The 144,179-nt window shown below is 30.5% G+C and overlaps 3 protein-coding genes and 1 long non-coding RNA gene across 8 annotated transcripts in view; 1 reads left to right on the forward strand and 3 right to left on the reverse strand.

The window, feature by feature from the left end:
- Window positions 1–3,345: 3,345 nt before the first annotated feature.
- On the reverse strand, window positions 3,346–113,022 carry LOC112679834 (Krueppel-like factor luna). Of its 2 annotated transcripts, none has more exons than XM_025549760.1 (3): window positions 112,392–113,022; window positions 28,516–29,036; window positions 3,346–5,949 (listed from the first exon to the last, which is right to left on the reverse strand). In XM_025549760.1, exons 1-3 carry the CDS (start codon window positions 112,419–112,421, stop codon window positions 5,133–5,135), a joined length of 1,368 nt encoding a protein of 455 aa, XP_025405545.1. In that variant the 5' UTR covers window positions 112,422–113,022; the 3' UTR covers window positions 3,346–5,132. The 2 variants fall into 2 exon arrangements, with proteins under 2 accessions (XP_025405545.1, XP_025405544.1); XM_025549759.1 differs by lacking the exon at window positions 112,392–113,022 and adding an exon at window positions 92,588–92,942.
- A 10,283-nt stretch (window positions 113,023–123,305) lies between these two features.
- LOC112679856 lies at window positions 123,306–126,263 on the forward strand. The gene is made up of 3 exons (XM_025549787.1): window positions 123,306–123,315; window positions 123,996–124,081; window positions 125,976–126,263. Exons 1-3 carry the CDS (start codon window positions 123,306–123,308, stop codon window positions 126,261–126,263), a joined length of 384 nt encoding a protein of 127 aa, XP_025405572.1.
- Window positions 126,264–135,707: 9,444 nt separating this feature from the next.
- LOC112679871 lies at window positions 135,708–136,409 on the reverse strand. The gene is made up of 3 exons (XR_003148262.1): window positions 136,301–136,409; window positions 136,031–136,227; window positions 135,708–135,965 (listed from the first exon to the last, which is right to left on the reverse strand). It is a non-coding gene; the product is annotated as an uncharacterized LOC112679871 (long non-coding RNA).
- A 5,632-nt stretch (window positions 136,410–142,041) lies between these two features.
- Window positions 142,042–144,179, reverse strand: part of LOC112679829 (neogenin) — a 16,727-nt gene continuing 14,589 nt past the window's right edge. For 3 of the 4 annotated variants that reach the window (XM_025549751.1, XM_025549750.1, XM_025549753.1), the window contains exons 23-28: window positions 144,135–144,179; window positions 143,927–144,025; window positions 143,752–143,851; window positions 142,785–142,897; window positions 142,547–142,722; window positions 142,042–142,340 (exon numbers count right to left, since the gene is read on the reverse strand). The exon at window positions 144,135–144,179 is cut by the window's right edge. In XM_025549751.1, coding sequence (XP_025405536.1) covers window positions 142,242–142,340; window positions 142,547–142,722; window positions 142,785–142,897; window positions 143,752–143,851; window positions 143,927–144,025; window positions 144,135–144,179 — 632 coding nt within the window. In that variant the 3' untranslated portion in view covers window positions 142,042–142,241. The remainder of the gene's footprint in view (window positions 142,341–142,546; window positions 142,723–142,784; window positions 142,898–143,751; window positions 143,852–143,926; window positions 144,026–144,134) is intronic. The other variant, XM_025549754.1, reaches the window with a different exon arrangement.

Genomic DNA, 144,179 nt, shown 5'->3' on the forward strand with positions numbered 1-144,179 from the left:
AGTTTAATACACGTGTGTAGGGTGGCATCGGGTTACCTTTTGTAAATGAAAAACAAATATTTTCATAACGGTAAAAGTTTAATGTATAATAATAATAATAATTAAAATAATAATAATAATAATAATAATAATCTTAGTACTTTATTAAATGGCAAACAATTTTTTTTACTGTTAAATAAACGTGACACAATACATTATATATAAATGATTAACACCGCTAAGTCTAGAGAAGGAAGAGATTTTCACCAAAACAATACTACTACACATAGTAACAAATATAACGGAGAAAAAATAATTTTAAATTGTATACGCTCAATGGATACGAATCCACGGACAATGTATTGTTAGGTACAGTTAATATATAAATTTGTATATTTTTATTATTTTTCTCAATGCTTTAGTAAATAATGAATAGAAAATAATGAATAAAAACATTGATAAAATCGTTTTATTCACATAAGAATCGTAAACACTAAGTTATAACATTTAAATCTAATCACATTGTTAAATTTGATTTCGAATACAACTAAAAACTATATATGTATAAAACAAAAATATAACAAATAATAATATGTTTTGTTCGTTTAATCCAGATTAAACGTTTTTGATTATCATTAGTATTTTACAAGGTAATAGTTGTTATACAGATTATTCGATATAATTCTACGAGCTCACGACAAAAAGCCATTTAAGTTTTTTTTTTTTACATGTTTTTACCAAAACAGCAAAAATGCAGACACATTATTTCACATAAACTATTTCGAACACTAACGATTTTATGTTTTGCTACATTTTGTTAATGGACGAGAAGATCTGCAATAATCATAAGGCTGCAGTGGATTTCATACACCAAAAAATGTTCTTCTGACAACGATTAATAACATAATATTAGATATTATTATTATTAACATATTATTAGATATTGTATTAATTGTACACGTTTTTCATTATATTAGTTATAAACGCAGAAAATTGTTTAGAGTCGCAAAGTTGTCTTCTTATATACACTTACCCGAAAAAACTATTGCATTGAAAAACAAATTTAGACGGACTAGCTTATTTACACACGTGCCTATTTTAATAAAATAACTTAAACATTTTGGTAACGCCATTATGTATAATCAGAGTTTATCTTAAACGTAGAAATGTAAGGTTCTTATTACATAGATATCTAAAATATAATATATATTTGATTTATGATATATTTAAAAATTATGAGACGATTATTATAGCAATTAGATCGGAGAATTTCTACACTTATTCAGGTATATTATAATACTTATATTAATAAATGGATGTAAAATGAGTTTTTTTTTAAATAATCTTTTCGAAATAAAAATTTTGAAATTTTCACTCGCGCTTTAAACATTACTAAAATGACTAGTCAATCAATAACTTAACAAATAAGATATTATTAACGTTGTATAGGATCACTGACAATGACTGATTTTCATCATTGGAGGTGAGGTAACATGTACTTATGTATTATCATTTGTTTATAAATTTAACAATTTAATTACTGCCTCCACTCGATCTGCACGCAGTGAAGTATGAAAATATCTTTATAAGCACAAGTGCCATGGCAAAACGTTTTAATTTTCAGTATATGCTCATTTTGAAACGGCGTATGGAGATCGGGTTTAAATCAAGTACATAGCGAATGAAAGTTGTTCGTGAGTCCAATGGAAAGAATTGTAAGACACGTGTTCGGGCGTCGTCACCGCGAATGTGCATAGCATATTAGTGCTATGTTACTAGCATGTAGTGTTATTTTGACCTGTATTTTACTGCCGGTCACTGAAGTATGAGTATGGTGTGTGTAGTTTTGGAAAAATTAAAAAGACTGGAATATAATGACATAATAATATACTTTGTAACTGGAAAAACAGATAATTTGGCAGAAAAAAAATGTCAAGAATATAGTTGGGGAGGAAGAGGCGTGAGGTGACTGACTTTATCGTTTATCTATTTGACAAGGTCGGGAAACTGAAAATGTTGAGAAACGATTCTCGAGATTGCAAAAATCACTGTTTGCTTGCGATGCAGCTTTGGACCGTTCTCCATCCGGAGGATTCCAGCCGGATAATATTGCACGGCGGCACTCGGTAAAAAAAAAAAAAACCCCTTATTAAATCAGGTGCCTATTCAGTGTGCATCAACAGTAGTAAATATAAATTATGAGCTGCTGTGACGCGTAAAAAAAAAAATTTATAAAAAAAAGTCTAAAAACGCACACGAGATGTGCGCTCTAGTGTGCGACAGCGAGTACGTATATCCGGTGGAAGTCGCGCACGTGCATAATTGTATTGCTATCACCTGTTGCTGGTCGTTTGGCGGTTTTCGTGGACGAAGAGAATTGAAAAGAAAAAACAAAACCGGTCGTGCGAAACGATCCGTGGCGTTAATTCGGACGGCGGTGGCGCTTCAATTGGATTGATTCAGTGTCGATGTTTCCGATATCCGTAGGATATAAATGTTGTTGAAAATACGAACATTTCAACTGGAGAATGCCACCGTGTGTCAAACGTGGTCAGTAATATGAGATTGCGCTGTCCGAAGAGCATTTGATATCGAATCAGCGGTGCCGAATGTGTACTCAATGCGGTGTACTTGTGCCATAGGGTGACCGACGTCCAGTTTAAAATGGAATTGTCCCTTTTTTGATCATCACGTTCTGTTGTCCCGACAAATTTCGAATGGGACGCTTTTATTCCCGTTTTTAGAAAACTGTCCCGTTTTAATCCCGTTATTTTCATATTATTTATTATATCATTTATTTTAATATCGAAACCCTTAGATCGATGATAATTACCAAAAAACACTTTAAAAACGTAACTTGTTCACAATTTTATGAATTTCTTTTGAAACACCCGAAATTGTTAAATTCAATAAATTTTTCCGAAAAGTACGAGAAAACAGTGGAATGTGTAAAGGAAGGCTTACAAAATTCATAAATAATAGAGATAGCTGATAGTGTATAATTTTCCTGATTTTTGTTAAAAAAATGTAAGAGTCATTATATGTAACAATATAAAATTGTTTAAAATTTTAATTGTAATATTAAAAATGAAATTTTTTTAATTGTTTAAAAAATTATAATAGTTTTGAAATGTTACATTGTGTTGTTTGATGAATAATTAAGAGAATATTATTTAATAATAATTAAAAGAAAATATTTTATTATTTAGGTTATTTTACTAAATAAGGGTAAAGTAAAAAGAAAATAATTGTTTATATGACAGAGATTTGGACTTAAACTCTCGAGATTTGTGTGCATATGTGTGAAGTATATAAATAAGGGTTTTTTCGGGGGGGGAGGGAAGTAACAGCTGTTCCGTTTTTTTATTTTTTTTTAATATGGTCACCCTATTGTACCACTTAAGATTAAGTGATGATTACTGAATTTATATAATTTTGATAAATCTGCACTCGGTAGCCAGTAGGTAACTACTTAATATGAACACGATTAAACGATTGATAATTGACTGCCAGATAACCGCGGAAAAAAATAGCGTAGACATTCGACCTTGGACCGGAATGAAAATAATATATTTGAGGGCATCTATGGTGGTTAAAATTTGTGTTCGCGCCTTTCGATAAAACATAGTTTGGCGCTACTGTATCGGACGGCACATAATCTTCGCGCGAATATTCGTAATGATGTCGAAGCTAACCGTATACGCTTGGAACACATGATGGACCACAAGTTGCGCTGGTAACCGATTTGTCGTGTTTACCGACGAAGGTTAAGAGAAAAAAACTTTTCACCTTTTTCACCGAACTCTGGATGGCGTGCGCGGCACGTCGGATGTCGTCGCGAAAATGGAACGTGTTTTCCGCGATCCAACAGGATCTAACGACAACTGAACCGCGTCCATCACTTTCGCGGTGCACATGCTCACAAGATTTCGTCGGTCACGAGACGATTGTTTCGCTTCCGGTGCAAACGAATTAGATTATTGTTGGGTGCGTGAAGTTTGTAATTGTTAAAAAAAAATAATGTTTCACTAGTCTATTTCATCGCGCACGTCCGGATCGTGTCGCCGCAACGGTGATGTTCGAACACGAAAGCGGCGTGACGATGTGGGTGTAATCGAGAGGCGGCCGGGGTAGGGTATTTTTCGAGGGGGTGGGTGTGTATCGACAAAATATGCTTGCCTCTGAAAATGTTTGAGTTCGCCACGCCGCTGTTCAACACGATATTTATTATTACCGTTACCGTAGTTATTGCTACGGTTCAACACCGAAAGCGGACGTTATGGCGCGTTTTGCGCGCCCGAGTAACAAAACGTTGACGTGCCAGTCCACGAGTACCGTCCGACAGCAAATATGATAACCGTACGACTTTGCCGTAACACCATTGTGTCCGATGCACCCTGATGCAGCGATGATAAGCAACACTGTCGCCCTGCACGCAGTACAATATACACGTGTGAAACCGCTGCCGAACGTGTACGTACACACATATGATAATTATTATATAACCTTATTTCGGTACAAATGTACGCTCGTATACGATTAAACTTAACTTACGACTATTATATACTCTCTACGCACGTAAACATAGGTGCACTACACTAATGTATACTTATGGTAAGACCGCGGTAAAAAGAGAAGAAAAAAAAATACACACTCGTATACAGTACAAGCTGCGTGTACATTGTTTATGTAACGTTCGAAGAACACGAAAAACATATTTATTACCGTGTACGAGTGTTGCGCGTGCAAGCGTGCTCGGCTATTCGTAACGTGTTTTATCGTGTCCGACTGTTTAGCGCCTTCGATCGATTTTCGCCTCGGCGGCGTCGTTTCTTCCGGGGTAGGGCCGATCGGCGTTCGGCTCTTATCGGCCCGGCGGCGTGATTTTAGTACAGCGTATGCACGTCTCGTTTTTCCGATCGACGACCGCGGCCCCGATAAAAGACCACGTGTTTGTGCCGACTTCGGAATATAGCTAAACCCTAGGACCGCGGCGAGTTGCACCCGAACGACGTCGCTGACCGCACTACGAGCACGAAAGACGATTACGATACGGCGCAGAAGTATGTGTGTGTGTGTGAGAGAGAGAGAGAGAGAGAGAGTTAGAGAGGGTTTTAGTGTCTTAACTGCGCGGAAACGGATGCCGGGTCCGGTCAGACGTTGTGCCGCTTCATGTGCAGTGACAGATGATCGGACCGGGAGAACGCGCGGTCGCACAACCTGCACTTAAACGGCCGGTCGCCGGTGTGCTTGCGGAAGTGCCGGGTCAGTTCGTCGGAGCGCGCGAACTTCCAGCCGCAGCCGTTCCAGTAACACTGGTACGGCTTCTCGCCCGTGTGCGTCCGCAGGTGCGCCTTCAGGTGCGAGCTCTTGGTGTACGTCTTGCCGCAACCCGGGTGGCTGCACGAGTGGTTGGCCGACGTCTTCTTCGCGCGGTGAGCCCGCCGATCGCCACCGCCGGCCGCGCGTTTCGTCGGCCGCTGCGGGTTGGTGGCTGGCACGCGACCGACGCTCGTCTTCGCTCCGGTCACCGTCGCCGCTGCCGCCGCCGCCGCCGCCTTCGCGCCGTCTTCGGGCGGCGACGACGGCGGCGTCATCATGGCCGCCGTGTACGCCGACACGGCCGTCGGCTGCTTGTGCGCAACCCGGACGGACGCTGTCGGTGTCACGACGGTCGCGGCCGCGGTGGACATCTGCAGTCTGTGCGCCAACAGCGTAGACCCGGTGATCACGTGGCCGCAATCGTCCGGTGGGCTGGCCGGCGGCGATATGTGATGCTGTTGCAATAGGTGAAGCTGCTGGTGGTGAACGTGTTGCTGCTGCTGATGGTGCTGCTGATGGTGCTGCTGGTGCTGCTGGTGTTGCTGGTGCAGTTGCTGTTGTTGATGGACACCGTCGATGACACCCTCGTGTCCGGCCGAGTATATGTACATCACACCGTTGTAGTCGGACGGATTGTAATCGGTCAACCTGTAACGAGAACGATTTTCGAAACGTTAAATCATTTATAACCCCAATTGTATAATTGTTCAAAATCAATAATAAGTTTTAATTCGTCTGTTTTACTGATAAATTAAAATAAATAAAACCACAAGAACTCTAAATAAACAAATAAGAATCTTTTTTTTTTATTTAGTTATAAAATTACAAAAATATTAGCGATCATAATATTAAAAGGTTTTTAGATTTTTTTTATCATTATACTTTAACCGTAAACGGGGTTAACACATTAGAATTCGCCAATGCTTCGTGAATATTGTATTAAGAAAAAACGTTAGTTTAAAGAATTCCATCTCTCATCAGACTCTCGTGGTATTATTTATAGGTTATCCAGTTTTACCATTAGTCAAGCCCGTATTTAGAAGGGGAGCACGGGTAGGCACATGCCTGGGGACATCAAGTCTCAGGGGTGGCAAAATATTTTAGCAAAATTAATTTTAAAAATGATGTACCTAATGAAAAAAAAAATTATAATAAAAAAAGAAAATAGTATGTTTTATTATGTTATAATTTGTAAATTAAAAAAAAAAAAAAATTGTATTTTTACTATATTATATCTTGTTCATTTAAAAAAATGGAAATTGTATATTTTATTATGTTATACCTGATTTATTTAATTTTTTAATTAAAAAAAAGTATTAAACGATTTTCATTTATAAGTTAAATTTTAATATTAAAGAATCTCGATTATGGACAAAATAATAAGTGTTATATTATTATTATTATTTATTTGGGGAGGGGGGGCATAAATTATGTGCCAGGGGGCGCAACATTTTTAAATACGAGTCTGCCACTAGTATAAAGACAAACGTGATAAGAACAACATTATTGCACTATAGTTATCGACGGTTATCATATCGATCACGATGTTAATAATTATGTCACGCACACTGGAAACATCTCCGGGTAGGACTATTTTGGTATGCTACTGTACGGGATCGGTCGGCAGAAATTCGCTTCTTACAATCCGTCGTGGTTATGATACACAAACAGGATTATCGGTAAATAATAACTTCTCGTTCCAATTGCAAAGTAATTTTTACGCTTTTGTTGAAAAATTAATATGTGAACTCTGTCTACTCTTTGATTTGCCCAATCTATTGTTTTATATTTCAACATATTGAATGAAAAACTTAAAATAAATTAAAATCAATACTTAAACAACTTTAGAGGAAAAATTTGATAAAAATTGCATTGTAATATTATGCACGCAGTTTTAAAGTCTGTTACAAATAAAGTTGATTATACGTGGTTTTTGTAAATTTATTATATTATGACCATTTATAGCATTTTATACAAATTAAATTTATTCCTAGATATTTAAATTTTTCTAGACTGGAAACTGAAATAAAATGGTTCCACCCTTAGGTTAGCCACTCTATAGCTTTAATTGAATTTGCTTACAATTATAAAGTTTTTGATTAAATCGAGTCAAAGTGTAACATTCTTATTTTTTGAGATAGCCACTGTGTTTGCACTTCCTCGGCTACCGATTGACCATGAGGGTCTTTTTCGAATGTCTTAACTCTATTTGGAAGTATAAATTGAATCTGGCTGCACTACAGCACATCGTTAATTTAGTTGAATTTTAACCATAAAAAGCGAAACAATAAAAATTATGAGAAAATATTAGTGTTCTAATTATATAGAGTGATAAACGAATACTGTATTAATAGAATGATAGTCAAGGTTGGAAACTAATTTGTTTTTTATTAATGAATTACACATTTTTTGGTTAGTGAACACTTATTTTTACTTTTCGATTAATTTATTGGTTATACCTATTTAACAAATGACGATTTAGATTTAAATTATTTACGTAATTTTATAACACAATTTAGTAGTTATAAAAATATATAAATAAAATTAATTAAAATAAATTTAGTGTTTTATCTTTTAGATATTCGTATTACTACTCTATCGGCTATTTCTAAACTACAAACAGGGCGTTTAAAGATATGAAAAAAACCACATTACTACCGGGGAAATCACACATCATGAATGTTCAAAATACCCAATCGACCGGACCAAGGGTACTCGTCATCTCTATTGTACATTACATCATATCGATTGTTTGATTAAATTGATTTCTTTAATCGACGCCGTGCATGCGATCCCCACTGGCTTCATACGTGGATCTGCAGTCTCCGAACTTTCTACAAACGCCACCGCATTCACACGCAACGTAATAATAAGAATAATGATATAATTTTAAATAAGAATACAAAAGTTATCTAATATCGCGTAATGTATTAATATAAATTTTCACCAAATCATATTCGGGTGGCTGCGCCATATATATATATATATATATATATATATACGATAGACATATATAATATGTAACATAATAATAATAATTAGTATACATAATATGTATAATATATATAATTATATTATAATTATAATACGCAGGTATCACGCGAACAACCATCCAAGTATGTACAATCAACCGGGTCGAGCAGCATTACTATGTCGTGTATAGCGCTCCGTTATGAAAAAAGTTATGTTATCCAAACAACCATCGAAAATATCATATTGTATACGTCACATTCACAAATCCATTTCCTTAGCAACCCCACCACCAAATTTCGGGTCGAATCCCCATACCAACAGCAAAACTACACGCATTATTATTGTCAATTGAATCTTGTAGTTGGAGCGAATATAATTCAAGTTGATCAGTGTTTGAAAAGTTAAGAATTAAGTTTAAAACTATAACGAGCCATTTTCAAGTTTCTAATAATTTTTTATTGGACGCGAATTAAAATACTGAGTAGTTTATCTATTGTTCCCATTAAGTTGCGATAGTAATAATGTTGTAGGTATTACAGTTTATAATGCATGTAATAATCGTTATCGTTTTAAAAGAAAATTCGTTTAACTTATTTTAATTTTAAATAAGGTAATTTTTATTAAAATTCATTGAATTTACCATACTTAAAGATAACTTTAAGTTTTTAATTTAGTTTTATTTTTTTTCTATATTAACTTAAGAAGACGCCTATGTGTATTGTCTCGGTCTTATAAACGTACAACACACCAATTCTGTGTTCAGTAGAACTAATTTTGTATTGTTAGTTTTAATAAACAAATAAACTGCCCTATATTCAAACTTAAAGGGATGAACCCTTCGATCTGTGCAATGGCATAAGTTATTTACGATATTTTATTTTTTAAGCATAAAATATTAGAAATTAAAATTAGCTCATAATTTGTTTGAAAATTAAAATATCTTTAAAAGACCTATGTTATCACGCAGATATTTTTATTCAGTTTAATCTAATATTAAAATTAACAGATTTGTTATGTTGAACGTTTGTAAGCTCGAGACAACACATATGGGTTTTGCATTACATTAAGAGTTAGAACAATTCACAAGTTCAGCATAGATTTTGTCTACAGTATAGTTTAAATTGTAAGAAAAATAATACAGTTTAAATCGTGGGAGAAATTATGATTAAAAAAAAAAAAAAAAAAGATAACCCCATCAAATTCGTAAACTACTCACACCCTGTCTTGTACGTTTTTCACCATCGTTTATTATCTAATAAATACAGGATTGGTATAACACACGGTAAACAAACTTTTACAAAAATCAACACTAACAGTATCAAATAAAGAAAAACCGAATACTGTTAGCTGTAAGAGTGATATGATGTATGAACATATAAAGTAGATACATGTAAGTACATGTGTTTTTAAAATATTGTGTATGTTATATTTTAGTTCTTTGCTCTGAATATATTATTAGCAACCGATGGTAGGTATTAAAAACCGATTTATAAAAGCGCTCAATTTGTATCCAAATTTTTTTTTTCTTCAAATTGGACAATATTTTTAAGTAAAAAAAAATATTTAATCACATGGTATTGGTGTTCATTATACGATTATTATCATTCGTATATTCACGTGCACGTATATTAATTATAACGAAATTTAGATTTTTAATTTACAACAGAAGCATTTCACCATTTAATAATTATATGTTATCATTACATTTTGGAAATGACTAAAAGATGATTGCCAAAAACTGGTTTTTGATCATTTAGGGCGACACTGAAATGAGTATAATCATAATTAGTTTGGTACTTATATCATATGTATGCCAACTGTGCATTATAAATGTGGCCGAAGGTTTAACTGAATAAAAACAAATCAATTTTTTTTTATGTATTTAAAATACCATTATATTATACTTGTTGAGTTTCGGTAATATTTACGGACTGTGGTTTTGTTAAAATATTTGTACAGACGAAAACAATATTATGATAATATATTAACATATTTTTTATACTCAATTAGTGCGATCTATCAGTCGCTCGTATATACATTTTTTTTTTTTTTTATTGGTGAATTAAGATTAATTTAAAGTTTAAAGTTTCAATGTTCTGTTACTGCAAACATCGTTGAGTTCGAAAGCAAATGCATCTAATATTATACTTGTATGGTTAGTCGTCATCAACAAATATTGTAGAAAAGTCTTTTAAAATAATTAAATTATTATCTATAATATTTTAGCATAGAGTTATTCAAATAATAAATTACACCATTATATTATTGAAGATTATATTTCAAATGCCTAACGAAAACGATTTAAAATCGATTGAGCAGTTTCTTTATTCAGTAAATTATTGCAATTTAAACTATTCCAAAAAATTATTCAAATAATGATTTTATAAAAAAAAAAAAATTAAATAGTTTCAAATGGAAAGCGAGTAACCTTCAAAATTTAAAAATAACGAACAGTATAAATAATTCATGTACAATGTACATAGTGCATGTATATATATATATATATATATATATATATATATATATATATATAAATTGTACCATATTCAACATATTTTATGAATGTTCATATGTATGTTGTTAACGTATACTTCTCTTAACTACTACATAAAAACAACAAAACAGGGTCAAACGATAGTTTTAAAGTAAAATCATGGAAATTGATTTTGTCGACCATTATTCATTATTATACAACAGTTAATTCAATTTTAGTTTTTTTTTCTTAGACGAGAAGTCGTTTTGATTCGGGTGACGTGCAGAGGTTCAACGCGTGTACATTATACTCTCACAATTCACACAAAAAACCACTGTACGTTACTTCGTGTCTTGTTCGACAGAATTGATTGCGGGATAGATAACATGGAAAAAACTTGATGTTTTAATTTGCTTTTCATTTTTTTTTCTATGTTTTTAGCGCTTTTTAAATATATTTGTTTCGTACGGTCTTTAATCAGATATATTTATATTATATCACATACGGTCCTGTTGAGATTTGCTGTGTCATTCGAAACACTGTTGGCCTGAACCTGTATGGTGTTGCACAAACGTCTAAGGCGTCTCTATATCCGTCGAAATGTATCACACACACACACTTATTCGATCAAGTGATACGGTTTCAACAAGTTGTGCGTATGATGCAACGAATTAATGATATAATACGTGTGTGTATACGAACGCGGCTCAAAGTAAAATGTCTCGATCGTGACAATGTCGTTGACGTCGTCGTTGTTCGTAATTATACTTCAATTGTGTCTGGTCGGAACCTTTTAATGTAGCATACGCGCGCAGACACGACGGCCAGACGTCATGTTAGTGAGCATGACTTCCAAAATATCTCGAAGATTAAATTTATACCCCTTCCCCCTACATTAACGTACCCGTAAAGAAAAACACGTTTAACACTTGAGCCCAAGGCGAGCCTGTTCAAAAGAAACGCATTTTGAACCGGTCAACGTTCGTTTTTCAATTTTTTGAGGCAAACGCGTTCGGGTAAAAATTATATGACGAATACAGTGTGATGTTATTTTCATCAAGGTAGGACAAGTTAACAAGTTCAAAATTAAAATGCAATTTAGGTACATCGTTAATTGAATCGTAACAGTAAGTTATAATTACAATTGTGGTGAAGTTTTCACTTGGTAAAACAGGTGGGTTTTAAGTAAACTTCGATCGATTATCAGTTATTGTTGCATCACGACACATACCAATGCCGTCTGTCGCGACGACTAAGTTAGCAACAAAGGGTGTAGCAAATAAACTTAATAACAGTAATGATAAATAACGACAAAATGTGTATTACAACTAAACATAAATACGGCGGAGCGCTCATACGATTGAGCAATAACATATAAATGTATCAAGTACTGACAACCCCATACTATAATAATAACGAAATAATTGTAATAAAAACCACAGCGGTACAATACAGATATAGAATAAATAATAAATAACGGAAACGTTATGACAAGCTAGCGTCTACCTCGAACGGTCTGGTGCTCGGATAGTTGCATCCACGTGACCATGCTTAAGGCACCAACACCAAGACCGGTGGATGTCTTCGTCGACGGTGAGCAGGAGTCTATCCGAAACGTTCTCCAGCTATTGAACGTCCAGACAGCAAAGCACGACAGTGTCATCCTGGCGGTTAGAACGACGTTGAAAAGACTCCGAAAACGACTACGTCGACCGTTGTGCACGTAACCCTCACCGCACTCAGAACGACTTGAAAAGGAGCCGGACAAGAGCACGTCGAGAGCCACGGACGAACGACGGACACGAAGTAGATAAATAACGAAGGAAAATTACGGCCGGACAACTCGTAGGTCCGTACCACAGGTTCGCGACATGAAAGATAGCCTTTTTTTGACACCAGCAACGGCCGTATGCGTTTGAACGGGCACCGGGGAGGGGAAATAATGTTCTAGAGCGCTATAACGGTCATCGAAGTATAGAAAATTTAGAAAACCTGATAGTAATCACGACCGGTTTCGAGGCATGACGCTCGAACAGTTACAATTATTTCATTTATTCATCTTGACGACCAGTTCATATTGTTCGTATTATAACGATCATGTCGAGAAATTAACGCGTAGAAATAAACAATAACGGTTGGATAAAAAATATATTACTACTTACTGGTGGGACACATCGCAGCGAAAGGAGTTTGCATTATTATTGGTTTTTTTTTTTTTTTAAAAAGTCATGTTGAATACCAATGTGATTTAAACGCTAATCAACATGCGCGTTCAGTATCGCGCGGTTGACGTTCGAAATTTTACGTGCATTTGATAATATGATCAAGTCACAAAAGAGCGGCGTTACAACTGATGTAGACGATGAAATGCGTGTTTACCAAAATAAAGAAGATCCGAATACGCAAATCCCGTAAACGGACGTTGGACGTAAACGAATTACTTATGCTGACGACCCGGAACCGACAAGGGGTATCGAAAGCGTTTGATTTTCATCCAAGGCGTCCTGCGATCGGCTTTACCCGTCCACCTTGGATACGGTGTTTCGTGTGCACGTACGCGGTAGCGGCTCGCAGTAAATATTCTGGGGAGACTTAAATTGTTTAACATAAACTCCATACAACAACGAACAAGAAAAATCCTTTTATTGGCCAATTAATTATACTTAATATTTAATTTAATATTTTGTTAATATGTTTTAACTTAATTTAATGGTAAACTGTTTTATAAACTAATTCAATTCTGCAAATCTTTTTTTTCTATCTGCGAATTAGTAAATGACGGTGTACAGTGACTAACAACGGCGCGGTGGCACGTTCATTTTTTTTTCGTGAACCCAGTTTCAATACGCGAATTATTCTCCCTGGCCCCCTCCGTCAAAAAAGCCAAACCATTACTTGTTACGATTAAACCTATCAGACGTCAGTTTTGTCACTGAAACGGCGACCGTCGTCGAAATTACTAAAATAGTGTTTCCATTGAAATCACTATTTATAGGTTTTATATTATATGGCCTTTGATTTATAATAATGAATATGGAAAACGCTATGACACGAGTATTTTCAATAAAAATAATAATATTTCTATACATTTTTAAATAGTTATTATTTACATGTAGCTGTTTATTTTTTTTTTTAAAGGGAGGATGCAGTCTTAAAGTCTCCCCTGATGAGCCACCCCTGCACATACGAGTACATACTGGAACGCGATACGTGATATTCAGCGAATTAATGGAGGGTTTCGTTTCTTTTTTGTACACACGATGTAATCGATCAGCCCGAAATCGTAACTTAACAATGATTTTTGTACATCTTACGAATAAAATTTAGGCACGTGTTCAGCTGCGGTGACTAGTACCGGGACCCCGGTTATATTTTTAATATTTTTATTTTATAATTCATGCGCACCGCCATGGTTGGAAACCCACGAACGTTTTGCACCGTGTTAGAACACAACGCGGAACGGAGACATTTCACATGTTCAAAAACAGCGAAACTGACGATGCAAATAATGTCGTTCTGATCGCAAAATTACTATACCCATTTGCCAACACACCAATTAGAAATTTTGGCCTCGACAGCGGTCAGTGGAACTCCTAAAATAGCCGAACGTAACGCATAATGCGACGTAACAATATTTGTTAACAAGCAGAAAACGAACGATTTCGTTTGTCCCAACACTCCGTTGACGAGAATGGACTTCTATATATATAAATGTATGATATACATAACAATATTATTGAGAGCACTCCACGGACACGTCGCGGTCGATAAATAACATTTTATGCTCGTTTATACGATTTCACATGGTATAAAACGACCGTAATACAGTGTAACGATGACGTTGATCATAATAATAATAATAATAATAAAACTAATTCAGAAAGTTGACGTACATATATGATGCATGTACACTTATCACGCAGTCGTTATATTCCTTCTCACATTATTCGTTCATCAACAATCGATTTTTGTACATTATTGACGTGGATTTCGCGTTTTTCATTCGGGCGCCAATAAAACATGTTGTTGATCGTGTAGACATGCGAGTGTAAACTAATTCTTTTAATGCGTTCATTTTCTCGGTAAGCACGTGTGTTTGTCTTGACTTATAAGTTATACATAATCAAAGTTAATAAAATACTAATTTTTATGTAAAATACAAAAATGTATGTAATTTATATATATACAGTGAAACCTCTAAATACCGGACACTCTTGATCGCCATAATTTTGTCCGTTATTTAGAAGTGTCCGCTATTCAGAGGGGGGGGGAGCAGGCACGCTCGCAGAGATGTAGCTGAAAGGTGCAACTAGGTGCAAAATATTTTTAGTATTAATATAAGATGTTGGGGGCTTTGCCCCTCACACCCCCTAACATTAATTAAATGTTATATATTATTTATCATCAATGATGGATATAACAAAATATATTTAAAACATAACTTATTTTATTTATTACTTCTAATAAAAATGTTTATTATTGTTTACATTAATACATTATTAATCATTGAAAAGCAATGCCAACCGCCTAGAATTCTATCTAAACTTTTCAATAATACCTTCTAATTGTTGTTAAAAAAATTCCTTAATTTCTTATCTTTGTCTATGAATATTAATCAGACCTAAACTTTTTAACCTTTCATTTCCCATTCTGTTTCTCAGTCATTTATTTAAACGACGTAATGTACTAAAAATATAATGACAATTTATTTTATAAGAATAATATACCGAATTAAAATTAGAAATATAACATAGAAAATATTACCTAAAATATCTTTCTACTGAACATGAAGTTGCAGGTAACGTTATAGCAATTTGTATAGCCATACATACATACAACTTCACAGAACATAATCTAAAAAAATGTTTCATTGACGCGATGAATCAATGGACAGATAAGATAAACTATAATTGTATAATAATTTATAATACATAGTAGTAAGATTAGATTAAAAATTGGCATTCAACGATTATTCTATATTTACGATAAAAATTGTCAAAATCAGAATTAAATTTCCATAAAAGTGTCCGTTATTTAGAGTGTCCAGTATTTAGGGGTTTTTCCTATATGAAAATAGTGAAAATGTCCCTGTCCCCATAAAAACGTCCGCTATTCGGAGGTGTTCGCTATTTAGAGGTGTCCATTAAGGGAGGTTGCACAGTATTTATATATTTAAATAATAACTAGTTTCTCTATGGTTTCTTAAATTATCAACTTTTATTTCCATTAGAGAAGTATTTAAAATTAGTATGGAAAAATATGAAACTTAACGATAGACTAAGCCAACGCTTCAACTTTTTCAACATAATATGTCAACATCGCGTTTATAATATTATTACACGGGTTAAGTATATGACTGTTCAATCGAACCGTTTTTTCCCTTCAAAATCGTAAAATCCTACAGAAGAAACGACGGTGTGTGGAACGTTGTAAAAATCACCTTGTACATAAAATGTATACATGTGGTGGTAGGTAACGTTTCGCAATACGCACGCGATTTCAACCTAAATATCCGCGATACATTCGAATTAATTAATTTTTTCCAAAACACCTCTCCCGACGTCTAATGTCAAGGACGGCGGCGGCAACAACTAAACGAATAATAAAAAACTGATCTAAATCCTGTACACGGTTTCGCTACCGACGCGCCGTAATACGCGGCACTGCGTACACAACGTGCTATTATATATTATTATTGTTATTACTATTATTACTATTTTCATTATTATTATTATCCTGGAGACTGGCGAACGGGGGATATTTATTATCCTAATGCATAATCGCGAAATACGTCAGTACGCCTGTACATGACCATATCCTGTTTGCGCGAACCGAACGTAATATTATATTTATAGATACGGCGACGCTCGTATTCGTATTATATGCGTATCCTATTTACGAGCGAAAAATTGAAAACAGTCGTGCGCCCTTTTAACACACGCGTGTTTATTTAATGACCTACAAGAATATAACGATTTCACATTTATATATATAAAATCATTTTAACGCAAGGCTAGACGAGTCAATTTCGAGCCAAGACGTATCGAATACAGCAAGTCAAGTCAAAAGTTAGTATTATAGTTAGGCTAATAAATATAATAAAATTGCAACGGTTAAAAATGCGAGTTATAATTTTTATTTTCTCTATTATTTCGAATTCCATTACCCGTGGAATTCAGATATCGATGAAAGAAAAACTGTTATAAATTGTTATGAACGTTACCAGAAAGCCAATGAAGATAACAATATCATGCATTTTACATATATTGTTTTGTGCAGACCTCAGGTATGGAAGTAGATATGAATCGAATCACAATGTCCAAAAGACTATTAAAGTACTCTCAGTTTACATTCGTTTTAATAATTTTCATAAGAAAAAATTACGATAAACATTTTTAAATGTGTATCGAAACTGGAGCATGGTTTTTATAATATAGCGACTTTGAATAAAAATGTTGTAACAGTTAATATTTGAAATTATAAATTTTACACATGAAATTAGTTCTAAAAGTATAGTTTAAATACGTTTTCCATACTACACAATTCGGTACCAAATAATTATTAAGAACATTAATATTATAAAATATAAAACTTTTTTGGTCAAGAAAAAGAAATCGTTTAAGAATTTTTTATAATGTAGAGTTAATATTATGTTTCGATCTGATCCGTGTAAAATATTGATAAGAAAATGTGATTAATTGAATAAATTAATTATCATAAATATCGGTAAGAATTTAACTTTTGTGTTTTAACTGTCAATTGTTTTTTATAATTTTACACTCTTATCCTACTATACTATTTATATGATATGTATTTTCATTTCAAATATCGGAGCATTTCAATAAGACCCATTAAACTTGTTGCTCGTAACGCAGCGACACACGAAATATATTATATAAAACAATGTGAATTGCGGAGATAAAACGTAATGTATACGGTTTATAATTTTTATACTCTCTCTACAGCGCACTTTTGTCGCGGATATCGTTACAATCAAGTCGATGTGACTTTTTTTTTTATCGTATTTTTTTATCACCTACCGGCCTGCACCCATATTATTATACACTTGTGGAAAATGACGCACACTTGTGTCCGGCGCCCCCGTTTCGAATTGAGTTTAAGTAGGTAGGTATTGTTCATGTGTATAGCAAAACTCGCGCAAAGAAAAATAAAATTAAAACAGAACTAAAATCGAAAGTATGGATAGTTTAGATTTGTATATTGCGTGATGAATAATTCTAAGGCACATATCACAAATATACGCATACACGCTCGTACATGAATTCATTAGCGATTATTGCATAATACTATCGATCAAGTGTTACGCGTTGAAAATGCAGTGATTTACCTTACCCCAATTACAATTATGATTTTATGACGAGACAGGTTGTCCAAAATCTGCAATGTCTGTTGTACGCTGCCCTGTACAGAACAAGCGATATATTATGCTTAAGCTGGCCACGTGGACGTTTTTGTTATGTTCCTTTGTTATTGTTTTCTTTCTCTTCGCGATATACAGCCAGATATTATTATACATACGTGACGAGCTTGCGAAAATCAATTCGAGATAATGGCTTAATAGTTTACCAGCAGTAGTGCGTATAATTTCTATCACGACATTTATTTTCTAGGTCGTCTGTACGTGCATATGTCGTCTAGACTATGCGGAGACTCCTGGAGTTGGAAACGGGGGAAAAAAAAAAATGGAAAAATTCCAACGGAGGCCGTTTGTAGTATTACTTTTTTTTTTTAACGGTACGATTTATAGTTTACCGCAGCTCATACTGCCGGTCGGTCGCCGACACTTGATTATGTAAACGTTATGTAGAACTGTACCATGCGCGTAGAGTGCAGTGCATAAAATTTACAATTTTTCATACTACGTACTTAATTTTAAACAAATGTTCGTGGCCTGTATAACTATGCATTTATGATATGATCCTACACCTTATGAAAATTGATTTTAATGTATCATATTTAGTTTGTGTTTGGCTCTGGCGCCAAATAATTTTTTTTATTTTCCGGTCAATGTCCACCCAATTTACAACTTACAACCCACCTCACCCAAAGACGCATTTAAAATTCACCTCTCCCAAAAATGTTCAACCTATTTCAGCATTTTTTAATAGCATTCAGTTACTTAAACGTCTTAAATGGTAATTCTTATACGGGCAGTATTATAATTTATAGCTAATTGGATTATTTCACTTATAATTCGTATACTAGCTCCATGTCTCTGCCTCTCCCCCACTTTAGAATTTCAAATCCAAAATTATGTCATTCGTTTGTGCTTTCAATCCCGTCATTTGTATTCAACTCCTTCCCGAGAAATACAACTTTGAAAGTTGGGGAATTAAATGTACCTTTGCTATTTCCTTTTGTAGAAATAATTGTTTTCTTCTCGCGTCGCTGGTGATAACTGTCCACATGATTATTTATTTCTTTTTAGTATATAATATTAAACTATTTGGTTTATCGTAAAAACTAAATGAGTTGTTACGATCAAACGAGAGGGCAAGGGTTTCCTTCTCGGCTAAAATGTTATACTTTTGGTTATATTTTTCACAAAGTCAGTGAAAAAACGATTACGAGCATTTTATTGTCAAAAGCTATTTTTGCATTTTGAGGGTAATATTTCGTACTTTTATAACTTATTTAACCATCTAGAAGTTACTCTCATTACCATCCATACATTGATAGATTAAAATAATGTAGTATCAATTACGCTAAAATCATTTTATATTTTCTTACTTTTTATAAAACAATTATTTTACTATTTAAATAGTATCAAGTAATACAACAGTTGAAAATAATAATGTAGGTATATTATAACTTTTTAATAAATGTTAAAAATATGAACAATAAAATATCAACATACACCTAACCGACTTGATACCTCAATCATTTCCAATTATCAAGTACAGTAGTATCATAATACGATACATAAATACTATAAAGTTTTTTTTTCTATTGATAAATATTTTGAATGTAATGTTTTATTTTCATTTGCTTTTGGTTTATTTTTATTTAGATCTTCAAATTCCAATGTTGATTGAATTTTATTTTCATCATTATTAATTATATTTATTGATCTTCTGATACTGTTTATTTCATCATCACTTGATGATTTTTCATATTGAACTGTTTGTTTATCTGCTAAAATATTCATTGAGCCAAGTTTGAAATTTATGTATATTTTTAAAAATTTGTCAAGTCGAAGAGGTAATGGCTTGTGTTTAAATATAATGGTTTTCAAATCCTTGAATAAACTTACTAAAATACAGTTAGTTTCCGTTTAATTTCTATACTTGAAAATTGGAATCATCAAAGCTGACCAAAATGGTATCAATTTACAAAAATTTAATAATCGTTTTGTAATAGTTGGACAAAACTGTATGTTATCGCGATCCCCTCTACTATTAGATTCATTATTTTAACTTTCAATACAGAAGTCATAAATAGAAGTCATTTATTTTTTTAAAAATAGTATTATCTATATCATTTTTTGTTACAGATTCTTCTTAAAATTTACATTGTATTTGTGATTGTTGCTATCCATAATTGTCTTATCATAGCCAGTAGTCTGAGTAGCTGTCCGTTGTTTCAAATACATTTTCGCTATTTCACATTGTGTATACTGGTTATTAAAATTATATTATTTTAATATATAATATAATATTGAAAAGCTTTTGTTCTGATTATAATGTAAAAATAATTAATCAATTTTTATTTAGGTTATAAAAAATCAATATGATAACACTTTGAACAATTATAGAATAAAATACAAAAACTAAAATGTTTACAAGAAACCCTTGCTTTCTCTTTAGATTATATCACTGTATCTGAGTACTACAATATTATTTACTTTTCTAGTAAATATTTGTATACCTGAGAAAAAACATATTTTATTCTAAGTTCATAAATTTGACAAGTTCCATTTCTTTAAACTCATTTCTTGATTTTGCACATTTCTCCAGCACATATTAATGTTTGAAAGTAGAATATGGCTCACGATTTCGGAGTTAGTCAAACAAATTTATTATTTATTATCACACTAAATATTAATAACAACAAAAATTCAAAATTTATATTTGGGGGTTTTTGGTCCAATATGCATTGAGTTTTATTTTATTAAATAATTGTAAATGTTATTTTTTCAAAAAGTTGTTCATGTTTATGGAGTCATACTTTTTATTTAGTGGTTCTCGATTTACCCCTCGTAGCCCCATCCAAATGGAAGGATAGAAAAGGGATGCTTGCTGATATTGTTTACTGACGCAAAATACCTTGACATAGTTTTGTGAAGAATGTAGCCAAAAGTATAACATTTAAGTCGAGAAGGGAACCCTTATTTCGTCGTTTGATTGTAACAACTTATTTGGTTTTTACGGCAAGCCAATTAGTTTACTGCTGTATACCAAAAAGAAAAAATAATTATATGGACAGTTATCATCAGCGACGCGAGAAGAAAATAATTATTTCTACAAAGGAAAGTAGCTGAGGTACATTTCATTTTCCAATTTTCAAAGTTGTATTCCTCGGGAAGGAGTTGAGCACAAACTATCACAAACGAAGCACAAACGAATGACATAATTTTGGTTTTGAATTTCCAAAGTGAGGAGGGGGGCAGGGACATGGAGCTTCGTATACTAATCCATCACAGAACAATACTGAGAGTACAGAGCACCTGCTGGACAGCGCGTATCATTAATTGTTGCACTGATAAAGTAGCGAAATAATGCAAATAATACATAATTCCCTAGACGTCAAAACGATCTATAATCGTCGCATAAGATTCAATAGTTAGGCAAAATAGTAATCGAGTTCATAATATTATGCACACAATTATATTGTTGATCGATATCGTTGTATTACCGTTGAGTTGTTCATAAGGACCGGTAGCGGCCGCGGCGCTTTATCGGATTTAAGACGTGATCTACATATGCCTGTACGCGGGCGGTCGCTGTAATCTTGATGCTCGATCGCCCGAGTGTTAAAAACCACACGTCTAATATTAATGTGTTGCATTATTGATATTAGCGCAAGATTGATGGAAATAAGTGTATAGATCCGTAAAGGTAGTGTTAAAGTCGATTATGTCCATTATTATACTAGGTAAATCGGAAAAATATCTAAAACGAAAATCATTTTATTAGGTTTTCTTAGTAGTTTTCGTAGTACTGAAATCGATTTGGAACAGGCCCAACGAAACCGTTGTATGGTCGCAGATCAGTGAGCCTGGGTTGAAAACATTTGAATAATAACAGTTCATTTGTTTGGCACGAGTTGGTATGAGTTGAATTAAATTTACTAGACAACTATTCAACATATTTGAAACTTTCTTACAGAAAAAAATCGTAATTCTACCCACTTACATCTAGAAAACGTATGATGTATTTATTATGGTAACTATGAATCGTGTTGTTGACAAATATTCATTCTAAGACAGGTTTACGGGTGTTAAATAATGATTACTACTGGATTATAATTTTATACACGCCATAACGAACGTATAAAACGTTTGATCGTTGTTTAAATGCTATAAAAAATATCGAATGGTTTTACGTAATATGGATAGCAGATAATTATTATTACCATAACAATAAAATAATGTATAACGTACGCGTGTTATGAGCTATTGTTTCTTTACGGCAAGTAGAAATTACCGTTGTTTCGGAAAGAGGGCCACCTATGAACTTGGTGACGGTAATCAAGCGTTTAGTCCCCTCATAAGTAAAAAACTTAAACCTAGGTTCATTGACGTAAGTGTATAGGTACATAAAATTTATTTACGAATTCGGTGCTATTATTATTTTTACACTTGTAACACGTTGTGCTATATGTTTGTACGTGTATAGATATGCTATAATCTTGCAAACATGTTACATCAGTTACATTGACCCTTCACGTACCTATATTTATATATTATATATCAGGGGTGGTCAATTTGCGGCTCGCGAGCCACATGTTTAGCTCTTGTCATTGTTAGATACGGCTTAATTTATAAAATTAAAATGTACTTATCATATTATAATTATTTTTGATTTTAATTTTATAGGTTTAAATTTATAAAATATCAAATTATTTAAAATTGATCTGTATTTATCTTGTATTTTGCTCTTGGAATTATAATATTTATCCGGTGTAGCTCGTGAACCTATTCATGTTGGCCACCCCTGATATATATATCTACATACCAGTCTACACGTGGGACCGATGCACATGCCTTGCCACTGTAACACACCATAAAAATGCATATTTACAGCAAAACGAAATCTAACAATATAAAAGACAATTCGTATCTTAGTTATTGGTTACGGTAGTACTTAAGTTTCTTTTAAGTATAAAATAAAAGAAAAGTAGATTATTGAAAATCAATCGAATGGTTTTTGAAATTCCAAAGATAATAAGGCGGTTATAAAAATAAATAAATAATGAAAGAGAAAATGTTTATATGCGTGTGTGTTATTTCGGGAAAGAGGTAGAGAGAAAGGCTTTATACGTAGGTTCTAGATACAAATATTACAAATACGAGATGTGATATGTGTTGTAAGTGAATTTTAACGAAAAAGTAAATTACCTAATTTATTTTTGTTTAACATATAATTATAATGTATTATTTTGGAGGCCTCCTGGTTTCTAGATCAAAACTGTCATATATATGCCCAGTAGGTAATGCTATACATCACACAACACAATTAATGTATTTCATTGTCATGGTTCATCGTTAGCCTACCAATACTGATTTAATTTAAAATTCAAAAACATGTTATTTAAATTTTTTTTTTCTGTGCCCTGTTTAATTAATAATTAATTAAATACTTGCACAGATATTTCACAAACCAAATGATTACAGCAAAAAACACCTATGTAAAACAAAATAAAAACACTTTAGAATAGGATAAGGACTAACGTTTACAATTGGATTTTAATTATCCATCATGTGAAAATAGGAATTATTTTCTTATGATAGAAATCAATTCAAATTAATTCTCAAAATCATAAATTCCACTGAACTCCTTTCTCTTTTTACATTTCTTGCGTGTGGTTTTTTCTCATCTTTATCAGATTCTGTTATAGTTTTATCGAATCTTAAAACATTTTATGCTCTCATTTAGGAGGTGCGTGTATTCGAATTTACTACACCGATTGCTTTATAGCTATTGCATTACATTAAATATGGCCCAATTGGTCGTTTTGTATTTAAAATATTGAATACTTCTTAACGTTTTTTCGTCTGTGAAAAGTTCGAGATAATATTAATTTTAAGGTCAACTATTTCGTTAAAAATCATTTTGTTGTATTAATCGCTAGTGAACTACATTTCGGAACAAGCAGTTGTAGTTGTTATTGCAGTAGTTGTCAATGTCAAAACGAATTACTTAATTTTGGAAATAAATTTTAACAAAATTAAATAAACGGCGAGCGACAAAATGTTCTCGACGCGTGTATCAATTACAACCTGACAAGACCACAGCCAGCAAAAGATGATTTTTTTTTTTAGGGATGGGGGTTAGTGTATAAATATATTTTTTGACTAGCAAATTTTATGATTTCAAATTTAATATGCAGTGAAAATCATTAAATTTTATTTTAAGAAAACCATGGGGGGGGGGGAATAGAGAGTCTGAACATTGACTGCGGCCTTGCAACCTGATACATTATTATACAGAACAGAGCGGATATTATATTTAGGTATGCGACTAGGCTTGCCAACGGTCTGCATTTGTTCGTTCAAGTTCAATGTTCACTCCCGTGGCAAGTGTACATATACATCATTATACGCGCGTGGTTCGAATAGATTTGCATTTTAACAGTTCAAAGGAAAATAATAATAGCAAACCACTTACCGCGTATTGGAACGACCAGAATATTACGTGTATCGCCAAGTATGTTAACAATGTTCACCGAGGTGGGGAAGTATTGTGAAAGCAGTGTAATATCGGTACCTATATACCTACCACGCATGAAATAATATATAGTGGTGCTCGATTAGAATAAATGGACCGGCACGAGACCGTACGAAGTGTATTGCAATAAATATCGTATTATCTAAGCCGATTCTGTTTCTACGATACATCATTAATCTCCACGAGGATTAGTTATTTTCCCGAACGATTGCGTTGTTTGTAGTTCTGTAAATTATTTTTAAGACGATCGAGAGAATCGAGATTTTCAGTTTTTTTCAATGACCTGTTATTGGTGTGATGCACAATTGTTGCGGCAGCACCTTTTTTTATACAGTGAACGGTATTGTTCACAATTTCAATATCTCCGACGAAAACAACACATTTTTTAACAAAACTTTATTATACAGTTGATTTTATAAGTTTATTTTTGGAAACGTATTACGATAGGTATGTATGGAATTTTATAAGAAAAATAACTTAAAGTAAAAAATGTGAATTACGACGAAATAAATCACGCTAAATATTATAATTTTAAATCCTCCACTTTTGCCGTGATTGGTTGCCATTTTCAACTTTACGTTGGTTTTATGGAAATACGTAAACACACAGTTCACCTATAAATGATTTATTAAATTCAAGCGAGTATGATTATGTTTTGGTTTCGTAGACGATGTAAATTCTAGACATGAGAGTTATAGATTTTAAAATTCAAAGTCAAGTATGAGCGGCAGTATGAAACAGCATATGAAACTGGAATAGTTGTTTTATTTTTTCTTAAGCATGATAAAATTATCCGTATCTAATTACACGAAGGTAAAAATAAAATAAAAAAATAAAAAATGTGCACTATTAATTTTCAAAATGTCTAAATATAAAAATAATATTATATGTATGCGAAAATATTTCAACATCAACGTTTCCACGTATACCTCTTCGTTTAATCTTGTCGACTTGAAACTGATTTATACCCGTGCAGTTCAGAATTTAATTTTGGATTTAAAAAAGTGAATGTAACAATATGTAAATACACCAAACCTCGAGACCTGAATTAATAGGCGAAATACGCAGATTTTCTTTAGAAAAAAAAATAACATTCACATATAACGAAAAAAATCTTATCATATAAAATACCATTGTAATATACTGTTATGATTTTTTTTTTCATTAAAGACTTTATACAAATAGTTTCCAGAAACCTGTATTATTCGAACGTTATACGATAAAAGTATTCATAACATATTTCTAATATTATACACATTACGAGTACATGCTTGAAAGTATATTGTGTACTCGTTCAACGATTATAGCGCCATGATGAGATCTATGAAAGGGATATAATGTATCCCTTATATATTATATATTACGAACTATTATTGCGCGTTAGAATTTCAGATAACTTAAAATCCAATAAATTGAAGTCTTAATTATATATATATATATATATTTATTTTTTTTGTTTTTTTTTACTGTATTGAACCTGACATTCAAATATGCATTTTAAATATTTCATACTCAGTATCGTAAAATTAAATTATATATTTTATCGGGACCATAATATGTATTTATGTAACTTAACATTGGAGTTATGAAATCAAATTTTTTATAATTAAGGAAATAGGTTTTTGGAAATCGCTGATTTCATTTTATTGTTATTTAATTAATATAAAATGTGTTTATGCTGCTTGCCTGTGAAGTGTGCATGCGAGTTGGTCCAATTAATGTGTGATAAGCATTCATCAACTTTGGTTTTTTTGATCAATAGCAACCATGTTAAAAATAATAGAGAGCAGGCAGTAGTATTAAAAATTACAGTTTTTTAATGCATGGAATGAAAGTGTACATATGCATAAGTACAAACTGGTCTAAATACGAAAAAAAGTAGGTGTGCCGCCAAATAAATTCACTACAACATATTATAGCTAAAGCTGATAATTTGATGCATCCATAAACGTTTTATAGTTATGCAATTGGTTATAATGTACAAGCGTTTTATAGGTAAATGTCGTTAGTAAAAACTGTTATTACCAATATTATTTTGATTTATATTATTCATGATCCATAAGGATAAGTTTTTAATATTTTTTTAATTGCATAAATATATTTCAATAGAATAAAAGTCTCATGAAAATATAGGTACACAATTTACTGGATTACTTTCATGTTTATTTTTCATATTAAAAATAAAAGACATCTAAAATAATATTTTGTATCTTAATTAATGTTTTTTTTTTTTTTTTAACTCATATAAAATTAATAAATAAACACATTTAATAAAATTGTTGTCATTAATTTAAACATCTTAGAAATAGTTTTGCAATTTATAACCTAACCGAGTACCTAATAAAAATGCATGCATTAGAGTTTTACTCGGAAATCGACGGTCGTAGTGTAGGTAAATATATATTTATAGTATAATTGACAGTAAAAGCTTTTTTAGGTAGTCATATAGTATTATTGATCACTTGATTGTTTACGATTGAAAGGCAAATTTAGTAAAAAAGTGATAAGATAATTTACACATTCTTTAGCAGAGTTAAATATAAATTATTAAGTATAATGTATACGATTTTTTAATCAATATATAAATAATTTATACATAGAAATAAATACATCTTTAGCCAGGTGTATTATAAATATAATATTTGTAATGCATGACTGGTTTCGAATTAAAAATTCATCATCAGATATTTACAAAGCTAATAAAATCGCGACTGAGTATGAAAAACTAAAGGTTATTAAATTTAAATTTATTTAAATTTTTAAAGTACTCGTAGATATGGTACATAAATAGTATAAAATATTTCAGTGATTTAATTAAATGTTCTACACAAAAAATTAGGTTAAAGTCACACTTGAAAATTAGATATTCGTCAAGACTTTAAATCACATAAAACAATATTGTGTTAGTCTGAACAAATAAAGTTAATTTTTACACAAAAAAAATATTAATTGAAAATATATTTAATATTACGTTTTAAATAGGAATAGTAGTACATTTGTTTATACATTATATAATTATTAGAGTTAGGATGTTGATGACTTTTGCATTTTTTTCCCTTTGATTCTATACAATGCTATCCTAGCTAAAAATTTATTTCACACTCCCTTGATGCAAAATATTCTAATTTTATTTTGCATTTATAGGGATTTTTAGCTATAAATGCACTTTTTTTGTTTTTTAACGTTATTTATCAACATTTTTAAGTCATTTTTCACATTTTTTGTATTTTTTGTACAATGTGGGGAATTTTTCTTAAATTTTACATTTTAGAGCAATTGTTAAACCCAAGTTAGGAAACAAATTCAATAATTAATAATTTTATATAATGCTTAAAATGTAAATTTAAAATGTTGTTTATTAATATTAAAATTTATAATTCATAATTTAAATTACTATTAATCCTATTATCACACTCATATCTCTAATAAAAATTATTATTTATAAATACATTTTTTCACTTACTTAATTAGTTTTTTAGATTATTTTTAAGATAATTTTTTTTAAGGTTTTAGGAAATTTTGCATTTTTTTTTAGAGAATTTTTGTGTGTTTTATAGATCATCAACATCCTAACTCTAACGATTATTATACGAGTACAATATACATAACAAATTGTTTTTTATTATTTATATTATTTTAATAGTTGAAAATATTTGGTAAAGTATCGTAATTTTATATTCAAACTAAATAGTAATTAATGAATCTTTATAAGTTAAACGTAAATTGTTTATTGTTACCTATAGACTTACAAATTAACGTTGTTAAAAGTCAAATCAACTAAAAAAGGTCATGTTTTTTGCCAAATTAAGGCTCGATAATCACCGATCCTTATGGTGGCTTATATAATTTGCGACTTACCTGTTGTAGTTAAAGGACTTGCAGTTTTCGGCCGCTGTGTACGTCATGACATCTGGTGACACAGGATCGCCGGTGCCGCTATGTTGATCGGCTACATAGTTGATCAACATGTCTAGGTCGATGAATTCATCCGTCCCGTAGCATACTGGGTCGTGGGGTTGCTGCTGGTTATGGTGTTGAGTATCGTGATTGACATGGTGATTTCCGTTATCGAGGATTGCCATTGCGTCGCATCGTCGGTGGCCGTCGATTAAAGGAATTGATCCGGGAACCGGCCGGAGGTCATCCTCTAGTGGGATTGACCCGGGCACTGACCGGAGATCGTCTTCCAGTGGAATCGACCTGGGCACCGGTTGGAGATCATCCTCCAGTGGGATGGACCTGGGCACCGGTCGTAGGCTGTCTGTCAAAGGGATGAATTCAGGAACCGTACCCGAACCACAAATGTACACCGGCGAAGCCTGCGGTCCCATAGGGTTTCCCAGCCAAGATATGGTGTCCTGCCACACTTGCCAGTCGTCCTGAGAAGAATAAAACGAAAGGTTTATTAGTTGGCGCGGGCAAAAAACTAGCAGTCTGTGATTATAATTATTATTATAATAACGTTATAGATAGATAGCGTTTAGAATATATTAGCATTACATAAATATTGTTTTTTTATATTCCTAGCAATATTTTCTAAAAAAAAATATTGTGTCAATGTTTCAATTTCATTTCTTATGGAAATATTTTTCAGTATAACATTAGAACAACTTTGTTTTGGAAACATTGTGATTATATTCATTTAAAGTTATTATGGAAGTATATTTATGATGCATTATAGATAATATTCATATTTTCCATAAACAACATAATTTGAACTACGTTTGTTTGGAAACGTTGTAATGGTGTTTATTTGAAGTTATTTTGGAAATATGTTTTTAATGTTTTATGAAAAATAAATGGTCTATTGAGCATCTATAACCATAATTTAATATATTTACATATTAGTTATTATTTTATAAAGAGTGGCTAAGTGGCTTACAGCGAATAGGTACCTGATATTAAAATTGTTAACAATTTTGATTTCTAACAGTTTTATTATTGCACATTTTGGCTCCAGATAGGAGCGGCGAAATGCACTGAGTGACCGTTCTTATTAAAAATATGTTCAGTCAGTGTGATAAAAAACGTATACGATTCCAGTTGTGTGTTTTTGACGTTAAAATATGCCCATACTAATATTATTAATTTAAGTGGGCGAAAATATATTCTAAAATTAAAAAATAAAACTAGATGAATTTGATTATTCTAAATGTAAAATATGATATTTATACATGATAGTTTAAAGGATTATGATTTAATTATTTTAGTAATTTAGGTTATATTAATTGTGATTTAATTTTTTAATTTGTATTGGTATTTTTTTTTAGATGCTCTATAAGAAAGAAAAAAAATCAGTGCAACTCTATACCAGAAAATATCAACTGTTGTAGCAAAGTGGTTAGGATAGGCACCAAACAGAATTTAAAAAAAAACAAAAGACTATTATCATAATACATTACTTAAAGGACTGTTAAAACTTATTATTATTATAATTATTATAATTATTAAATACAAGTATATTTCACAGATATTTTTTAAACCTGCAAAGATTTCCATAATTTCTAAATTTTTACTTTTTACAATATTTATAGGAATATTGTTAAAATATTTTAAACAAACACTGTGGTATAATGTTTTAAATGCTTTCACGATATTTAAAATTAATATTTCAACAATACGTTAAAGAAATATTATAAACACATTTTCTTAGCTGTCATGGGTTGTTGTGACAGTATAATATATAAATTAATATAAAACACATAGTGGCGATATAAATATTTTTTAGTAAATATTTATAACATATTTTGAAAATGTGACATTGTTGGGTATAAGATCGTAGAATAAGGCAAGATTAAAAATATTCTGAGTGATATTCGTAATTGATTCTACTAACGAACAAAGTTTGTCGCTTAAATTAAAAAAACCCGAACAGGTGAAAAATATCCAAAATAATCATAAGTATATTGATCCAATGAAAGTAATGTTGGATCATAAATCGAGTACCAATAATTGAATGTCTGTATGTACCTATATACATTTAATAGACTTTCACGTGTTTTATATTTTGATATATATTTGAAACTTATAGAAAATAAATTCGGTTGTAATATTAAAACATAATGTACCTAACCAAATTACGTAATATAAAAAATATATTATTTTTGTGCGGGCGTACCAATCAAACATAATCGTATGTACAACACGGATTACTATTTTGGCATACTCGTCGTGTGAAAGTTTATTTGGTTGTATTCAAATCAAATACTCTATACATCAGTGCATTATTTATGTAAATTGCTTTACCCCTTGATCATCTCATCGCTTGATCGTTACATATCTGATTCTTGAAGTTTGTTTAGACTGGCAGGTCTGGTCAGCGATGTATAGGTATACATATGTGTGCACAATATTTATTTCAAAAGTTTATGTTATGAAATGAACTGTATTCAGATGAAATATAAAACTCAGAATATTATTTTATACGAAATCCTAACATTTAGCTCAGAACACTACGCGACTGTCGAATAATTAAATAGCATTTTGCAGTGAGAGTGAAAATCTGGTTGTACAACGCGCTTACGATTGTTAATAGTTTATAAAAAAAAACCCATGTGATTACAAAGAAACTCAACAAAATGTTTCGTTTGCAAATGATAAATGTAAATTTATTTCACTCAGTTTGATAAAATCGAATCAAAATAAAGTTCAAGTCCGATGTACGGCAATTGTAGTTACTTAAAGTCCCATACCTGTGCGTGCGTGAGTGCGTGTGTGTGAGAGTTGCCGGTGAAGACGAAATATTGTTTTATTTTTTATAAAAATAAAATGTGCCTTTATTTAAATATAACGATTGTTATTTAGATTTCACACGGCAGCCACACGGGACTGCGTTAAGTTACAAAAGGCCATAGTGACGAATTGGAGAAAAACACATTTTGTCGACGTGCATCGGAATATTAAATCAGGATCGACTACAGCGAAATGCGGTTAGTTACTGCGGTAGTAACTTGCTCTTTTGTCTCATCGATAAATAAATCGAGCAGAGTAATCGTTTTTTAATCACTTGTGGTTTGAAAAACTATAAACGACCGGCCGAGTGGCTCGGAGAACAGCGAATAAGGAGCGAGGAAAAAATGAAAGGAAAAGTATTATGATTCGTACCACACAATGTCATACATTATACCTGTGTATACATACGAACTAGTCAATTATCGTACGAGACGAGCTGCGTATAAAATATATATATATACCTATGCATATTATTATATAGATCCTCGGGGCAATTTTTTTTTCTTCTCCCTTCCTTCTTCCACCGTTCACGGAAGGCACATCAGTGTAGTGGTCTACAGTTGGCCAAATAAATTGTGTATTATCATTATTTTATACGTTATTTATAAATTCGGGTACGTGTATAGTTAACTATTCCTACTCGTGTGCCGACAAATTCATCGATAGCGAATCGAGATTAAAAAGTCACCGGGACGATAATCAGACCGTTGCAGGACGTGTGATGCATGTTTTTCGCTTTAAACGTTTTACAGCTGGCGTTTCTCGATTGCTCGGTTTGAACGGGAAAATAACATCACGCGCGCACACAGTTAAAGAACACGTTTTCAAAAACGGATAAGATCGCGACGGATGTTTAAAATAACGATTTATTTTTATTTTTTCCGAATTAGATTAGACTCGTTCTACCAGGGTTATAATTTTTACGTTTGTTCGGTTACTTCGGCGTACGCGTCTACCGTAGCGGCTAGTAGACACTCGACCCGAATGTATAATTTAAATCGGCGTGGCATGTACCTACAACTATATCGTTATTTGATTCGCACGGCCGGTGTTCCCTGATAAATTCCTTTGGCGAAAAAAGGAGTAGAAAGATATAAAGCAAAACACGCTTCTGTCTCGTAAGCATTAACGTGTACTAACTTAAAATTCCGTCGACGCACAGGCAACGTTACACTCGCTCGACCAGTGCGCAGTCGACGAATTCCTTGCGAACCGATTCCTCTGCCATGTTTCTGCTATCCGAAACCACCCGAACGGTAGCCGTATTTTTGTACGGGTGTAAATCGAAATAGCTATTAGATAGACGCACCGTCGGGGAACGCTCCTGGTAGACAACTGCGAATTCCGACAAAATAGACGCAACAGATTTATAACGGGCAATTCTCGGTAATTAATTAAAAACTAGAATAACCGCATTAGGATAATTATATTTTTTAGAACGTTTACAGCACACGAACGATGGTTGTTTAACAGGTATATCTGCAATAATAGCGATGTGATTTATCGTAAACGATTTACGTTTGCTTGATTGGTTCACTCGAAGTTTACTTAGTCCCGTCCTAAAACGCTAACTAAAGTATTACATTACCACTCGAGTATAAACTCTTTCGGCATAAACCACTAAAAAATATGATTCAAACGATCAACTGGTGGTACAAGCAGTACTTTCCCTCAACTGAACCGATATATTTTTGGATAGGCCAATAACTTTTTTCGGGATACTCGGAGGGATTTTTTTTCCAACGTGCGATGTTTCTCACTTTACTATGATTTTTCAATCGGTCCGGAACAAATGTTTAGGTGAATACTCCGTTCCGTCTCACTCAAAACGATCTACTTTGGGTCGCATCCCGTCGCCATCGCATAACCATGACACTCTCATTTTTCAACCATCCAGGCCGGTTTTCTCGTCCAACTCTATAATATTATACATTGCGTGTTCAGCCCGGCACCTAATTGCGATTCAAATCGAGATACGGCGAACGAGCAAGAAAAGATACTGGAGCGGTACGAGCACGTGTATATACCTATATTATCGTTATTATTACACACACAGTTGTCCGAGAAAAGAAAGCTCGTGCAGTGTACGTACAGCGGTCACAATTACTACCAGCAGTCAGTGAAAATTCCAGACCTCGGTGACATAACGACGTCGTTTTCGACCCACATGGACCAGTTTGGTATGATCGACGTGTCGTTGATTTCACGTGCTTCAAAACGCGCGCGCGTAGTAATAATAATAATAATAATAATAATAATATGATTTATCACGAAACGATTTACGGGGACGTGCAAAGGAAAACCCGGTTACCGCCGCCGTGGTATAATAACAACGTCGCGAAGTATTACAACCACGGATGTGACAAAATACCGTTCGATATTGCTACGAGTCCACAGGAAACTCGTTTGATAATGTTTTAGCTGCGGGCTCTTTAAAATATGTATAAATATAAAAAATTGATTTTACTCACCGAATAAAGCACTTTCTTAAAAAAAAAAAAAAATGCAAATAGTTATGCATGATAATATAACATAATTTGTGTATTGACCATGTTAGGATTAGCGAAAATTATTCAGAATGTACACATCCATGTACAGATATACAACGTTAATGAAAACATACTATTATATTCTATAGATATAAAATATCAATAAAATTTAGTGTATTAATTATATTTAATATAATTCTTACGTAATCTTTTGTATTATTTAAAACTACTGATTTCAAGTTATTACTAAAATAGTTATAAACATCGTATTATACACATTTATTCAACTCATAATATTTTATCCGCAGTAAAAGTTCAGTACTTCAAAACTGTACCTAACTGTCTCGTTGCTATTCTCCGATATATTTTTAAATAACGAAAACGTGATAAGACATTGCAGCTTGCTGGATACTGAATGAAAATGCGTTTATTGGTTGCCTAGTTCAATTTGTACGTGAATATTAATTTTATTTTTTTTGGTACTTTATAAATACTCAATTAAATGATTATATGATTATTTTCCGGTGAATGTAAAACCATGTGGGTACATGAACATTTCAAGGATTGCATATTGATACTTTTCAATTTATATCACTGAAATACACCTTCGATCAATATTATTATTATTATTGTTATTATCATTAGGCAATAAACAAATTGAATAACGGGTAAAAATTACGACATCGCGGTACCTTTATTATAATTTAAATTATCGTTTTCGTTGATCTCACATTCGAGTCGTATCATTTTGTACAAGCGTACTGTACATACACAGATATCACGACGGAACGCGTTACATCGACTGCTTTGCGGTTGAAATCGGAATATCAGAACACCGGTTTACTGCGGGAAACATTTCGGTAACTAATTATCTATTATATTAAACACACCTTTCCGTCGTGTACGACCGCCGACGAGTTCGTGCGGAGTTCCAAATAGGTACGCACACGCGCACACAATATGTACGTGCGTAGAGCTAAAACCGTGTTTAAACAAATTGAGTAATTATTATTGTATTAGATAACAGATCAATAATATATGTGGCATAGACGTTTTTGTTTGTCCGATATGTTATAAGTGTGCCGCGGTCTGTCCGCACGCGAGTTACAAAACGATAAATAGTACAACTGTGTTTGATCAGGAACGTGCGGATGCATTTTTTCCCCTCAAAATCATATCAAGTGTGCTCTGTACCTACTTGTGTAACGTGGAGTACGGTATTATTGAAGCGTTATGTTACAGACGTATAAATCATTTTACTTTTATACTTCGATTATTACCCATTCGTTGTTAAATATAACATATACTAATCGTTTACTTTTCCTTTTTCTCTCTCACTCTTTGCCTCTCGTTCGGCATTCGTTTTCGAAATGAGATTATTATGTAATTCCGAAACCTATATTTTAATTGGACTAAAAACGAAATGATTTTTTGTTCAGACGGATCAATCATTATTGTGATAAGGGCACAGGTGAAGGTAGGTACACACGTAGAGGAAATCCTCAAGATTTGGACTCTGCAGTCCAGTCCTTGAGGATTTCCTTCACGTGTGTAGGATCGGCCTTAAGGCCTATGTCAGCCTGCGTAGTCCGAAAATCCTCTTCATATTTCAATAAAGAAAAACTGTGATGGCTAGACTGTACAGTTCAAATTCACACTTGTGGAGGCACTGTGAGGTCTGCCTTGAGGATTCATGTTATATCACTATTATTTTAATTTTGTTTTAACCATCAAGCAAACGTTTATGTATATTTAAATTTTATAATTTCCTCTTCGTGTTAAAATTTAAAATGAGCCGTGAATTTATTGACGAATTCATTAAATTGTATGAAAACAAGCCTTGTCTTTGGCACATTAAATCAAAAGATTAACATGTTAGGAACAAGAAAGATTCTGCGTATGTTAAATTAGTCAACAAACAAAGATAAATTGAACCAAATGCCACAAAACACAGCGTAATAAAAATAATAAATAATATGAGAAGCGCTTATAGAAAATAAAACAAAAAAAATAAAAGAATCCATCAAATCTGGTGCATCATCAGACTCCATGTACAAACCAAAATTGTGATGGTACTTCTCATTGTTGAGGTAAGTTTAATATATTTTTTTTTTCATTTAAAAAACCGAAAAATGCCACGAAAATAAAATAAAATAAATTAAAACAATTTATTTAATATATGCATTGCGTAATTGTCTTCTTATAAATTGCGGTTAAGCTTAACTTAAATATACCAGTAGTTGTTTGGAAAGCTATAATAAAACACGCGGTTATTTACTTATTTTATTTCGCTCAAATCGCAGCTGCGACACGATACACATACTGACTTATTAAGCCAAATTACCAACATAACTGCTGCCTGGCTAATGGATTGCCATAAAAATAAACCGCAACTTTGTTTCCGGTTAACCGATGGCGAACCGTACACCGCTATGATCTGTATCGTTTTAATACAAATGTCTGCACGACCTTCAACTTCCAATTTATTAATCCGCCTTAGCAAGCCAATCGCTAACAATGAAATAAATTATAACTATTATATAATATATATATATATATATATAATGATAATTACTATGCATCCATCCCATCCATCCATTACAGAAAAATTAAACTAGTAGCCTAAAGAAATTTATCTACGACAAATTTGTTATCACTATTTCAATAACTAATTTAAAGATTTTTTATTCACACATTTTTTAAAACCCGTATTAATATTTAATTCAACGACTGTTTTTATAAATTTATTTTAAATTTTCTTGTATTTAAACTGGTTCTCTTATTATCCATCAACTGGGTCGAAATAAATATATTATGAGATAAGTATTTATCAAGTTGTTCGGGGTAAATGTATACTTATCATTGAGATTCTCAAATGTTATATTTCTCAAAAATGATAAATGTATAAAATCTCACTAGAACGAGACAAATATCCTGATATTTAATATCAACTCATTAGGTATCACTTTCTTTAGAAGAAAGAAAAACATTTTACCATCACTACAACTTAACGCTGTTGATCACTTTTATCGAATCTGTAAAATTTAAAGAGATAACGAATTATTGTATTTACTCATGTGTTTTAATAATACTTCATCATAGGTGAATTATATAGATCACTCCCACCTTCCTGACAAAGGAATCTGAATCATAATGGATTTCTCTTTGATAAAAAGTATAGATATCAGTATTGTACATTATCGTGTGCGGATATATAAAGTATACGTTTCGTTTACCATCTGCTACAAACTCACACACACACACATATATATATATATATATATATATATATATTTATATTTATAAATATTATATGTATAAAATAATGCAATGCAATACCGCCATATTCTTATTAATGACCTACAATACGTGTCGAAAAGCGGAGGTTGAAACTTCCGATGACCTTTAAACTTACTATGTTATTACATTACAATGAGATTTTACATCTTATAACTATGCATATTTTATATTATAATCACGTGCGGTCGCGTTCAAAACGGGCTAAACGTACGTGTATTTATATTGTGTTGTACCTATGAAATTATAGATGAAATACGTGTGCACTGTATAAACGTATAGCAGTAGACGGCAAAATGTATAAGAACGTTTGAACAGTTGTGACATGATATTTTATAGGCAGCTGATATTTCTGAGTCACTTTATTTATCTGATTCGACTTACTTTAATTGTTTTCGAAACAGTTGAACAAAACTCTAGGTTTTCTGAATTAATGAAAGTCAAGATTTAACAAATCAATCCATGAAATGAGCCCAAGAACATATAAAGACATTTTTCAGTAAAAAAAAAAAAAAAGAAATGTGACATTTTCATATTAAAGATTTAAATGTATTTAAGAATTATGTACAGAGATTATATAAAACTGTAACGCCGATTAAGAATTACGTAGTATATTATTAATATCTATGTAGCCAATAGTGAGTGATGTATTAGAGTAAGTTGTCGTTATCATTAGAAAATATCGTTTCCATTTGCGAGAATCTCGAATCAGTTACGTAAATGAATTACCTAGTTTTTCTGCACAAAATAACAATAATAATAACAACAACAACCACAACAGTATCGGCTTGTAATAAATATTTAATCGCTAACACAGTACTAATGTGTTGGTAGTAATAAAACGCATATGAACCTTAATAATTAAATGACAGTAAAAAGAAAAAATGTGCGGTGAAATACTTGAAACCAACAATATTTCGACACATGTCGCGATGTACTTTGCGTAGATAATAATTTAAAATAGATAAAATATTATCGAATTAAGTCACGATTTTATTGACTTTGTGTACCCGATAATGAATTTTTAATTCGAAACCGATCGTACATTACAAAAATAATAATATTACAGGATAAGCGTTTGTTTATTTACTTATTTATTTAGAGCAGGGGTCGGCAACCTTTTCGTAGAAAAGAATAATTTTTTTTAAAAGTTTTAAAAGAGAAGCAGAGAGTCGCACGGTTTGTGAACCTTTTTTTCTTTTAGTCGTAATTTTAGTATAGTATAATAACTATATTATAAAGACTGAATTAAAAAACTTATCATAGTACGAAAATCGATTAATATATTTTACTAAGCAATTTTATTGGTAGGCATTAAAAACACAATAATATGTAATATAAATAAAGTTTTTCTTTAAGTTTTTCTTCTAAGTTTAAGACATATTATTGTGTTTTCAATGCCTACCAATAAAATTTTAAACCCATAATGTTATCACTATATAACGAAGTAAAATAAATACATACAATAAATTATACCATGATTTAAAAAAAATTTATAATCGAATTTTAATTTATATTTTAGGGGTTTCGATATTGATGCATTTTCCAAAGAGCCACAGATTGTATGCTAAGAAGTCGCAGGTTACCGATCCCTGCCCTAGGGCAACACCTAATATATGATCACGTTAGTCATCCGTCATGCTCACCCACCCGAGTAATGTTATTACTTTAGTAGTTTTCCTGTTGAAGTTGCCTCATCACGATTAAAACAGTTAAAAGTTTCACGAGATCTGAATGTTTATCTAATCGATGTGAAGTCCTTATAACATGAACAAATATTACGAAATCGATTTCATTTCGAACTAAAAAATTACCGCAACCCTCTTAACTTTTAATAATCTTGATGATTATACTGCAACACAATGGTAGGCGTGGATACAAGGGTGGGCATGAGAGTGATGACCCTCCTCCCAAATGTTATAATTGTTATTCATGATATTCAAGAGGGGAGGAAAAAATAAAGCCAACCCTCTCCCATCTCATAGCATTTTTATATATTATAATATAATAAATATAATATTAAATATACGTATGGATTATAGGTGTAAATGTATAATATTGTTTTTATAAATGTTAATACATTTTAACATTAATGTATTAAAAAAAAAAAAGAAGATATAAATGTATTGATTTAAAATAAAAAAATGTCTCTTATAATAATTATATAACATTTGCTGGCAGGTGTTATTGGGTCAGTGATACACTAAATTTGAAAAAAAACAAATCCAAAAGGGAATTTCCCTTATTACCCCCCCCCCATCACAACATTATAACTGCCACTGCTGCAACACTAACCCCGATCGACCCTGCACGTTTTCTCAGAAGACGCTAGTAATCTGTACCTACTCAACTCGCATCGTAAATCGATTGAAAAATAATGTATTCACTTCAAAGATTATATTACTGACAAATTCTTCCCTAATCAAGTCCAATCATCGTTCACTATTCTTGTAAATAATATTTACTTAAATGTTAAAAGTTTTTTCGTATATAGGAAGGTACACATAAGAAGAAAAAAAACCTATTACCAGCAGGGGCGGATTAGCAATTATTTTCGGCCCAGGAAATATGAAACAAACCGGCCCATAAACCACAAATTAAATTATTTTACCCCTCCCCCTCCCAAAAAAATGCTTTATTTTGCATTGATTTCGAAATTTGTTTAGTTTCACCACTAAATTAATAAAATCTACAATAACTTTATTATAATTATAGCGATAATAGTTTTGGGTAATTCACATGATTAATCAGTTACAACTTGAACTTGAAGTTTGATCTTAATACATCTTTAAATATATATTTCTATTTGGTTAATGATTTTTATTTATTTTACAAAATAAAAATTTTTTTTGGTAATGATTAGGGAACGGATTTATATGTAATACATATTTTTATTAAAACGAGATATTTAAGATTCGATAAGAAATGTTTATGATTTAAATCATTCCTATTAAAATTATGATACTTTTATTTTACATATTTTTACATATTTTGGTATAATTACATATTTTTAAATATGTCACTAATTTTTAAATATTTTAAACATATTTTTATCATTTCATCATTCATACGTCTTCTTCGTACGAAAATACAAGAAATTATTTCAAAATTAGATCCAGAAACTTTTATCGCTATTGAAAAAGCTCAAAATATTATGTAAAATGAAACATTGAAAATTATTTAATTTTAATTAAAAATAATTTAATAAAATTATTAATAAAAAATATATCCCCAAATTATAGTATGCAAATTGTTAAATCAGAGATTAAAACTCGTAAGCGGACTAATAGATGTCGTAAAAAAGAAAATTCATGCTATTACAGAAAAAAATTCCAGGCAATATTGATTTTAAAACAATCAATGACATAATGAATGGCAGACAACCTTTTAAAAATTTGAAATTATCGCCTTCTGATAGTATACACTTGAAATATGCTTTTAATACATCGGTTGATGTGAAACGATAATTTAGCCGTTTTAAAAATATTTTGATACCTAATAGGCAACATTTAGCATTTGATAATTTACAAGATATTGCAATAATTCAATGCAACAAATCTTTTTGATAATTTAATAATAATAATCACTTTTTTTTTAAAATTTTTTTTTCCCCACATATTTGGATGTTTTTAGCACATATTTTATAAATTATACTTACATATATATGTACATATTTCTGTATTTTTATTACATATAAATCCGTTCCCTACTAATGATATAATAATATAGAGCAGCCCAAACAAGGACCGGCCCATCGGGAAGATTCCCGATTTCCCGATATGCCAATCCGCCCTTGATTACCAGTAACTATTATATTTATGTGTGTATACAGCCGTATGCCTATTGTGCAAGAATGTATCGCACGCGCGTATGTACACGAATTGGCAAAGCGTTCGGTATTTACCGGTAAACGTCTGATATGAATTTATGCGGTACGCGAACGCCGGTTTCCGCGCCTCGAGGAGCGGTGAGTCGATGTTTGGCGTGACCGCGACCTGTGGGGTGACGCCGGCGCTCGTGTCAAGGGCGATCCGTGGTCGAGTGCCGCGAAATGTTATACTCATTACGTACTGACGGCCGACACGAATGTGACGTTTTTCGTATTGGATCGCAAATGTGTTGCTGTCTTGATGTATAGGGTGCAGATTAATGCGTATACAATGTGATGGTAATTGAACGGTTCGCGGTAATTAAATGGAATGTCTGTGAAAATATGATTCAGAACCATCCGAACATTTAAAGCCATGGTCAACCATGGGAAAAAAACGTATTTTTTATGTATTAAAAATTTTATTTTTTTTATTTTACATATCTTGTATTTTTAATTACATATTTGGATAAAATATATAAATATATACCTACTACTATATCAAATTGTAAAGGGTTTTCTACGACCGCACTAACAGTCTGCTGAAGGTTTTAGTAACACTTATAACACTAATAAAAAATAAGTAGAAAAAAATTCAAGAAAAGGCCTTTTTTATGTTCCCATTTCGTTTACAATTGTACAATCATCAAGGTAACAAACACGGTTTTTTTTTTTTTTAGTTAATAAAAGATACTTTTTGATACTACTTTTGAAGGTTTATTGAGCATGCTAACGTAATGAAATTTCGGATAAGTTATGAATGCATCATCATACCGAGAGCACCAAGAGCATGTATTGATAGAAGAACTACCAATGCTATTCGAATGTATAACAGAAGGTAACAAGAGAACACATCAGAACGTTCTCGAAGACTTGCACAGCAGCAATGTAATGCTTTGAGTCTGAATATAGAGTCTAAAATCAACGTTTAATTACCGATCAGAGATTGATTGTTTAAATATTTCAACATTTCGAATAGGACCAATTATGACATTATGCCTAAAGTGTGATGTAAAAAAATGGAAAGATGAAACCCTCCTTGGACTCTGCTGCGCTGACGGTAGAGTTGTTTCACACAAATTCAGGATCCTTCGAACATAATTAAAAGTTTAATTGATAATTCTCACCCTCTATCAAAACATTTCTTTGATAATTCTAGGCGGTATAATACTCTGTTTCAAATGACATTATTTGGAGCAAACGAAACAGCTGAAGGGAATTTCATGCCCCCTTTTAAAATTCAGGATTAAGTGCATCATTTGATTGGCAGTTTATTACCCGAAATTGGAAATTTTTGCAAATATATTTATATAAATATAATTAATAACTAATCACGAGCGAAGCTACGGGTGGGCTAGTATATATACATATATATATATATATATGTGTTACGGGCAAAGTATACAATTTGGGAATTTTATATATTGTCCGAACAGTATATAAAATGCCCTTCGTATATTGGGCAATATAGATAACGGATGATATGATTTAATGAAATATGATAAATCGTAAAACGTAGTTAAAATAAAGTCAAATTATTATCTGTAACTAGTTTGTTCTTATCGTATTTTTACAAAGGGGATGTCCGCTTGTCCACATAATATACGCGTGTACGTGACAATATATTATTACTATATTTACTAATTTATAAGTTATATTATATGAAGTTGTAGTGATTATTGTGCAATCGGCCTTTACCTATTCTCAAAAATGAACTATTTAGTAACCGTGAATCGTTTATATAGTGTAGGTTAATTCATTCAGTGCGTACCTATCTACTTATTAGAATATGGAAAAGTTTAATGAAGATTTAAATAATTTGTTAAAAAAAAAATGTTTAAATACTTCATTTTTTACCAAGTTAAAATTTGATCAATTAATTTTACATAAAATCAATTAAAAAACAATTCAAAGAAAAAGAAACCGAATGATTATACACTTTTAAAAAAATATGACGTGTTAAAAGTTTCTGATGTTAATAAGTTAATTGTACCAGTATCTGAAAACAACGAAATTAAATATTATGTACATAATGAAGAGTTATTTGATGTTATACATGTAGTTCATTTATCAATTGGACATGGTGGACGAAACAGGATGGAACACAGGTAAATACAAAATATAAAAATATCACCAGATATATGATTACGTATACTTAAATAGTTGCGAATCATGTAAAAGAAACGGAAGCTCAGCCAAGAAAGGATTGGTGGTGCAATCAATTATATCTACTGAGATGAATTAATCAATAATATAAATACATGCCATTATTCATTGATTTATCTTATTTTATTAAATCATATCATCTGTTATCTATATTGCCCAAATTGTATACTTTGCCCGTAACATATATATTTATATATAAATGTAAACATTTTTCGCGCCAAGAGATGTGCAATGAAAATATGTTAATATGAAAATCTATAGACGCGTGTTTATCTGAGAAGATTTACACGGGAATGTTGAAGTCCAAGAATGTGTTGAATTCCGGGATTGGTTAACCGGGATCCCATGATTTCCGAGATATTGGTACAAATATGCAACTAAATGATCTAAGAAGCGACGGAGGGAGGAAAATTTCTACACGTTTGATTTAAAAATTATATCTAAAAGCTACGTGTTTTATCTTGTTTGATTTTAATAATTATCACTGAAATTAGAGCCATAAGCGTAAAAATTAAAACACACGATTATTCAATGCATATATGCATCAACAGTATTACTTATTAATAATAGCCATATAAGTGTATTAATTTATTCAAATATTAAATACATACAATAAATGCAAAAAAGCGTTTTATTTGATAGAGTTGAGATGGTATGTATCCCTGGTCCTAACGATTACAAAATAAGATATTCAAACTGGACTGATTTAATATTTTTATACTGTACGTCTTATCGAACTTGTACATTTCTTGACTAGGACGTGATACTACCAACACAAGTTATTCATTTTCACCGACTTCTATATGCACCTTTGACATAATCGTTGCACATTGCAGCCCCCGCTGTACCATTGCGGATATAAGTGTATTACGCTCATTTTAACGATAACATTCCATTTAATATCAGACCGCCGCCGTCGCCGCCGCAACAAGGTGATCTGGTTCGCGAAATATTTTGCGTGTACCTAATCCGTTTCACGTTTCCCTCTACGTCACGGAACTTCGTACACCACGCACTCGTTGACAGTGTATTTATAAACGTTGATATAATACACACACACGCATATATATATATATATATATACATAAAACATATTATTTTATATATGTAGTAAATACATATACATACATATATATGTATGCGTGTTATAGAATTTAAATACCCAACGCGGAATAATATGATACAACGACGTAGTCGGAATATATAAAGGAATTACATAGTGAACAATTATTATGATCAAAATCCAATTATTGCTCTTATATTTTTTATTTAAACATAAGTAAAACTAATTTGAAATATATTATTATATATATTATTATATATTTAATATATTATTATATTATATATTATTATTTTTAATTATTTCTAAATATTATAAGTCGGTTAATAAAAAATATGCATTCAAAAAAATTATAATTCGATATATAAATACACATGTGTATATATGTATATAAATTTATATTTTTCAAAGATTATTTTGATTTAAATTATTATTATAGCTAATTTTGAAATAAAAAGTTTTTTAATAATTTAATCGGATGCGAGAAAATGTAGATTGTCGAACTAAGCGTGTTTATATTTATTTATAAATAATAAATTTATATTTATTCATGGTGAGCGTACAAAAATATTTCACCAGTTATTCATATAATGTAATCAACTGAAATCTTCGCATTGGTTATAAAAGAAAACGGTAACAAATTATGGGGGCGTTACACTTTTCAGACGAAAATCTCTTGATGAAAAACAAAACTAATGAACAAACCATATTAATGAGTTTAATATGTTTATATAATAATATAAACTGGACACACGACGAATTAATGTACAATTCATCTTCGGTTTTTATATATAATACACATATGTATAAGTTATACGCATAATAAGCGGTTTACCGGTCTATTTATAGTTCATTTCGTTTTCAGTATGAACATCAAATCTGCTCTTCTCAAATAATTGAATGAAATCCCAACGCCATTGTATAACTTTTAACGTTTAATGAACGAACTTTTAAAATATTGATTGATTTTGCTTATTAACTCTTGAATGAATTCGGAACTTTGAAAACAAATCAATCAATCAATATGGATTTTATACAGTATATTAAGGAAATTTTTAATAAATATATTAAATCTGGTTACTTTAAATTCTTAAATTCTTAATAAAACGCAAACAATTTTTTCGCTACTCAAAAACTTTTGATTTATAATTTTCATTTTAGCTCAGTTACCTGAAAAGCTTATATTTTATATACGGCATTCTTCTATATTAAAACTCACTGAGAATTTTCAAACAAATACAATTAAATTTATTAAATTTTACATTATATACTTAACAGTGGCGCTTAAGTCCTAAAAATTTAAAATGGCCTCAATATCTAAATAGCGACTCCAATAGCATGTCGTATGGAGGAGGTTCCAACGGAAGCAATGTTTTTTACCAAAAAAAAATATTAATGTTAAACTTTAATTTCTTAATTAAGTTTTATAAATTTAAACAGCTAACTTTGATCTAATATGAAGTCGCCCCATTCTAAATTTCCAAAATATGTTAAGCTAAGGCCCGTTCCGCACCTTAGGACTCGGGTGCCACTGATATTTAATAAACTTATCAAAGGAATGCTCAACAAAGCTGATACAGTTTTCCAAAATTAAAGTTTTACGGAACTATTCGTATCGCATAAGCTCCTCTACGAATATAATGATTAAATCAATGTCATAGTAATAATGAAAATGTTTTGATCATGATATTTAATACCGTCATAATCGTGCTATTTGGTGCACCTATTGCTAATATTCGTTTTGCCGGGACGAGAATAAGCGGAAAAAAAAACGATTAAAAATTAACAAATATTTTATTTTATTACGATGGATTAAACACACGGTTTGACAAACTTGTGCGTACAAAGCAATTATACAATTCATAATTAAAAACCGGTTTTAATCCTAATCACTAAAGCCCAGTATTTTAATGTGAAACACCGCATTTTTGCCGGTTAGCTAATACACTAATTATTTAGCTATTTACATCTGATTATTGTTATTGTAGCGTGGTCCTTGAGCAATTGAAATCAATAATTGAACGTGTGTAGCAATGGTAGGAGTCGATCGAAATCGCCTTGTCGGTTGATCCAATTCTGTTCGTCCTGCGACACGTTATTATTCGTACTCATACGTTTGTATGGTCGAAATAAAATAATGATTCGTTTTCGTAGAGTTTTCATTAGTATAGTACGTTGCCAATGTAACTGCGTATGCGTGAAAAATATAATGCTGATAACCTACGCCGTGCGAAATCCAGAGTCGAACGCACATACGTTGAGGATAATCACTAATCGCAACGCGATTAAATCCGCTTCGAATTAATGGATTTAATACCGTTAGGGTTTACCGGCCGGGTGAAATCGACACGACTGATTGTGCGAAAGAGGAAAAAAAAGTAAACAATCAAATCGATTACGTTTATCGCACTGTAACATTTTGTTTGCGTTACTTGAACTTTTACGCGTATATTACGTTAAGTGCGCGCCTACCGCCTCGGTATCACACCGTACGTTCAGTGACATTTGACGGCTATTATTATTTTATTTACATTAGGCTTACAAACAACACTGCACGAATGAATATAAATCATTTTCGTTCGTCCGAGAAACGCTCGACGTTATTTGATATACATTCCGCTGTAACGCGCAAACGATTATTAATGCGTTATCTATTGGAAATACGGTATAATCTTGACACGAGTACAACCGAGCACCGAAGAGCGAAATCCACGCGTAGGTTCTAGTCTCTTATATTATAAATAGTGTGTGGATAGGTCGCAAAATTCCAAGTCTGACATCGGTAAATACGTGCGCGCTAGTCGAAAACACTCGTCGTTTTTCACGTATTTCGTATTGAATACGAATCAAATTTCGATGATTATTGTTTCAGAACAAAATATAATTAGTACATACGATGATTAATATTCAATTCATTGTAAACGTGGAATTGAAAGCTACCGATTTACGATATAATATTCCAGTAACACGAACGAATAATAATTTTCATCCCGTAGAAAAAACGATCAGATATTATTATTTCGGCGTGGGATATTATATTTACATCGGGTACCGTTCTTACGTCGGTTGATCTAGGACCTCTGGGTGCGTTTACTTAAAAAACTAAGTTTATAATCCAAACAAAACCTACCCGAAGTGAGTACGCTACGTTATGTGTTACGAGTATAGTTATACCGTTGAATCAAAACCTAATGGATAAATCAATTATTTTCACTTTTCAACGCGAACCCGGATAAAATAACGATAGGTAAATTGAAAAAAAAAAAAGTAACAATTAACTTTTAAGTTGCCTTTTAGGTTTTTTATATGAAAAGCACTAGGTTTTACGAGAAATACTACAAAAGTTGAAATTAAAAAAAGCTTGAATCGTGTTTCAGGACGAAACGATTTGCATTGCGCAACGTTTAAGTGTACACAGGAATATGGGCGATCCGTTTAGTACTTTACGGTTTTCCGAAGGTGATCGCGATGACGTTGTGATCGAACGCGGCTGCGGTGTTTTTCCGCTCGCGATGCGCGTGACCATCCAATCTATCATTGTTTCAACATGTAACGGAAATTCGACCATGTGTCTCTGTCGGACTTATCGTTCTCGTGCACTGCACTATGCACGCGTGGGCAGGACGTTATGTACAATTGTTTCGTTATTGTTATTACACTGCGATTTCGTGGCCACACGTATTACACGCCGCACACACGTCCGTTTTCGTTCGACAGTTTAAAATGATAAAAAAAAGAAAAATAATGAAATGCCCGAAAGAAAAAGTAAAAAAAAAAAAAAAAAAAAAAAAATAAGAACGAACGAGCACTTCGCGTATTATTTTATACACACGATTTATAATGATATACATACCGTATACGCTCATACTCGTAATAGTAGCGTAGTACGCGGTACTACAGGGATAAGGACAACGGACGTCCTTTGTATCACCGGAGCGTGAAACGAGGTTGAAAAGTTTTGTCCACGGTTGAACGACTGGCGTACGTGTAATATTAGGTAACAACGATTGTGTGGGTGCGTCGTTTGTTTTCCCGGTACACATGTTATTTTGTTTTGCAATCAAAGTAGGTAGGTCTAGCGTGTGTTTATACGCGGATACGCGATGAGGATAGGAGACAACCAGAGCTGCGTTTAACGGGGGACAAGGAGAGGGCAATTGCACCGGGGTGGCAAATTTTTGAGGATCAATATAAAATAAAAAATATATAATTATAACTTTTCTTGTATGACTATATAACTCTAATATATATTATTTCTATTACATATTTTATTTTTTATTTTTAATTGTTATTTTCTTAAGGGCGGCATATTTTAATTAACCCCGGAGTGACTACATAGCTTAGCGCGGCACTGGAGACAACTAGCAGTTAGAGGATTGAAAAAACTGATCAATGTTATAATTAGCCTATGAATGGGGCTGTATATGATTGTTATGGAGGGTGTCACATGAAATTTTGAAAGATATTATTTTTTTTTTTTTACTGTTGTGACAAATATTATTGTCAGATCACTAACTATTGTGCAGCAGTCTGCGCTTTGAAAAATTAATCTGTGTACAATTTAATTATGAACAGAGATTTGTTTTGCGGTTTTATAATTATTAGTAGGTATAAAATTGTTTGAAAATTCAACATTTAGTTTAGGTATAGATACTGAAGAACAATATTAAATTATAATCCCATAAATGTAAAGGGGCAAAAAAATAAAAACATTAAAAAAACGTATTAAAATCATTACCCTGCATAATAGTGTACCTATTTATGAGTTTGATGAATGTTAGCAGCGAAAATACCATTCACTGAACTTTTAATGTATTTCATAACTTAAATTTATTTCTGTAATTGTGATCTCGAAATTTAATTCTACTTGAATCAAAAGTAGATCTTAGTTGAGTTGGAAAAATAAGTTTAGATGGCATCTTATCGGCAGTTTATTGGTATGAAATAAAATATGTATCATAAGCTTATAAAAAATATGAACGAAACAAGAATTTATAAATTACATTTGTTCCATAAATGTTTACGATTATAATATTATACGTATAATTACGGACAAAGACAGAATTTATAATAATTAAATTGAAGGTATATTGGTTATATGATAAAAATAATTTCGAAAAGTTAAATGTTATAGTTAAATAATTTAATAGTCATGCAGTTTTTTTTACGTACCAGTTTTGCTCTAGGCTACTATAGTAAACAAAAAATATATATTTCATTAACATATTTATATCACAAAAAATGAATGCAGTACCTATTCGGACTAACCGAACCTCTCTTTCTCCCTCTATCTCTCTTTCTCTCTCTCCCTCTTCATCGCCCAACAAGTTTTTTTTCCTCAAACACTGTCGCTTTTTATTCGATGTGCAATGTAGAAAATGTAATATTATATCCGACCTCATATATACTTACGTAGTCATCGAGTGGTTTTTGGTGATATGAATATTATAGAACAAATATAATGCTTGTGCAATACGCGTACATTAATCCGTGAAGTGAAATGATATGTATCAACGTCCAAGATACACATCAATGCATTTACATACTCCATAGATATATTTTATTTTAATCGATGAACTGATCTTGTGTTGAACTACCTATACGCTAATATGGTTATTATTTTGATTATACTATAATATCTATTTCATTACAGATGATTATCACGTGAGAAATTATTGTTTCAGAAACGAAATTCGAATCCCAGATTCTCGGACTAATTATTTCAGCACTTTAAATTACCGTTACTTTGTTTGTGATAATTATAAAAACAACATTCACGCGGATAGGGTAGGTATCTCATTGCGTTCATATACCACGTGAGTTATAATTTAACTAAACCTACTCGTAGGGCTGCATTTAGGGGGGGTAGGCACTGGCTACAACTACCCCGGGCGCAATTTTTTTGGGGGTGCCAACATTTTGTGGTCGGAAATTTGCTCATTAGTGAATTATTGAACTTTTACAATTATTTTGAAATTATTATTTTTTTTTTTGTTTATATTATAATAACAATATCATAAATTATTGTTAATGTATTATGCTGTTTAGAATTTAAACAACTATGAACTAATGTATTTATATCAATATAGCTATCAGCGATCCAGAATATTATTAATATACCTAAAATTAGTTCCCAAATTTGTTGTGATAATGTCAATAAACATAAGTTATTTATAATAATATGGCATATTATGTTATCGCGTGCGGCGTGCGGTGGCATGCCTACTACACAAAAATAGCATTGATTTTAGAATATCTAAAAGGTTCATGAGGATCCATCTCCTTTATTTTCCGTGGGTAGGCCCCTTAGAGGGGCGCCAATTTTTTTTTTCGCGCCAGGGTGCAAAATGTCTAAATGCGGCACTACCTACTCGGTAACGTTAAAATTAATAACGTGCATTAAAAGTATACCTGTGTAAAAAATAATTATAACACGTTTTCGGATTGTTAACGTTGAGAGTTGTTCACGGCGGTTCGAGTGAGTTTGATGAAAATTAACAAAAATGTATTTCAAGCGCGTAAATGTTATCGCCGTGCAGAACAACCAGGGGACACCATGATTGCTGGAGTATAATAATATACGCTGTGTTAGGGAAATGTGGGAAGTACTCGTATGCAATCACAGAATTTTCCTAACACGATATTATTTTTGTATTACGGCTACGATGCTGTTTGGCGATGAATGAAGTGGGAGGGAGAGAGCGAAACGAAATCAATCAAATAGCATTTAATTGTGGAGACCTCGTCTGGCATTGATAGTTTTTTGTAAGAATAATAATCTTAATTAATAGACAACAAGAACGGTAGTCGGATGGACTTGTATGACGTGCTGAACGCTACGTAGTATTGAACGTGTCGAATGCCCAAATAGACATCGGACAAATCATCGTCATCTTGAAGATTAAGATTCCAAAATGATCGTGCGCCGCACTACTCGAATGTTAACTTCTCTCGGAATAATATAATCGTCCATGTAATGTGTAAAGACCCTCGGTCGTCTAGTCGTCTAGACGTGGCGATTCAAACAGTCGTTGTTTTTGTTTAAAAAAAAAACCTCGTTACTAGATTAAAGGGGAAAAAAAAGTGCGTCATTCTGAAGGATATCTCGGACAGTTTTCATTAGTCTGCTTAAGAAATTCTCACTAATTGGTCACGAAAAAAAAAATACAAACAAACAAACAAACAACAACAACAATTCCTTTCGATTTTTTTTCTACAACACAATAATTGTATCTGCTCACTGCCGTGTCGTCCGACGACCTTGATACCAATATGGTCTAAATACCAGACGTTTTCGAGCTGAACCAACGGTATACGTTACACACTTTGTGTGAACACGCGTCCTTAAATCGAATTCAAATGCGACACATACGAGATAGAATATTTTTTAATATCGGTTTTGTTTTTCCCCTCATATCCTTTTCGTTCCGTTCGTCTGTTGTTCTAATGCGCGCGCGTTAGAGGGAAAAAATAAGATAAAAAACGACGATCCTACTTTTGTTTATGTTAATATACGCGAGTATTGAAAGAGGTATACGGATGACGGGCACCGACGTGGCGGAGATCACGTGCTTCTCAAGAACCGCCATTGACACACGTACTGTTACTGGAAACGTGCTAAATCCGTTTGCAGCTACTGCTCGGGCCGAGGGATCGTATCGGTACGGTATTGGTAAACGCGACGGTCGAGTTTGTACAAAATTGTATGATACACCCGTTGACCGTACCGTGCGTTGGAAATGTATTCGTGAAACATACCATTCGTGCGGCCCTGGGGTCCGAACTCAACGAATCTGACGCGGTCGGCTACGCGTGCAGTGCACAGACACCATCAGTGCTCAACTTGGTAAAATTAAAGAAGAGAAACTTTACTTAAAAAAAAAAATAGCGTCCCCAAGACTTGTTAGCGTTATAATTTTAATATAATAATATTAGGGGGACGCTAAAATTTCTGAAAATGAGTTGTGGTACTCTGTTCTCCTGCGTTTCCCCTTAAGTCAAGCACTCAGTACCATGGTATCACATCCAGCTCTCCGGTTACATGTGTGCACCTGCATACCAGGGGTGGATCTGGAGAGGCAAATCAGGAGGTCAGCTGACCCATAGTTAATATTTATTGACAAAATTGGTATTTTGAAGACTTCTTATCTCACTTTTAAGTGAGTCGAATGTATATTGAAATTAATATTAAACCTAGGTTAATTCTACAGTTCCCTCCCCCCCAAACTAAGTCACCGGTTTAATTTTATAGTACAAGTTTCATAGTGAAACATCCCGAACCCCGTGCAAGATCCCATAAAATAAAATAATTGTTAATGTTTTTAATGATAATCATGAATAATTAATATGTCTTTGTGCAGGATAATGGTGGCTTGGTTAGATTTTTTTCATTTCCAACGAATCATTTTGATAAAAAGAAAAATATTTTATCTAATCGTAGCACGAGTTTTCAATCTTTTGAGAAAACATTTGAAATTTGTCGACATGATGCTGGCAGAGAGAATGTTTGTCTTTTAAGCAGCAATATGAGTGGTACATGCATTTAGTGCAATGCATCACATGACATTCAAGCATGGATGTGTTACGGCTGTTATATTATAATAATAGTTGTATTATTTGTGTACGTATTCTTCAGCAACGATGAATAATCGTACAGTTGAAAAACGATTTTAAACGAAGGTCGAAGCACAACGTTTAGGTTCATATTATTAAATATTTTATTTTAAATATGAATATATAATTAAACATTTATGTTTATACATGTATAATTCAAGGGTCTCACGCTACAGACAAATTTCATATTATCGTGTTAAAATTACAAGACGTAAAACTCGAAATTAATTAGGTACCCAATTAAATTATTTACTTCAAATAATATTACTTAAAAAATATCATAAAAGTTATAAACTTGTACTAGAAAATACGTTAATAATGAGTTTTAGATTTTGAAATTATAATCACCATAACCACTTTCATTACATTATTGTAATACTTTAAACATAAAACTGCTTAAATAAGAAATTTATCACTTATTAACAGTTGTTTGTTTTTTACAATAGCAAAACTGCAAAAAACGAAAAGACTTTTACTTCTCTAAAATTTTCATCATAATTTTTTCAGACTAAAACAAATTCTTATGTCTCAATTTTTGTATTAAAGGTTTTGCAGTTTTTCTCTATTTGTATAAGATATTAATTTGATTATCAAGGCTTACAGATAAAACACATCAATACATTTTTCGTTCGAATGTACGGAATTTTACCAACATTCGACTTTCCTTGAAATCCGCTTTCAGAGTGAGGAAAAAAATCGAAAACTAAATTCTATATTTTAATTTTGAAAATCATTTTTATCGTTAATATTTTTACCATCAAAGTTCGTCTATCGAGGTGTAAACGTTCGCTCCACACGAGCAAATCATTTTTCAAGAACGTGCGATCCACTGTGAAGGTAAACCGGAACGAACGTGTAGTATATTTGTAAATCTATTGGAGTTTTCGATATTTTTCACGAATCAATAGGGTATAAAGTTCATTAATACATTACATACAATACAATACGTATTCCACTCGGAGTGTTTATTAAACACATTCAAATGAACGTGACGCGCGATATCGTAGTTAATTGTACTGTCGGTGGTGACACATTGTTGCTCACGTGTATTATTATTAGGATTATTTAATACGCCCACAGCGTATCGAAATATTGTACGGGTCAAATATACGCGTTCAATGTGCGAATAGACGACATTCGACCGCGGTAACATATTTCCATTTATATATGTTCAAAGTGTTTACGATGAACATATTGTGGGTAATAGCATGGAAACGAGTTTTGATTAATACGTGTACAGAAAAGAATATATATTTATGGTTGTGTACGATACAAAAAAAATGAACGCAACCATTTGGAATACAATAGTCATATAACGCTACGATAACGTCTCATAATTTATTGTGAATTAAGTCGTGTCCACGCACATTCATATATGTATATTATACGACATGGTTTGGTTATTAAAATATAAAATTTTTCTTTGAACGTTTGAAAAAAAAGTTGTCTGAAATACTTATTAAAACATTTAAATAAAATTTTAATCCTGACACTTCATTATTTTCATATAAATATTAATTGGCATTACGTTTGTTCGGTATGAATGCAATGCGTTTGACAGTTAAGTAAAAATTGAGTGTTAAAATATAATAAATTGTATTGTATACAGAGAATTTACATGAATGAATCAGTGATAGATTCTAATGGATAGAACTACAAGACAGCCTTGTCTCAGAGAATTTAACGTTTTCTTTGAGTTACTGCAATATCCACAAACACTGTTTTACAAATAACGCATGCACATTTTCCAATCGACATGGAGATTTTATCCAAAATTGGTTTAAAAACCAAAAAATTGTAATGGTAATAAACGTTCACCACTAATTAAAAAACATATAACATTTATAATATATTTGATGTAATCGCAATTTTCGACAGTTCTTGAGCGAAAGGAAAACAATTGGTAAATAAGTTACACTAATTATTATCATTTACGTAAATAATTTGGTAGGTACTGGCAGTGGCGCCGAAATCTGTAATAATTAAGGTAAGACCAACTTATTTTACAAATATAATTTAATCATTCTTAACAGAAAAAAAACCAGAAAATATACCTTGTCGCGGTGCATTATTCTTACATGACACGTGAGCGATAACAGTTGCTTTATTATTAATAGCCCACCCGCGTTGATTGTGAGTAAGGCATTGGTCCTATTCAAATATATATAATTACAGAGTCCGTCACAAGTAGTTTCTTTCGCGTTCAGGATGTTTCGTATAGACACGCTCAGTAGTGCTAAACTCGGGGTTCAAGTCTGGTTAAACCATATTTTAGGGTTGTGGGTTGTACCGTGGTGGATTATAGTTACTCATATAGATTATACTCATATAGTTATGAGTAATAAGTGCATTAATATGATTAACTAAAAATTATAACAGTGCCCATTTAACAATTACTATTGTTACGTTGAAGTATCAAAAGCTATAAAAAATGTTAAAATAGATTAAACATATTTAGGACAGTGTTAACTCTAAATTCCTTAAAGAACATCCTTGAGAGTAGCGGGTTGTTAGTTGTAAATTAGGTGGTTATTGACCAGACTATTAAAAATATTGGTACGGCACCACTGAACGTACTCCCCGAGTATATATATATATATGTTATGGGTAAATTTCGAAAATAGGTAGTTTACACATATGAATAGTATAATGTGTACATTATCCAGTGTGCTATAAGGTTAATTCAAAAAAAAAAATTATTAAGTACCTAAACTATGTATTATTAAGTTATTATTTTATAATAAAAAAATTTAAAAAATTAATTATAGTTATTTATTGGAACAGTTTGAGGCATTTTGAGTTGCAAAATATCTCTCCAGATTTACATTTATTCATAAATTTATTTGTTAAGTGATTATTTTCACACAAACGTTTTTAATTCATTTATTATAATTTTCATTTAATTTCTCTTTTTATGAAGACAAATTTTTTTTAAAAAAAACTAAATGATCAAATATTAATAAACCGAACAAGTGAACTAAAAAACCAATAGCACCGTCTCTAGCTTAAAATTATTATACAATATGAATGCACACAATTTATCATCATTTAGGTACAATTTATATTTTATCGTATTTTATTAATATTATCTACAATTCATATTTTGTCATATTTTATTTTATGAAAACACTTTGTCCACTCAAAGGTAGATAATTTTCAAATTACCCGGCTAATGTACCTAAAAAATAAACGTTTTACAGTTATGTTTACTTTATCCAATAGGTATGGGTAGTATTCACATTACCCAGATGATGTATACATTACCCGATTTTCTTACTCTACCCGTAACATATATATGTATAATTTATTGATTTCGTTTTAAAAAAACTTTAAGTTGAAACGAATTGTTATCAATACGGCGATATGCGAGCAAATTATAATATATCGTTACACAGCGCACGTACGGGCGTCATTATTATTATAATGGTGAACAACGGGGGCGTATGTAAAATAATAATTTCATTCCGACGCAACTAACGTGAATAAGAGTAGTGTACGCGAGATAACAATTTATTAAAATACTATAAAAGAGGGATAAAGCTACACCGATCGGTTTCGTTATGTACGAGATCCGTATGATATACACCTGAGTGAATACAATACAACATGTATACACATTAGTTGTGCATTTGAACGAACACTCAGCAGATAATTAACACCAAAACTTACGGCTTGCAGACTCACCAAGGTATGCATGTCGCTCGAGCACGTGAATTTCGTGCCATGTACGCCAACTACACAATGAACGGACACTGCATACAGTATTATAAAGTACTCGAATAAAAGCATTCAAATGCTTATCGTGTACTCAAATACGAATTTTAAATAGTTTTGAAAAAAATTACTTGGATGTGGTATTTTAATTATTTTCCCAGAATATTGAAACTAAATACTCTTTTCAAATACTTTTCTTGCAAATTTTACTTCAATTCCATCACATTAAAATAATTAATTAATTTACCGATTGTATATTAATTTTATACTATCAACATTTATCAACCATTTATTTGTGCTGTATAAGTAAATGTAATATTTATGTGACATAATATAAAAATTTTCTGTACAGACCAATTCCAGACAATTCCTTTTCCAATACTAGAACCAGAGAACCCTATTTAAAGTCTACAACATTAAATACTATCATGACTATAATATACTACATAATTACTCATATAAATAACAATTAATATAACAATATAATAACAATTTCACAACAGAATTGGAAATTCGTTTTATTTTCATTTCTAATTACCTTATAATAATGATAGCGGGAAAGTATTACTTTACAATACATAAGCGGGAAGATCAAATGGGAGTCGTAGCATAAATATTTCAATAAAATCGCCAACGATCAAAGACCAACTGATTATGTGTTTCGTAACTGGAAACGAGAAGGGAATCAACGTTAGAAAACTGTAATGAATAAACCAATATAATAATGAGAAATTTGAAGCCTAATAGTAAAATAACAGGTAATAAATAGTTCATGATGCATATTACCATTATGCATGTTAAGTACCTGTATAATATATTGAAAGCTTTATTTTTTGCCAATATTTTTAAAAATTAAACAATTTTTTTTTTTCGTAAGAAGCTATTTGATTTTTGGGTTATGCAGTATCAAAAAGTCCTCCGTCGAACCATTGCTAATGTTAAATATTAGTAATATATACTTTTTTATTTATCGGCGATCGCAAACTCATAACGGCCTTCAGACCATATCCGGTCTTAAAACCGTTTTGTTGTGACACGTGTTAAAAAGTTAAAAACACCCATTGGTTTTCCCACAATCGAAATATCAATAGTTTTATTCTTAAAATCGTACGTATGAACATTTAATAATCATATGGTTGTGCGATAAATCTAGTTAAAAAATAAAAAATAAAAATATCAATAATAATAATTTAGTGGGTATACTAATATTATATTGTTGACGATGTCTCCAATCACAATCGAGACACCGTATAAGGTCAGACCGGATGAGAATACGTTTTTATTGGTTATTAATTTATAAACTCGGGACTCGTTTAATAATTATGTCATCTCGTGTTGGAGGTGTTAGATAAAAATGTTCATAGACAATCATAAAGCAGTATAGTCATGATAACTAAACATATACTTAGATGATTTAATATTATTTACGAAAAAATCGTCTCTTTAAAAACTTGAAAAATATTAAATAGTAATTATTTTTTCAAAAAGTAATTAATCCAAGAATAGGTCCAGTTTAGGTGTGTCAATAATACACGACTATCTCTAAGTATCTAAGTATTATTTTCTTAAATCGTGTGCATATAATTAGTAGAAGCTGTTGAAGAGTTGTTGAATTTCTAATGTATTTCAAATTTCTCGCTGGGCGTCTTCTCGGTTAGATTCACGTTGATTACCTTTCGTTGTTAAAATATTTAAAATCAACCATGACGGAGAAACATTTTAATGGATTAGCTATACCTAAAAGCTTATCGAATTTGAAGTTCTACAACAATTTTCAAAAACCTCACCAAAGCGACTACAATTATTAGAAAAAATATATAATATAAAAATGTATTTTATTGTCATTATTATTATAATTATACTTCTAAGTTAGTTATTTTTTCATATATTTTTTATATTTAATGCTTAATATAAATATGAACTATAAAGCACAGCTTTTATTTTTCAAATTTAATCTCGTGGCAGTTGAGTTATTATTTATTTTCAAGCATCCCCCTCCCCCTCATTAAAAACCTTGCTTACGCCACTGACCGTACTCAATTGATATATAATTCCAGGCGAAATTAACATACGTTTACACGTCCGCACGTGTACCGATGATTGATTTCGGATGTAAGAAAGACTGAACCTATCCAAAAAGTGTGGGAACGACGACGGCGACATTCGTATCGCATCAATCCACGCGTACAAGTTTACAATATTTTTCATCCTCGCGCAACGCAGTCCCGTCTTGGAAGTGATATAGGTAAGCATAGGTGCAATTAGAACTCACATATTAGGGGCGCTGAAATTGCTAAAAATTAAATTAAATATTATTTAACTGTAATTACTATAGATTATATAGATCTGAAAAAAAAAAAACAAGAATGCTATATTTGAACTTAGGGGTGCTAAAAACCCTATTACGCCCCCCTAGTTGCGTCTATGCAGGTAACAGTGGGCGTGCGGTGACGTACCATTTATCGTCAGCTGTACGTTTTTTTTTATATACATTTAACGTCTTTTCCACAACACGTTTTACGTTAACGTTCGAGAAATTATCCGTAAGATAAGCGATGATTTCGTTGTTCGCATTTCGGTTTTGTTCGCGTTAGTTCATAGTACGCCCGTGCAGCGCTACTGGTAGTCGTTTTTTTGGAACATAAAAAAAAAGAAAAAAGAAAAGAATCAAAAGTTCAACGGCCCAACGTCATCGTCTGAACACAGCTGTGATTCGCGACGTCACTATACGTACTCGCCCCTTTATCTCTCCCCTCGAAAAGTGATCGTCCGGCTTGACCTTTTCACGCGCGCGTTGTACGGTTGTTTATCATTAATGATTGCTAACGAGGGTTAGGGAGGCCACATTACGAAATAACTAATGCCAGTAGCTATATATTTTGTATTTCTATTTTATTACGTATACGTATATTTTTCATTTATATTATCATTATTTTTTTATTTTTTTTTTTTTTTTTGTTTAGTGTGACACACTTTATGGTATTACCATTTGTAATAGTAAAAACGTGTAGTTCATTTCATAAGTCTTCTATTATCTAAATCGTTTTTTTTTTTTTTTTTGTGTGTCCACCTAATATTAGGTCTTTATATCGAGAAGAACAATGTTGTTCTTAAGAAATTAATTCTTTTCAAAAAATAAATAATTATTCGTGTAGTTTTTAATACGGGTTTCGTAAAATATAAATTATATCAAGAACATATTGTAATAACTCATGTCGTGATTGAAAGACTCTTTAGGCATACATTTAATGCGAGCCCAAAGAATATTTCACTTTTAAGAACGTGTGCATGTAAATGTTTTAACAAAGGAACCATCTAACACATCATATGAATTTATATCTAATTTGAATATAACATTTGAAAGGGCCACACATGGTTTCAGTAGTCAACAAGCTTATTCATACTCAAATTAAAAAATTGTACATTGTAAAATAAACTTGTTTTTGGGTTACTTAATATTGATGGGAAATTATATTTTCACCGCGAGCTAATGGGCATGCTAATACAAATTTCGTTAATGAAGTTTTTTTTTTTTTTTATATATAATATATATTAGAAAGGCTAATTCGACATTCGTGAAGTTTAATAATTATTCCTTACGTTAACAATAAAGTGATGGAGATTAAGTAAATCAAATATGTACGTTGCTACGTTATAGTCTCAGAAGTACATCATACATCATCTAGACTTATAATTTTCTTAATGCAAAAAAAATTTATGTAATTATAGATCCTGGTTTTTATCTTTTGGATACGCTTCTAAATCAACACTAATTAATACCATTTTTTTTTTATTGTATTACATTGTAAAATGTTTTTCTGATCAGTTTGTATATTGAAAACTGAAGATTTATAATTAATAATAACGATTAAAGGAGTATTTCGCAACTTTCAATGTAAATCCTGAAATGCATCTCGGCCATATCAAAAAATAGGAACCAGTAGAACGTTAAAGTTGGTTAAGTTTAACAATAACTTTAAAGTTGACTGACTCAGCAGTGATAGGTTGATAGGCATGGTAATCGCTGAGATCGCAATCGAAAACATTTATCAATTTATTATTTTGATTATTTAAATGTCACCATTTTAGAATTTTAAATATTTAATAATTTAATAAGTTATTAATAGGTATACTATTACAATCAGAATTAACTGTCTTATTTTGATAAATAATAATAGCAGTGCGATTGTCTCGTCGTCCAAGCCACGAGCCACCACTGACCATGTGTAATACTAGTGGGTCGAATGGAAATGATAACAACCATACGACGTTCAATATTAAAGTTCGATACAGCACAACAATTCTTCTTGATGTAACATGTACGAGAGAAGTAAAAGGAAATCTGTCAAAACTAGACTTGATTTGCTTCGTTCACTTCCCAGTTTCAAACTATCTAATTACAGCACAGTAACTCGATCCGCGTCGACCACACAGCATTGAATTATGTGGTTCCGCTAAGCTGTCCATCTTAAAAAAAATCCAGCCAACTATACATTTTCGTCATATCGTTACGGCAGTACCTGGGTTTATTTTTATTTTATTTTTTTTGTTTTGTTTTTAATTTGTTTTATTATACAATCAGTAAATATATTATTTTTACAATAAGTATAAATGCTGTATAGGCAGAAATAGAATAAAAATAAAAATAAAATAAAAAGGGACTGATGACTTGAAGGAAGAATCTATCCAGCGATGGAACTTCTTGACATTGTGAATGGGTTTTATTCAATTGGGAGATCCCGATACCATTTGGGTCTTAAACGTCTTCTGGGGTCAGATAAGTTTGAGATTAGAGGATTGCGGTGTTTGGAGAGATCTGAATGGAATTGTTTATATAGAGTTTTGGTTACGTGTTGTACTGTTGGAATGGAGAGATTATTATGGAGTGTATCGTTTGAGATATAGAAGGGGACTTTGGTAATTTATCGAAAGTACTATACCGATTTAAAGATACCGACATCATCACGAATGCCTAAACTATTCTACCATCTATATTTTCATTTAACGTTGATTCGGTATATTTGTGATCGCTAATAAACGCTTCTCTAAACTTTCCGGTAATCCGTTGCAACAATCTAATATTGAGATCTCTCATTTACCAAACAATCAAACTGTGTTACGATATACTTCAGAACACTCTCGCAAACTTTCATTCTTTACACCATCATAACATACCTTGTTATCAAACTTGTTCATTGTACAATATATATTTGTATATGTTTGAATTTTGTTATTTTTATAAATACAATGATACCGCGTCGGCTGTGATTAACAATCGGTGTTAAAATAACAAGCGTACATTTAACAATTGTTATTAACCCTGCGATACACGTATACTGCGTGTATGTACTGTAAATTATACGAATATATTAATATGTATCACACGATTATTTATTTTTTTTATAATCGACATATTTTCCAATGTATAATTCTCTCTCTCTCTCTCTCTCTCTCTCTCTCTGCTTACACACCGCGTGGTTATTTCTAATTGCTAGGAACCGCTAATTATTATTGTTAACCGGATCACTTTATGTCTTTATGTTCAACGCGTAACCACTATGAAGTAATAATACGTAATATGCACAACAAAGGGCGGTAGATTTTAATAACAAGGAAATTTGCCCCTCTCTGCGACCTTGAGGTAATAATGTGCTATACACACACGCGCTCTCGGACGTACGAATAAAGTGATTATATGTATATGGTATATATTTATATGGTAATTGTGACGATTCGTATTCTTGAAAATATATGTGTGCAGTATACATACACACATGTTTAATTAATTTTGACATTTAGAAATAACCCATTATTCAATTCTTATAAGAATGTTAAGAAAAATAAACTATTGTGGAAATATAAGCGCGGATTAGAGAGCCAATTATTTGTACAATAATATAACGCGCCAGTCGCCTGCTACCCTGCACAATAGCGAAAACTATTATTCAAAATAATGCTATTACAATGATCGACGAGTCCTTAACACGTTAAAACACTACTAGAGTCGTATTACAGTACCTATTATCGGAACAATATTTTAAAATCAAACGTAAAGTGTATCGGTGTATTGATAGTTCACATGAATATATGTATACATTATTACTGGAAACTTGCATTTTTTATTACATACAAATCGTAACGCGGAAATTAACAATTATTTGTACGAGTGTATGCAATTTTTATTTACTCTGTGTTTTTTCTTATTTTAATTTTTTTATATTCATCGTAATGAAGTATTCATAAGGTTTATTAATATTCTCATATAAAATATGTACCAATAAGTGTTCTTAACTAACACATATCGTATATAATAATATTATTAAACGCAATAATAACATCGAAATAGGTGCAACGGGTTTGACGTGTTCACCGTCCAGAGCGCACGTAATGTGTAAAATATTTTAATACACCATGTTAGATGTGCGTTGCATTACTCGAAATCGAATCGATTATTAAGTGTACATTTTCAAAACGGGTTCGATTTTGAAATGCTTTTAGTACCTATGTATTTACGCATTGCGATGATAATGAGAAAAAATAAAAACAAATTATTACAAAAACCGTATCATAAATATTGTAATAATATCGTGGTTATTTGAAAAAGAAACGATATCGTTTGCAGTGCACACGTTGTTGAGCAACTCGTCGACGCGAGTTTTTGTGTTTTTTTACTTCGTACCGATTGCAATCGTCGATCGATGGCTACCAGGGGTGGCGTATCAGGGGAAACTTTGAGACTGTATCTCCCCTTGGAAAAAAAAACAGCTACTAGTAAATAATAAGTATTTAAAAAAAAAAAAAATGTAAAAAAATATTTTTATTTAAATTGAAAATTTATATTTTGTATCGTTAACTTTGTTTATTATTATAAATCGAGGGCCACAAAATCTAAAATCTATAAATAGTTATTTCGATGGAAATACTGTTTTAGTCGTTTTGACGACGGTTACCGTTTCAGTTAAACTGACGTCCGACAAGTTCAACAGTAATATGTTGGCATGTTGGACGAAGAGAGCCGGAAAGAATAAGCTGCGTATTATAGACACAATTGAAACTGGGTTCTCGGCAATTATTCCCATGCCACATTGCCACATGCCATCATTAATTGTTGAACGCCGTTAACTGCGTTTATCTGTGTGTTCACAGATAAAGAGATCGCAGAGTTGAATTAGTTTGTAAACAAATTCAGTGTTGAATTAACTAAAATTATCTAGTATAATAGTATATTGTGTAGTATAATTATGTAGTGCAACGGTTCCTAAACTTTTTTCCGTGGTACCTTTTTTTGAACCCAATTTAGCCATGGTGCTATGAAGAACATGAAAAACGGAATAAAAAAAATACTCATAGATAACCAATTTTATTAATTTTATTAAAATTTAACTTAATCATAAATTAATACATTTTTAAACTTAAAAGATAAAAATGATTGTTATCATGATTATAATTATTATATAAAAATATTATAAGTTTAAAATGAGAATGTTCGAATATACAATAGAAAATATTACATTATTTACTATAAAATTTTTACGAAAATAAAAAGGAAAAAAAAATTCTATACATTTTAAACTATTTGTCATACACCGTAGACTGCGGTGCCCTTAAAAAGTGCTCGCGGTGCACAGTTTAGGAACCGATGATGTGGTAAGATTAATTTTTCAATAAAAGGGTTATTCCTGTTCATTATTGTACGAAGTTCAATTTAAATCATATAATTCACCGCAGAATATTTACTACAAGCCCCAACTGATGGTCGGTACGCGACGTGAGCAACTGCCGCTAGTGATGATCAAAATTGGTCTTGGTTCCGCGGTCTCGCAAGACTATTGCTGCATAACCAAGACCAAGACCAAAACTAAGACGATACTAGTCTAACAAGACCAAAACCAAGATTAGGCTTCCAAAAACATGACGACCAAACCAATACCGAAGCTGCAAGACTAATGTAGTCTTGCAATTTTTTTTTTCCCCCGAAAACACATTAGTTATCTAGATTTCATTAACTAATAATTTATAACGAAAATAATAAGAAATTATTTGTATTGTTATTAAATTTGATCAGTATTCGAGGAAATTACGAATTATTGAAAAAAATATTAGAAATAATTGGAATTAATATTACAAAATAACATTATATAGTTGTTTCATACTTAGCAATTAAAATTATATTGTTGGTAAAATTGTATTTGTATTATTAATTGTTAAAATTTATATTAATTATTTTCATAAAAACACTAGAAGTAATTAATAAAAATTATGCTTATTAATAAATTATTACAAGTAAAATGTTTAAGAATAATTAATAAATGTATAAATAATCAATAGATCAAATGTATTCTTACATAATTTATAATATACTATACACTCATACAGAAGACAAAATAAATTAGTATATTATTTATATTATATCAATAGATATTCATTTATTATGATTTATTTATACAATAACCTTTTAGCATATCCATATTAATGAAAAATACAAAGTAAAAACAAAATAATAAAATTAAAATGTAATATTATTTGATTAATTTAAAACGTAGTATATTTAAAAATCGAAATTTAATTGATTGTATCAAAAAAAAATTTAAATATGTAGTTAAAATAAAATGTATACCAAGTAGTCAATAGGTATAATAAATTAAAAATAGCCCGATGTAAAATTATGTAAAAAATAAATACAGAATTATTAATGCTATGTATTGTTGTGTAGAATTAGTTCACAATTATTATTTTAAAAAATATAACGAATTAACATAAATAAACTGGAATCTCCAGTTATCGACATTAAACAATTGCCTAACAATTTAATCAAAATAATTTTCGAATATTGTAGTGATAAAAATAGCATCTATAGTTGAAGACGATCCAATAAAGCATAAAGGTCTAGGAAACGACCATTACCCATCTGCTGATCGACAAGGCGACGCCAGTACGCTGCACAATACATTGATGAACTATAAGCCAATGAGCCATGATTATAATATTATAGACCAGAATTATATACAACTAAAAAGTATTTAAATTCTATAATGCAAATATAATGCGTAATAAAATTACAAAATATGCAACAATATTATATGCATAAACAAATTTAAAATGTGCAGTAAGATAGGCTTTTATTTAATAATTGATAAATAATAATATTAAGCTAATTAATCAGTATTCATAAATAGATTAGACAGTAAAGCAGGTGTAACTAAAAATCTGACCTCCGGTACTATTTTATTTATTTAATAGCAATTAGATAATAGAAATAATAGAAATATTATTTTCGATTATAAATAATTTGTAAATGACAATCTAAACTTAAGATTAATAAATTTGCAAATTATAATTAGGTATTTTTGCTATATAATAACAAAATGTTCCATAACCTTTCAAATAATATGCAATACATAATTTGGTTAATGATATCAGTTTAATTCGAACCGAATATTTTAATTTCAGACTGTAGCTATGAAAAATACAAAATGTATACAAGTAATGAGAGCGAAAATGAATATCTGCATAAATTCGTAAAAATATAAAATAGGTTTGCAATTATGAAAATTAAATTTGCAATTGTATAATGATATTTTGAAGTCGATCGGACAAAGTGAGGAGAGAGGGGCTGACAAAATTTGCAAAAAAATTCGCTAAAATTACAATTTTGATTTAAAAATTTTAAAAATGAATTTGCAATTATTTATAATTAATTTACTAAATATTGACGTTGGTTTAGAACGGATCGGACAAATTGGGGGGGGGGGGGTGAATGAAGTTAGCCCCTCAAACCTAATTTTTGATTTGTGACTTTGCACTTAATTTGCAAATTCTAAAAATGAATTTGCAATTATTCGCAATTAATTTGCTAAATATTGGCGATGGTCTAAAGTGAATCGGTCAAAGTGGGGGGCTTAACTTCATGACCATGAACGCACCATGAAAAATGTACAACTGTTCTGCATATTATACTGGTATTATTAAACTGTCGGATATTGTATAAATAAAAAAAAAATATAAATACGAGTAATAGTAATCTTGAACATATAATATGTCTTGCAAAGAATACTTTTATTAAAAGGTTTTTTGAATACTTGAATAATTATTCAAAGAATTTGATAATACTATTTTTTAATATTTTTCTTTTTTTTTAATTAAAGAGTTATTACACTTCAGAGCCATTGATACATTAATTTATTATTTATTTTCTTTATTATATTTTATGCATACAATTTAATAATGAAAAGTATTAACATTTAATCATCATTACTTTTTAAAAATGTGCATTAGTCATTTTCCCTCGTTTCTTAGTGATAACTAAAATACGTCTTATGACGTATTATATTAAAAAAAAAAAATTTTTATATAAGAGGAGTATCATCTAATATCTTTGGATGATACTCCTCTTATATAAAAATTTTATTATTTGTTGGGCTCCAAGAAAAATAATACAAAATTTCATTTTTTCTCTTTTATCATTTTTTATATAATCTGGTTTAAAAATAGGGTGAGATATTGCAGTATAAATATATTTATGACACGTATTCGACAACATTTTTTAAAATTTATTTAGAATATTATTTAAATAGAAAAACATCACTAAAATACTTTACAAGACTGACAATATGTAATGTGTTATAGAAAAAATAAATGTTTATAAATAACGAAATAAAATTGAGAATCATCAACCTAATTGGAAAATATAATTTGTTAATCGTGACACTGTATACAAAGCGGAATACTATTATTTATAAGTAGGTAAATATTATATAACATGTTATTAGGAAACCTTAACTAGAATATAATTACATATATATTTTTATGCAATTAAAAAAAAAATATATATATTTAAATAATATTTTCTCAAATCGAATTTAATCAAATACAACGAGGAAAATAATGCACTAGTATTTGGTTTAAAAAAAAAATAATAATCAAGCCAATAATTTTTATTTGTACAGCTTATTTTGATATAATTATTGTAGTTTGGTCTTAAATGTAATGAATCTGATGTGTTGTACAATATTTAACGAAAAACATTTACATCTTAACGTAAAAAATTGATTCTTCTTATATTCAATATTGTACTGAGAATTATGTTATTGTTATTTCTACGAGCGATAATTAATTTTGTCAAAAAAAAATTTTATATTTTCATAACTAACTGTGTGAATACATGAGTGCACTTAATACTAACTATAGGAAAAAAGTATTATACGTAATACGATTCGTAATACGTGGGTATGTATTTAACAATTTTATTCGATAGAATTTTGGATTTCAATTTCAAAAACCAAATTCAACAATTTACATACAAAAATTATAGCTCCTTTTTAAAATTATGAAGAGCGAAACCCTTCAATGTTATTTTTTTTTAGACAATTGAAAACATTAAATTATTACTTTGAGTAAACTTTTGGATCGTTTATCGAATTCGTAGACTTCATAATATTGTAATTCTGATATATGATACAGCATTATTTAACAGTGAGCCACATTGAAGATTGTCACTTGCAGTCCGAGTTTCCTAAATGCGTCTGTATTCAGGCTCTCCTAATAAGAGTATTATAGTAACCACGAATTAATGTATTCCACTTTATTGCAAATTATTTAAGCCCCAATCATTTTGCAGAAGGTGAGTTTCTCCCCCTCCCCAATGAAGAACCTGTTTATGTGTCTGTCTATGCTGTCCTGAGTAGTAGTTTATTTCAAACTGCGTACACAGTGGACACCCACAGTCATAGGCAGACATCGGGGGGAGGGAGGGGCTTCCCAAACATTTTAATAGTCCCCCTAAAATCGAAATTTTGTTAGAAATGTTATTCGTTGTTTTTATAATTATCTGTTTGTTTTTTTGAAAATCGTTAAATAAGGAATAATAAAAAACTATTTACAATAACATTAACAATACCAATTAGTTCGGTTACTTGCGAAAGAATTTTCAGTGCAATGATAAAAATAAAAACTTGACTAAGGACATCGTTAGTTTAAGATAAGTTCAACGATCTTTCAATACTATGTAATGAAAAAAATATATCGAAAAATATAAAAAGCGATGATATTTTGAATATCTTTGCTAATACAAATAGATGTTTTTCATAAAAATAAAATATTAATTATTTTTAAATATATGTTATTTAATGTTTTTTTATTTACATTGAATTATTATGGCGCCCTCAAAAATTCAACTAAATGTCCGCCTATGCCCACAGCCCGTATGAAATTTAATCTACTTTTAGTTGAAGTAATTGTATTCGTCGCACTGCAATCGTAGCAAAACACATCGGCAAAAATCGGTCCGAAGAAAAGAACATGTGCCCTCTGATAAAACGCACGAGAACCACTAATCCAGACAAGTGTCGCCTGCAGCGTTATTTAAACGCCCAATCTTTATACGAATTTTTTTTTCGTTAATTTTTTGTTTTGCGAACTGATACCGAGTAACATTTTATGTTATGCCCCTTCTTCTAAGAGTCATTTAAACTAAGTAATTTGTGTAGACCCGGCTCAAAAGTGTACTTACAACTAGGTAAACACAAGTTTTGCCGCTCCTTACATGTAAATACTACATCAAATATTATTTTTACATAAATAATACTAAAATAGACTTAATTCTAAGTTCATTATATTTATTTATGTAAAGTTAACAATTTATTAGATAATTACATTTGTTGACAAGTAAACCACTACTAATTTAAATTAAAAAAAAAAACAGTTTTTTGAGTCTTATTTTTTACCACACATAATTTGATATGAATAGGTACTAGAAAATGTAATATTTTTTTTAAAATTATCCATGGTTTAAAAAAATTAAATACCAACCTAGACGTAAGCCTATATCGTCTACCCCTTGAGGCGGACCTGAATGTGTGCCTACGACACCAAACTGTGAACGTCGGACAACAACGGTATCACTGCAGCGGTAAAAAAACGTCCGAAAATCGTTTTGGATTCGAATACATCCAAGATGACGTCATGATATAATATTGAATTAAATTTCACGAGATCATTTTGTAAATCGACCGCGCATATTTTATTAACGATATTTCCGAAAACTTTCCAAAGCGCGACCTGGGCGTTCGCGATAATGTCCGCGTGTAATTAAATAATTAACGGGATAAAACGCACAGGTGACCTACGGCAGTTGTGCGTATATAATATTATTATCTAATTAGAAAACGACGAGATCAGTCAGAATTGTAACGAAACCGCCGTTGCGCAACTCGAAATAATAATAATAATAATAATAAAAAGCTGATTTATACATGCATTATATATATATAAATGTATTATTGTGTTTACGTCACGCGTTTAAAATAGTATATTATACTGCATTCGTAGTCGTGTGGTCAAGTCTATAAACTTCCTTCGCGTCGTCGGGACAGTCCGACTGGTTTGACGACACGTTTTTGTGCTGTAGCACAAGACATTTTCTTACTGTACCTACTGCAGTACACGCACTCCACGGCATTGTGGTATATGTGTATAGATATATAAAAATAAAGGTACTTACGTGGTTTTAGGGCAAACTCGAATCGAAAAAAAAGAGAGAGAAAGATAGTGAAAACTGCACTGTTTAGAAAGGGACGGTGACGACGGTGACAGACTGGCGGCCGGGTACAGATGTGAAGAAATAAGGAGCGTTCCGAAAAAAAAAATAATGTACCCGGTCAAACCATATAAAGTACCATATCGGGCAGTGCACATTATATACTCTTCTCATAAAAATACACCACCAAAATACAGCATAACGATAATTAATTTTTATTCGAAAGAATGCGGACCGATTGAATAATGTACACCTTTGAGCGTATAAGTCTTAGGGCAGGTATATACAGTGCCTATGTTATAGCTGTTATGCGCGTGTTCGTAGTTAATAAAGGTTGAAATTGGCTTATACTACTTTTGAAATTTCCACTTCAAACTTATTTCTTTTAACGCATTCTCAATCGAATAATTACGCCAATACGAATACCGAGACGGTTTGTTGAGTACATTACGTGGACCTTAACCCTTCGCATTCATGAGGTGTTGAATTTGCGTTTAGACAAATGCATTTAAACGATGACGTACAAGGACATAAACATGGGTTAGATTATATGTCTTATAAAAACTAAACAAATTTCTAATGAAAGTAAATAGAAAAAATAATGGATTTGATACATTTAGCGTTACTTTTACACTTATATCACGCTTAGGTACTATTGAGATTTTTTTTTCAACATTTGATTCTTAAATCAAAAATCATGCTTCACGTGGATCGTAGTCGTTCTTGTTTTCTTATGGTTTTTTTTTTTTTTTTTCAAATCTCGAGCTCACAGCCTCAGAACACGATAAACATACTTACAAACCGCACTCGTCTACTGTTTATGGACTTGAGAAACTTAATACAAAACGTATATACGACACGGAGTTTTGTTTGCACGTTTTTACGCTCCGTTGCGACACGCCACGATAACGGAATTAAAATCTTGTACGGAAAGCATAACAATTGGTGTTAGTGCTCTTGTTTACGCGCGTGCACGTATATGTATGTGTGTATGTGTGTGTGCGTGCGTGTATGTGATACTGAACCGATTGGAATGACCGCTTTCTATGCTCAACGACGGCGAAAGAACAAGAGCGCAAAAATAATAAATTTGTGACGGGCGCGCAAGACCACTGGACCGTCATCAAGTACGATCGAATCGAGCGCGCGCTGCACAGTAAAACGAGAATTATACGTATGCGTATTTACGTTTACATGCGATAGGTCGTCGCGTGCACGTTCGCGCTAGAATATTACGCAACGGATCGCAGTGACCGCACCAAGATACACGTATATTACAACTGCAAAACACAGTGTATGTGTACACGAAACACGAGCACGGGGTATTAGGTTCCGGGAATTTTCTAGGAGCGTATTATGAATTGCGACTACTCTATAATTTATGTATTAGCGCATATACATAATAACATATATATATATATATATTGGAAAAAGTATTTAAAGTAATTTACTAGATTAATTATGAATATTACACATGTTTACCAAATATTCAAATCAAGTTAATAATAATAATAATATTTCATATTTAAAATGTTTGTATTATATTGTTTTGCCAGGCTTAAGATATAATATAATAATATTAAAAAAATAAAAGAATGAAATATCTTGAACCACCCGACCAACATGGGGAAACACTCAACGATGCCATTTACAATTTTTATAAAGCCTCTAATTTTACGAACCTAATTTAGACTAATTTTATGTAAATATTTATAAAAATAATATTAAGTAAATCTATGTAAAATTGTTCAGGATAATGGCCCAGGTATTGGAATATTTTCCTTAATAAAAAAAAAAAGTACCTATTCGAATAAATAATATTATTTTATTATTTAATTTTATATATATATATATATAATTTATTTTTATTACTGTTTTGGTAAAAATGTGTAAATTAATGATTTAACTAAATCAAAATTATTTGTTTTTTTAAGCTCAAACTTTGTCATCTGTTCTCTAATGAACATACTGTGATAACACTCAGGTCGAATATTTAGTTTATCATTATCGCAATATAACCACTATCTACATTACATAAGTACATAGGTAATGATTAGGTCTAGGAAGTCATCGCACTAAAAAGCATTAATATGATTATCATTGCAGAATAAAAAAAAACGGAATTGCACTTAAAAATTGCATTATTGCAGTAAAAATACCCAAAATCGCAATAAACTTTTTTATTTACCAAAATAACTATTTAAAAAAAAAATTGTACAAGTATTTTTTATTAAGATTCACAAATGTAAATTCTTCAAGTTACAATACAAATTTAGGTTAAAAAAGGTAATGACAAATATACGTACAAATAAACTTATTTAAAAATGAAAAGCAAATTTTATTAAAACACCGAAATAATTCAAAATTATATACTTCATGAAATTTTTAAATACTACACATGTGGAAGGTACGGGATACGTTCATGAATTTTGTTATTCTTCATAAACTTAAGAGTACCTGGGGCAAGCACACCCGTTTACCACCCCCTTTAGACCCGGCAACGTGTGTATTGTACAGAAATAACCGTTCGGCGCGAAGGGTACACTCGAGTTACGTCAAGGTTGTAAACCAATAACGCGGCATGTATTACAATTACAATTATAGGCACGGTTTACATCGTAAATATATCTCCGGGCAGCCCCGACCATTGTCTGGGTACATGCAAATAATAGGCATAACATTTCGCGAATATCGAGATTTTGTGTACAAACGGAATGACGACGTCGGGGCACTATAACTAGCGACATGGAAGTCTTTAAGAAATTCAGATTTAACGACTACAACACGAAAACGTTAAACGACCGCTGTTTATTATAGTTTATACGAATCAGATACTGCATCGCATACAATACACTATCGTAATAGACCAGGAAACAGCGATATCCGTTCCGAAGACCATAAAAACATTACATAATTATAGTCCGTATTCGTCTAGTAAAGGTATCATACGGAACGTGCCGAGCAGCGTGCGGAAAAAACTGCGCACGCCTATTTCCGATTGCCTTCGAGCTGTACAAACATATTAACGTCTTTGACGGAGATCGTCTCATCTGTGCATAAAATATCGCAATCGTTGGTTCCAACATTTCGCGGCTCTTTCACCACCGACCACCCTGCAGTTGATATGAAAATGTGAAAAAATAATCAACTTTTCTACTCAATCAAGTCTTTTTTTTTTTTTTAAGAGCTCTGTTCGGAATAACGAAAGAAAAAATAGTAACCCGTCCAGACTTGAACGAATTCATCATCGAGTGTTAAGACTCTTAACTTAAGAGCTTGTAGAAAGAAGAAAATAACGACAATTTTCGTTGATTTCGCAGTCTGCGCGGTACACGTCGATGCCACAAATATAAACATCACATTGTATAATAGGAAACTTCCGTCTCTATAAAACAAGCCCATGGAGTATATTTTAATACGACAATGTGCATTGATTAAGTTATAAACAAACATACGGAACACATATAATTTATGGCATACTCGATATTACAAGCCGCCGTGACATATATTATTTACACTCTTAAATTTATCGTTGATTTCGCTCGTTAAACGATACCACTGCATCGCAAACAGATTTCGCGAACACTACATTACGTTTAACATACGTTTTACACCTACTACACTATATCCATGCACGCGCCATCGCTGGTACCTTGTAGGTCGTCCGGATGAGGCAATTCGGTACATAGTAAGATTGTTAATGTTTACCATGTGCTATAGCTTACAACCATCGAGTGAGTTTAATCTTAATTAACCGTAGGTGCACCGGTGACGTGGACAGGCTTTTTAAAACGGATAATGAATTATATTTTTGCATAATAATAGTATATGTCAATAATGATGATGACGAAGACTGGTATGTTAAATATCAGAGGGAGGCACTGCCACTCCTAATTTATTCTAGGGGGCAATTGCCAGACGTATATAATTAATAACACATATTTAAATGTTACAAGTGGTACAGTTTTTATTTTTTTCTGCAAACTATTTTCGCTTTTCTTTCAAACGCATGATAATATTAACATAAGTGCCCATCACTTATGATAAATAACAACCTTTTTTCACACTCAAACTGAATAAAATACCTAAACCATCAAACATTAGATCACTTGAAGCCTTTCGGTCACTTTGTTTACGATTAATTACTAATTACTGGATATCCATGGTACGTCACTAATCAAAACTAAATATTCAAACTCCCAAAACTTGCTCATCAATTCTACAACAAATTTCATAAAAAACTGATAAATAACAAAAATTCACTTATTTCTCAAATGCCCTTCTTAACATTTCCTGGTAATCCCACCAGAAGACTAAAAAAAAATTGGCTAAAAGACTTCCTAAACTATAAAAAAAACAAAAAAAAAAAACAAGTAATTATACATTAATAAATTCAGAGGTGCTACTAATGAGTAATTTCCTCAAAAATAAGTACCCATGCAATGTATAGATCTTATAAATTCAAATAATTTACTTACTGTACATTTATTTAAGTATAGATTGAAAATGTACTACTTCACCAATAAAAAAAAAAAAATCAACTCTGTCATAATTGCTTCAATCATTTGTAGTTACATTTGGACATTCCCGTCGGCTTATATTATATCTGCTTATATCTGCGGTAGTCGTGTCGCTACCGGTTTTTATACGTATATGTTTGTCCTGTTCCCCAATAATAAAATCAATGTTACGTTCCAAAAACGTAATGTCACCACAATTTACACTCAATTTTTTATATATGTATTTATATATAAAACGTATACGCTAAGTGTTCTATATATTTATTAGAATCGGAATTCTCGAGTTGCGTTGTCGAACCAGAACCAGTATAATACTCGTATATAAGTATATGTGTATATTGTTATAACACATGTTTCACATAATGTATTATACATAAGTGATTTTTTTTTTTTTTAAGTGAACCAAGTTGTATGCATATTGAAAAATATTGTATAATTTATTATATTTTTTATTCTACACGTTTTACTCTCAAAATACCGACCGGTATTTTTCAAATCAATAAAATATCATAGTATTATTCCGGTGTTCGTACGCAGTAACAAATTGTACTCCGTAAGATTATTTGTTATTAATGCTTCATAATTATATTTGAGCAAACAGAAAATTTCAAACTCTTTTCGACAACAATAATACTAGAACAATATTAGATTGTAATTGATTTTATTTTATTATATATACTTGTGTACACATAACAATATCTGTATTCTTCACATAATATATAATATGCATACCAAACAGTCATATATAAATATATATATAATATACAATTAATATTCGAACAGGAAATCACGTTCCGATTTAGAAATAAATAGGTGACCATTTCTAGTACGTAGTATATACTTATATTCTAGTCACCATACTCTATGTATAGAAGTACGCACCCGTTTTTCGCCATAAACGCGATCTAATATTAACACGAAAACAAAAAACTCATATATGTTATGTTATTATTCGTATTGTATTGTATTCAGTGTATACAGCCGTAGGTCATAGTTTTAAAAAAAATGTAATGTATATAAGCCAAACGTAATAATAGTTATTCATTGACGTTGTGACTAAATAAAAACGAAAAGACCTCCGGCGGGTGTATAATCTTATAGCCGCGCGCTGGAGTCACTCATCCAATAATTCAACATGTATTTCAATCTGACATCGCCGTATAAAATTTCGTTAAAAAAAAGAATTAAAAATAAAATATTTCACAGGCTCCCAAAAAAATAGAGTGAGTAGGCGTTTTCATTTGAATGTGTTTCGATATTGCTATACATCTGTAGATTTTAATTTTTTCTCCTATAGCATTATTATTATTATTATTTTTTTTTTTTATTATTATAAACTTCGCATTTTAAATTACATGAATCTGTTTACTACCCTCATTATCATATAATAGAACCAGAAAAAAAAAAAATAAAATAAATTGAATAACCTGCTGATTTGCCTCTGTAATTGTGGATCTTAAGTTCAGTCTTTAAAAATATATGGTGAATAAGGATTAGGTAACAAAAAAAAACAGACTTATGGTGCCAATAACTGGTTAATTATTTGCAAAAATATGCTGTGTGGATCTGTGAAGTTTGATAAATGAAAAGCGAATAGGAAAATACAAATTGCAAGGGCATAATTTAAGATGCATTCAACTCGTCTAATTGGCTGAAAGTGTCCGAATATATTTTAGCTTTTTAGGAAATTTTAAATATTTTTATTTTAAAATGCTTAATATATGATATAATTATCGAAGGCATAAAAACAAATTCACTTGCATTGCAGCCTGTATATCATTGAACTTGTCTATTTCAAGACATTCAATCAGTTTTCTTATTACATCATTTCCATATCATTTATATCAGGGGTGGACAACTGGCATCCGGCCAACGAGCCTTTTTTATCTGGCCTGTGCTATATTTTAAAATTACATCATACAATTTTAAAGTTTATCATCTATACTCTAACTTATCGATATAATAATTAATTACTAGTATCAAAAATCATTAAATGTCTGATATCATATGTATGTATAAGCATTGATTATATACTATTTATAATCAGTGGTATAAGTATAGCTTTCAATCATAGTTGTTTGTACCGAACTATTTAACTGTATCAGTTTTTTTTGTATCATTCGTATCGTGCTGTTGTGTGGGTTAAATTTATTATTTCCGTGTATATAAATGCTAATTAAAATTCATATTTTGAATGACCTTTTTTTTTTCTATGCTCTGGCTGGCTAGATTTTAATTTTCTAAAATTAGTAATTTTGAATTGCCCATCCCTGATTTATATCATATTTAGAATGTTGACAAAAAAGACATCAGTATAAAAACTATTGTATCGTCGTAATAGTAATAATCAATGATGTCCTGTTGCGCTAACTAGTGATATAGTTGATTTTCGGCGTGAACATTAAATTACTCGATTATACATTTTGTCAATTTCCTTGTTGCTGCGGGATATTTAATCTAGGTACTGGCTTATAATATGCATTATATGTATAGCAATCAAAATACTAAATATCAAACTAGTTCGAATACGGATTACGGCATTAATATTATACCTATAAAGTTTTATAAAAAAAAATTATAAAAAATAACCGGTATTTTATTTTCTCACCGTTGCGGTAATAATATATTATGTTAAAAAAAAATTCACAACATATTAGAATCGTTAAAAAAAAACTTTATTATAAACATAATACTTTAGTGCTCGACTTACATAATTTTTTTTTTAAACATTTTTTGGAAATATCAATAATATTGGGCAAAAATGGCCTTCGTTCTACTCCGGAATAGCATGATTTAAATAAGATATACACACATACATATATACGTATATAAATACTCTATAACGGAATCGTTTGTGACCAAACATTTTTCCGTTGTAAAGTTTTCCGTCATAGAGAGGTAGAAAAAAATTATGTTTCAAAACTGTATGTATGTATGTATGTATGTATGTGTTAAAAATATTATATTTAAGGTAAACGTAAATTTATACAGTAATATTATAATGTATGACTTAATATTTAAATGTTTTTGTATATAATACTAAAGAACTAAAACTATATAACAATATGTATATATATATATTTTGTCATCGCATATATTATTAATCTAAGTATTATGGGTGTTAATATTTTCTACACTTGTGTTATTCCATTTACTAAAAGGATTAAAGATACCTAAGCAGATCTACATTATGTATATAACACATACATATGTACAAAACTGTTAGTTCTATATTTATCGGAATTTGTTTTTCACGACATTTATCCATTACCACGCAGTTTTAAGAGAATAAATAAGGATATAAGGATATATTTTTCGCAGTGGATTATGATACACGCGTCAAAAACTAAATTTAAAGCAGTGCGCTTCTGTCTGAAAAACGAAAAACACTTGTCATCCGGTAGAATAAATTTTAAAAAAAAGTACACACAGCAAATAGTAGATACTAGTAATCACGTCTCGGTAAGATCGAGAAATTGGTGTCCGCAGTTGGTAATGCGATACAGGCGAACAGGGGGAATTGCAAACTCAACGAAAATAACGGGCAAGAGGGAAGAATAGTGAACAAGATTATCGAGACGTTGACATAATTATATGGATCGTCGAATAGAAATGTCCTAAATCAGAAAGCTGTTTGGATGTAAGTCTTCCACATAGATATCTGTGGTAATGTGATTTGAAGAGATCAAAATGAAAAAAATAAATTAAATAAAATTGTTTTTTCAATTAAATAACGCGTTAGATGTGGTGCAGCAGTCCGATATGCAGCGCATTATTGTTATTTTATTCCTGAAAACCCAATTTTTTCTTTTTTAAACCGTCGACGAATAATCATTCGTTTATTTATTATTATTTATCAATCATCTGCCGAGCACATTGTTTACGCTATGCCTGTGTGTCACGCGTTGATCAAGTAGTTATACGTTGTTGTGTTTTTTTCACCACCCTCTCGCTCTACGAAATTTTCAAACGTCTACAGTCCGTTTTGCAGACGCGTAGCTAGGCATTTCAAAGGCCGGGGGAGGGTGTTATTCGAAATTAATCGACAAAATTATGCGCAACAAAATAATAACTACGTATATTCTATTATGCAATCATATGAACACATTAGTATTTACATTACATATAAATAAGTATTAATGTACTTATGTATAGTATTGACTAACAGTAATAATGTACTAATGTATGAGAAAATAATAAAATAAATAATTAAAATTTTTAATGTACGATTTATTTCTTACACACATATATTTTAAATCGTGCATGAAACGATACAAGACCACAACTTTAGATTATTAGGCAAAACGGTGTAACGAGAAGCGTTATTGTTATTGTAAAATGTATATATTTCGTTATGGTAAATATATGTTCATTACCGTTTATGATGAATCTTTATATTTTTAAGACTTAGTTATAACACAGCCAAAAGTGTTACTACACCTGTAATACCCCCCCCTTTGGCACCGCACTTGCCGTTTCGAATTCAACAGTCGATCATCACGTCTGATTAAAATGATCGTCAAATAAACGTTGGGCTGTGCGAACAGGAAATTAATGGCACAAAAAGTGTCATACTCGTATAATTACTGGTTGGTAAGCATAAATAATAACGCGTCACATGGCGGCCCTGGGGCTTTTCAATCGATTCTCGCTGACCCGTGCCGCCGATCCCACCAATAATGTGTTTTTTTTTTTTTTATACATATTTTTATTTTTTTCTAAGTACAATAAGTGCGCGTGCGCAGGCGTGTATCAGCGGTGCCGTTTCCTCGTGTTGAATACGCGTTTCCGGTGACGTCATAGTGATGTACATAAGTCGGTTTGTGCGAAGAACAAAGGCAAAAAAGACAAAGAAATCGCCTGGTCGAAATATTGTTATCGCTGCGTACGAAACGAAGTGATGACCAGGTAGACAAGTCAGCCGCGTACGGACAAATATTATATAGTAATAGTATTTTTATAGGAAGTTGAGAGTGATATTATTATAATACGCACATTAGCCGCGGCTCATCCTAATCTGCCGTTAGAAACCACATCGCAATCGTTACATGGTTGAAGTCAGCGTCAACGGGAGGTTTTTCGGGGCCCGGGGTAGATTTTCTATTCTACATAACTTAGGTGAAAACATTTTTCCTTAACATTGATGTTATATTTTTTTTTATTGAAAAGCATTGATGTTATGTTTATCATCAAATCGTCAAAAATATACTACTGTATATAAAATGAATATATTTGTATAAAATACCAATAACTACTAACGACTGGGGCACTTTTTATGTAATTGAAAAAATAAAATTATTGGCTTACAAATTATTAAACACTGTGAAATGCTCGAGCCCTTCCGCCGGCGATGACTGCAGTCATATGGTAACGCGTTTCAGATTTAATTGCCTTGGAATTTCTGAACAAGAGATTTTTAATCTTATCGGTTTCGAAATAATGTTACCGCCAAGCGTTTCAGCGTTTTCAACTTTCTAATCGTTTCAATGATGTATTGGTACAACTATAAATTATCTATATATCTTACCAATAATATATGTTTATCAATAGTTTTTTTGCGCGAACCTAAAACTTGTGTAGATAAGTCGGTCGTTGTATACGAACAGTAGAGATAATATTATAATCGATTTAAAAAATTTGCTCCGGTAAATTCATACGTAACACCTTCCATATAATATACATTACTATACTATTTGACTCTTTATATATGTATTATGTAAAAATTAAATGAGTAACATACACGCGATTTAAAGCCTCATTTGCGATTATAAGTATTAATAAACTACGAGTTATTATACAATTAGCTATGTGTTATTATGAAATTAAAATAATTCACTAATATCCTAATTATTCGCGCTAAAAATTGATCAAACTAAAATACTTCTCGAAATACTTGGGTCCCCATTATTGTAATTAGCTACGTAGTTCATAAAACTATAGCACGCTGATGAAAAACAATCAAATACAATTATTTTATTTTTAGACCAAACTGTACTTACATCCAGACAAACTTGTCCATTTGTTGATCATATTTAATTCTACTAAAAGCGTTACTGCCAAAATTCTTAACATGGTCGGTTACAAGATAGAATTATTTTTTACTCGTTCTGAAATCTAATAATATTTACGAACTTGAGTCCGCAAATAAATACACAATACATATAAATTTCAGTAAGTTCTTTTATAATCATTTACATACGTTCCGATTAAATTAAATTAAATACAATTTCGAATTATAACACGAAGCCGTTGTTCACGTTTCACATAGGAAGCTTAGATGGACAAATGGAAAGATTATGCCTTTAGTTTTAGGTACATCCGTGAGACGTGAACGATCTGAAATGTGAACGGTATAAAACAATGTATACCATAAGAGTAAACATTGTGTCCATCGTTGATTAATCAACATTATACGCGCCTTCGGAACTGCGACTATACACTATACATATGCAAACGACTGAAAATGTGGCGTCGAATACGATTTGTAGTGTTGTCGGTTTGGTACACGAAGCCGTACAAGTGTTATCTTTCGTTTTGCCGAATGTAAATAATTTTTATGAAAATAACGTACAAAGAAGTACACAATGCACTCTGATCGACATTAAATAGTTGTTATATATTATTTTGGAAATATAATGGTTTTGTAAATCGGCATGTAACGTTTATCGAAGCATTTATTAAGTGTGCAAACAACGATTTTATTATGACTAATGGGGTGGTACGGAGGAGAGGTGAAATTCCTTAATTATTTAATTCAAACATACGTTAAAATTACGGATAATCCAAACAGTTACTGTGCCGGGGAAAAACGAAAAATTCAAACCGTATATTTACACTACACACACGAGATTATTATTTAAACAAATACGTGTTCCGAAATAAATGCTTACAGCCAGTGTCGTCGCAATGTTTTGCGAGGCCTTAGGTAAAATCAGTACAATTTCCTTACATCCAGTACCAGGTCTAGGAAATTTAAGGACGAATGCAGCGTCCTTACGATGATGGATGTATGGATGGATGGATGTAATGACATTTTTTGTTTTCCGTTAATTTAAGAGCGCCCTTATACTAACTGCACCTGGGACAAGCATACTCACTTGCTCCTCCTAGATCCGACATTGCTTAAATCTAAGTATATTTAACTATTCTAACTTGACAAAACCGTGGGCTCCCAAATTTATTTTAAGTGCGAGGCCCAAGACAATTGCCTAAGTTGCCTGCTCGCTAACGACGGCACTGCTTACAACTGCGCTGACGCGCAATGAACAACAATAATTGTATAAATAAGCTGCAATACGTTTGCTCCGAAGGTAAGAGGTAAAAGTAAAAGCGATCTTGTACCGTTACAACGGGTACGCGCGCGGGTATATTCTGTTCGGTGCGGTGGTGTGCACACGTGTCGTGTCCGAGCCGACGTCTTTAGCAATGATTTACGTGCGCAAACGGGACGAAAAACATTCAGTGCGGTCCACGTGCGGGCCAAAGCGCGACGTTTCCCTCTCACTATGCCGAGCGCACGTGTGCCCGGGATCGCGCGAGTAAACATCGCATGGACGAACCATAACGCGTTCGGAACACGACGGTGATCATAATCATAATATTATTAACGCGTAACGGTTTTAGTGTTTAATAAAATATCAAAACCTAGTCTTACGGTCTAAATCAGTGGTTCTTAACATTTTTGTAGATCACGGACCCCCGATTATTAGAAAATGCGGACCCCCTTACCAATTTTTTTTTTACAAAACATCTCATGTTATTAAAAACCAAAATTATAATAATTATATTAGTAGACATTACAAAAATATACATATTTATAATTATTCTTATAACACTTAATTTTTCAGTTAATTTAAATTAAATTATTTAAGATTTAATTTTTTTTTTTAATATTCTTAAAATTTAATTTTTATTAACTTAATGCGATGGTTGGTCTTATACTTGAGACACACGTTTTTGAACATCGTATAAAGATAAGATCTATCTATTACATAATAAAAAATATATAAAAAAATTTTTCTTCTTTTTCTTCTTATGTGTCTTCACAACTCTGTAAGAGTTTTAGCTGCCACCGTCACTGCTCTCCAATAATTACGATCCTGTATCCTTTCCTCCCAATCTGTTACTTCTAGCCTCTCTATATCTTGCTGTACTCCATTCATCCATCATTTCTTGGGTCTGCCTCTAGGTCTTCTGCCTGTTGGCTTGTATTCAATTGCTTCAATTGCTGCTCTAACTTCATTCATTTATTCTCGTCTCATTATGTGTCCAAACCATTGGATTCTCTGTCCCTTTACATAACTTGTTATGGGAGGTACTTTGGTGATTTCCCTTATTTCTTTGTTTTTTCTTCTACACCAGCTGTTTATTTTGGTATCAAAAACTGGTCCACATATTGTTCTTAGTACTCTATTCTCAAAACTTCTGAGTTTTCATTCGTTCTGCACTGTCGTTGGCCATACTTTTCACCTATAAGTTAGCATTAGTTTTACAATACTCATGTACAGTCGTACTTTTGTTCCTCTAGAGAATAGTTTCGATTTGAAATATTTTATTAGTGAAAAAAAAGTCCTTTCCCCTTTGAGCAAGCGACTGGTTATTTTGGTGTTCCAGTCGTTGTTACCAGTGATTGTTACACCAAGGTACTTGAAGCTATGTTCTTTCTCGAATATGTAATTATCTACTATAAGGTCTTCTTCATCTATTTCAGGCAACGTTTCCATTGCTTTGGTTTTCTTCTCATTTATTTCTAGACCAATCTTTTTTGCTTTTTGTATGAGTGTTTTGGTATTTCGCACAATCATTTCCTTGTTTTCTCCTGCTAAATTTAGATCGTCTGCAAAACCTAGCACATCTAGCGTGGTTTTGTCAATATTAATTCTTGGTTTATTTCTTTGTACACTGCGTATTACTTTTTCTAATGCTATGTTGAAAAGTATTGGCGATAGTGCGTCACCCTGCTTAAGCCCTGTTATCACTTAAAATTCTTCGGATAAAAAAAATTAAAATTAATAATATTAATAATCCATCAATATTGTAATAATGCGCTCATGTCACGTAATGACGTATGTTTATGTGTTAAGGCTGCCGCGAATCTCTAGAGGGCCGCGGACTACAGGTTAAGAACCGCTGATCGAAATCAATTTTAAAATCTTTGTTGAATTTGTATTTATGTTGTTTATTTTATTTTTGTTTCATCTTATTGTTATATACTACAATCTTAGCCAATACTCGTCATACGTAAATAATAACAATTTAATTTAAATGTGTCATGCCTAAACGCTCACTTCTAACACGACAAAGTCAGCGACGTAGCTAAGGAGAAGAAGGTTAGAGGTTCAACCCTTCCCCCGTTGCCGATATCTCGGCTTGTAAATAAATAGGTGAAAAAAATAAAATAAATAAATATTATCTTAATATCGTTAACCCAACCCATGAATAATTTTTGCCTTCGTCTTTGAATAGTGAAACTTGTATCTTTATGTTGCTACACGTAATTCGTGTGTGCAAGTATACGAAAACAATTTCAATTTTTTATTTCGTAATTCAGAAGCACTTGTATCACGTGACAAGCGACTTCATTGTGATACAGCTCGACAGTTGTATGAATATGGAAAACTATTGGACAAGTGGTGTGCTCAGAGGGTTGGCCCGGGAAAACCTTGTTTTCAAATAGGTATTATTAATATTTTTTACATAATTTACTTTTTAATGTTTTTAAATATTATTAACAAGTCAATCAAGAGAAATTATGTTCTATTATATTATATGATCATTTTTTCTAATTAAATTTTAAAATGTTATGAAAATGTAATGAAAAAAATATATAATACTGTGTATCTATATGAATTAAAATAATTATATCTGGGTCCGTGCTACATTTGATCCTGTGCACGCTTCTGCACGTACGGTGGAGTAGCATGCTAATGATGTTTCAAAACATTTACATTCTTGTTTAAATAGAGTTTAAATCATTGTTTTTCATTCCATTAACATTTATTGATACCGTTATTTTAAAAACTGATTTACATATTGGAACGAACCATTGATAATGCGGAAACCCATGTATTCGATGCGAATTTCACTTGGTCCTGTTTGCAACAATTAAATTGCGTTTAACAAGTCGCAACAGTCTGTCTATAACGCAATAGTTTTTCTGTCCCATGCAGGTATATAGTATCTACATACGGAATCTATATGTGGATGATCATCCGAGATCAATAAAGATGTCAAATTTCTGGTTACTAAACTTATAATAAATAATAAACGAATGAACTAATAGCTCCACGTACGATATAAAAAAAAATTTAGTAACTTTTACAATATGAATCTATGTAAAAACTAAAATAAATGAAATAGTTATTTGTTTAAAAAATATTTGTATATTGGTACCTATTTACCAATATTGATCAGTAAGAAATCTATTTGAAAAACTAAGATTTCGTTATTTTTAATCCTGTCTAGTAATAATAATTTAATTTGGTATTTTATTATATCGACAATCGTAAGAATACGTATTGATAACTATAACGGATAGACACGATGGGGAATATTATGCATAAGTATCCCAAACTAATGTGTTTAGAAGTCTAGTATACGATATAGTACACCTTATACTTTAAGTTTCTACTCGTTGTACATCATCGATTACTCAAGTCCATTGTATACATGTATTTTAATAATATTATCAACCAATTATAGTGGTTATATATGAATTAACTGTGTAATAGTGATACGTTTGACGATTTCCATTTCAACTCAGATCTGCGAACCCGTGATCAATCGGAGTTTATATAAAAACACGGTAGGCAAATTTGTTTATGTAACATTGTTCGTGTAGACCAGTGATGCTCAATCTTTTTCCTTTGGCGGGCCACTTTGCTAAACAATTATTTTCAAGCGGGCCACAAAGTATAAAAGTACAAAAATAATCTTATATATTGGATTTGTTTTCTTATCTTTTATTGTCTATTGAAAATATTATAAATTGAGGTATATATAATTGTATTTTTTGGAATAATTATTTAAACGAATTCATAAATTTAAATAAAAGTAATATATAAAAATAAATAATTTAAACATTTTTTCATACATTTTAAAATTTTTTTTCTATTTTAGAAAATTCGTAATGGGCCACATAGAATACCTTCACGGGCCACGGGTTGGGTACCACTGTCATAGACCAACGGTTCCAAATCTTTTTTTCTTCCGTACCCCTATGCTTAATATTTTGCTAGATTGTACCTCTCATAACAAATTCTAAACTTTTTTCACATAACTATTCTAAAAAGAATAAATAAATATACAAATAAATAGTTTATATATAGAAATAAATAAATAAATGCTTAATCTGGAGTGATAATATATTTATTAAGTACTTGTGAGTCGTGACCTGGCGATGAATTTTAAATTCGAAACCGGTCATTCTTTACAAGTATATTAATCCTTCAGTCTAAGGATTTATTATCCATTTAATATTTAATTTAAATTTTTATTATTTTATTATTCAAAAAATATTTAAATTAATAATAACAATAATATAATTTAGTAATATATATATTTTTTAATAAGACACATAATAAATAAATAATTTTACTTGAATGTAAAAATTGTAGTATACAAATATAGTGAGACCCTTGACCTTATTTCCAGTTATATAGTTTTTTCATCAGGTTCAAATAATGCAAAATATAATCTTAAATCTGGAACTACGTTTAGTTTATTTCTATACTTATTATTAAATACATTTAGTAGTATTCTATAATCTACATTCTATACTCAATTTCTACAAGATACATGTATGGTCAAGTTTTCGTTTCCAATTACATATAATGCATACTTTCGAAACAAATCGTTTGGGACAAAACAAGTTCAATATTTTCCGCTATAACCCAATTTTTTTTCCACGTATTCCTTGAGATCATCTTGTGTACCCCAGGTTGGAAACCGCAAGTACAGACTGTGAATGTCGGTCGCGCACACTTAACACGAAAGTACAAAAGCGCACATTAGTATTCAACTAATTTTTAATTAACCATCGATTGTTGTAGGAACTTACAAACTCACGGATGCACAGCGAACCCCTTATTATCACGATTTCCGATGGCCACCGCCGCCGCGCGCGCGTATATTTACATAAATCGTCATTTAAATTATAAAGTATAATGTGCGCGCGCATGCACATATTTCCACAAGTACACGGTCGGACAAATTACGCGTCGCGTTACAATAACAATAAATAATAGCGTCGCTATTATATATAATTATAATTATAATAACAATAATAATAATAATACATAATATTATGCGGTCGTGGGCTGCTGCACAGATTTACCAATACGGGGTTGTACGTTTTTCCATGTACGTCTTCGGTACAATATATTATATGATATTTTATCTTTTCGCGCGATCGCAATTTTTATTATTCCACACGAATAAAAAATACACGCGCGACGTATAGTAATCTAGTGCTATTGCAATCACTGAAACAATAATAATATTTATAACACACACACACACACTGTGCGCGTGCAGTAGATATTGGCGCCCGTATATGGGTTGGAATCTATCGTTTTATGTAATGCACGAGACCGTGCATAAATAATTGGTCCACGCGCATTAAAAACGTCCACTGGATCGTGCATTAATAATACCGCAAAATCGAAACCGTAAAACAATAATGCAAGTAAAATATTATGTACTTCCGACGACGAATACACACGTTTTCGTTCGTCGTGCGTTCATTGCGAGGACTTTGCGCGGAACCCGGTCAAATCAGATGTGCACCACACGTGGAAAGTTTATTGGCAGAGGCGTATTTTACGTACCTACATTTACATGCCTATATTATATTCACTGCAACTGTTTATGATATTGCGTTACGATTCCCTTGCACACAAACACGCGCGCGCTTTACGGCCATTGTTCGTGTATTATAATATCATATGTGCCGACCGTGACGACGGTCCGAGCGTGTAGAGTAATGCGAAAATGGATTGCGTACGAATGCGTCTCGAAGATAATATATGGCGGTACTGCGCGTGAATTCGAACCCGAGCACACGTTTACACGCGCGACTGGTATCGACGAGTTTTCGGTACGGAATAATAGGCGTCTTTATTTTACCGTATACGTACGAGTCACGACGGTATCCGTCAAAAAAATCTTCCCTAGTACGCGAACGGATATTGAAATATTAACGTAAATAATGTATTTTTAATTTTTTTAACTCAATAATATAAACATTTTTAACTCTCAAATCTCTTGTTTGAGGGCCGAAGAATTTCTATTAAAAAATCCGATATGTTTAGATACAGCGCAGCAGATGTGCAACTTGAACCAACGAATTGGGTGACTAAGCCTAAAAAATAAAAACTTTAAAAGAAACATGAATTATTTTAAAAGTTATTTGTAGCTATTCGTGAGGTTTTTTTTTTTTTAAGGGGGCGGAATAATCCTCCGATATTGTAAAAATGTTGAGGTATAAATTTACTTTTTGCCAGATGCGCTACGGCCCTGATTTCCTGTAATAAATAATAATGCTCGCGACACGTTCTTACAACAAAACGGCCGCGTACGACGTTGCGATAATCGCGAGTTGTAACACACGCGGTTCACCTGCCTGCGAAACGCACCCGCAGTACGAAAATGAGAGTGATGTTGTTCGCAAACGCTTTTTTTTAATGACATTCCGCCACTGCGTTACAGAAACGTATCCTCGTGACGCGGTGTACAGCAAAGCCATATTCAGTAGTGCAGGGTAAGAGGGCATGGACCAGGGGTGCAATTCTAGGAAAGGCGCAAATTTCAACATAACTTATGTAATATTTTTCACGAAATATAAAAAAGATGTAGTTAAAACAATTTCATTTGATTATGTCATTGATAAATTTGCCTTTTAAAAGCAAGAAAAGTGCCATAGTAATATTGTATTAAAATAAATTTAAAATCATCTAACACAATTGTAAAACAAAAACGTTTGAAGAAAATTACACGTTTTTATAATGTATTGATTTTTATATTTTTAAGTAATATAAATAGTTATTAAAGTTTATCGGTAATTATTACCTTGTATACTATGTTTTATACATGCTTTATATATCTCAAATTATTTTTTGTAAAAAAAAATGCAAATTTCCGTTAGGGGAAGGGCACAAATACAGTGATTCGCCAGGGGCGCCACCAGACCTCAATATGGCCCTGGTGTATAGTATACGAACGTGAGTGCAATCTATACCATAACACCATATATTTTAGGTACCTCATCTGTTGTTGAACAGGGTATAACATTAATCCAAAGTACATTGCAAATGGTTTGACAAAAAATAACAAACGAATTTTCTAAATACATCTACTATTTATCGGGCTACACACTAATTGCGTCCCGAAAAAAAAACGTTGATAAGCGGGTTCACGGATTGCGTCCGTCTTAATCTAAACGACCGCATGAATTGCGTCCGGTTTTATTTAAATGACTACAAAAAATTATTTTTTTGGCCTCTGATGATATTGTATCAATTTTACCCGAAGGTGAAAAAATACAGCAATTTTCCGATTATACATTAAATACATACATTAAGCCTTATCTTAGCCGTAATATTAGCCTAAGTCATTAGGCTTAGTTAAATTAAAAAAAAAAATTAATATTGTTTTAGTTTAATTGGTCACTATTCCGCTTTAAAGTTAAGCCCGCAATTAACAAACAATAATAACCATTTTAATATCATTGACTGTATAATCTATCTTGATACTACACCGTAATATTTGACTACGTCGAGTTACTATACAATAATAATTCGTCGACCAACTTCCCAGCCTTGCTTTTGTATCAATCTGTCTATGGTTCGGTATACGCGCACATAATAACTATTTAATTCGCCTCGTCGTGACGACAATAAATTTGGTACGGAGACATATGATATTGCACACCACGCGAGTGTGTAACACACACAGACACACTTATATTTTATATGTTTGTATACACATAAGATAAGTACGTATGACCTCTGAACTTTGCGTTCGGTTCGGTGGTCATACTATTATTATTGTTATATTTTTTTACTCTAATTTATACGCGTACCTATATACACTTGAAACGCATAAATAACACATGTAGTGGTGTTTTATACACACACACACACACACACATATATATAAATATATATATATACATTTATTATACATTTATTTTTTTATACGTTTTATATGATCACAACTCAATATAATGTGTTTACTATTTAAGTACGCTCATATAATATATATTTTTATACGTTATGACCTATACCAGTCGTATACGACGTACATATGTTATATTTCATATCCGTTTGTTTCGCACACATTATATTATTGAGATTAATGACCGATTTTGACGTGCGTCGATGGTAATGAAATACGTATACATCACAGTGTATCGCGTATAATACGTGTGTAAAAGGTACGCACGCGCGCAAACGATCTAATGACAATCATTCTAATAACGCAATATGGGTTATATAATAGTATATATAATATATATACACACACATCAACCCATTTATAAGTAAGTACGATGTACCTACAGGGTGTTTCTGAGCACGATTCAACAAATTAAACAACTTTTATTCCATCGGATTTTTTATTATATATTTCTTGTTTTTGAAAAAGTAATACTGCGTTGTATTTACTGTGGTTTTAATTTTTTTTTTTTTTTTACTTGAAATTAACGATTTAATATTTTATCGTTTGAAAATAAAAGTAAATATAACCTTAATTGTTCACATGATTTTTTCAAAAACATGTTTAGATACTATATTATAAACATAATATAATAGTATAATAAGTTGATTTTCTGGAATTTTTTGTAAATTTGCATAATGTTATCAGTTATTATTAGTTTTATATGACTATATAACATATATAAGGGCTGAATGGAATGATAAAATTTTCGATTAATTTGAAAATTCGTTATAAAAAAATGACTCAACTTTTACGTGAAATTTTTCTTAAAATCAGGTTTAAAAACCAATATCCAAAGCATAGCTGTTTTGACTTTGTAACACAAAACAGTAGAATAGTAATGTTTTATATTTTATACTTCAAGATCCAAAAATAAAAATAAAATTATAAACCATGGGTAATTACATAATATTTTTATTAAAAAAAAAAAATAATTACAATTTTTGAATAAACGAAAGTTATTTAATTTGTCAAATCGTGCCGAAACACTCCGTGCGTGCGTGTAACACGCACATATTTATGTTATATCGTAATATAATAAAATAATAACAACAAAATAAATGCGTGTACTTGCTCGCGCGTAGGTGTCCCGCTGCTACACTAGATGCCAAACGTCTGTGGACCAGACCGCGCGCGTTATCGAATCGCATTAACATAATAATATTATACAGCATACTCGCGTGCACGAAAACGAACGGACGACCCAACGAAAACACAGTCGGGGCCGTACACGTCGTACCAGTGACACACGGCGTTTTCACATGTTTTTTTTCACGTGATACTTATGCACGCGGTGGATCGCGTCCTTTCCGGCGATCATATTAAAGAGGTATTGTAAATTCCGCCCGATATTGATAGATAAAAAAAAAGGTCAATGGTAAATTCCGCCCGAAAAAATGTGTCGGAACAAAAATTGATTGGTAAATTCCGCCCGGAAAACTAAATATTTTTAAACTAAACGTTTCGTGACTGTACGACGCGACCGTACAGTTCCTGACGTGGCGTGTTATAGTATTTGGAAGTCACAAAATGTTCGAACGAATCTCAAGGCGACAATCGTCAATCATGTCACATCTTATTTAAACCTTTTGGCTATTATGCCTGTACGTTTTTGATTGAAAAATACAAATAAAAGTAACTTTAAACTTTTAAACTTCAGCAATAAGAACTTATTACTTACAACTTATAAGTTATATGTAGGATGTGTTTATTAATCATCAATTTTTTTTCGGACGGAATTTACATATGTGTTTCTTTACCTGTATTTTATTCGGGCGGAATTTACATGTACCTTATTTTACCTGTAGTTAATTTTGGTCGGAATTTACTAAATTTGAGCAGAATATTCATGCGCCCACATTATACACGTATCATTTGGCATGAATCAACACCAAAAGTCGCCAGATTTTCATCATGCCCACAGCTGCCGAAGGACTTTCAGTTTCGTTATTTTCCCAGAACACTTTCAGATAATTCACACGTGTGATGTGCCTACATAATTTTTACGTGTCTACATTCAAACGCATGAACGGAAACGATCAAATGACTAGTAGATATTATTTTATTTTCGTCCACTTTACCCATCCACGCTCGCCGAAGTCATGCAAACGAGTAGTATTCGCGTTGTAGATGTTATCCATTAGATATTTCCTTATGCAAATCCCGTGACTTGCCATCAGTTCAATGATACGATTATGGAACGCAAAACAACGGAGAATTACTGTTCAAACTATTTCAAAATATTTTAATAGCATCTGCTGGTGTTACAGCGCTTGTAAAACCATTATTGTTCCTATTTTCAAGATAAATATTTACATATGTATCATAGAGATATAAGAGGAGCTATTACTTTTGGTGGGGCCCTTTTACTGAAAACAATTAAATTTGCTTATTCAAATTTAGAAATTAGTTATAACTAGATGCGAATACGCTTATTCATTGTGCGTTTTTTAGAACTGTGCGTCCGAGGATTTTTTTATTTGTGTACTCGACAACCGAATAGCAAAATAATGCTGTGATTACGTTACGATCGGCGCTTTCCATTACCGCACAAAATGCATAACCCAATACCGCACACAAAAATAGTACGATACCGCACAGATCAATACAAGCAATTTTAACTTTTTGTATAGCATCGGTTATAGATGATGGAACGGTAGGTAAAGTTTTGCGTCATTCTCGATACATAGACTTTCGAAGAGCATTTATATTAGATGAACATACCTGAGAGTCTTCAATACTTGATAATTCTTTACAAATTATTTTTATTGGCTTTTCATATACATTTTCAATAGCTTTACGTTTAATAGCTGTACGAATTTTTTGTAGTTCTTTTTTTTGTTCATCATTGTCCTCGTCGTGTTGGTGATCTTTAATATTACTGCGAATTAAAACCGTTTTTTCATTGTTGGTGATAATAGTTACATTACATGTTTTTTGCACACACCGCCAAACAATATCACCTGAACTTTTATTAGTTCTAAAATAACGAAAGTTATAGTTGTCGAAATTAATAGAACTATTACCACGGTTATTAGTAAAAAGTTTAAACATATTTTATTTTTATTTGAAATGTCACGCGAAATGATTCAAAGACGACTAAAAACACACTACAAATTTGTACACTGCGAATACAATCTTTCACAGATAAAGCTTAATAATGTCGTTATAGATAATTGTCGATAAGTGACGATAATCGTCCAAAATAAACGTGTGCGGAAATGGGATATCCAGTATTTTAAAATCTGTGTGCGGTTTTGTCCCATGCGTATTTTGCGCGTTTGTGCGGTAACGGGCGACGCCCATAATTTTTAATGTTAATAAATATTAAAAATAAAGTTTTAAAATACATAATTATGTATATAATATTGTTTTGATACTTATTGCTCATAGTTAGAAATATAATAACAACATAAAATACTCTTTGGTGTTTAGGAGGGCGGAGATTGATTTTACCAACCATCCCTAAATCACGTGCCTGCCACGACCGCAGTCAGTGACGATATTAACAAAGGTAAAAGACACATTTAAGTTAAATTAAAATTGGGTTTTTCTATGAAATAAGTGACAAAATAAAATTTGCCAAGGGCACCGTGAAGGTTAGATACGGTATGGAAACACCGTAGGTAACGACAGAGATCCCAAAATGTTTTTTCGTTTGAGCTTACTGTCTAAGATTAAAATATGGTCGTCGCGCTACCATGATCGAAAACGTAATCGAACGAGCCGCGCGGCGTCGATATTGATCGTTCGATCGTTTTTTCGTTCGAATTCGTTCAGAAAACAAATGTCCCCTCGCCGTTTGTAACCGCTGAACAATACAATACACGCGCATATACCTGTATACATATATTACGCGTGTCCTCCAATGGTCGGCGGCCGCGGGTCCTGGAAAATGGCCGATTTCCCGCCTAGCTACCATTGGTCGACGCGTTTTCCTTCTTTCGGCTACCCGTTCCGTTTTCCGTAGCGATCCGCAACAACGAACGTCGTACGCACGTGCACGCGTTTCCCGTACGTTTATGCACACCCACAGCTCACACGCGCGCGTGCGCGTGTACACCGCAACGGTTGTTAACGATTTTCGCGTCGTTCGAACGCGTATGGCGTTCTTAACATAGCGTAAATACATTTTCCTTTTAATCGCAGCACAATAAATCACGCCCACCTACGCACGATCGTATTGGCCGACATGTTCGCGCAGGATCGGACGAGGGGGCTGCATTCCTGCCCTATACTCCTCGTTTCCGTCCCCGTCCCGATAATGTTGGGGCGGGTTGAGAACGTTTTCAAGAACATTTCCTTCCGTACAACGCTTCGTGTCCTGCGACCTAATTCGTGTACAGACTTCATTCGAAAACATTTTATTCGTTCATTTTTATCCATGGGTATATTACCGGTATGCGTAAGCTTCCACCACTCCACGAGTTGTATCTAAACAGCAAGCGGTTAAAAACGTAGCAAGGATTTTTAAAAGGAGCGTGATCTGATCACACGCTGTGTGAACACAATTCGTGAAGTGGTGGAAGTTTACACATTGTCCACGGAACTAATAAATCTTAACGATACACGTGTATAACATTCAAATATACATATTAAACAAAATTTAGAACTTACCAACTATACACATTCGTATGATTGTTGGATTCCAAAGCGTTTATGATAGATTTGCGACTTAAACACGACAAGCGAGGTAGTGTTTTAACACTCAAAACAACCCCGTTGGCTACGTGCCTGATTATAAGAATGTATTTGACAATATAAAGAAAAAATGATAAATAGATTTGATACTCAAGGTTCAAGTTCGAAGGATATTAATGTAATATGATTGTTTATACTGTTTACGTAGGTACTTTATGTATATACAAATATCGAAAAACACGAATTTATGACTCAAATTCATTTTAACGTTTAGTGCGACTAACAAATTTACATAAGAAAAATGTGAAAACAGTTATAAGTGCTGTTTGAAAAAACATATCCTATTAGTTTGTAATTATATTTTTATTAATATATTTACGAAATTAGTGTGCACTATTGAATTTTATAATATATCATATGTGTGTATTAACGAACCGGAAGCAAAAAGTAAAAATGCCTATAGTTATTTATAAATTACTATACTTTACTGTACTATACTACACTATATGTTAATGGTACCTGTATACGTTTAAGTTGTATACCCAACTAAATCGATGAAGTCATGTACCACTTTTCATTCATGGACATATATAGGTAACAACAGAATCAATTAAACAACATATTCTTGTTTTGCGTCTCTATAGTACAACTGCTGTGGGCCGCTGTTTTACTTATATATATATATATATATATATATATACACCTTCGTAATTTAAAGAACACAGCATTATTCACGTCATGTCAGTGACTTTTTTCGTTTTACTAAAACCTATTTATATTTTAAATATAAAATATAATTATAATATATATTTTTATATATTTTACATGAATAATCGAACATCGAGTTTTTAAACTATTTTATAATTTACCGGTAGTAAATGAATATCATGTTTTTAGTTTAAATGTTAATTTTTATTTTTTTTTCTCAAAAAAAGTTAAGTTTAAGAAAACTTGTCGATACAAAGTAAACAACGCGTTTTACTATATTTTTATTTCAGCGAATTGTAATATTATAATAAGCGTTTTTTTTTCTTAATATATTATCATATAGGATTATATTATAAAATTTACATGATTGTAAGCGCGAGTTTATTCAAGAAATGCGAAGTTCCATTTGAATGCGTTTCACCCTTTAGTCTATATTATACAATTATGTTTAATTATGAGTACCTTCATATATATATATAGTCTGATAATTGTTTATCGAGAATTTCTAATTTTATTGATTTATACATGCCTTAAATTCATTAGTTGTAAATTGATGTTATAATCATTGGAGAAATAATAGAACAGTTGCAATATTATAATGTATTTATGGAAATCTGCATAAGGATTATTTTTTAAAATGAACATTAATATTGAAATTCTACACCGATTGTATGTATTATAATATTAACGTATATCAATACTAAATTACATTTTATTTTTGAATTGATACATTTTTTAAATACATTTCTTTAAAAAAATAATAATAGAAACATTATCAGTTTCCATGAGCAATAACATCGTGTACTTTAATAATATGGTTAACGTGCAAAGAATCACATTACTGTACAAGCAAATTTCTCGAAATTAACAATTGAAATGAAATAATTTCTCATAATCTTTCTTTGGTACGTATAACTGAGTTTGTATTATACAGTGGTATAAAACTGTATTATACAAGATATTAATACATGACATACAATTATTTTATACAAACCGAATAAAAAAAAAAAAAAAATTAAGGCGTTATTTTTAGTAACTCAACTATTAATTTTTTAGTAGTACCTATAGAATGCATCTTAAATAAAATACACTATTATTATAAAAATTAAAAATACACATTATTTTAATCATGTTAATTTAGCATTCAGGTGTTAGAAATTATTTAAATAAATTTATTTTACTATTGTAATATTCAATTATTGTAAATATAGGCACAAAGAGATGGTATATAACTATAAAAATATTAAGTATAGTTTTCTATTTATTTCTATTTAAAACAGGTGTATTTCTATGTATAACATACATACATACAGTACATATATTATTATTGTAAATCGGTAGCATGAATAAATATTAATTTGGTGAATCAGGTCTAATATAATTCTTATATTATGTATTTTTTTAAATTTTTTCTAACTTTTTAGCCAATTTTTCAATTAATCAATTTTAAAATAAATTATACTTCATAATTAATAATGGGGTTACAACTTTTTTTAAACTTACAATAATTTAAGGTACTGGTATAATACCTGTATAATACGGTATTATACAAAAAATGAATAAAATACTGTATTTTAACATAACTACGTACAACCCATATGCATAGATATTTCCACCACAGCAAGCAATATTGTTCTGAAACTAACTACATTAATCTTGGAAAAAAAAACTTTAAAAAAAAATAATATAATATACGATATAAGACTGGCGACGACGATGTTTTTGTATAAGTACAAAATGAAAAAAATTAAATGTGAAAATGTATTTGTTTCATTTTTTATTTTGTTATTTTATATTGTTTCAATTTTCATTTATATAGATACGTGTATTTAAGTTTACACATAGGTACATTGCATAATAAAATATCCGGTTTATCCATATTATTGTGTCTACTTTTTACTATTATAATATAATGTAGTTATATACGTACATACTAGTAAATATAAATACGCACAAGCGTACCTGTACATAGTTTAAACTGTAACATAATTAACTTCCATTCACTTTTTAAAATCAGAATTTATGGCTACCAAACCCACTTATTTAATGTGTCAATTATATTATATACGAGTATGTATATGGACACCTATACTACTCTTACAGAGATATAATCGACGTGTTAAGCGTTTCACGTACAGAAATTTATTTATTTTTTCATGGCGAAAAATAGTTAATTTGTTCATTTATCGATTTCAATTGTACACGATTCATCGCTATTATAAATTTGTATTAGTGTAATTTAACAACCATTCAATTTAACGAGATAAAAAATGTCATAACTGATGTTCATGTGAATAAGTACCTACACATATGGACAAAACGATCATTCGTATTTGTGTATTTGCTTTAACGATTTGAATGAAAAAATAATATACATGCATGTACTCGTGTATAATAACATATAAATAATATATATATGTTACGGGAAAGTATACAATTTGGGAATTTTATACATTTTCCGGACAGTATATAAATGCCCTTCGTATATTGAGCAATATAGATAACGGATCATATGATTTAATAAAAAATGATAAATCAATGATGTGTATCATGTGTAAATCAATGACATGTATTTACGAGTATATTATTGATTAATTCATCTCAGTAGATATAATTGGTTGCACCACCAATCCTTTCTTGGCTGTGCTTCCCTTTTTTTTTTTTACACGATTCCCAACTATTTAAGTATAGCATAATCATACCTGGTGATATTTTTATATTTTGTATTTACCTTGTGTTCCATCCTGTTTTGTCCACCGATAAATGTTCAATCGATAAATAAACATTATGTATAACATGAAATTACTCTTCATTATGTACATAATATTTAATTTCGTTATTTTCAGATACTGGTACAAGTAACTTGTTAACATCAGAAACTTTTAACGCGTCATATTTTTTTAAAAGTTTATAATCACGGTTCCTTCTTCTTTGAATTGTTTTTTAATTGATTTATATGTAAAATTAATTGATCATATTTTAACTTGGTAAAACTAACTAACCTAACTTTTTTTTTAACAAATTGTTTAAATCTTCATTAAACTTTTCCATATTCGAATAAGTAGTTAGGTACGTACTGAATGAATTAACCAGTGCTATACAAACGATTCGCGGTTACTAAATAGTTCATTTTTAAGAATAGGTAAAAGGCCGACTGCACGATAATCACTATAATCACTACTACTACATATAATATAACTTATAAATCAGTAAGTATAGTAATAATATATTATGTGACGTACACGCGTATAATATGTGGATAAGCGGACATCCCAATTGTAAAAATATGATAAGAACAAACAAACTAGTTACAGATATTAATTTTTAGATAATAATTTGACTTTATTTTAACGAATATTTTGTTACAATGTATAAAATACCCAAATTGTATACTTTGCCCGTCACATATATTTTACACATCATAAATGATTCTGCGTGGTCGCTATATTCCATATTATTTTCTACGTTTCTTTATAAAGTGTAAGTGTCACATTGATTTCCATTTTTAGCTATAACGTCTGGTTGATAATTAATATTGTTAACTCGAGAAATTTAAATAAAATAGTATTGCAACACTTCCGTGATTATACTAGCCCTATTATAGAAGAATATTAATACACCTAATACTGTTTTCATTACGTTGGACATTGTGGTAAACGCGTAAATGACTTATTGACTAATACATTGAATGTTCAAAAATTAAAAAAGTACCTACCTATAGTCGCTATTCTCATCGGACTTAACAAATGTGTTTCACTTTATATCTTAAACAGGTTCATATTTTTGTCTGTTTAAACACACTCATCGTCGCTACGTTGATTTTACTTTTAACAGAACCGACCGGAGTTAATTATTATTTTTTTATTTTTTTTTTAAACCACCACCACCGCCACCTATAATAAATTCTATACTTATAATAATCTTTACTCGGGTTTATAATTATATTATTTTTCTTCTATTAACTTTATAATTCTGTAAGAATTTTGGCCGTCACCGCTCTCCAAATATCACGATCCTGAACCATATCTTAATTAATATAATACTCAGATATTTTATATGTATTGCGTTCGATTAAGCTCGAGGTATTTTTCTGCTGTATCGACTGTTAACATGTGCAATTTTCTGTACAACCAGTGCTTGGCTTGAAGAGAAACGCAGGGGATAGAGTACCCCAACTAATTTTCAGGAGAGATAGTATTTTGCGCCAATTTTATTACTTATAATTTGCGCCACCAATAGGTATATTTAAGCGCGTCAAAATATAAAAATTAAATATGTATTTTGCGCTACATCTAAAAATTAATATTGGTAATTTGCACCACTATAGAAAACGAAATGGAACATGTAAACTGCGCCACACTTTCAACTTTAATTGTTGGAATTTACCAGCAGATAAATTTACCGATAACACATCGGAAATGCGATAGTACCAATGCGTGCCTGATATATTATTGTTGTGTTCTACTAATAATAATAATAAGTAAAGGCGAAATCGAATAGGTACGTCTAATATAATAAAAATTATCAATTATCATAAAATCGAATAATATTGAACAGCAGTATATTGATATTTACAATTCAGTCCGATATTAATCGCGTGTGCGTTAATATTTCATATTTCACATTTCAAAATTATATAAAACTACAAGTAATGGATACAAATATCGGAGAAATTATTAAAAGTAAAAGAGACAAAGATTTATTATTATTTAAAAATGTTACGTATCGAAATGTTCATGAATCTAAAAATTGTTCAATGCGATGGCTTTGTACTGTCAGAACTTGCACTGCAAAAGTGTACACATCTTCAGAAAATATTGTACAAATAGTTAAAATTGTAAATGAACATAACATAAATGATCAACCAAGTATATACAGAAAAATATATTCAAATGGATGTAAGAGAAAAGCTATGGAAAATCTGTATACTAAACTAAGTAAGATATTACGAACCGAAATTTCTGAAAATTTATCTAATTTACAAATCATTACTTGTGTACAACACACGATTTTCAATAAAACCACCAATCCTATACGCACGTGGAAATGTATCCGAATTCATTTTTGTACTTAAGTATGTGCACATACAACACGCAGTGTAATGGTGGCTTACATTATTATTATTATCATTATTATCATTATAATACGAGTAAAAGAGTGCGGTGAGCGTGTAACAAATTATAATTATATGTATGTTGCGTACCGCATTTTATTAAATCTACACTTATCCAAAATATATCACTAATCAATACTTCAAACATATCGTATATTATACTTGAGCCTTTTTTTTTACGATACAAACACTTCTGGGTACAATTAACTTACAACCACAAAGTACCTTTGTACGAAAGTAATAATAATTATAAAATAATTACTATATTACAATTATTATATTGATTAAAATAAAGCTGTTCGAATTTAACGCTGAAGTACATGGAAATGTTGAAAATATCTTCATATTAATTATGTTTCTATTGACTAATTAACTTTTTATTTTAAATCATAAACATTTTTTATTTATTTGATTTAGTTATTTTAAATAACTTTTGATGTTCTATAATATTTTAATTTTATGTACCAACTCATACTTCATTACATAGGCGTACGCAGGGGGTATGCAGGGTATGCAACTGCATACCTTAAACATAGAGCCTTCTTTCTAAAATTACAAAAAATAAACAAAAATGATGACATATTTGGTCTTATGTATATTATGTGATTTTGTATCACATTATAATTTTTATTATATTTTTAAATTCAGTCCCAGACAGTTTAATTTATTTTTGAAATACAAATTAATTAATTAAATTAAACAATAATATTAACGATTTAATGTGTTAATGAAATTAAGAAGTACAATAATTCAAGCGAGATTAAATAACTATGAACTATAGAATAAGAAATGGCTATAAATTAAAATCCAGAAAACATTATTGATGATTTAATAACTCAATTGTACGCAGAATCGTTTTATGATTAATTTTGATTATTTATCATATTTATTTTGTTTTTCATTTAAGTATATAATTACGTTTTTATTTATTTACCCTATTTAAACGTATTACTCAAACCATTTCAAGTGTTATGTATTTAATTTTTTTTTTTTCGTAATTTATTTTAAATTTTAATTATGAAGACAGTTATAATAATTAAGAAATGGCTTTTCAGTCACTTTTTTCTGGAGAAAAAATTAAAATTTTAAATTAAATAGTTATTAAGACCAGAATTTCGAACGCTTAAATTAACTATCAGTTTTAGGGGGGGGTAGGCAGTGACAGCCTTTTGCAAACCCTGAAAAAGAGGTCTGCGCACGCCTATGCTTCATTATACGTATTAGGATATGTAGAATTGAACGCATTAATTCTGTATTATGATTGACTTGTTAAAAAAATACTTTAAAGTTCTGCTAGAACAGTTTAGATTATTATTACCTACATTATTAGTTTCTGATCAACTTCAGATTTTTTGGATATATAATAGAAGTTACAGTGAACATTTTTTATTGTATGATTAGTTTTTTGCTACGTGAATTAATTTTTCTAAAACCCAAATATATACATTATTCATTATGCATATGACTATGTCACATGTGACTGCTGTATACTAATATCATATAAGTCAAACAAAACATAAACGACCATGAGATACCAGAGAAAATGTATTTCCTATCCCTCTTGTGTATTTCTCGCGTAATATTATAGTCATTTTATTATTAATAATGAGAAAATGATATGTTTCAAGTGTATTTTTTTTTAACATATATAAACGGAAACCGTTCCTATACCTCATCACCAATTAACTTTCGTTTCCTAATTACTTACATGTTCATTCTACATACAGATCTTACTATAGGTAAGCATATTGTTAAAATATTATGAGGTTAATTGTAATATTTTATTTATTAAGATATAAAAGCATTCGTCTTTATCCTTGGTTTTCTGAAACACATTCGTGTAGCTTCCCCTTCTATATGCAAACATAATTTCCTGCATAAATGTCCTTGATTAAATTTTATATTAATTTGTAATACATGCAATTAGCTATCAATAATGGTAATTTCTGCGAAAAAGTTAAAAAAAAAAAAAAAAAAGAGTACAAAAATTTTTATAAAAGTACTTTATTATTTTATGACACTACTGGATTCATGTTAAAATATGTTAATATTTATTTTCAAATATAAGTAGTTACATGTTATAACGAGAGTGCGACTAATAAGAAAAAAAAAAATCAACCGAATGATTAATGAGTAAAAAAATAGATACATAATTCTGCGTTTGTCGTATTACTGTCTATATACATGACATACTATATTTTGATAATATTTTATGAACCTTTTGCTCCTTAGTTTAAAATAATTTATGTATACAATTTATATTCACATTACCTCTGTAGCTTATTCTTATACAAATACAATATTTTAATTCAAAACACAAATCTATAACATATTATTATTCCTGAGAAGCCATAAAACATATTATGTTAATACTTGTCAAAATTACGTCTCTAATACCTGCATTTATTTTGTAATTAATTTTTTATTAAATTTGATATTTGTTTTGTTATGTATTTATTTCGTCTTTATCGCTGAATCGACGTCACAGAAACAACAGCGCCGAAATGGCCGCTTCGAAAAGTCCCGATCCCAATGTTTTGTATACCTTATATGAGGAACCGAACGAATAATATGTGTAATTTGCGAGTGATGATTGATTTTCATACAATCTTCTTCCAAAGTATTTGTTGAAGAGAAAAAGACCTACATATTACGTTTTAATAATTGAAAAAGGGTGAAATTCCTTAGTCGGATGAGACTCCTAGGTTGGGTAAGATTCCACGGTTAGATCTCCATTGATCCTTGGATTATATTTTAATTTATTGAACAGTGAATAATAAATTATAATACTATACCATTACGTTATATCTATATAGGTTGAAAAATGACCTTTTAATAACTGAGGGACCTAATTGTCAAGTATAAAGTGTAAGTATTTACATTTTTTTCTAATAAGAGTTAGTATATAATAATCGGCTTTTAGAATTTTTTACGTGTTTATTTGTACCGTCTGAATCCCCCTAAACACGCTTATATTGTTGTGCATTGATTTTATAATATTGTAATTAATGTTACGGTAACGTATTGCATTTCCAAAGCTGCTCCGCGTAAACTATGTGTCGTGGAACGTGTCGTGACGTGAAGTTATCAGTTGTTCATTGCAATGATATGCTTGTGTGTTGTTTATCCTATGGATTAAATCGTTCCACCGGTGGCCACAGAGTCGGCAAAACGTTGTTTTTGTTATTATATTATTATATTTGCATAACCATTATATTGTACATAGGTATGTAGTTACCACGTGGTATGTTCGTATACAAAAAATAAATATTATCTCTACTGCCCCCCTCTCACCGCTACAATCTAATCGACACAACAATCCTAATCTTTAGTGTTGAAAACTAAACACGCTCGTAGATGATTAAAAAAAAAAAATTTAAAAAAATGTAACGTGTAAACATATTGCACTCGTTGTCGTACACCGTCGACAGGTATTTACATAAATATCAATGCGCATAAGCGAAATACACTTACAGCACTCTATTCTACACGAGTACCTATTCTCTCTTGAAGACGGGTAAACCAGTATAATTCATTATCAATTTTCGTTTCACTTTAAAGCGTCCATTTACAAACGCACGTATAACGGTGGTATCTAGATACAGGTATATAAATACAAACTACAAGAAACTTGAATATTTTTTGAAGACACTAGATACAAGTATCTAAGATACATTTAAGACATGATAAAATAAGATTTATTTAAAAAATAAAAGATTAACTGTGAAATAAAATTTTACAATTTTGTGTAGGTGCATAATTTTTAAATAAAAATGATTTACACAATAAACAAATGTTACGAAAAATAATACGTATATGCATAAATTAGTAATGTTTCTTGATTAATAATTAAATGTTTAAATGCAGGTAATTTATATCCCATGTTTTAAAATAAAATCCTAGTTATTTTTTAAAGACACTAATTTTTTGAAAATATCATCGGGCATACTAAATCTACGTGGAGAATAAGAGCCCGTAAAGCGTAAAACGTAAGCCCGGCAAATGAAAATAGTCTTTCAACAGAATTTGAAGAGCAATAGCTTGAGTTATATTTTATAAATTGTATTTATTAACTATTGAATTATTTTGGTTAGGTATCTAATACACGTGTCGTACGAAACACGTAATGTAAACTGACCGGTGAATGGTGGTGGACCAATTGAATGTGATCGTAGATTTATTATTGACGGTAGTTAATTTAATCTAACTTATCTAACATTACAAATTATTGAACGCGAGTTCCACATAAATTCCATATATTGTTATTGGGTGGTTAAGAAATCGGTTTATTTAAACTAATAAAACGTAATATTTGAACACAATTAGCGTCTTCGAATATAAAAACATACTAGATACAAGGCAAAAAAGTATCTCTGAATGCAAGACCCAAGATACTTTTAAATCATGTATCTGGATACAAGATACAACTATTTCTCACAAATACGTATTTTGAATATATATACGTAAGATACTGCTTTGCGCGCACCTACGTTACGGTCACACGCGTACAACGAATTCACGAGAAACGCGTGTTATGCCGCGCGTACTACCTTTGATAATAAATAGTATACCCTATAATAGTATACTATTTATAATCAATGGTACTACGTTCACTATACGTATATAGTAGGGGTGGCCACAACGAGGCTCGCGATTCGCATGCGGATCTTAAATCAGTTTTGTGCGACTCTTGAAACCAAACTTAAATTAAAATTAAGAAATATAATTCCATTAGAATAATCCATTAGATATTGTTTTAATCAAAAAACTAAAAGTAAAAATGAACAATTGAAAAAAGCACTCCACATAAGTAATTATTCTATTAATCTAAATAAAAATTTCAATAATAATTATTCACAGTGATGTATTGCTAAAATAAAGTATGGGTATACGCCTTATTTCATGTAATACATATCATATGGTAGGAAACAAATTTTTTTTTCTCGCTTTGCTCAAACAATATTCACTTTACTTGTATTCATTTAAAACATGATAGAATATTATACTTTTGTATTTATTCTAAACACTTTTACATGCTAAACAAATGGACTAATTATTTTATTAAGTGGGTATTGATTTTTAATTTAACCGCTCTTCATATCTCTATCTATTTTCAAAGTTAGAAAGTACATGTTTATGGTATAAATGTATAATATGATATACAAAAAAAATTTCATGCTTCGTTTGAATTATATCACGTTTATTACTTTCATGTTGACAAAAATATTTAAACAAAAAAATGTAATCAAAAAAATAAATCATTGTTATTTTTTTTTTATGTCATTATTTTCCAAAGACTTGTTATGATTTCACTATTAGGATTTACAGCTGGGTAACTTAATTTTTTTCTAGTGTCTTCTGCTAATCTATAATTTATCATCCACAATTTCACATAGTCTTTGGGATCCCCTTTTTCTAATGAAAACTTGTTAAATGAAAACAAATTTCAATTTTTCATAAAAAAAAAAAAAAAAAAAATAGATAAATAATAATATATTCGATACTGAATCACGTCATAAATATAACCAAAATTTTTTCTTTTTATATTTGTTAAGTTACAAGTTATACGCTTGATATGGCCGTATACCCGCGTATCATCCATTTATTATAAGCTATACGCCATGGATAAAAATAGCGTATTGGGTATACACCATATACCCCCATATACCCTCCAATACATCACTGATTATACATATATATAATATAATAAAATTAATAATGTGTCTTCATTTTATAAACATCTAACAATGTGGCTCGTTTCGAATTAGTTTTATACATTTGCGGCTCCAAAAATTATGGTTAGTGGCTGCCCCTGGTATACAGTGTGCACTATGGTACCTGCTCGATGCCGAAATCATTTCGGTAAATGTCGAACTTACGTGCACGTATGGGAATCGGGAAATCCGCTCCGAAAAGATAAGTAACCCTTTCGCCTCACCGTCGGCCGTTAGATTATCGTCTTGATGGTGATCGACATTTACCCTGCTCGTGGCGGTTACGGAAGCCGCTTTGCGATTCGGATCATCAGCGGCGGTGGAAGTTTACATTTTCTGTTGCGCAACGACGTTTCGCCCATACGATATATATATATATATATGACGCGCACCAAAAGCACATAATAAGCGGATTTAAGATTGAATAAGGATAGATTACGTCTAAAATCCCACAAACCCCCCCCCCCCTTTAGATAGCTGTAAAGAAGCTATTAATGGAAAATATCGAGGGAAATACCAGATGGTTTGAGGATTGGATGGCGAAGAACCCTGATGGACAAAAAATAGTTATCAATCCTGTTTCCAAACAACCGAACTTCGATCGGCCTAGAAAAATTTAGTTAACTCTGAATCACATTAGAACCGGCCATGAAAGATGTATTCATATAAAGTACAAATGGAAATCACATATTATTCCTTTCTGTGGCTGTGGAAATGATACGCAAACAATCCTCCGTATAATAACTGAATGCCCGATCCATGTATTCAGGTGCGTGGCTAGACATTTTTAAAGGGGGGTGTTATTCAAAATTGATTGACAAAATTATACACATGAAATTGATTGCTTTACGTATATTTAAATTTTTCACATTTATATTATTATAATTAATACAAAAAAAAAAAAAAATATTTTTAATTAAATTAACTTAATGCGTCTAATTTTTAAAGCTAAAGTATCCATTATTTCGTCGGTGGTTACGATTAAATCCCGATGAATATTCATAACTGCTAAGCCGCTCAACCGATTCTCACCAGCTGTGTTCCTCATATACGTTTTAAAGCGTCGTAAAGATCTTTCACTGCTTACAGTAGTTACTGATAAATTAATCAATATTTTTAAAAGTCGATAAATAGTAGGAAATATTTATTATTGTGTAATGCCAAAAGTACAACAGTCTACGATTAACCAACTCAAAATTTTGTTTCGAAGTTTAAAAATACATTTACATCCGATGGACACATTTTATTTTGCGTACTATGTGGTAATTTTTTTTTTTAATGCATATAAATATATATTATAATGCATATTTTATGATTTTAGAAGCATATTTTTGTATTTTTTAGAGTTATAAGTCCCTAAGCCTAATAATTACTAATTAATGCTAGGTCCCGGCTTTAGTGCTTTACATTATTGTTATCGTAATATATATTTCATTTTGTTTAATAAGTGTAAATCACGGCTTATGATGCATCTTTATCTTGATAAAACATATCAAGTATATCACGGCTGGGGGGGGGGGGGCGGTGTTACTACAACTTTAATACCCCCACTGGCTACGCACCTACGTGCATTCAAAAGCACTCTAAATGATATACATACAGCTAATAGGGACATAGTCAATTGAATAAAAAATCTGGACATTAATTTATAATCTATAGTTTCAAATATATTCCAGGTATAATAGTCACCGTCAGTCACCGTAAGCTCATTTTTATTTTTATATTTATTTTTATTTCATTTATATTATGTTATTTTATATCAGTCAGTAAATATTTACATGTTTAAATTTGTTGCTCTACTCTGTCATATGAAATATATATATAACGCATAATATACGTGTCTACATGTTTCTGCATAATGTACACAGAGTTCGGGTCTACGGTGGGTTGACCCAGGTTAGGTTAGCAATCCAATCGTATTCGGCGGTTTTGAATTTCAGAGGGAACAGCGCTCGATGTATAAAACGCACATATACGTTCTAACGACTGAAATGTGTCATAATAACGTGTAAACACAAACACACACGCACGCACGCGTATGTATATAATATAATAGTGTAATAATTTTTTTGATTGTCGATAGAAACAGTAAATACATTATCAAAGAATTTTAAGAAAAATAACAATATTGATACTTAGTGAGCTTATAATATACATTAACTAAATACTAAAAAAAATACAATAAAAATTATACTATACCTAATGTATAATAAATAAAAATTAGAATTTATTTCAATTCGACTAAATAAGTTATAATGATAAAAATTAACAAAAAAAAAGTAAAATATAAAATTAATATTATCAAATATGTATATAGGATGACATTGTACGGTGTACATGCACACAAACCGTATAGGTATGTATGCTATCCGGACAGGAAACCAAACACCAACCATTCTAACCCCTACCCGCCGATCACTGTGCGTACATTTAAATAAAACTTTTCGACTTATTGGTTTCGTGTTGCTACAGTATTGCACTATCGGTATTTAGTTATTTGTAATTATTTTTTAAACCGCGGAGGAGTAGTCAAACCCAGAACCTGTATTTACGTAAAAAGTGCAACGAACTAGTATTTAAAAAAAAACAAATATTAAATTATTGGTTGCCACTGATAAACATTAAATCTTATCTTTGTATTAAACAAATACCCATGGATATGTATATTATATTATAATTGTATATCTCTGAACAAATATGTATCGAGTACGTATATATATATATATATATATATGTATGTATATATAATCATACGGTAAGACTCCAGCTTATCGTACATGGTGTATGTTCGTTTAATGTAGATTACTCGAAATTAAGTATTGTTTTTTTGCACCACAATAGTAGTAAAAAAAATATTTGTTCCAGAATAAATAATACATAGAAGTGACATAGATAAGAACTTCTAAATTTTAACCTAATATGTATTTATTTATCAAGCAGAAAAGAAGTTTACCAAGAAGTTTACTTTTAAATCGATTCTACTAACGAGGTGACAACTGAATAAACAATAATATTTCGTCATGATTCAAATGAATAACGTAATGCCGTTAAATAATTTGTTTAAAGTTAATAGAATATGTTATCATAGTCAAAGGTATTTAAAAATTATATCCTTAATGCTACAAAGAATTACTTACTTACTCGAATATTATTTAAGTTATAGCGAAAACAAAATCCAAGTATATTAATATATTATATATGCACTTACATATTAATATACTTGGATTTTGTCTCCACTAAAATTTAAATATTTTTATGAGATTTTTCGATTAGTATTAAATTCAATCGTATAATTGTATTTACGAATATGGCAAATGTAATTGGTTATTATAAGCATAATATTTTAACGTGTAACAACAAATACGATACACCTGTGGGCACCTACTTAAAATATATATTTTATGAATTTAACGAGGCATAAATAATAACATTAAATATTGAAGACAATTTTTTTGGAATTCAGATCTAAATACTAATATAAATATAATACATAATAAATAAAAATCCTTATAAGAAATGTGATTACTAAAAAAAAAGTACTACATTAATTCTGTACAATTTTCACAAATTATATGTAACAATAGTTGTAAATGATAACTTTTGCAACATATAGGGTCGGACGTTTATGCACTGAAAATGACTGTAATATATATGTATATGGTAAATGCTAATTTACAGTTTAATTATTATACTGTAATAAAATGGTGTTTTAATTTGTTTAAACTTGGATCTAAAAATATTTTGGAAAAACGCTATTATACGGTTCGATGATTTATCATTTATTTGCCCAAATATCTTAAGTTTTTTTTTTATAAAGTTCGAAAATGTACTAAAATATGAATTTATATTCATAAAATCCCTAAAATATAAGACCATAGAATATGCAAAAATATGCAAAATAAAAATATTATTGTTTGATTCAGTAGAACATGAATCATATTTGTATACCGGTCCAAATAAAATTAGATTAATAGAAAAAAATGTTCTATTTCATAAGCATCCAAACCCTAGTTCCAAGTAAGAATATTAAAAAAGATGCTGCAACACGATTACGCAATTTTTCCTTTTTAGACCCGACTAATTACACTACGATTGCGCAAAAAATTTGCAACACGATTGCGCTCCGATCCCTTTTTACCTGATAAAATCACAACACCATTGCGCACCAAATAATAATATGTGTATATACTATTACTATGTATAATAATTTATGTATAACATAAAATAATGTATACAATACATACTTTCTACATATAATTTTCATATACTTGCACTCAAACTTATTATCTATTAATAAACAATTTTTCTTCCCAAATGTTACGGGCTTAGGACTGTCAATAAATTATCATCGTTGGCTTAGTTAAAAATTGTTTTTTTTTTCTAAATTACATTTATGCTAAATGTATATACTGACATGGTCAATAGTCGACAATTTTTTTTTATTAAAAATTGTTTTTTTTTCTTAAATGATAGTCATTAGTCGATATTATTATTATAACTATCATTAGCTCAATCAACTTTTAATTTCGATTTGAAAAAGTGCATTTTGTGAATTAATAGTTTAAGTGTATATATATGCAAATAATAGAAAGTATGTATTGTATACATTATTTTATATTGTACATAAATTATTATACATAGTATATACCCACATATAATTTGGTGTGCAATTGTGTTGTGATTTTATCAGTTAAAAAGGGATCGGGGCGCAATCGTATTACAATTTTTTTGCGCAATCGTGGTGTAATTAGTCGGGTCAAAAAAGGAAAAATTACGCAATCGTGTTGCACCGTATAAAAGTAGTATATCTAAGAAACATATGTGCTTTTGCAAAAAAAACAAAAATCGTATTTCAGTTTCTGTTGTTCTTGTTTAGGATGATATATCATAAAAGCTTGTAATAACGATTAGGAAATAAAAATGGAATTTATTTTGGGCTTATTAAATATTAAAAATACTTATCATATGAATTTCAACAATTAATATTGAAGTAAGAATATATTAGTTTTGATTATTCTTAAAATCAAATGACCTAATATAGATTTTTCACGTTGCAAGTGTCTATACATGGATACTTAAACCTCCCAAAAATAGTTTGTAAACGCAATAACCTGAAAGTTGTAGTATTTTTATGTATTTATATACTTATATATCTATTTCACAGATTGAAGATTTGTTTAACAAGTAATATTTTTATAAAAATATATACTTTTTTGATAGTCTGATTGCACTCTTCCATAATTAAAAAACTCGAAATTTATAGTATATCGTCTTCAAGTTATGGTTCATTTTTCAATCTTAACAAACATTTGAATGAAACGCTAAAATTTATGACAAAATGTATTTAAATCGATTTTGATCATTTTATTGAAATTAATTAAAAAAACAATACTTCCAATACATACCTATTTTCAATTAATAATTTTTCACGTAAGTATATTTGGCAATAATTAAGGTGAGAATACTTGTAATAATTTGAATGACTATTAAATTAAATGTTATACTGACTAATGATCAATTTTCTATATTATTATTATATTTAAAGTATAAACGCATTTAAAGCGAAATCACACAATGATATTATTAAAAGAAAAGTTGAACTTTAGACATAACAGAGCTTGGAATTTGAAATATGAGAAGCTGTTTTATATAGATGAGTTAAAACGGCAGAGATTGCTGTACTATAAGTCGCGTTTAGAATAACATTAGAATAACGTACATGCGAGTAAAGGAATGAAAAAAACACTCTATTGATTAACGTACACATGGTTTATTGTTAATTTATGGTGACCGAACGAGAAAGTATTCGAATCGACGGATTCTACCAAATGCTTAAACGCGCGGTGTACACGTGCGCAGAGACTTTAACGCCGTCTCGTATCTACGCGCGTAAGAGGTGTTAACTAATATATTATAACAATGCGTAAACAGCCGTAATAATAATAATTTCTAGTAGTTTATTTGGCGGCCGATTAAAATAGAACTTAAAAATTGTATTATGCATTGCAATAGTCTCACGCCGATCGGAAAGCACACGACGTGACTCGTTTTGTCCCGACTCAATGTGTATTCTTACAAAACAGTGATAAGACGTGTGTACAGCGTGTTCCGGTCGGGCTTATATGGGTTGATTACATTAACATCCGGCAGGGAAGAAGAGCGAAAACGCAAATGACGGACAAAGAAAATATTTTATATTGGGTACCTATCTACTGTTTGTACCTATCATCATAGGATACGTGTATCACAACGAAATCGACGCTGTGATGATTTCGAAGCACCGAGCATAAACGCTTATAAAACACGAATATCAACACGAACGGTGCTGGTGTGTACAGTAAAAGGTACTCACTTCTTGTAATACTTCCAGTGCTCCGGCCATGTGAACGTGTTGAATGCGGAAAAACGAAAACCAACGAACCGCGGTGCGGGGAACAAGTGAATCCGATTTTTCCGCGATCCGCGAGAACTGCTCTCAAGACATGTTCTACTTCCAGTAACTACAACGGGCGAACACGTCCGTTAAAACGATCCTGATTATTGGAGTACCGTAGCGTGAGCAGCGCTCGATCCACGATTGGTGACGGCTGTGGTGTAAAGAGAGGGTGGGGGGACAACGGTTGGAAACCTCGACCGAGTGACTTTTTTTTTATAAAAAAAAAAAAAATTAATAACGATAAAACGAAGCTACGGGTAGAATGCGTCTAGTGTCGGGCGCGAGTGCGTTACGACGTGCATTTGGACGCGTAAAACCTTCGTTTGAAAAAATCACGTCGGCGGTTCGTGGCCCGTGAGCAGGAATCGAGAAAACGGACGAGAACGACAACGGCAGTAACAATAGCGGTAACAGCGATTGCGACGTGCGCGTGACAGCGCAGAGAAACGGCGATGTGGTCTTTCTCTCCCTGGTGCGAGCGGCCGACCGTTCTCCTAGCCAAGCACGCGGTTGACACGCCGGGCGCGATGTACCTACTGCCATGGAGCCACACCACCGCACCTGTGTACGACGCGTGTGCGCGCGCGCGCGTGCTGGCTCACTCGCATGCGTCCGCCCACCCTCGTGTTCCATCGCGCGCGCGCGCAGCGCGTGTCGAAAACCGTACGAGCGCATTCGCCTCCGCCGGCACACGTCTTTGCCTGGTTCGCCGCCACCGCCAACACGGTAATATGATCAGCGATCGCGAAAATCAGACCTGCGGGAAACGGGCATTATTTTCTAAGGATTTTTACCTACCGCCCGAACGCACCGAAAAGTTTGTTTTACGAAATTTATATGGATCACAATTAGACCGCGGATTATATATGCAGTGAAAATACTCTATTATATGCATGCAAATACGCGTCATAAAATACAGAAATATGCATAGACTATGTTAAAATATGCACTATAAATTAAATTTAAAAAAAAAATACGGTGATGATGATGATGAAATTTGTTATAATTAATTATTATATGAGATTTACGTATATTTATTTAGAACTATAGTTCTCGTAGCAGTATATTACTAAATGTTGCTCTAAGTGGTCCATTGTAAAACTATGGCGCTTGTCGTCCAAAATAAGTTTAAATGCAGAAAATGATCGTTCAACATCACAGGACAGTGTTTAAACCATGTTACTCGTTATTTTAGTACAATTACAGTACTTGTGCCATTAATATAAGTGTCGATCATACTTAGGGAATTATAGCCAGGATTTTTGTTCAGTAACCGAGTAATCTTTGTTCTGATTTTTTCTGAAAATACGTCAGGCAGTTCAGACGCTGTTGTCAATAATTCCTTTATAACCTATTAATGAATCGTGTAGTAGCAAATTTTTTGATTCTAAACTTGTAATTAGTTCTGGTATTTTAGAAAAATGTGTATAAATCAAATTTAAATCGTGTTGTATCGACTGAGTTTCAAATGCTTCCTTGGCATCACGAATTGATAAGGCGTCAGAACTTTTAAATTGGTTAATTACCCCTTTTATTTCCATGAAATGTTTTCTGTAAAAAGAAGCACTTTTGATTCAAGTACCCCATCGCATAATAACAGGTTCTAGTGGAAGTGGTAAAGTTGGCAATTGTTCTCTGTACGTTTGTATTTGCGATAGTGCTTTAATGAATACTTTTTTTCACGGCAGAAATAAGTTTGTTCATATCCAAAAACTCGTTTCGAATTTCTTCAACAAAGCGGGGAACAGTATGAGCAAAGCAAGTTACGTGAATCAAGTTTGGGTAGAAAATTTTGAGGGCTACTCCCAGCTTTTGTCATATATGGAGTTGCATCAGAAATAAAAACACAGACTCTCTCAGCGATAGAAGTATCGAAAAAAAAATACGGTAATACTATCGTTTATAAATCGAGCTATAATTGAATGATTGACTCTTTCAAGTGCTTTAGAAGCAATGAGATATGCGAGAGAAGGTTCTAGGAACAATTTTCCAATAAATAAATTCGCAATGTAACGCCTACACGAATCTGTAGTCTCATCTACCGAAATCCAAAGTAGGTTTTTTTTCAATATCACTTTTAATTTTTTCAAAGACATTTCTATAAACGTCTACAATGTAATTTTTTCGTAAAATGGATTCGTCTGGTATGTTTGATTTGTGCAATATTTTTTCAGAAAACTTCGGAATTTCAGATTACTTAGTTTTTTCAAAGGAATGTTACTCGCTATTAATGCTTCGCATAAATCATTGCTGAAATTATCCTTGCATGTTATACTGTTAGTACGAGACTGTGTTATAAGCGTCTGGCTACCAGAAGTATGAGTTGTCTTACTTTTCTTTTCGGAGGCTGCTATATGAGTTGCTGTACGTATATGCTGGACATTTTGAAACTTCTTTGAACATGGGACTTCTTTTTCACTTATCTGGCAGTACACAACCATTCCGTCAGTAGTAAACGTGTCTGGATATTCATTTATCCAAACATGAATACGTATATTTTTAATAGGAGGCATCTTATTAAATAAATTAATATTTTAACATGTAAGTTTTGGTGGATCACAAAAATGAGACTGAAAAGCGTATGCAAAAAGAAATATGAATTTATTTTATTTGAACATGGCTCGTGCAAACGATTAAACAATATCTTATCGAAAACTCAATATAGTATTTATATTTAACGACGGCAGTAAAAACTCATCCGTCAATTAGTTTGGTTATTATGTGCTATATATCTACATAGTATTTGTCTAAAGACATTTAATCAGTGTGTTTCTTGTATAAAAATACGATTATATGCTATTTACATCACGAATCAATGAAATATGTATCTTTAGAAAAAAAAGGCGATTATATGCAATTGCATGTGCAGTTATGCAAATGCATATAATCCGCGGTATAATCATAATACTAACCCCCAGCCCAAATAAATTGTATATCAGTGTTTTAGAATTTTGACCATCGCGTGGTAAAATAATAAAAAAAATACGAATCTTTTCCGTTATACGTATACATCACTATTTAAATCGATTTTTTTTTTTTTATTACGTGATCCCAGTAACATTCAATTGGCTGCATATAGTACCCCTTTTTTGTTCTCTATACTCGTATTCTATAGGATTTCCTAAGAACAAAAGATAAAATTGGTGGTTATTGTGGTCGCGATAAGCTTAGCCGATACTATCGATCGTAATTCGTATTTCTATTTCATAAATTAATCATCAATCATCGAAGTAGCAAAGATTGTAAACTTACATAATTATTACTTATTAGGTACTAGGTTGGGTTTATGAATTATACAAATTTCAAATACTCAGTAGAAATTCAATCATTCCATAAAGATAATTATATTTTTGTAAGCTGCTCATATTCATAAAATCAACTGCCATTTTGATTTTTCCTACCACCCATTTTGGGTCATACTGCCCGTTAGAATAAGACCTGGTAAGGAGGAACCGGAGATTTGACCCCTAGTATAAAATTTTTCAAATCGTCGAAAGCGTACATTTTTTATTTTTCTTCATGGGCTCGTAGACAACACATTTTATTTAAATGGAAAAAAAAGTCTTACAGCCAAAATGTATCTATATGATTATCAATGACACATTTAATACATACGCGCCCCGGGGAAAACTATTTTTCCGCCCTTACCTCTTACCAAAAAAAAAAAAAAAAATATATATAAATAAATTTATAAATTTCAATTAAGAAATAAAAAAAATTTGTTTTTATCAGTTGTTTTGCGATATTGTATTAGATAATTTTATAGTAATACCATTGATTTTATAATATATATTTTATATTATAAAATCATTGGTAATACATATCCTAACGTTAACCTAATTTTTTTTTTCAGTGAATATTCCTTTCTTAAAATATATATATATATATATATATATATATATATATATTAAATATAGAAAATGGAATTTATACTTATTATATGCACAATGATTAACAATACATGGTTTTTTATTAGATTAAATATATTATATTTATTATTAATTATATATAATAAAATAATCGATAACTTATAATTTTTTTCTTGACTTTTGAGAAGAAAAATGTTCAATAATATCATTAAAATTAATAGTTTTCGTTAAATCAGCTTCAACGTTGAGGGTTGTTAATTAATTAAGACGATTTTCTCTCGTTGTTGATCTTAAATAAGTTTTGACCCTTTTTAATGTAGAAAATGATTTTTCCGTTGAACAATTACTTGAAGGTGTACATACATAGTAGCATCCTTAGAGCAATATCAATATAAGGATATACTTCACCTAAACTATTCTCTTTTATAAATGCTAACATATATTGAACACTTTTAGGTACAATTTTACTCCTTTTGTAAACTTTTTAAATGTGCACTAAAGTGAATACCGCATTCTGTGTACCCGAGTCTTTATTATAAACATTGAACAAAAATATAATATCTTATTGAATAATAAATGTAATATACCTCTTTTGCTATTTCACTATTACCTAGGTGACTAGGTATAGTATAATTTTTTTAATTTCTTATTAGATGCTCAATAATATTTTTTTGAGTACTAAACAATACTGAAAAAGGTGTGAAAATTAAAAAAAATCATAAACACATCAATAATAAAAGTTAGAATATTTTGCCGCCCGGGGCATTTGCCCCTTTCGTCCCCCCCCTTAAATGCGCTACTGATGATAATACTAAAAATGTAAATATTTCCGAATTTGCTTTACGAATTGTAATACGGACAGCAACAAATTGTATAAATTGATAATGTTCGATACCATAACACCAAGCACGGTTCGTGCGAACAGATTTATTTTTAAACTCCGACGAAAGCCGATGAACGATGATGGATACGACGCCCTCGCGAAACATCGTCACGCGCCGTAATAAATTAATAACAATAACAACGATAATATCGACGGTCAAAAAGCCAATTGTCGTAACCATTGTTTTGGTCGGAAAAGGGACTGTAACGAAGTATTAAATTTCATATAATTTTCTTGTGCTCATCCAATTTTCGTAACCTATTATGCTTTTGTGGGTTACGACACCTGACTTTTGACCATCGATATTTTAAACTGATTTTAGTTTTATAGAAATATCTAAGTTATTTAAAAGATACATAAACCAAGTAATCAAAACAGCAGCTAATTTATCAGTTAAATAAAATAAAGATTTAAAATTTTGACTGAAAAAAATTGTTAATTTTAAAAATCACACACTAGGTATTTTACCTGGTCTTATCAATCAATCAAATCAAATTTGAATTTATTTAATAAATGATGCATTTTTTTATATTTCTAGGGCATTTAAATCCGAGCCCTAGTAATGATTATAATGATAATTGTTTGAGTAATAAATAAAATCGCCATTATAAAGTAATACATATAAATAACCAATTAGTTGATTCGGCGGGAAAAGGCGTTCACTGAAATATGTCACTAGGTCTATAGGAATTTGTAGCTCTACGAAATTTTATAAAAAAAGAGGAAACACAAACAATCTTATAAAACCACTAAAAATAAAAATAAACACATTGATTATGTTTCAGTCCTATTACCTACAAGGTCTAAAATTATAAATTGTTCGTACTACACATTACATTTTAGGAGAAAATTTTGGTGCGTACACGATTTCAGTTGAACAGTATATAAATTTGGTAATGTTATTTTTCTTTTTCTTCTACTACGGTATACTACCAAAAGATGTGCACCGGTCATTAATAACTCTTTCCCAGTCAATTTCGATGTTTTCACAAATCTTATTACCGTTGTTGTTGTTACGAATATACTATGTTCCTACTTTGGTTGTATAAAGCAACTATTAAAATGACTTTGGTAGTCATGTAATTATTCACCTGTAACAGACGTTTTTGCCGTTGACCGTATTTACACTATTTTATTATTATTGTTGTCGATGATTAATTATTATTAGTTCTTTGTGCCATGTCGCGAGGGGTTGTGGGACGCGGGTGCCATTATCAACTAGTGGCACGGAAGGGTGCATCCCATTTAATATTTGAAATTAAATACATTTGAATTAATTATCAAAATTACACCATGCACATTCTAACGAAATAATATTATGTGACTCACCAAAGTTCAACAAACTATTAGATTACATTGTAAAACACTTTTTTTATACACCAGTTTACGAATATTATTTAAAATAATTATTCTATAAATACTTATTCGTTTATTCAAAACCCAATAAGAAAGATAACATTTCGATGTATCTTTCCTCTGATTACTGTAAGTTCCATACTTGTATTTATTTTTGGTTTTCTTTATTCATTATTAAGTCACTAGAACATAAACACTTGTATTATCATACCATTATTATCAATAGTGATTTTCGGGACACCATAAAATAAAATAACTTTATATTAAATCGTGATAAAAGGAGAAAATCAATAATATGAAATACAATTTTTTAGATATTGAACAAACATTTGTGGCTAACGAAATCGATTTTCTGAGCGAATAATATGGTTTATGTAATTTATATTAATGATAGAAAAAACCCATTAGATCCCGTGGTCTCCGAAATCAGATTTTACCGTCATTGTAGTGCTAAATGATTATATAAAAACCATTATGACCGATCGAGGGGGGAAAACACCCTGAAAATGAAAATATTATTTCAAGCCATATCCTACCTGTATAAATCGCCAGGTGTGCAATGCTCCTTTAACGTCGTGTCGCTCGGCTGTTATCGTGCCGCGTTAGCGTTAATATATATTATTATGTGTATTTTAACGTAATAAAATGTAATAATTTATACCGTAATCACGCGCTCGTCCAAAAGCGTATGTCGTAAATTAAATGTTTATAGCCCGAATATTATAGACCATTAATTATTTATGTACGCGCTAAGTAATTACCAAAATAATGGTATTTTACCGCGGGTACAATTCATTTTCGAGTGCGCCAATATCGAGATAATATATTGCGATATCGAAATATTCATCGATCCGGAAATGTTCGCGATACCGACTACGTTGAACCGATCAAAATACCGAGTGCTGCATGTTGTATAGAATTGGTGAAAACGACAAAATATATTACGATCAGTTTTCCAAACGAACGTCGTCAAGACATATTGTTTTTTTGAACTATTTTGGTTGCTCGCACTCAAAATAAAGTTGCTCGACAAGCTCTTCCGTTTACAATAACAACAATAATGTAATTTTAGATTATTATCATATTAAGAAATTAAATATAACTTTCAAAATTAATTAAGTTTAATTACGTGAATACGTATAATTCTTCATATACAGCCCCGGCTTCTCTAGGTTAGGGAGTCAAAACGCCGTGGAAATATAAATAACTTTAAAAAAAAAATTAAAATTTTTCGCGTGTGGAGGACCAAGAGTTATGTGTAAATCCGTATAATTATTACTAGTATATAAATATAACTTACTTTAAATTATTTTTAAAATTTTTAAAATTAAAATTACTCAACATTAAAATTATAAGCGTAAATAAGAAAAAAAATCATGATATACGAACTTGAAAACTTGCAAAAACCATTAAACTAAGAACATTAGTAAAAAATAGGAAAATGTGTAATAATATAAATTCAACAAACAATTAAGAAAAATTATACAAACAATTTAAAAAAAGGTGTTTTATAAAAATAGGTTAGTGTTAAAATTATATAGAAGCCACTTTGTAAAGTATATCTTAAACCTATGTAGTGGTAATGTGTGTAGGTGTTTTGGTATTAAGATTAGAATTTTTGTACCGACAGATTCATACTGTTTTCTTGTACCAGTTTTGCTAGGACAGTGCGTTGTATAATGATCCTTAGCGAACCTGGTATAAACATTATGATACACAGGTAATGGGACATTATATTTTTTTAAGAAAAGGACTACTGATTTCAAATACAAGCATTTGATATTTAGAACATTAAATTCTTCATATAGTTGTTTTGTATGGTATGTTTTATTTTTATTTAAGGCGATCTTAATTAGTGTATTTTGACTAGTTTGCAATCTAGAGAGAGCGTTATCGTAAGATCTTCCCCTGCCTATTATTCCGTAAGAAATTATTGGTTCTATCAGTGCCAAGTAAATTAACCTTAAGTCATTCTTATTTAGGATATTTCGAAATTCTCTCATTATATAAATTATTTTTCTGGTTTTTTGTGTTATTGAATTTATTTGTTCATTCCATTTCATGTTTGAGCACATTTCTATCCTAAATATTTAAAGTTATTCATAATGTTTATTTTTTTACATTGGCAATGCATATCGTAGTTATTACATGTATCATCGTGTAGTATGAAAACTTGTTTGTTTGGCAACGTATTTGTTTTCCATGAATATAATAAAATAACGGTTTTGTAGTAGTTTAAAAATAGATTGTTTGTTATAAGCCAGTGTTCTATGATTTTTAGATCTTCCATTATAGTTTTAAACACCACTTCCCACTTATTTTCAGAGCAAATTAATATGGTGTCATCAGCATAAAAAACTAAGGTAGTTCTTAAGGGTAAGTCATTTAGTTGTATATTGAATAATATGGGTGAAATTGTCGTTCCTTGCAGTACCCCACATTTTATCTTCATTTCATCACTATGTGTTTTGTTAATTTAACTAAACAAACAAGACCGTAACTGGGGGTTCCAAGGGTCCCGACCCCCCCGAAATTTCAAAAGTAGAAACATTTTAGCAGTGAATATAATTTATTAACTATAAATTGTATTAAATAATAATGTTAGACCCCCCCCCCCCGAATTTTTTTTTCAGTTACGGCCTTGTAAACAGGCATTCGATCTAGAATTTTTAATTTATAAAATTTAATGCTCAAACATAAATTTAATTTTACATTTTCCCTTCTTAATAAAACTAACTAGATTTACTTTGTTATCAGAAACCCTTTTTAAACATTAAAAATTATAGAAATATTTCTACTATGAATCGTATACACAGACAAACCCTTAAAATAAAACAAACATAATTGTAGAATCAATACTTTTATACTTTTATTGATCTACTCAGAATTTATAAAAGTTCAGAAAAATATACTAACCTGGCATTCATTGCTGGAATTGCTCAGGTCTAAACAAATTATACCATCACGGAAAAGTTGATTTTCCCGAGTTTTGGGAAATATACAAATATTCAAATGACGATTACAAATCTGTACAAATGAAATAACAATCGTGTATACCAGTCCGGAGTCAATAAGATCATTATAAGCCGATGGCGGTACTGGGGTAACGGTTACACCAGTACCGTCATGGAAAAGTTGATTTTCTCGAGTTTTGGGAGGTGTACAAATGTTCAAATGACGATTACAAATCTGTACAAATGAAATAACAATCGATAGGATAATTTTGGAGTTTTATATAAAATTTGGTGGTACTGGGGTAACGGACCTTTACGATACTGTTATTGACATTTCCAAAATCCAGATATGGATAATTATAACGATAGCTATCGAGCATGAACATTTAGAGTATTAAAATTATTAAAAAAAACAAATCAAATAATGTAATCTAAACAAAATCGTAAACTAACACAAATACTCTAGTGCACATAGTATAGATAATATACTATTTAATGTATAATAATATAATATGATGTTGTTTTAAACAATTTGAATGAAGTAATTAATGAATTGTAATAACAATTTTGAGTTAAACTAAATATTTTCGAATTTTCGTACAAAATAAGCGAGTTACTTATTTTACTACATTTTTCATGAATTATTTAAGCTGAAAGTAGTCTAATCTTTAAATAATTTAAATTAAACTCGTGTTTAAATATATCTATACGTATAACATTTTTTAATACATTCTTTGCAATTTTTTCGTACTTTTTTATATGCATATTTTGCTTTTTTTAGTTACTAAAACTTCCGAGCCATAGTTATTATAATAATAATAAAAAAATTATTTTTGTATCGTACTAACACGACAAGTCAGTCGCATATTCCAAGAGGACAAGTTCTCGTTGCAACAATCTGAGAAAACATCCCCTCAAATAGTAATGAGCAAAGTTAGTATTGGTCAAGCAGTCATGGTCTTGGTCTTGCTGCAAAACCAAGACCAAAACTGAATCTGAAAAACCGAGACCAAAATAAAACTGACTCTGCAGAGTCTTGCAATCTTGGAACTTTTATTTTAATAAATAAAAAACAAAATATTCCCAGAAAAACAAATTTAGTCTAGATTAAATGAAACTGTTTATTAGGAATGTAATAAAAATGTATTATAACATTTGACGTATAACGTGGTGTTCGGGGAAATAACGAATTATTGAATTATTAAAAACAATATAAGAAATAATTGGATATAATATTACATATATATGTCGATTATTCAAATTCGTGGTTTAGAAAAAAATAGCAATTACAAAAACTTAACGCCTGAAACTTCTATAATTATTTAACTACAATGAGTTCTTCAATGATGGTCATAAATAATTTTCAATATTTATGAAAAATCGATCGCAAGCCATAAAATATAACAACTTATTTTATCATGGAAAATGAAATATTGTAATAAATCCCTGTTTTATTGTAAATTTTATTTTTCAAACTTTTATTCATAAAAGATGTTTAAAATAATACAGTGTTGCACCATTGTAATATATATCTGTTCTATGGCGAGAATGAAAAAATTGATATATCAGCTAAAATCAAGTGTTACTACGTTACAGTGTTAATTAGCATAACAAACAATGTTCGACCATTTTCTCGTTTGTATTTCATTATTCATTACTCTTTCTATCGCTTTTTGCACTGCCACTATTAAATATTGATCATTTTGAAAACAGAAGATTTTCGTCGAATCAAATAATAAATATGAATAATCTTAGACCGCAGCTAAGCATGCTCCACGGTAAGATAGTATACTATTATACAAAAATAATTAAATTGAAATATGATTGAAATAGGATGTGCGTTTTAACCCGTCCGAATGTAACTCGGTAATCTGTTATATCTGCCATCCACTAAACCAGTGGTGGCCAAACTACGGCCCGCCATCATTTAATATCTGGCCCGCGAAAGTCTTCTATATTACAGCACTTATTTGTATAACTGTAATATTTTGCATTTACGTAAAAAAAAAAATTTAGAATGCATTTTTTTATGGCCCGCGATAAAAAAAAAGTTGTTTTTTATGGCCCGAGGAAAAAAAAGTTTGACCACCACTGCACTAAACGAATAACTATGTTTTTATAAGAATTTTTTTTTTTTTCAATATACGGCATAATAAATCGCAAACGGTTACAAAGCCCAGAGTTCAAAAATGAAATGTTTAACGTTTTTATGTTGAATATTGTAAATGCGAACTATTTTTTTTTTGTTTCATCGCCAATTTATCTAAACGGAAATTTGTTTACATATAATATTAGAAAAATCATGTACAGTTGATATATTTGTAAGTTTAATCAACGGAATAGAATATAATATGAAAAATACAATAATAATTTAAATATATAAATGTAATAAGTTTTATAATATAATACGCGTATTGATACGGAGATTGACTTTTTCGTGTTTTTTTTTCGTTTACAGATTATTTGGACGGCGAAAATGCGAAACTCCAGTCTAATCGTTTTGACAGTTACGTTATCAAATCTACTGACGAAGACGGTCATCAGGTAAGCTCGTGTCACATATATTGCAATACGGTTAAGTACTAGTTTTGTATTTTACTTGAAAATAATTTTAAAATTAATTTTTCTCAGTGGCGTGGTGAACATTTATGAACAATGATACACAGCATATCATTTTTATTCACCACACTTTCGTACAAATAAAATGAAATATTTTAAGGTTGCATAATCTATGGTTTTTATGTTAATAATCAATGTTCATTTTGGGATTTTATGGTATAAATGTTTTTAGTACATTTTAAAACAACAAATATTAACAAAACGTTTAAGTACCTGTAAGATAAAATTAATTTTACTTTATTATTATTATATTTATTTTACTATTTAATAGTACTAAATTTCAATTATGAAACCTTATAAACCTATTAAAAATAATTTCACCATCCCAATTTTCTCAGGGAACTACTGTTTACTATTTTTTATTGTCATGAAATGTAAAATGTTGTACTTATATTTTTTCTGTGCATAAATGCATCTTATGGTTTCAACCTTTATAAAAACTTCTTTCTGTTCGGGTATCATAACGGTGTTTTTAATGTGCCACACGTTGGCAATCTACATAGAAGTTCAAAATTTAAATATAAAATAATTTTTAATAAGTTAAAAATTCAAATAAATTACGTCGTCACCTAAACTTTACCCAAATCTCACATTCCACAGCCAAATAAATAAAAATATTTTACACAAACATGTCATCCGTTCGAGTTAGAGATTTTTCGACCATTAAATTACCTATTAATAATTATAATAATATGATTGATAATATAATGAATAATATGATTAATCATAATAGCACTTTTGAGTGACTCATACATATTTTTAACTATACGGAGTGAATGAGAGGTTAAATTGTCAATAATTATATTATTTTACTGTAATTATATATGAAGTGTAGAATGAAGATACCTACATTTAACTTACTCAATGATATGTATTAATAAATTATTAACTTTCATGGAGACAAGAATTCTAAATTATTCATAACAATAATTTGAAATAAAGAATTATACAATACATAGTACAACAATCTATAAATTCATAGTCCGTTTACCGAAGGAAGGTTTCACACTTTGGTCCTTTTTAATATTATATCGTTTGAACGCCATGAATTCAGCAGCAATATGCTGGGGAACTTACAATATTTATATACGTACTATTTAGTAGCAAAATATTTTTAGGAGAGTTAATATACGTATAGTTCAATAGTAAAATGCTTTTAGAGGTATTTACTATTGCAGTTTTTAGCAGTGTTTACAATTACCCGAATCTTTTATCGTTTTCATACGACGCGAAACTCGTATTTTACGAAATATTTCGTCCAATCCCGTGCGTTTACCAAACAAAAATCGTAGTTCAATAAAAATCGTTTTTAATTTTTTTTTTTTCGGGTACATTACTTTAAATCGAATCGGTTAAGCTATCCCGATGGATGAACATTTTTTCGGGTTTTTTTTTTATGTTTTTTTTGTTTTTCATACAATCATCGGAATCGTCTCGTACCCGGATTTAATGTACAAATAAAATGGGATTAATACATAGATAAATACTCAAATACACAGGTTCATAAATTCATATAAAAAATATAAATGATAAATATAATATGGCATAGATTTGTATACTTGTGGGTTTTCATTGGTTTTTTTTTTTTTTTTTGGATGGAAGGTTAATGACGAGATTGGTTACAAGAGGTCGATGAGGTGTGTTTCTGTTAGAAATTGACTGAGCTTGACGATATTCCCCGGTGGTTTAGAACTTAATATTTCAGCTAGATGATAGGATATCCGCATTTTAACTTTCTCCGTATTATATGAGCTACGAATATTATTTTCGGCGTCGGTTCCAACTATAACACGTGTCAACGGTTCAATTGCGTTTACAGTTATCATCCGACTGCGATGACATGGTGCACGACGCGATTCTGGATTTCATCGGCTACGGACGTCCGGGTTACGAGTTTCTGTCGTACGCCGAAGACGCTTTGTTCCCGTTCGAAACTTCTCCGTTCCGTAGACGTTCGGGGCACCACGCACTGTACAACATGAGCGTCTACAACGTGTACCAGGAGCCTGCGGTTCCTGCGTACGAATACCGTGCCAAGAGGAAGAGCAAACCGTTGGACATCGTCGACCCGGTGACCGGTGAAAAACTGCGATTTCCCATCAAATGATTTTCGACGCACCGTTTCCGTAACGCGTCATTTTTGCCACCACGTTGCCACTTGCCTCGTTCTGGCATCACGCTGCCACCGTGGTTATATTGTACCGATCACAATTGTAGTTTACCACATTTATGTTAACGTTTTGCACCGTTATCCGTGTGTAATTGAATAAAACATTTGCCTGTAATCGAATTTATTAATGATCGTTGATAATGCGTTTTTGAATAGAAAAAAAGCACTCACACGTGAAAAATTCTTCGATTTACCGGCCGATCAAAGTATGCTACATTTTTATTGAACAATGATTATCACATAACGGGTAAGGATTGTGCACAATAATTGAATAGGATAAAAAGTCCGATAAATTAAAAAATAAATAAAAATATGTTACTCGATTTCCGTAATAGTAGTTTCCACAATACTAGTGTTACCACTGATATTACAATGTACTACAATATTATGAAATCATATGTGGGCATCATTTGTTATACGCGAACATCGAAACAGATTAAGTAATAAACTTGCACAATGGCTACTTTTGTAGTATGTACATAATACTGTACATAATGTAGTAATACATACTCTTAGTCAAAAGAGCTTTTGTAAATGTAATGTTATAGTAATATATTCGTATTTCTCTTTAATTACAGCTTGTTATTAACATGTTTTTTAAAATGTTGGTGTTTACAGTAACATTTTTTTTTTACATTAAAAAGGCTTCTTTTAAAATACACTAATATACAATTATATTATTTGTTTTAAACATAATTAAAACTTTCTAATAATATCAATACACACACACACATATATATATAAATGTTTACATTTTTATACACCGTTATTAATTATTATTTTTACAGAACGACTAATGCTACTGAAAGTTTTCATTGAACATGCAATTGTCATTTTTATTATTCTTATCCCCATATTTATGCAGTGCTAACAGTATTATTAAAAATGCAGGCTGAGACAGAAATTAAAACAAATAGGCTTAATAATAATGGAATAAAAAAGATGAAATTGCATCATGTAGTTACATGCATTTCAGTTACAATAAGGATGTATGATAAATATAAATTTTCTTAAATTAGAGCTAATTTAAAGGAATATTTATCAAAAACTGGTCGTAGATACTAGGGCAAAAGCCTATGAGTATTTAAATTATTTACTACAATTTATAAATGATTTACTTTTTTTATTACAATTTTAATTAGATTTTTAATCATTATTTTTTAATAATTATTTGTATTGTGTTTCTGATTAGTTTCTAATAAGTTTTTTGTTTTTATTTTTCTGGTTAAAATATGATGTTTCATTAAACAAATAAAGTTTCATTATCATATGCAATAAAATATTTAAATAAACATTTATTTTTTATTTTTTTTTAAATTATTATTACCACCAAATATAAACTACTAGAACCTATATGAATCAAAACGTCTTTTACGTACGTTTATCTGAATCGTCTCAGTCAAGCATTTATAAACGGATGTTACGGCAATGTTACAGTTGAAATCTTCGAATCGTATGTACATACGAAATTTGTGGAATCGTTTATGTTTATAAATGGTTGTGAAAATCACGATTCCGCAATTTGTTGGAATCGTTTTTCACCAATTATTTTATGATCACAAATCGATTAGGTAAAATTTTGAAATATTCCCTCCTACACTTGTCGGGGGAATATATCATCGTGTCTTTGTCGGTATGGATTCATTGATCTTTTGGCGCACTAATTTACCGTGACTATGACTATTTAATAATTGTAATTTATAATGTTAAATAATATGCGCGTCAACAGAGACATCGAGGCATATCTGGAACGCGTCCAGCCATTAAAAACGTAACTTTTTAATTCGTTGTCGATTTTAATAATATTTTCCATTACCCCGGGGAAATAAATCACTCAGATTTCAAATTTAACGTATAAATAGTTGAAAATCCAATCTATGGGTCATAATTACGTGTCGGAAGTTTATACGTATATAAATATATATTTATATATAGGTATGGATACTATCAAATGCAATTATTTTCTAGCATATTTACATATATTATATATTATATATTATATACATATATATATATTTACATATATCGAATAATGCGCGTAAAGCGTAAATGTCTTCATCGATTCAAACTATTGCAAACGGCGATTTACATATTTTAATAATCTTTAAAACTTTCAAAATATATTAAAATCCTTGCTCTAGTTGCCAATGATATGGTGAGTTTGTACATATATTGTACAGGTAGAGTGGTGCAGGTAAATAGCACGTACACCGCAATCAGATAAAAAGTCACCGTCACATTCTTTAACTTAATATTTTGCTATTAACTCGGAATAAATCTATAGTATTTGTTCCAAAACTATCTTCAAAGCAGTACCATCTAAAGATAGCAGATATTTAGATAGCAGTGCTATCTAAAAACTGAAACATAATAAACACCTATATAATTTAAAGGCTTAGATTTATCAATCAATGCACTTATTTTGTTAGTCAAGGTTAAAAGTTTTTATAAAAATTTAAAGTCTTAAATTTTAATTAAAATTAAAAAAAAAAAAGTCTTCAAAAGTTGCTCAAATTCTTGCAGCTCACAACAACATTTTAAATAAAAAATCAGAAATTATATTGAAGGTTGATGATTATTGATTAATCGATTCAGAGACAGAAAATAATGCTCAATATAAAGTTGAGAAAACAAATTTATCATATACTGAGATACAGTAGTAAATATAATAAGTAGGTAATGATGATAATAATAACACATTAGGATTATTTTACGTGCTCAAGTCGATACCACATCTTTGTATTATTTTGTTTCCATTCGTGTTGGAGTTATTTCAGAAATATCGGTGAAAAATGTCTTGCATATGTTTTCACATTATTTTAAACTATTATAACAAAACAAAAAATCTTCATTTGTATTTTTTTATACTTTTACAATGTTTTGTAAATATAATTTTGTAGGTAGATATGTTCGTGCGATTTATGTGTGCATTTTATAATTTGAGATAATGTACTTGTATTTACTCAGTTTAACTGGAATTTTTTTTTTCAGTAATTTATCTGTTTTTATTATTAAGACTCTTTAAATGTAACAAATAATACCGGGCCATACGAGTGTATTTATTTTTTATTTTATTTTGTTATTATCCAGGACATCAATGCAAACTAAAGAACCAAACACTGTAAACAACTATAATGAAAAACCCTAAAGTAAATACACTAAAATAATCATGAAAATGTGAAACGTTGAATTGGTAGAGTATTGTGTTACCCGTGCTGCACCACTGCATATTATAATACTAGATAACGTTTTTCTGTTGACTCAATTTAACTAGCCTGATTAATTTATTCTTTCGATAATTTAACCGCATCCGTTGTTAGGATTCTTCAAATATTTAACAAATAATACCACACTAAAAGAGTAAACACACACTAAATATCTTAAATGAAAAAAGTCAATGTAAATACACTAAAAGAATCAAGAAAATCATGAATAGATAGGTATGTTTTTGCGTTTCTGCTGATCGAACGTTAAATTAGTATAATTATTATATTGCCTGTGGTAAACTGCTGTATTATGTAACATTTAGATGCAGTGTTGTTTTAAGAAAAATACTTTCTTTAGTAAACTATTGATTGTCGTTCTACAATAAACAACAATCTATAATTTGTCAACAGTACCTTAATAATTATTAATTAAGATTCATCGGGTTCTAAAAAAATGAAAAGTTTTATACTATTTCAGAAAAGTGTTTTTAATTTATTATTACGTTGTTAAAGTAATTTCTCTGTATTCAGTCGTACGGATTAACACGGTTTTTTTTTTAACAAATTTAGAACTATAGTTTTGTTATGATTGTATTACATGATAAGTTACGAATGGACATCAAATCGCTACTATTATACCTTTATGGGTTCATGTAAAAATAAATAAATAAAATTAAAATGTGTAAATCTTGATATCCACTTTCACATCTACAACAACATATAGTCTTGGAACATTGATGATTTATAAAAACGTTGTAATTATTTATGATTCAGTAACAGTTAGGTTAGATTGGGTTAGGTTAGGTTACCACAATGGTAATTAAAAAAAAAAAGTTTTAAATATTTCTTACGATGCTTCGATTAAAGTATAAAATAAAATATGACATAATCCCGTATGAGTACAAAGTACATAGGTACCTACGTTTTGCACGGCGGATATTGTATTATTATTATTATTATTTATGTCCATCATGGATATAATGGTTTCCCGAGTAATGGGCTGCAGTTATATATAATTTCAATTAATTTAAAACATAGTTGAAAAATAGCTAATTTAGCTAAAAATTAATGGACGATTACTCTTGTCATAACTTTGTTAGATTAATAGTCTCATATGAATGTATAACAAATTAATTTAAGTTCATTGCTTTGTTTTGTTTCTTTTTTTGCGATCGCCGTGCAAAACCAGGTGATAAATCTGTTGGACGGTAGACGTCATCGCACGGCGACGTGACAGTGAAACATAATATTTTAATTGAACATTTCATTTAATTATAAGAATTTACGTTTAATTAAATATCAGAATAAAAATGTACATCATCGTGACGGTGTAATTACATTTTTAATTAACCATCGTTGTTAATGGGTTGATTGCTAATCGAATGTATAATATACATTATATATTGTATATATATTATATACATATACAATATTTATATTATACAATTACACATATATATATACAACGAGTGATTGTATCGGTCTATAATAGTGTACCCATCTGTATTTTACATTAAGATATAAGTAGTAGCGTAACTGGGAAAAAATGTAGGGGGGAAATAATTTATTAACCATGATCAAAATCCTAAGCCCCTTTGTTTTAAATATATTTGTATTATATGTATTTTATACATTATACAGAATACCTGAAAAATGTATTATAAATTAAAGTGATACTTACTACTTTGGGCGTCAGTAGTCTTTTTAAATTTTGATGACATGAAATTGAACAATGTCTGACGTTTATTAGATATTTTTTTGATATGTAATTAATAATTATAAGCAAATTACAGTAGAAGAATAAGTATGTAATGAATAATAGAACAGTATAGTCTTACTTTCAGTAAAACACTGAAGCACACTATCACAGCAAAATTAGTGCTCGATGTAGTGAGAATACGGAGGGATGGCATCCCTCTACTTTTTTGTATTTACAGTTTTCATCCCTCTACTTGTTTTGTCTGAAAAATTATTAAACATAATATCATTATCAAATTACCATGTCCGTTATCAAATAGTAACTCAGATTTAAATTCGCTTTAAAAAATGTATTCATTTTAATTATAAACAATTATGTCTGATAATTTAGATAATATTATAATAGCTCTTGTTTTAGCTATTTATTTTCTTGATAAAATGAAGAAAAAACGAAAGCAGAAGTTTTGGGCTAATGAGAGATTGCAAAAGCGAAATAAGTATAATTGTGAAAATCTGTTATCTGATCTATGATTAAACCAATCTGAAAACTATTGATTTTTTTTTAAGAATAAACGAGTCATGCTATTATGAACTTTTAACTTTAGTTACTCCATTAATAAAAAAACAAAATACAATAATGAAAGAATCGATTTCAGTCAGCCAAAGACTTTCCTTGACTCTGCGTTACTTAGCCACTGGTAACACATTTGAAGATCTCAAATTTATTTTATTCATTTATTTTTATTGACAGTGGGTCAATAAAAATCAAATATTTTTAATTTGTTCAATATTATTGATCAATCCTTCAAAACTGCCAATACATGATCAATATTATTGATAATATCAAATATTGATCAATATTATTGACCGTATATGGGCCGCTTAAGACTTGTATTTTAAAATGATATACTTATTATTATTTTTATATATAAGAAATTATTTTTTTTCGGTAAAAATAATTGTTTTTAACATTCAGGCCCGGGCGCCCGGCTTATCGTGTTGTTTAGTATAAGCCGTTTCGCAATCCGCATTATACCCGTATTTAGAGCCACGTACTAAGATAATATACTTTATGTGAACTATAAAAAAAAAAAAATATAGGTACACAAGGTGTGAAGAATGTTATGATGATATCAGGAAATCTGAATTGTAAGACATCTCTCCACTTATTTTGTGCCATTTCGACCACTGAGCACAATGTAATGTGGAAATAGGTATGTAAGTATAAACAAGACAAAATAATATTTTATCAGTTGTGGTTATTGTAATTTGTTATTGATCTAAAAATAACCTCTTGTTCCTGTAGTCACAATCACGATTTCAAGATAATAATATTAAATCGTGTTCATACCATATACATATATAAATAATATATTGTTTATACCTATATGACTATAGTTCATATTCCATGCAATGATAATATTATTAATAGATTATTTTTGATCCTAATCTAAATAATGTGATTATTACAATAACTCTTACAAGATAAATTTAAAATAAAAACTTCTATACAATTACTTGACTTATCTTATATATATTAAGAAAATTAACAATACAGTTTAATTTTTGGACTATACATTATAGTCGAACATTAAATATATTATTACGCATAATACTTAAAAAAGTAAATACCTTATACTCAACTGCACTCGAAGATGATCTCTGATGTGAATATGTTGTCTCGCCAATTTCATTATTTTTTTGAGGATCCATCAAGATTTATTACACTATAATTTTTATCTACTTCGGCGCTTAATGGAATTGATAAAGTTATATCCAAAAATTGAAACAATTAATAAACATTAAATTATTTAATGTAAGCCAATTATTGCTCTTGACGAAACATTAGTTGAATGAATTACATAGTTTCGTTTGTGTTGCGGTTGTAAGGTAGTATTAACAAATTAAAATTTCACAAAATAATTAGGTATGTTAATTGACCAAGGTAGGGACATCGATTTTTTCGGTAAACGAACAGCGATAACTTAACAACGATAATAAAAATTCCAAAACGACCGTTCAGAGGAAGAGTTACAACTTGAATGATTACATTGTTGTAAATAGAGTTTACAATTTTTATGAAGAAACTTTAGGTAGTTGCATATTTGTTTGGAAAGTACATTTTGAATTGCATTCTCGTTGGATCATAGACAGATATTTGGTTTCATCTGTGGGGGCTTAACATTTTTGTCTTATTCATTAGCGGCAACAAATATTTTTAGTCGCTTCCGACGCTTCCACCAACTAACTGTAGTGCTACTTTATTCTAGCTGAGACACCAAATATATATATAGGTAATAGGAACATAAAAAAAAGCTACTAAATTATTTTTATTTTAATTGTATATATCTATTTTTTTTTTGTGCAAACATATTAACAATTATTTTAGTATTAATAGATTTAGAAATTTCTTTTTCAATATATAGAGGTGTTGTTGAACCTTTCCTGCAGCATAGAAGTTCGAAGCCAAGTTTTTATTCTACACATGGCCGTAAAACTCCTTTCACAAGTAGAGGAACTTATAGAAATTGTTAAAGCAACTTGAAATAGTATATAAATTAAGGAAAGTCTGTTTTATTAAAACCTTTTTCACACAATTTAAAGTTATATAATTTTCATCAGTAGACTGCAATATACAATTATTTTCCACTTCTATTTCTGACTGTAATACATCTTTAGATACATTCATCAAATCCTGAAAAATATACAAAATACAAGTTCACTTTTAACAAAATTAGAAAACTAGAGCATAGGTAAGTAAAAATTAATTTTCAGAAACCGATACGATACTTACTTTATAATGATCTCAAAGACTTTCCTCAAAGTTTAATTGAAAAAATTGATCAACAGCTGTAGCCATCTGGAGGCTTTCAGTAGAAAATCTTTTTTTCAGATTTATCAAGATAGCATCAAATACAGGAAAGAAAGCATTTTTTCTAAAATAATCTTCAATGGTTTCAAGTATCATTAATATTTTGTTCAGCACTTGTAATTGCAGTAGTATCAAAATGTTTAAGATTGTATGGCTCTTGTCTTTTTATTTTGTATCCTAGTTAAATAAATATTAACTTAAAATTATTATAATTATAAATATAATGTGTTCATTAAGTCTTACCTTTAGATGGCGTTTGTATTGATACATCATTGTCTTTAACAAAGATTTTTATTTCACACCAAAGCTTAGAAAAATACTCTGTTGTTCTAGAATTTTTAAAAGTCATCATCATACCTTTAATAATATTTTTAGATTCCTCTAAGGTTGCATTTTTTTCTTGACATTTGTTAGAAACAATATTAATATTAATTAATACTTTATGTAAGATAAATAAATAAACTATAAATCATCCACTTTTTAAATTTGTTAATATACCTAAAACAAAGATATTAGAATTTAAATACTTTGAATCATTAATTATTACTTATTACATTATACCAATTGTTTCATTTACTCCTCTATCATCTTTATTTTCAATTTCTTCTTCTAAAGCTTGAATAGTTGCTTTATAACTGTTTTTAACACTCTATATTTCGATAATGGCAATTCCATCTAGAGTCACTAAGTCTAATCATTGTAGTATGTTTTATTCCTAGTTTAGTTTGAATCTCAGTTAATTTTTGAATTTTTGACGAATGAGAAAAATGTACGTACAGGGATTCTAAAGTGTTGAACACATGCCTTGTTTCCTAATATTAATATAAATAATAAATAAAATCATGAAGATCTATGATATATTTAAATATTCATTACCTTTACATATTTACACATATCAATTACAATGAGGTTCATTTTATGAGCCATACAGTGGGTATAAATAGCGTAAGGATATTGATTTTTTTATTTTATTTTGTAGTCCGTTTAATTACCAGGCATAACATTTGCACCGTCATATGACTGAGCAATTATTTGTGGTTTAGAACTAAGTTTACACTTTTTCAAGTACCATAATATGTAATGATATAAACTTTCAGCATCTTGATTCTTAGAACAATCTATAAAACCAAGAAATCTTTCAATAACATCTACATTTTTAACAAACCTTTCACATAATGTCATTTGTTTTTGTTTGTTACACCTATAAATTAATTTTATAAAAATAAATTAAGAAGTCCATGTATAAAACATAATTTATATTTCACATTGCTTCATCACATATAATTCCAAATACCTCAACATCTTCAATATCTTTCACAATTATTTCTTTCATAACATATCTGCACGTATATTTATAAGTTCATCTTGAATTATATGACTTGAGTAATTGGTTTAAAGATTAATTTTTTTTTCTAAATTCCTCATTACTTTTTGCTAACAATTTACATAATTCTTTAAAGTTTCCTAAAAATGTATTAAATTTTTTATAAATAATTATTATAATTAGATATTTTACATTTAAGATCATTTAAGACTATTAGTAATATTAATTATTAGTTATTATTTTAATACCTTGATTTAAAGAATCTTTTGTCTCGTCGTATCTCCTTAAACCAATTCCTAGACAACTTACAAATAAAACAATATCAACTAACATTTTCATATATTTTTTATTACTTTCAACTATCAATGAATGCTGAGAAGATATTTGAGAATAAACACTACCAGTTTCTTTTGTTTTCTGATATGCAGACCATTTAATACATAAACCATACATGTAAGATGTAAATTACTTTTGGCATATGCATCAAATGTATTGAGTTTACTTTTATTCCCACCTTTAGATCCACTAAAAACACTCAACTATAAATTATAATATAATTATGTTAATAATTATAATTAAAAAATTATAAATAAAGCATAAATACCAAACACATAATTTTTTCCAATTTCTAAAACCAACTAAAAAGCTATCTTCAAAATTGCCACGTTTTCTAGTACAAAAGTTTCTACAAAGCAAAAAAATTGAATCTTTTGATATACTATATTCAAGCCATCCATATGTTTTGTAATGCTAATGATTCAAAGCGCGATTTTGTGTACCAAATCTAGTTAGTGGATATGACTGCAATATATTTGATTTAAATATAATATAATAACTTAAACTATGTTCAGTGTTTACCTACATTTGTACTTACTGTTAAAATTGGTCGCACATGGCCTGTTAAGTTCTCAAGTCGGAAATGACATTTTTATCTACAATATTTTCAACACTTTTTTGTGTAGTTATATCAATGTTTAAACCAATATTTAAATATTTATTTTCAGATTCTAGTGTTGTTGTTGACGAGGAATTAGTAACAACTAATTTTTGTTTTTTAATATTAAAGACATCAAACATTCTTTTAGCCATAATTTAATTAATTACAATTTATAATTTAAAATTAATTGATTAATTCAGTTAATACATCATTCACATAAATAATATAAAATTATTTTGTTTATTTATTTAACACGTCACTTACGGATAACCATGAGTAGGTATTAAAAACAAAAATAAAGGCGATCACCGTATACGATTATCTCTTATGTATGCGTATACGCTCCAAAAACAATCGATACTAATGCTGTGGCGAGTTGCAACTTGCATACCTATTTATAACTGTACAGGTATCGTAAACAAGTTCTAGAATATTCGCGATTATCAATATATACCTACAAAATATGATTTTCCCAACAACGATAAGCCGTGAATATTCCAGACCATTCTCATATCTCAACAAAATGAAATAAAAATTATAAATATTGAAACACATAATTTTTTATTTTGATGTTTACATTCTGGGGGGCTTAAGCCCTCTCAAGTCCCTTCCGATATCCGCCTATGGGTTGGATGCAAATTCGATCCATAGTACGCAGGTTTCAAACGCAAAATAATTTTACATATCTCGTTATTTTCTGTAGGAGTTCGCATGTTTAAGAACTTTTAAATGCATTTTTCATGGATTTAACTAGGTACGCAATTTTTTTTTTCAAATTTATAGTTCAACAAAAATTATTAGACACATGACGACCAAAATTCTACATTTTATATCTTTCGACAAAACAAATCAATTCATTAATGGTTATTTTAGTATTGCTTCTATTGCACTTAATAATGATATTATAATCTCCGTTTACCGAGAAATCGGTAATGGGTGTCGTCGATCGGACCGAATTTATTTCCATCTTAATTCACCGAGGCATTATGGGCCGATACTACTTATTACCGATAGCCGATATACCGATATAAAACCATTACCCAACATGATAATGACAAGTAAAAACCAAGTTGATTTTTTCATTTATTACATAAAAAATCATCTCTTTTGGCAAAAACCATGAACCGATACTAAGAATTAATCCGATATAGACCGATATTATATAATAATAGCATTACATTATTTTAGTGAGTAAGCGGTTTTATTTGCAAATTAAATAACAATGTTCCTTTTGAGTATAAACAATAAAACTAAAATTAAACACTAGGTTGGCGAAAATGAACGATTTATAAGGCAACGCAGTACACTGATGGTGTCGCGAACGAAGAAAAACGAACGTACTGACGCGTCGCGTCGGTGTATGAGTGGGCTCACCGTTGCGACGTTGGAGGCGAACGCGATGGAGGCACGGTACCCTAACCAACTGCGTCACATCGATAAGAGAGCACTGTGGTGGTGGACCACTCAGTACCATAAAAATCATAGGTGCAGGTGGTGCACAGCACTGGGGCCCGCAGGGTCAAAGGGCCCATAGCAGATAGCCGTCAAATATTTCGTTAATTTAATTTGATTCATGAATATTGTATTACTATCTTGTATTTCATTTTATATAACAAAAATGTAAGTCTGGTCCGTATTATTTGGAATTGTTTATCTAAATATTGGGGAAAATACTATGCCTAGAGTGATACAGATTACTTTTATATTTTATTGTAAATCATGTTGATAAAATCAATAATCATATTATATACTTTATCTTTGAAGTTTATTCTAAAAGATTTTTTAATAATAAAATATACCCAATAAACAAGTGTTTATTTTTTTCCCCGTGCACCTAATTCATGAAAATTGTATTATATTCGACAAATCACATAGATATTTTTCAAATTTTTACTGCGCATTATACCACGTATTGTTTTTATTAACGCATTCGTGTTCCTACGTTTATTATCGCCTGAATTTCTGAGCCTTGCTTTTTACCACGCATTAAGATTAAATCTAATTTATACCATTTTAATTCATGATTATTACCGAAGCATTTTGTTTCCTAACGATCGTGCGCCGTCACTACGATAAAATCATGAACACGTTTCTCCGCCAAATACGTACAAGCGGATAAAAAAAGTTTTGTTTGGTACGAAAGTCCTCTTAAATGTAATTTTTCATCAGGCTATCGTGTCAAACATCATGCCACTGGCTCGTAGCAACTATTTTCTCGCCCCCGTTAGACCGATTGGATTATATATTGAGATGTAGTAGACGATCATGTCTACATCATATTACCAATTTACCTCAAATTATAGGTCTCTCTCTGGTTACGAATAATAATTAAAAATACGATTGTTAACAGAACAAAAAAAAAAAGTGTTTAGACCAGTGTTTTTCGGGTTATTACATTTTTTATACTACAAATATAAAATATTTAATATTAGATTATTATAAAACGGATCATAACTTATCAACAAAGACAACTATAAAACGCTTTTTTTTTTTACATGTTTGTAAAGAAGTAAAATTGAAAAAGTAAAAAACCTAAACTGGGTAGGCATTATATTGAGAAAATCATTTGAAGATTATGTTACCTCACCATGTCAGAATTGTACACAAAGCAAATAGGTAGGTAAGACGTCATGTAGATGGATTCAATAAACCATTGGTGTTTTTTTTATCTTGAATCTTATCAACGCCAGGTATCGATTCACAGCACAATTGATAGTTGACACTTAACTATAAAACATATGAGGCACAGCCTCATTGACATTTACATGTACCATTTTGTTCAATACAATAGATATCAGTTTTCAAAATCTATTTAAATTTAAATACTGCTAATGAAACACTATGCATGAAATACAATAGGTACTATCAGTAATAGGGAGTCAAGGCACATAAAATAACCATGTACATATCATTCAAAGTTTAAAATATATTTTAAACGACGAATGAAAAATGTTTATTAAAAAATAAAAAATAAATTTACAAGTTTGATGTAGGTAATTAAATACAAGACGAAAGAAAATTAATGAAAGGAACTACAATTTGCCATTAATATTTTAAGGACAATGAACTAATTAAGAAATGAAAAAAAAATACAATATTCGATAGAGATCTAAACATAGGATTAGTTATTAATTCTAAAGCATATAAAAAAAAAAAAATAATAATAATAATAATAATAATACAGATAAGCTTTTAAGACTGTAAAACAGTTTTGTGATGTTATGTATTACATTTTTGTAAAATTCATAATCATGAATCATGCACTTGAAGCTGTGCCGCAATAACCTGATGTGTTGCGTGTGTCAATGGCTCCAGGCTATAATAGGGCCCAATGATATTTGACAAATATGAAGAAAGCAAGAAAATAAAACCATTTTGTAATAATTATTATTAATGGAGATTGAACAATAATTGATCGATTATGTTTTGTACACATTATTGTATGTACATCAAAGTTTCTTATATGGTCTGTATAATCGAAAATTCAAAATAGTTTGGTTACAATTAATTAATGGAATGTTTTCCCTACAGAGTCCAGAAAGGGGGGGGCAGTCATTTAATTTACACATGGGCCCAAATCAGTGTAGTTGCAGCACTGAATTGAAGTACAAAAGAATATTTATATTTTATACATAATTATAAAAATGTATTTATAGAAAGTTGCAATTAATCATTTATGCTGTTTACACATTTAAGGCACTTTCAAATTTAAATTTGGTAGATACCCAGTAAAAAATAAGTGAAGTTATGTTAATACCTATTGAAGAGTATAAAGAGTATAGATTATTTAGGATATTATAAATAATATTACATTATAACATTTTACATTAAGTATAAAAACTAAAAATATGGGTTTGTGTTAATTTTAAACAAATGAAAAAATATAAAAATATAAAATAAAATATTAAACAGTAAATTATAAAAATAAATTATACCTATTTCATTATAAAGCAAATATCACTGTTACATATTGTGACATTAATATTTTTTTAAAATAAAATTTGTTAACAATACCAAAGATTATTAAATTATACATAATTATAAATTCTCTTAAATAGTTTGCACAAAATAACGTTCACAAATATGTTACATTAACTTTTGTTTTTGCCAAATTATTGTCAGAAGGTAAACTCTGATAATATATTTATGAATAATGTTAGCAATAATCAAATAAAATTATGTACAAATATTTGGGGCTCGTTATTTTACATATGTTATGATTAACAATGTAGACAATTTTGATGCATTATTGCAATGGTTTCATTTTGGTGGCAGTATAATGATTAAATCTAAAGGGGAGAACAACTTTACAATAAATAAAATGGTGATTTATTTAACTAGGTGACCATGTGTATCTTCTTTTTTTTTTAATTTACAAATTTTGATATATTTGATAAAGAAATAATGGCAAATATAACTGTGGTCAGAATATTTCATTTATTTCAAAGTTGCCATGAAAATCTTGGCTGAGGAACTTTGAAAAAATTAAGATTTCAATTATATAGAAAAATGGTTTGCAAAATATTGAATATAACATAAAAATATTCTTCAAGACAGTTAAACCACTTTTTGACTAGTATACACTTTTTTTATATATCATTTTGATTTAACACCAAAGTATAATACAAATATATACTTAATAAGTTGTACGAATTTTACATAATACTTGATTCTTTAACTTGACCTAATATAATTTTGTTAATACAAAATAGTAGTGAAAAAAAATATAAAATGAGAAACATCAAATAGCTAATATAAACGGCAAAACGGAAATTTGAATTTTTAAAACACAAGAAAAATAAATTTTGAAAATATAATCAATTACATAAGAAATATTGTGCAAAAATTTTAGTTAAACAAATATTACTAATAAACATTACTTCTTTTTTGTTTGATTAAATTATTTATTTAAATTTGAGTTTACTTTAATTTTAATCACACATTTTAGGTAATGTATGAAATATATACATATAATTATCCTTATTAATAAATGCTTTGTACTTTTTAAAAAAAAAAAAAAAAAAATAATGAAAGTTTGGTCATTTTTAAAAGAAATAAAAGCATTTTCATGTATACACATAATAATGTATAACTAATTTTCATATGTGATGATATTGTGTTCAGTTGTCTATTAATTACAGTTAAAAAATCATTAATACAAAACATTGAAAATTACTGTGAAAACAATCAGTCAAAATAGGTTCAACATATTGTTAAGCCATTGTAATAAAACATAAAATAATTAATAAAAAATTACAAAATATGAAATGTAAAACATAATATATCGAATAGAATTGAAATGTTTTAATAAAAAATGTCTAACTATTGAGAATCATTAATAAGTGATGTGTGTTAGTTGTACATCTTGAGCTTAATCGTAAAAACTAAACATTTTCTTTCTTCATTTTGTCAATTGACTCAATCTCGATATCTAGATTGCATATGATTTAAGTATACATACGAGTTAAAACATTTTAAATGTAATAGTAATCAAGCCACTTATTAATATTCATAATAAATACCAAACATATTCAATACAATTAATTGACAATTAATACTGGAGTTAAATACTCAACAACCATAGAAATGAGATATTCTAACTTAATAATAAATGGGAACATGTTATTGCTTTTTTAGTAAAAAATAAAATAGTCGCTCATAAAAAAGAAAATGTGGAATAGAAAATTTAAAAATATTTATATATATTATGACCTTAAAAATTTGATCTGGTGGTCTTCATTGGTCACTACATACATTAGAGATCAGTCTTTATGAAAATGTGATGGATTTAATACTTAAATATTAACTAAGGAATATTTTTACTAAAATTAAATTCACTTATATTAACTTAGCAATAAATTAAAAATATATATCATGTCTAACACTGAAATTCAGAAGCGGTAATTGCACTCAGATCTTTCATTAGGCCTTCTAAGTTAGCCATCTCTTGATTGAGTTCTTCTGTGCTATAGGAAGTCTGTAAACAAATTATATTTTTAATTAATATAATTCAACATAATCAACATAACTAATTATTAAATTTAGACATAAATAATAAAAAAATTATAAAAATAAGAACTATGCAATGGTGTCATGTACAATTAAAAATACTTCATAACGGTAATTTAGGTAGTTGTACTAATGTATGACAAATTATTTTTAAGATTATAATTGTTTTATTACTTGTATTTTGCTAAGAGATTCCACTTCTATGACATCATCTCTCTGATTTATACCAGTAAGTGGCGATTTCCATGCCTTAGGACCACTTGTCATAGATGCATTGGATGGTGAACTATTTATAGTTGAATAATTATTTTTTTTATATGGACTTGAAGAGCCTTGTGGCCTGACTGTGACTAAAAAAAAAAATATAATAGATAATTAAAAATAAAAATAAATATGTATACAATTATAATACCAATATGCTTTTGTTGTGGAGTAGAAGGTGCTGACTGAGGTGGAGGTGCAGGTACACTAAAGCTTTTTAAAGGATGACCCTGTTGTCTTTTTTCACTGGAGTTTAGTGATGACCTAAAATTATAGATGAAAAATCAGATATCAAATTAATTAACTATAAGTTAATTATATATTATTAATGTAAATAAATAAGAGTTATATTATTCTCATTTTTTTATTTTATCAGTGTTATCTTTAGGTATTATTGAAACTAAAAAAAAAATTAACTTGCCCTATTATTAGGCACATTTTTAAAATAAAAATATTTTTAAATCTAAATATGACCAAATGAAATCAGTGAAGTTAAATTTGTTCTTTAAGTTTTTAAAATTGTGGTAATTATAAATATTTATTAATATTATTAATAAAGTTAGTTTTTATTTTATTTTAGGGTTATGTTGTATTTTATATGCTTGGCTTGACCCTCCTACGGACGCCAGCGCATTAATTTTATTTGTATATCATAATTTTATATGTAACTATAGATTTATTGTTAAAGTATGATCATATTCTCCTATACCTAGCCCTGTTTATTTTTTACATTTGTACAATTATAATCTTGGTCGTGCCTATGCGCGCATAACCCATAATTTGGTGTTAGGTTATTTTGATTTTATTAGTTGAAGCGCCCATTCCACATATCATACTCAAGAACAGATTTTGAAGTGCACGTCCGCGAGTGTCGCGCGGCCAGCTAGCGATAATTTTAATAGTTCCATGACGCGTTGCGATGGGGCGTGTAAACAGTATTTATTTAATTTAATATGTCTGCTAATTAGGTATAAATTATGTAATAATATAATAATTGTAAAATCATAACAACAACATATAAATAATTATTTATAATTAATTTATAATATATATATATATATTTAATTTATAAATTTTTTTCATTATTTACGGAATTTAAATAATTAATAAGAACATACGTATGCTGTTGTTGAAGGCTTGAAGAGGATGATACAGGTATAGATTCAAATTTATCTGGAACTGTAGTTGCTTGAACAATATAATTATTTTCAGGAACTCCTAGTAATCATAAATTATTATATAAATAGCTATTTTACTATATATATATATAAAATATATTATAGTTATTTTCACCTGCAGTTAAATCGACTGTAACATGAGCTCTTGTAGTTGTTGCATACTGAGATTTTGGGAACGGTGATCGAGATTCTTGATTAGGTAATGACGCCATTGCTAAAATAAAGTAGAAAGTAAAGATCAACAATTTTAATTATCATAAACAAAATAACAAAGCAATTAAAATAAAATATTAAAAATTATAAAATATAGAATTATAACTTACAATCACTATAAATAGAATCAAATGTATCAACAGGCAAAACAGATT

Source organism: Sipha flava, unplaced genomic scaffold (genome assembly GCF_003268045.1).
Source record: "Sipha flava isolate LNK unplaced genomic scaffold, YSA_version1 169_pilon_pilon, whole genome shotgun sequence".
Lineage (NCBI taxonomy): Eukaryota > Metazoa > Arthropoda > Insecta > Hemiptera > Aphididae > Sipha > Sipha flava.

Bases quoted from the DNA above. Each gene is read 5' to 3' on its own strand.
- LOC112679834 (XM_025549759.1), bottom strand. From the start codon at position 92,917: ATGTTTAAACTTTTTACTAATAACCGTGGTAATAGTTCTATTAATTTC. The intron at 29,037-92,587 runs GTATGTTCATCT...TATTCTTCTCAG, and splicing joins CAAGTATTGAAGACTCTCAG to GACGACTGGCAAGTGTGGCA. The intron at 5,950-28,515 runs GTAAGTCGCAAA...TTCTCGTTACAG, and splicing joins AAGTCCTTTAACTACAACAG to GTTGACCGATTACAATCCGT.
- LOC112679856 (XM_025549787.1), top strand. The intron at 124,082-125,975 runs GTAAGCTCGTGT...TTGCGTTTACAG, and splicing joins CTGACGAAGACGGTCATCAG to TTATCATCCGACTGCGATGA.